The 144,179-nt window shown below is 37.0% G+C and overlaps 4 protein-coding genes across 8 annotated transcripts; all 4 read left to right on the top strand.

Moving 5' to 3' along the window:
* The first annotated feature begins 44,451 nt into the window (after positions 1-44,451).
* LOC124252428 (caspase-1-like) lies at positions 44,452-67,223 on the top strand. Of its 2 annotated transcripts, XM_046685926.1 has the most exons (9): positions 44,452-44,476; positions 44,983-45,249; positions 48,387-48,502; positions 49,463-49,636; positions 54,458-54,692; positions 55,831-55,974; positions 57,443-57,549; positions 61,600-61,650; positions 65,047-65,114. In XM_046685926.1, the coding sequence occupies exons 1-8, from the start codon at positions 44,470-44,472 to the stop codon at positions 61,615-61,617; spliced, it is 1,068 nt and encodes a 355-aa protein (XP_046541882.1). In that variant the 5' UTR covers positions 44,452-44,469; the 3' UTR covers positions 61,618-61,650; positions 65,047-65,114. The 2 variants fall into 2 exon arrangements, with proteins under 2 accessions (XP_046541882.1, XP_046541881.1); XM_046685925.1 differs by lacking the exon at positions 61,600-61,650 and having other exon boundaries at positions 65,047-67,223.
* Positions 67,224-77,529: 10,306 nt separating this feature from the next.
* On the top strand, positions 77,530-88,267 carry CASP1 (caspase 1). The gene is made up of 10 exons (XM_046638568.1): positions 77,530-77,600; positions 78,237-78,503; positions 80,804-80,866; positions 82,599-82,714; positions 83,354-83,530; positions 83,957-84,191; positions 84,593-84,736; positions 87,050-87,159; positions 87,640-87,743; positions 88,167-88,267. The coding sequence occupies exons 1-9, from the start codon at positions 77,594-77,596 to the stop codon at positions 87,736-87,738; spliced, it is 1,218 nt and encodes a 405-aa protein (XP_046494524.1). The 5' UTR covers positions 77,530-77,593; the 3' UTR covers positions 87,739-87,743; positions 88,167-88,267.
* Positions 88,268-89,583: 1,316 nt separating this feature from the next.
* Positions 89,584-104,241, top strand: LOC124225440 (caspase-13-like). Of its 2 annotated transcripts, none has more exons than XM_046638110.1 (9): positions 89,584-89,686; positions 91,593-91,847; positions 95,534-95,643; positions 96,395-96,568; positions 97,761-97,995; positions 98,860-98,985; positions 100,180-100,289; positions 101,817-101,920; positions 103,634-104,241. In XM_046638110.1, exons 1-8 carry the CDS (start codon positions 89,680-89,682, stop codon positions 101,913-101,915), a joined length of 1,116 nt encoding a protein of 371 aa, XP_046494066.1. In that variant the 5' UTR covers positions 89,584-89,679; the 3' UTR covers positions 101,916-101,920; positions 103,634-104,241. The 2 variants fall into 2 exon arrangements, with proteins under 2 accessions (XP_046494066.1, XP_046494067.1); XM_046638111.1 differs by having other exon boundaries at positions 89,642-89,686; positions 91,596-91,847.
* Positions 104,242-110,364: 6,123 nt separating this feature from the next.
* On the top strand, positions 110,365-124,172 carry LOC124252491 (caspase-12-like). 3 transcript variants are annotated; one of them, XM_046686067.1, is made up of 12 exons: positions 110,365-110,474; positions 111,448-111,696; positions 112,975-113,037; positions 113,209-113,286; positions 113,488-113,565; positions 116,317-116,411; positions 116,830-117,003; positions 117,931-118,165; positions 118,586-118,732; positions 121,674-121,783; positions 122,180-122,299; positions 122,903-124,172. In XM_046686067.1, the coding sequence occupies exons 1-11, from the start codon at positions 110,468-110,470 to the stop codon at positions 122,276-122,278; spliced, it is 1,335 nt and encodes a 444-aa protein (XP_046542023.1). In that variant the 5' UTR covers positions 110,365-110,467; the 3' UTR covers positions 122,279-122,299; positions 122,903-124,172. The 3 variants fall into 3 exon arrangements, with proteins under 3 accessions (XP_046542023.1, XP_046542025.1, XP_046542024.1); XM_046686069.1 differs by lacking the exon at positions 113,488-113,565; XM_046686068.1 differs by lacking the exons at positions 122,180-122,299; positions 122,903-124,172 and adding an exon at positions 121,857-122,120.
* The last annotated feature ends 20,007 nt before the right edge of the window (positions 124,173-144,179 follow it).

Here is a 144,179-nt window from a genome sequence, read left to right as displayed (position 1 = left end):
TCTGGCTTTAAATCCAAATGATACTGTACTCAACTTTTCAAAGAGGGAGAGGGGTTAAGAATGTGTTGATAATATATGTACACAGTGAGACCAAGTAATAAAGAGAGGGATTTAAAGAAAAATGAATTGAAAAGACTAAAAGATGTAAAATTAGTATATAATTTCTTGATTGAGAAAACAGGTTTGTGTCAGAGAAAAATTTTGTGAATAGTAGAAGTGTATAATAAAAAGACACAAAGTGCAAAGGAAATACAATGTTGTAGAATCATTCCACAATACTCTTTCAAATGATCTGAAGAATTCCAAAAGAAATAAACTTTATAAGTTATTGTGTTTCAATAATTGACATCAACTTAATATATAGGTTTTTCCCATTTCTACAAACATTTATTGATTGCCTACTGTATACTAGCTACTCTTTAGTACATTGAATCTGTTATAAACACAGAGAAGCCATTGTGTTGTATCCCAGACATGGATGTGGTAACTCAGGTGTGCAAATTCTCTGTTCCCTCATTTACATGATATGGATGCTGTGGCACATGCTAGAAAACCAAATATAAAAAATTGAAACAAATATGCAAACATGAAATTCTAAACTGAGATCTATAAATGTCAAATTATACTAAATGGAAAGTATACCTGAATGGTTCTGGATGTTTGAAAATTGCTTAAATGTCAGAGCAGTTCCTATTCTCTTCAGAACAGATTTTTTTCATAGTGTGCTTTTAATAAAGATTGGATGATAGTAATAATGCTGTTGGGGATAAGTAAATAGAACTTAATATTAGAATAAAGTATTGTTGTGTTTGCATGCTGCAGGATACAAACAGGAACAAAGCTATGATTAATATATACACTTTTTTTTGCCATGACTGCTAGGAAAAGATGGTTTTCAGAATGTATTGGTGTTATAATAATACAAAGTACCTCTAAACAGTTCTCATACACATTCCAAATTTTCATTAGTGATAGGCAGCTTTGGCATAACCTTTAAATTTTTACATTTTAGCTCAAGTAATATTCACATAAAAAGTGACATTTTCCAGAAAGGAGGAAAATTTCAGAAGGCGGCTTTAAGTATACACTTTTCTCATTGTTACTTTTCTCTATTCCTTGAACTCTTGTTCTGGTTTAAAATCATGGCAGTCCCCTACCTTGCTGACACATTAACAAAAGAGCACAGGGATCTAATAAAGGTTTCAGCTGTCTCTTAAATTCTCCTTTCAACACTGGGCACTTCCGTCCTGTGCATTTAATCAAGTTTGTAAGGCAATTAACTCCCCTAATCTCTACAAGCATAACTATAAATCTTCTGACTTCTAAAGCATAGTTCCCTTTAAACATACCTGCTACTTCTTCATTTTCTCTGCACTCATGTCGGATTAGGTCTTCACCAAAAGCAAGTTTTGTTTCAAAAGAAATTTCAAAGTCAATCAGCATTAAACGACACAATTTGGCTTGCCCTTTCCCTTTCTGCTCAGAACACCGCAACTGGTGATGTTTGTGACTTGCGTTCAGAGTCAAATGATCTCCAGGAAGCACGCTGAATAAATCCCCATAATGCTGGGATACCGACAAGAGTTTCCTGTTGGTTGGCCTCAGTTTTTCCTGCACAAGAGTCTCGGAGTTATATGTGTCTATAATGCATACTTCCCCAATGACTCTGTTGAGTAGACTTCATTCATTTCCCTGAACTATGGGAGACGGTACAGCTTCTCTGCTGGAAAACTCCTTTCTTTTTTTACATGAAAAATAAATCAGAATATGTTGACTCTAGGAAGAGCTTTAGACAGACCACTGAATAATGAGAAATGAATAAGCAGAAACGTAATTTATATTTTTGGAAACATGTTTATACCTTAAAATAAGTTAAACTATTGCATAATTTTCCATTTCCATATGGACTCATTGGAATCTCAATATTGTCCATTGTCTGCTGGAGAATGTGCTCCTTTAAGTCTTTGTAAGTTTTGAAGCTATTTCTGGGTCTCAGTTATAAGGCACAGGCTGAATCATTCACATTCTTTCTGAGAGTTGGGTTGGCTCCAGGCCAAGGCATTCAGAGGAACTTCCATGAATCTTATTTTAGTTCCATCTTTGTAAAAGGCCATGAATTATCTTAATAGAATATCTGTTAAGCAATAGTTAGTAAGATCTTAACTTTTACTTCAATAATTCATTTGAAGGAGAATACAAATGTAAAGAAGCCATCTTTGTGAGTAGTTAAGACCATAGGCTCGGGACTCAGGCAGTCCTGAGTTCAAAGTCCAGCTCTGCCAATTGGTATTTGTGTAACCTTAAACTTGCATCACCATCATGTTGCTCACAGCTTAATTTCCTCATCTCTAACATTAAGATATGAAAGCTCAAAATCTCACAGGATTATTTTGACAATTAAACAAGATAATATCTATGGAGCCCTTAAGTAGAATGTTTAGCACAGTGTACACATATATATTCATTATTATTAAAACCTAGTTCATACAAGAATAATATTTTGACAAACCTCTTTAGTCCTTGAGGTAAAGGTGACTATCTGTACACTTACAGGAAATCAATAATAATAGATGAAGGAAAGAAGAAATGAAAGTACAATTGCTAGAAAAGCGTGAAACTTATGTTTGATTAGAAGGATCCTGCCAGAAACTAAAATAGAAATTTCTTTTGTTAAAAGAACACTTAGCTCAGCTATGATCTTATATTCTTATGATAAATATTGTGTATTTGACTTTTAAAACAAGCATGCTCTCAAGACGTTTTAGAAGAGAATAAAACTAGCAGATCTGTATTAAGAGAAAGTGACTTTAACAACTAATGGTTTAAAAACCTGTCAGACAATACGGTTCATTTTGCTAATATTCACCTGAATGTGCTCTTGACCCACCTTTTCTGACCATTTTCTTCTAACTAGGTTATTCTTGGCAGACAGTTAGCACATGATAAATGTGTACTATGAGTAATTTACTATTTGTGGGACTAACTGAACAAAGACAGAAGACTTAAAAAAAAAATAATCAGCTGCTCCTGAGGTGTTTCATGATCCTAAACTTGAAATGTTAATTAATATTTTAAAGAATTACACTTTATTTTCACTCCTACACAAGTACAGAAGCAATACATCTCTGAGAGTACATAAGTAGCTTTTCAGCAACACGTAATTTCATTTTGGTCATAGAGTTCTGCCCTTCACACTTTGTGAAATGTTCCAGTGACAGCATTATTATCAATCTTAATATATGCTATTCTAGAGGTGCATAGGGAAGCTCCAGCTTCTCAAAGAATTAAAGGAAAGTGTATGGCCAAGTAGCCTAAAATTAACTATGTGAATGTCAGTAAGCAGAGTTTAAGTGTTTAGCATTTATAAAATTGACCAGGGGACTCATTACCAAGATCATTAGAACAGTCTTAGAAGTCATAATGAAATCACAAAAAGTGTCATATTCCTATCTTTAAAAATGCCATACCATTCAATGTGCCACATGGTATTTATATCATGTTCTTGGAGTTTTATTGGCTTGATCTGGGCAGAGAGATCCTGAAATGTACATGAGTGCAACAAATGGTTGAAATGGTGAAGCTGTGTTTGAGGCAATATTTAAAAATAAGCACTTGTAAATTCCTATAAACCTATGCACCTAGGTAGAAAGTTTCATGGCCAAGAGTTTAAAAGTGTGTTTTATATAGATAGATTGACAGAGAAAATATTTAGTGGATAACAAGATTGTACTAGAAAATTTTACTTATATGTAGTGATAATTCCCTGAGAGAAAATTATGTTTTAGACATGTATAGAAATATATATACTAATAAATGTGAATTAGTGTATGCATGTATGTATATATGTATGTCTGCTTGACTACAGAGATCAATAAATGAATCTCTTCCATAAAAATATGTATCTTCAGCTTAGAAAGGGCTAGGACAAAGTTTAGGTCATTGAAAGAAATTAACTCTTTGTCTTTAACTTTTGGGCCGTGCCTTGAATACAAAATTTTTCTTTGGAATCATCAGGCTGATTTCAAAATTTATCCAATCCCTAAGAAGTTGATCTATCATTTTCTTTAATCCTTAAATCTAAAAATAATTCTTAGAGTTAATTAGGTTATATATTGTTTAATAGTAAGACAGAATGAAGAAAATTCCCCATTCATCTCAGCATCACAGTTAGGTCAGAGAGTTCCCTTAAAGGCTGACTGGCTTCAGTGTCCAGACCTCAGTATATAGACTTTTCTTTTGCTCTTTATTTTAGTCTCACTCAAGTGTTTGCCAACCTTAAATGCAGAAGAATCACTAGGGAGACATACACTATGCTGTGCATGTTTGACTTGATAGACAATTTACAGGATACTCAAAGATAATTATGATTGCTAGCATGGTTTTTTGCCTTTTAGAGAAAAATTTAAGATCTAATCCGCATAGAATTGTGACTATTCTCTAGTTTTTTTTTTTTATTTTTTTGAGGAAGATTAACTCTGAGCTAACATCCGCCACCCATCCTTCTCTTTTTGCTGAGGAAGATGGGCACTGAGCTAACATCTGTGCCCATCTTCCTCTATTTATATGTAGGACATCTGCCACAGTGTAGCTTGATAAGCAGGGTGTAGGTCTGCGCCTGGGACCTGAACTGGTGAACCCTGGGCTGCTGAAGCAGGGCATGTGAACTTAACTGCTGTGCCACCAGGCTGGCCCTGTGGCTCTTCTCTAATTGTAGCGTGACATGGAAATGATTTATTATATCATCTTCACAGTGGTTTCCAATTGCAACTGTAGGGGAGGAAGACATTTCCTCTTCCCAAATGTGGGTTCATCTGGCCGGAGAATGAATTAAATTCACATGAGACAGAATAGCAAGAGAAAATTAAACAAAGCTTTATGAGGAACCATGGCCCGGGGCCCTTCTTCCTAAAGGAAAAAAGGGCACCGAAGAAGTGGGGTGTACAGAGCGGTTATATACCCCCAAATAGAGTGTTTCACATGTGATTGAAATGTCCCTCCCACAATAGTCACAAGATTGCCCTGTCAGCACAGTGCTTGATGGACACAGCAGGTGATGGTCTGCTATCTCGATGGGCGTAGCAGGAGGCAAGTCTATTGTCTGGAGCTGGGCGGTCACAGGTGAGCGCAGCAATCAGTTCCTAGCCTAAGGAAAGATGCTTAATCCTTAAAGAAATGCCAATGTTGGGAGGGGGAGGGAAGTCAGTTACAGGAGGATACCAGAGAAGCACAATAAAATGCAGATTTTAAGTCCTTGCCTTTGGTATTGATTAAGAGTTTCTAGAGAGAAGGTCATCCCCTTTCTTCTTCCTGGTACAGAGAGGGAGGCACCTTTACAGACAGAGATTTACCTTACAAATGTAAAGGTGTCCTAACAAAGGGCAAGTTCCCTTCCTCAGAGCCTCCTTCCCTGTCCCAGTTTATCAAAAGCAATCAGCCTCAAATAATCCTGATGCCAAAGAGACATAACTTGGGGTGGCCAATTTCAGGTCCCTACACAGCATTTCAGTCCAATTTATTCATGCAATTGAAACCAATTAATAAGAGCTTTATTTGATACCTGCCAAAAATAGAAATCGCCAAGGCTTAAGAAAAGAAATTGATAAACCTTACATCTCTATTTAGGGTTCCAGATTTAAGATTTAGTTTAGCATAATTTTCTTTGCTTAAGTGCTAAATGTAACTCAGAGTCATTTAAAAGACAATATAAATGAAACTCTCTGCCAGGAAAATATTCCTCAAAAGAGACCAAGGGGAAAAAAAAATCATTCACTCAATTTCTATAAATAATTCTCCACAAGCTACTTAATATAACAGTAAAGGTCGGTCCAGATGGCTCTGTTTGGCTGACATGATAACTCTTTCAACAACTTTAGACATGAGATGATGATTCATTACTATAGCAATTGGGAGATTTAGTTTTCCTAAAATGGAATCCCATTTAAAAACAAATAAAACCAACTTGATGTTTAACTCCTTCTCTCAAATCCAGGACCACTCTAGGGACTTGTAGGAGAGAAGATAAAGGTTTTTCAGTTACCATTTAATGAAATGTTGGCTTACGTAATAAGCTTTTTTTTTTTTTTTTTTTTTTAACTTTTGATAAGCTTTACTTTTAGAGCAGTTTCAGGTTCACAGCAAAATTGAGTGGAAGGTAGAGACTTTCCATGCATATACTCACTGCCTCAACATTTGCACAGCCTCTGCCATTATTAACATCCCTCACCAAAGTGCTACGTTTGTTACAACTGATGAACCTACATTGACATGTCATTATCACCCAGAGTCCACGGTTTACTTTAGGCTTCGCTCTTGGTAGTGTACATTTTATGGGTTTTGATAAATGTATAATGACCTGTATCCACTATTATAGTATCATACAGAGCTGTTTCACTGCCCTAAAAATTCTCTGTTTTACCTAGTAATAAGCTTTTGACAAGAATTTTCCTCCTAACATTCAGGTTTTTGAAATAACCACAAACTTCTTTCTTTTTCCATGGTATAGTTATGAAGAGGATAGTGGGAAGTATCTTTTTTAGGCCTTAAGTATCCCTGACTAGGTATTGGTGAAGCTAGCAATCCAGAAGCATCAATAGGCACAGACCAAAAAAACCCCAAGAAAAGCTTGCTCTCTCTAGCTAAAGGACCAGGAAAAGGGGCAGCCTGACAAAACAGAAAACTTTTAGACAATAGTCACTCTGCTCCCAAACATTTTAGAAAACACCTCCACCCCCTCTAATAAAGGGCACGTGGAAAACCTAGATTTTTACACTTGGAGGGTTGTGACAGGCATCGCCCTTCGCAGGATGGTGTTGAGGAAGACTGAATGGAGAGCCAGGATTTACACAGCTGCTGAGAAGTAAAGAGCCACATCCTAAGACGATGACAATGGAGACCATGAGGGAAGCCCAGACTTTCACCTCCACCTGAATCTAATGAGGCCCCCCTATGACGCCCTGCTGGGTGGTGTGTGAGGAAGCCTAGTGGAAAATTGGGCCTTTCACCACCAAAAACAGTTATAAGGCCACCACCTCAATGCCAAGTCAGTGAAGGCCATGGGGGGACATTAATAAGGTGCCCCTCCCCTCCCTTCCAGGTTGGCATCAGTAAGACCTAGTGGGCATCTATACTCCCATCTCCAACCAGCAGTAAGCAGAAGCACCCCTTAACCCCATTGTCAACAGAAACTGATTGGGGAACCTGGACCTCAACTCCCACCTGGCAAAAATAAGACAGTGCCATCTCCCATGAGGAAGTGTCAGAGGAAGCCTGCTAAAACACAGGATTTAAATAAGATCCATAGTCTCAAAACATAATGTTCATATTTCAATCAAAGATCACCCATCATAGCATGAACCAGAAACATCTCCACTGGAGTGACAAAAGACAATCGGTAGATGCCAACTGGGGGATGATGCAGATGTTGGAATTATTTGACAAGAATTTTAAATCATCCCTCATAAAAATGCTCCAACAGACAGTTAGGAACATGATTAAAGCAAGTGAAAAGATAAAAAAATGTGAAATAATGAAAATGTGGAAACCAAAATTAAGTATAAAATACCATTTACAATTACTCAGCAAAAATGATATACTTCCTTATAAATCTAGCAAAACATGTAAAGAAGAACTTGTATGTTAATTCGTAAACTGTGAAAGAAATAAAAGAAGATCTAAATAAATGAAGAGACATAACATGTTCATAGACTAGAAGATTCAGATACTAAAGATATTAATTCTCCCCAAATTTATATACATATTTTATATATATATATATCTGTATATATTCATGTTTCATGTCATTCTTATGATAATCTCGGGAAAAATCTTTGTAGATACAGATAGGATTATGCTAAAATTTATTTGGAAAGGCAAAAGAGCTAAAATAGCTGAAACAATTTTGAAAAAGGAGAAAAGTGGAAGGAATCAAGCTCACGCAGTATTGGCAAAGGGATAGACAAAGAGGTTAGTGAAAGAGAGGGGAAAACCCAGAAACAGCCTTCACAAAAGCATAATCAACATAATCAGCATAATGATTTTTCTTTTTAAAGGTGGAAAAGCAATTCAATGGAGAAAGAATAACCTTTGAATCAAATGGTGCTGGAACATCCTATAGCCACAGGCAAAAATTTAAAATTACTTAAATAAATGAATACTTAACTTTACCAAACTTCACAATTTATACAAAAATTCACTCAAAATGAATCACAGGTTGAACTGTAAAATATAAAACAATAAAACTTTTAGACAACAACATAAAAGAAAATCTTAGGGATATAGAGCTGGGTGAAGATTTCTTAAACATAAGCCCAAAAACGAGATCCATAATAGAAAAAGTGATAAATTGGACTTCATCAAAATTAAAAAAAGATTTTCTCCGCAAAAGACTATTCAAGAAGATAAAAAGACAAGTTACAGACTCTGACAAAATATTTTCTAACCACACATCTATTAAAGGACCCGTATCTAGAATAAATAACCATAAAAAAATCAAATAATCCAATTAGAAAATGGTCAAAAGCAATAAAGAGACTTTTCTATAAAGAACATAGTCTCATGGAAAATAAGCACACAAAAAGATATTCAACCTCACCTACCGTTAGGGAAATGCAAGTTAAAGATCACCATGAGATGTCATTACACATCTATTACAATGGCTAAAATAAAATGATGTCATTACACATCTATTACAATGGCTAAAATAAAATATTGACAACATAAATACCACCAGCGATGTGGAGAAAGTGAATCTGATACATAGCTGGTGGGGATATAAAATGGAACAGCCAGCCTGGAAAATATTTGGTATTTTCTTTAAAAACTAAGCGTACACTTAACAGAATACAATTGCACCCTGGACATTTATTCCAGAAAAATGAAAATTTACATTCATACAGAAATTTGTACATCAATGTTCATAGCAGCTTTATTTATAATAGCCAAAAACTGAGAAACAACTAAAACAGTCCTTAAAAGGTAAATTGTTAAACACAGTTGTATATCCATACCATGGAATAATTCTCAGCAACACAAAGGAACAGACTACTGATATGCGCAAAAGCTTGGATGGCTCTCAAAGACGTGCTGAGTGAAAAAAGCCAATCTCAAAAGATCACATACTGTGTATTTCCACTTATGTAATATTCTTGAAATGACAAAATTATGGAGATGTTGTATACACTAGTATTTGTCAGGTTTAGGAATAGTAGGGGTAGGGCAGGGAGGGTATAACTTTAAAGAGAGATCATGGGAAAGTTCTTTGTGGTGACAGACTCATTCTGTATCTTGATTGCTGTGATGGTTACAGGAATCTACACGTGTAATGAATTGACAAAGAAATATACATATATATATATATACACTGAAGAATCGATGTCAATTTCCTGGCTTTGATAGTGTACTATAATTACGTAAGATGTAGCCAGTGTGGGAACTAGGTAAAGAGAACAGGGAACCGCTCCAACCTCTATCTGCAGCTTCCTGAGAATCTACAATCATTTCAAAATAAAAAGGTTTTAAAAGGTTTTAAAACTTGTATAAATAAAAGTGGTTAGGAAGCAAGGCACACTGCAGTTCAGCTTCAAGAATCACGAAATATGTTAGCATATTAAAGTGTCCAACGTGTTCAGTGAAGAAAAAATGTATTTTGATTAATTTCACATTTCCCAAACCTCTTGATCAAAGAGCACAACTTGGATATTTCTTCTGTAACAAGAAAATAGTGACTAGCATATAAAGCCCAAATATGAAGTGAACAAAATTTGGCTAGCCCAAACTTTCTTTATTTAGTTCTAGAAGTATGCATAGGGAAACTATACAGACATAAGAAATGCCATTTCTGTTCATTTAGTTAACAGAATTGAATGGAGAAGGGTGAAAAAGAAAGTTTTAAACCATTTTTTTATTAAATTTAGAACAGACACTGGGTGAAAAAAAGGCATTTAAAAGGATTTTCTAAGCCAGACTTAAAAAAGAAAATGGCATAAGCTTTTGAAGAACATGAAAAGATAAATAAATGTGCTGTAGCTATCCACAGAACAGTCGATTATGTTATCCTGTTTTCGGGAAGTGAGGGTTAGCAGTATTTTTGATAATACTCAGTGCTTCCTGAACAAATTGGTTTTCCACCTTGCCATTTTTGTGATAAAATAATTTCGGTTCTTATGAATCTTCATTTCTATTTCCTATATAAAAAGCATAGAAGATTTTCTTCCATGGTTTTCAAAGCCATTTTGCTTATAGTGGCTTCCATTCAGGCAAAAAGACTGTTGTTTGAAATTTTACATTTTTGTTACGTTTAAAGGAGTGTTTCAGCTGTATAACTAGGTATGATTTTACAAAATTCACTTTAAAAATTTGGAGTCAAAATATTTCCAAAACTTGGAAACAAATACATTTTTCAAGATAGCTATGGTTTAAAATTAAAATACCTTCATACCTTAAATAATAATTAGGACAAGTTTGTAAAACATATTTTAAAAATTGGTGTAAAGACAAAATAAGCATCACTTTTAAAGAAAATACAGAGCCATTAGATGTGATACTCTGGAAAATATGCATCATTGCATTTTTAATCCTTTTTAAAAAATATTTTATTTTTAGAGCACTTTTAGGTATACAGCACAATTGAGCAGAAAGTAGAATTTCCTCATACTGCTTGCTACCACATGAGCACAGTCAGTTCCACTATCAACATCCTGCACCAAAGTTGTACATTTGTTACAATCAATGAACCTACACTGACACATTATTATCACCCAAAGTCTATAGTTTACATTAGAGTTCACTCTTGGTGTTGCACATGCTACAGGTTTTGACAAATGTGTGACATGTATCTATCATTATACTTTCATACACAATTGTTTCACTGCTCTAAACTCTGCTGTGCTCTTTGTATTCATCCCTGTCTATCCCCTAACCCCTGGAAATCACTGATCATTTAACTGTATCCATAGTTTTTACTTTTTTCAGAATGTCAGACTGTTGGAATCATGTAGTATGTAGCCTTTCAGATTGTTTTTTTTCACTTAGTAACATGCATTTAAAGTTCCTCCGAGTCTGTTTGGGGTTTGATGGCTCACTTCTACTTAGCACTGAATAATATTTCATTATCAGGATGTACTGCAGTTTATATAACCATTCACATACTGAAGGACATGTCTTTGCCTTAAGTTTTGGCAATTATGAATAAAGCTTCTATAAACACCTGCGTACAGGTTTTTATGTGGGCATGAATTTCTTTTCTTTTTTTAGCTTTATTGGTAAAATTGACAACTAAAAACTGTGTATATTTAAACTTGATGTTTTGATGTATGTATATACTGTGAAGCAATCACCACCGTCAAGCTAATTAACACATCCATCACCTCACATAGTTACCGTGTGTGTGTGTGTGTGTGTGTGTGTGTGTGTGTGTGTTGAGAACAATTAAGATCTACCCTCCTAACAAATTTCAAGTATACAAAACAGTATTACTAATTATAGTCACCATGCTTTATATTAGCTCTTAGGAACTTATTCATCTCGCATGACTGAAACTTTGTACTCTGACATGTTTTCAACTCCTTTGGGTGAACACCAAGGAGTAAAATTGCTAGATTTTATGGTAGGAAAAGAGTTAACCTTGTAAGAAACTGTCCATCTATCTTCCAAAGGGGCTACAATATTTTGCATTCCTACCAGACATGAGTGAATGTTCCTGCGGATCTACATCTTGTTGGTCTAAAGTGTAGTCAGTGTTTTGGATTTTTCCCACTCTAATAGGTGTGGTGACAGCTCTTTGTTGTTTTAATTTGTAATTCTTTAATGGCATATGATGCTGAATATCCTTTCATATGCATTCTTTCTACCTGTATATCCTCTTGGGCGAGAAGTCTGTTAACGTCTTTGGTCGATTTTTTAATAGGAATTTCATTTTCTTATTGTTGAGTTTTAAGAGTTTTTGTATATTTTGGATAATAGTCTTTTATCAAATATACCTTTTGCAAATATTTTCCCCTAGTCTCTGCCTTGTCTTCTCATCCTCTTGATCATTATTGCATTTTTATAAATGTTTCTTCATTTTTAAAAATAAATTTAGAAAAGTAACGCCTAAGGGATAGGTCTTCCTAAGGCAAACAAAATGTCTACAACTACTTGAAAAACAATCTATAAATGTCATGCTGTAGCATTCATACCCGGGTATGAAAACATAGGAATGAAATTTTCGTTTTTAAAAAAACTGACAGTGAGAAGCCTTGGTATGTTCTTGCCTCCAGCTCATTATTTTTCTTTCTTTCTTTTCTTCCTTCTTTCTTTCCTTCCTTCCTTAAAGTATATACATACCTTAAGTATATACATATATATACACATTTAAAAATTGAATAAAATTAAAATTTGCATCTTTTGTGATTTTGGTCATCAGATTTTAAATTTTCAAAATACTAAACTAATAATCTTAGTACCATTTATTTAATTAGTTTCCTTTTCCACTAAATTTCTACTTGTGACAAGTTCTATGTCTGGTCTAAATTTTCTATACCATTGACTTTTAGAGTATGATGAAAATCTTTGATTATTGCAGTTTCTTAAAACTTTTTTATGATTCAATTTAAATTCTCCAATTAATTTTTTTTTCAATTTTCTAACTACTTTTTTTTCTGGGTGAACTCTAGATTCACTTTACTCAATTATCTTAAATTTCACCTAGGATATTATTGGAACTGCAGCAATTCTACACATTAATTTGGAAGTGCATCTTTATTGTACTTACTTTATTTGAAACACTGTAGGTAAGCCTATTTCATTAAAATATATTTACATACATAATAAATACTTATGTACATATAGCAGCTTAAAAATCCACAAGAACTCAAGACAAATGGAAACATACATCAAAAACGTCTGCGTGCATGGATATAGCTGTCTAATTCATTATGGCCAAAAAGCGGAAACAACCCAAGTCTGTCCACCAACTGATGAATGGAAAAGTAAACTGTGGTATAGTCATACAATGAAAGATTATTTGGAAAAAAAAAGGAAAAAGGAATGAAGTACTGATGTATCCTATTACAACGTGTATGAAACTTGAAAACATTATGCTAAGCAAAAGGAGCATGTCACAAAGACCACATATTGAATGACTTTATTTATATGAAATTTCCAGCAAAGGAAAATCTTTTGAGAAAGAAAGTAAACCACTAATTGCTTAAGTGGGGAAGTATTGCAGGGGGAATGGAAAATGACTGCTAATGGGTTCAGTATTCATTTTTGGTGGGATGAAAATATTCTACGATTGATATGGTGATGGTTGCTCAACTTTGAGAATATACTGAAAACAAATGAAGTATACAATTCAAATGGATAATTATATGGCATGTGAATTATATCTCAATAAAGCTGTTAAAAAATCTACAGGATGCTCTTAATGTACCTCTCCATAGTCATATTACCTCCGCTCCTCTGGAGAATCAATACTATCTTTAATTTGGTTTTTGTTATTTCCCTGTATGTCTTTATACATAGCACAAAGTATTATTCCCTCTTTTGAAACTTTATAAAAATATTATGTTACCTATGTTCTTTTAGAACTTTCTTTCATTTCCTAAGTGTTGTATTCATGAGATTTATCTATGTTGACCTGTAAAGCTATAATTCATTAATTTTATCACAACTAAAGAAACTATAATTTATTAATCCATTCAACTATGGTTGGACTTATAGTTTCTTTCTATTGTTTTTCTAATACAGACAATGTTTTAGTGAACACACAGTATTTATAATTTTCAGTAAGTTATATAACAAGTTCCTACTCTTTTATTATAAAGACCAGTAGAAACAGGTCTTTACTGTTTTGTAGCAGGGTTTTATAAGATTCTGCTATAGATGCTATTCATATAGAGCCTCTTCCTAGGATTTGCATGTCAGTTTTTGCTATTGTGAATGGGACTTTTCCTACTATACGTTTAAGTGGTTATTAGTGACCTATAAAATGTTATTTTTAAAATATTCATCTTGTTAACTTCTTTTACAATGTATTCTAAATGCATTTATTTGATCCTCTTGAGTTGTCTAATAGTAGAATCTAATCTCCTCTTTCCAATAGCTATACTCCCTATTCCTATTACATAACTCATTATATTAACAAGATGTTTCAGAATTACAGCATTGGAAAGACTCTTGTGCCCTTTTGATAACTCTGGTTTTTCCCGATTAACTGTGTAAGTGGATCCTAGTTCAAAATAGCTGTTTTTTTTATCAGTGTGGTAAATTAGTTCTATAGAAAGTTTATTAAAAGTTGTTTCATTTACTTTGTAATCTAGAGAGATTATGATATCCTTTTCTTTCTTGACATATCAACCTGATATTGCCTGTACATAGATGTTTTAAAATATTTAAGCCAACATATTCTAAGAGATTATTTAAAATACTTGCCCAACAAGATTATCAGACGTTTGTACCATTTCTTTCTAATTTGCTATATATTCCCTAGTAAATGATCACTAAGCGATTTTCACTTATGAGGGATGTGCATTTCCCTAGACCCTTGGTCTCCTAGTTCCAAGTTAAGACTGTTTTGTGAGTTACTTCTTTAGATCATTCTAGCATGATTTTCTATGAGAAAACATTTCATCATCCTTTCTCATCTACTTATGATTCCTTATGTAGAGTCTGGTGATTGCTCAGTGACTCCATGATAATAAGACATGATGACAAAAAACTTGACAATTAGAAAAATGATAATTTATGTCTATTTATCTCTTTCTAATTAATATGTACCTAGCTTGTAGTAGGACTATATGTGCAGATTGTTGACTCACAAGGGTACCCAGCCAAGGGGATGAGCAGGAGCCACACTAAGGCCCCAGCTCTCCTCACCAAGCTGTCTGTTGCAGCCCCAAGAGAGAATTTCTCCTCATCTACCAGAGGTACTGTGTGGAATGGTGGCAGCCCCACTATCTAGAAACAAAGTCAGGCTTCAGATTGGTATCTTATCTTTGTTTTTAATGTTTTTATTTCATTAGAGGAATGGTTGAAGAAGTCAAGAGTATGTTTTTACAACAGAAGCATTATCGCCGCCATTACTGGGAGACATAATTTATTGCCCAAATAAGGACACTTTTACAAGTGAAATGAAGAGTTTTAATAATTACAGTGGGGTTACAGGAGTAAATGTAAACCTTTCTGGACGTATCAGGACATCTGGTCAATCAAGCCATTATATATTTGAATACTCTCCTGTGGAAAAGGAATCAAAAACGAGACAAAGCAACAAACGGCAAAAATGAGGCAAAGATAGTTTAACGCCTGGCACAGAAGAGGCAATTAAAAAAAAAAAACATTAAATGAAATCTCAGGATGGAGGATGTTTATAAAAAGGTCGAGAAGTTGTAAGATCTTCACTTCTGAAAAGTTTTATTCAGTCTCTCTAAATATATTTCTCCTCTCTTCTCTTCTCTTCTCTCTCTCTCATTCTCAAAAGATGTTACAAAAATAGAGAGGTCAGAAAGAAAATAACCCTTCTTCTGTGAAAATAACCCTTCTTCTCTTTCATTACAAAAATAAATTCACCATGATGTTTATTACAACTGTGGACCCCCTGACTTATGGAATTCATCCTTGGAACATCTTTTACATTAAGAAGAACAATGGGGCAAAAAGGGATTTCAGCACTGTCGGATGTATATTACTCACAACCATAGCTATGTCAAATATCATCTTAGCAAAATTAAAATAGATTTTAAAGTCACATTTATCTTTAAATACATCAAGCAGTTCTGTAGATTTTTTTTTCAAGAAGAGAGAAACATTCTCCATATTTCTCTTCTAATGGTATTCAAATTATTGTAAAAAGTTCTTTAAATTTTACATCTTTGCCACACTGCTGCCTCTGAGCTACAGTGTTGCAGTGAAACTTTATGGCCCATGATTTCAGGTGCACAATGAGTCCAGGCAATGGAAATTGCTAGTCGTCTGGTCACCTTTTTGGTCAATAACATGAACCATTTGCTTTCACTCATAGCTGCCAGTCCTTCACAGAGCTGCTGCTTGCTTGTCTCTGTTTTTTAATTTCCGTGAAATGGAATGAAGATGAGAAAAGCATTAAGTGCTGCTAAAAAACTGCCTACAGTTCAGACTGTCCTTTTCTGGCAAAGATATTCTACTTACTTCATCTGTCTTATGATCTGTGACACTGCTTCTTAGAGAGACCTAGTGGGTAAAGATTAAGACAAAAATTAAAGTGTTACTTAGGGCTTTCAAAGAGGGAACCATCACATGTGTTTTTTAATGAGCACTCTCATTTATTAAAATTAATAACTTTAAAGGAATAATTGTCTACTATGATCCAGGAACTTTTTATTAATGAGAAAAGACAGAGTCAAAATTTTGACATTTAGCTGTAGGAACAAAGAATGAGTTTATTTAAAGTGAGCTGGAAAAGCTAATAGGAAAGAATATCTCTTCTCTTTTCTCAACCACGTAAGCAGGTAATTCATTAACGTTACTCATTGGTTCGTGTAGTCATTTACTCAACAAACATACACAGGTGCTAACCATATGCTAGCATCAAGCTTTTTCTCAAGATTATAACCCAGTGAGCACTATATAGAAGTGTGATATTTAGATCCCAAAGAAGAAGGTATGACAGATAGGATATGAAAGGATGTACAGGGAGGACATATCTGTTTTGTGGAGTGTGTTCTCAGCCACCTTCCTTCCCTCTCCTCTCTCCTTCCTCCAATCTACAAATTGGGCCCTGATTATATACAGAGTAGATGTGCCTAGAAAATCTGGATGTACCGTGACATTTCACTTATCTGGAGATTAGAATTCTAGCAACTTCAAACGTAGTCATTAGAAATCAACAGAGAACAGGAATTCTTATGATACTATGGCAGGCAATTACAAAACAGAGTCACACACCATGTCAAGGATACCTCAAACAGAGCTGGGAGGCCATTAGGGAAGTGGGCCTTATGCACCTTGGTGGAATGTAAATGTTTGAACAATGCTTCACTGCTATCACCCTGACCTTCTTCCAGTAAATATGCTAACTCCCATAGATAAGAACTTACTGCCTTAGAGATGCCCTGAGCAACAAATCACATCTAGCCAAGAAGTAACAGTTGTCACCAGCACCAATTACAAATCTTGCAAAACAACCTATGAAACTTTGCTGGAATTTCTCTCTTTTTGCCTTTAAACATGCTTATCTCTTTTGTTCTCTTCAGAGCACATTTGAGTTCTGCTTGAATCTGTGTCTCCCGAATAGCAATTCCTAAGACCTCAAATAAACCTTTTGATTCTCTTGCACTTTATGCCTCTTATTTGTTGACAGTGCATAACCCTTCTCCACGTAAAGATCTGTGAGACTGAGATTTGGATGAAAAGTAATCTGAGTATTGAAAGTCTGTCTTTGAATGAAGGGAGGGAAAATGGAATTGATTTTTATACTTATTATAGTTTGGATGATATGTTAAGTATGTTCAGTTGCATGATCTAATGTATTCAACACAGCAACTATGCAAAATATTATCACTATGTTTACATATGAAATAAAACATCTTAGAGGATGTAAGATGAAACCAGATTTGAAGCTCGGTGTGAGCTCAAAGCTCATGGACATGATACCACCATCAAGGTCATCTTCAGATGACTTCTTGTGTTAAAATATTATCTGTGTATATTTATGTAATTGGTAGAAAAAGAACAAGAACTGTGTTGTACAAAAGGCAAAAAATATTGGAAAAGAGTGGCGAATATTGGAGATTAAAATTATATAATTTGTTAAAAAAAGAAATATAAGCAATTTTAACCAATTCAGCTACTTGAGGCTGCTTTGTGGACACCATGATTTTTGTTTCCATGCAGAGCAAATTTTTGAAAAGGACACAGTGCCAGGGCCTTGGTCCTGCCTAGTATTTTTATTTTCATCTTTTGTGTGATGATTTTCAGGATGCTGGAGTCAATGCCAATATCTTGGTCCTCTAAAGGAGAGGAGAAATGTCAATTCTAAGGCTGATCCCAGTGTCTTTTCTACAGATATTTTTTAATATTCTGAGATGGGTACACATTATGGTTTAGAGGACATCTTAGCATTTTCCTTTACTACTTAATTTTGACTAAATATTTTTACATATTACATTAGGATTATATTGTGATGTGTTTATAGAATTGTTGGTAGATATACAACTGACAAATAGAAATAGCAAGCAATACGATATATTGGAGTATATGAGGAAGCCATTTGGTGTAAACCTAATTCAGCCTGAATTTGTTTTTTCCAAAAGGGCCTAACATAGCCGTTGAGCATGTTTTGTATATCTGCTTAAACATTTGCTATGTCCCAAAGACAAAAACAAATGGCCTTAAGATAAAGGTGCAACTTCCCCCAACATTGGCATTTCCTTGAGGATAAGCATCTTTCCTCAGGCTAGGAACTGATTGCTGTGGTCACCTGTGACCACCCAGCTCAAGACAACAGAACTGCCACCCTGCTGTGTCCACCAGACAGCAGACCTACTACTTGCTGTGTCCATCAATCGGGTGCCAACAGAGGAGTCTTGTGACTATTGTAAAAGGGACATTTCAATCATATGTAAAATATCTTCCTTGAGGGTATATAACCACTCTGTATACCCCACTTCTTTGGTGCCCTTCTTTTGGGAAGGAAGGCCCCGGCCTATGGTCCTCACATTTTGGCTCTGAATAAACTCATCCAAATTTTCATTTATAGATTGGTTATGGATTATTTTCATTGGCATTTCTTGGCATAGTTGGAAGGATTTCAGAGACACTCACCGGAGACTACATGGAATCTACACTGAATGGGCATTAAGTACCAATAGGGGCCCATTGAGCTCCCCCAGATCACTGCATTCTTCAGGTGACCCTGGTGAGTTCTCCCGAAACCCAGACCTCCTTATTTTGTCAGTCCAAGAGTTTATTTGAGCTGGTTAAGGTCTTAAGACTAGGTGTCTTAGGGGGTACCGGTACATACCCCAGGTTAGAGGAATGTAGGAGGAATTTCCTAGGCCAGAGGAGCCTAGAGGAACTTTGGAGTGAATGGAGAAGGCTGACCTTTTTAATTTGGCTTTAACTTGGAAAGAATTGTATTTATAAAGTCTAAACAAACTGCTTGATAGAGAAATGAGACTGAACGTGTTCAGCTCCGAAGAAAAGGGACACCTGCTCCTCCCAACCTTTTTTGCCCAAAAGGCATCCTTAGGGTACTGAGGACCTCAGCGGGAGTGTCAGAAGATCAATTCTTGTGATGTGTAGCAGTCCCATAGGGAAATCCACTCTCATTCATGGTAATTAATTACAGCTTGACCAGGGAAGCACAATGGCCTGGTCACCTGCGCTCCGAGCCCCCACGGAGGTTTCAGACTGCTGGAGGGAGAAACTGAGGCACATAAGAGAGTGTTTACAACCTTTCTATAGGGAGTAACACTCACAAGCACTGCATTCTGACCCAGTGCACTGTCCTTAGAAGCTGTTCAGACTTTATAACAAAACAAAATTAAAAGAGAAGTGGGAAATAAAGCTTCTAAAATAGCCCGCTCAGTTCCCAAATGGGCAGCCTCTCCTCTGAACTCCATTTGGCTTCATGCTGTGACTGCAATTGATTAGCAAAAGGGGATATTCCCAAGCCAGACTCCTAAGGCCAAAAGAAAGAAAGAAAGAGGAAAAAAACTGGGAAAACAAGTTTTTCCACCATGGTCTGCTATGAGAACATGTGACTCAGAAATCTAAGGAAAATCTTTGTTGTGTCTGTTGTATGTGTGTGTCTATATGGACGTTACAAATGCGTGGTATTTACCTCCAGATGGTACAATTTCTAACGAGCTCTATTCCATTGACTTAAAGTAAGTGCTTACAAAAAGCTTTTCTAAATAGAACTAACCCAAATGTCTTTCAAGTTAACGTGAGATGAAAGAATTTTTGGTAAATGAAAGCTTGTTGAAGCTTGTAGGTTTAATTAAGACAGACATGTCCTCTGAGCTATCAGCATTGGATATGATGCAGGTGTGCAGCCTTTAGTCTATGTTTGTTAGTCAGATAAGCTGATGTTACCTATATTACAAAACTGCTTGGCAAAAATAATAACTTAAAATTATGACTAATTTTGTTTAATGTCTCATGAAGGCTTACAGGCGATCTAAATGATTATTGGAAACAAGTAAGTAAATAGATGTAAAAAAAGATGAGTACTGAGTAAATTTTTAACAATAATTATATTTTATGACATGAATTTAATAACTTCCAAAATCTCTTTGATAGCTTGAAACTTTGAAGTCTTGCTAGGTTAATTTAAATGATAAAAATTCATTAAGTATGTAGATCATCTCTAAATAAAATAGAGTATAGGACATTAATTACTAAATGTAAGTTTATCTACTTTTGGCTTTTTATTACCAAAAAAGCTAAAATGTGTTTAGGTATGTTGGTAAACATGTCTTGTGTTATGAAGTAACGTTTCTAGAAATTATAAAAGAGATTTATAAATTTGCCAAGCCACACAGTGCTAAAAACAGGTTTATAATTACTTCTTAATTTTCACTAAAAATTAAGGTTTCTAAAGATTAAAGAATCTAATATATGTAATTAAAGCTACTATAAATTAATAAGGAAAACATTTGTGTTCAAAGAAAGTAAGGTATAAGTTTTCAGTAAAGAGGTATAAAAAATAAAAATATTTTCTTTGGTTGGTTAAGAAAGATAAACTTTGTCCTAAACTGCTAGGAGGGAAAAAAAAAGACATTGGACAAATTCTGAATGTAAAAGAAAGTGACAAAAAGTTGGTGGAAGTAAGACCTTGAGGATTTTATACATGGTCAAGCCGGCTAAGATCGAAATAAATCTAATTAATTAAATGGGTTTAATATGAAAAAGTAAACTGGTACAAAAATTAGAATTTGGCTTTCTCTCCTAAACAGATAATTTTCTTAAACTCTTATACTGCTCCTGATAAAGAGGTTATAAAAGGTTTTCCCTTCTGAATAAGTTTAACTAAAGGGTATTACGAAGCATTGTTTCAGTGACCCTTGTTTCACAATGACAAGATCAGCAACCCCTTGATCTTGTTTAAATAAGTGTTTTAAAATCTTTTGATATTTTTGACAAGCTCCCAATAATTCATATTCTTAATGAAGTCTTTGTTTGACATTCTTCGAGGATTTTCAGAGGGCCCCTGGGACTTCTCAAAGAAATTTGTTTTCTCTTCCTATAAAGAAGGGATACTAATTAGGCTTGTTTGATAAGCTAAATTGCATGGGAAGCAGTGTTAAGTAAATGATGACAAACCTTCTTAAGTTATATTGTGTAGGTAAATATTATTCACTATTTTAGCCCCGCTACCTTGCTTCCAACATCACAAAGGGAGAAGACCACAACAACATTCTATTATTTAATTTGGTTTACAGATAGGTCTTACTTAAATGATAAACAAGGAGATTATCAAGCTGGATATGCTGTCCAGCCTCAAAAATGCCTGCGATTTTCTGTTAACTCTGATAACCCAGTTAAAAAAATTCCTTCTATAAGGTCAAAAAATTGCTAAGGAAGAAAAAAAAATATATATATATATATAGTGGCAACAAAAGGGGAAAACAATACTTTTGGAAACTTTCTGCCACAGTTACTGATATAGCCTATACTCGTTATGCTATATGCCCAAAAATAATCTAGAGAAACCACTTCATGAGTCACAAGGCCACTTTCCCTTCCTAAGGAATCCTTTGAGGTATGACAATTGGACTTTGTCCAAATGTCACCATCTCAAGAATAAATATATCTTATAATGATCTATATGTTCTCACATTGTGTTAAAGCTTTTCCTTACAGAAGAGCAATAATGTTAGGTAAATTATTATTAAAAAGAATAGTTCCTGTTGAGGCAGTCTTACCAAGTTACAAAGTGGCTGAGGAACTCATTAAATCTATTCTCAATATTTGGCCAATAATTCAGCATTTCCACTGGGCTTACCATCCTTGATCCTCACAATTAGTGGAAAGAACTAATGGCACAACCAAAACTTAATTGACAAAGCTTTCAGAAGCATTTACTCTCTCACAGCCAAAAGCTCTTCTGCTAGTGCTCCTTAATCTTAGAGCTACATTTTTTGTAAACATCGACTGTCTCCTTTTGAAATAATAACAAAACAGCCTATACAATTAAATGAAGAAATATATAAACCAACTTTGTTTCAGGGATATATTACATTGTTGTCAGGATCTTATTGAGGTGCTTAAAAGAAATAAAAGATTGATAGCTGATTCTTTCACAGAGAACTCCCAGAACTTAAGGATCATGGACTAACCTGGAGAATTTATTTAACAAAAGAGACATCAAACAAAAGACTCTTTGCAGCCCTGTTGGAAAGGACCATACCAGGAGGAGAAGAAGACGGCATCTGCTGTAGACAGCTGTCCCAAGATTCCAGACCAGGGCTGTATTCCCAACCTTATATCTCCTCATTCAAACCTTTGTTATGCTTAAACTGCATACCTATTTTATAATTTGTTTTAAATACTATCATACTTAAAGAAAGTAATTACTTTGAAACAGATGGTCTTGAAGGCCAGGAACTTATTGAGTGACTCCTAATGGAACTCAATGGTTATGTTGAACAAATCTTTGGTTTTGGCTACAGCCTGGATGGCTAAAAAACTGCACCCTGAGTTTCCTTTAAAAGCAGAGAAGGAGTCAGTCTGAGTCAAAACCTGTTGCCAATCTCCCTCTCTTTAAGGCCAGATGGGCTCGTTCAGTGTTCCACTGGTATGGCCACCAAGTAGCTATATTTGCTCCTTCTTTGGGACTAAAATATGTCATTATTGCATATAGAAGGTCTGATTAAATTTACTCAACAAGTCCTTAATGATAGTCAAGCAAGAATAACCTTATTTAAATACTAAATGTCTTTAACGAGAAGGGCTGTCCTTCAAAACAGAATGGCTTTAGATATTCTTACCGCATCCCAAGGTGGTACATATACAGTCATTCAGACTAAATGCTGTGTTTTTATTATGTGATAAATCTTCCAATGCATCATCTCTGCCAAAGCATGTGAAAGAACAGGTGAATGCCTTAAGCGATCCTACACCCAGTTTAATTTGTTTGGTTGCCTCCCTTCCAGTATGGGTTCCCTTTTTTGATATGGATTGCAATTCCTGTTTCTATTACGTCTTGGAATTCTTGTACTAGTCATAATATTTAAGATAATTGTTGCCATTACTCAGTGTTGTAAGAGTAGCATACAAACTAGAGTAATGATTTCATGATGGCTTGAGATGGTTGATTTATCTTATGAGGCTGGAAATATTTCCTTTTCTGATAAGGACTATGCTAAGAACTCATTTTAAACTCATGTTTTCAGATATGTTAAACTATTATCACGGTTACTGTATTTGTTCTATGATCATATGTAATGTAAATGTAAAGTATCATAGAAAAGCACATATATAACATTTGTGCAACAATCTAAAATTAATTAAAAATTATCTAACATATAAAATGCTTCCTCTGTTAATATATATACCTCTATGCTTGTCCACTATTTCCCCCCAATATGGACAACTGGGCAAATAAATGCAATAAAAGCCTAGCACCGAGGGACATGATGGATCCAGGGCAGGCAGCAGCCACCCTGGCACTGAGGGACAATGTTTTGATCATGAATACTTTCTATCAAAAGATTATTAAAAGGAGAAAATGACAAATACAAATGGTAATCAATAAGATATATTGGAGTATATGAGAAAGCCATTTGGCATAAACCTAATTTGGCCTGACTTTGTTTTTTCCAAAAAGGCCTGACATGGCATTGAGTATGCATTGTATATCTGCTTAAGCATTTGCTATGTCCCAAAGACAAAAACAAATGGCCTTAAGATAAAGGTGCAACTTCCCCCAACATTGGCATTTCCTTGAGGATAAGCATCTTTCCTTAGCCTAGGAACTGATTGCTGTGCTCACCTGTGACCACCCAGCTTGAGACAACAGAACTGCCACCCTGCTGTGTCCACAGAGACAGCATACCTACTACCTGCTGTGACCATCAATTGCTGTGCTGACAGAGGAGTCTTGTGACTATTGTAAAAGGTACATTTCAATCATATGGAAAACATCCCCTTTGAGGGTATATAACCACTCTGTACACCCCACTTCTTTGGTGCCCTTCCTTCCTTCAGGAATGAAGGCCCCAGGCTCAGAATAAACTCACCCAAATTTTCATTTATAGATTGGTTATGTATTATTTTCATTGACATTGTAGGGGAAGAAGACATTTCTTCTACCAACTGTGGGTTCTTCTGGCTGGAGAACTAATTAAATTCACATGAGACAGAATAACAGGAGAAAATTAAACAAAGCTTTATAACATGTACACATGGGAGAGGCTCAGGCAACCTGAGCAACTCATCAAAATGGCTGAAGCCACCACCTTAAATGTCATCTTCAGCTAAAGACAAAAGGGGATGTTGCGGGTGGGGGGAGTCAGTTATAGGAGATTACCAGACAAGTACAGGAAACAAGAGTAAGATTGTTGTGCAGATTAAAGTCCTTGCCTTTGGCATTGATAAGAGTTTCTAGAGATAAGGTCATCCTCCTTCTTCCTGGTACAGAGAGGGAGACACCTTTACAGATGGAGATTTCCTTTACAATGTAAATGTCTCTTAACAAAGGGTAAGTAAATTCTACTTTTCAGAGTTGCTTTCCTTCTGCAGTTTTTAAGAGTAACCTGCCCGTAATGATCCTCACACCAAAGAGACATATCTTGGGGTGGCCAATTCCAGTCCCCCACAACACACAGAATAAGAATGGGGAAATACAAGTCACTGTTTTTATTGTTCTATTAGATGCCATCACTTACTTATGTAACAACAATAAGAATAGGAAAGAAGAAGTGATGTTTGAATGTTATTATAATTTTCTCCTTTCTATCTGCTTAAAAAATGGCTATTTCTAACCCGTGACTTGCCTGTTAGTGCTTGACATTTTTTTCTGCTCTGTCTACCACTGAGCTTCTCTTATATCTTTCTTCCTCCTCTTTAGAATTAGTTTCACAATATGCCTAGCCATTTATCTGACTAGTGGCATATGTTTTTATCATACTAACTTGAAATCTTTTCCATTTCTATAGAGTTAGCATTTCCCCTTTGATCTATAGCACATCTTTTAGATTTTGCCCAAGGTCACTTTACAAATCTAGAAACCATATACATGCAAAGTGTTATTACGAGATTATAGTTATGTGATGTAAACCAATAAGTTTTCCTTATGTGCTACGGAGATACAATTGAAATGACAAAGTGATGGATAGACAGCTACATTCCACTGTGTCCTGATTATAGAACCATCAACTTTTCCCCTTCTTGTTATTTTTGCCAAGTATTTATTAAATGTGTCAGAGTTCTTTCAGTTTGTTTCATTTACCATTTTTTTCCATAACTAGACAAACTTAAAAAGCACATCTTAGTATTCTCATAAAATAATAAAATACAATTCTCTAGGCAGATTAGAAGCTACAGGAGAGAAAAAAACCTGGGTCACTAATTTCACTTCATAGGAAATTAACATGGCTTTGTGGCATTTGTAATGCTTTTTAATACCCTCTGTCTTTAGCAACCCAAAAAGCTTTACAATTTTTAGGTGATTCTTACACAAAACTTTGTGGCAGGCAGATGGCTAACCTAACTTATGAGGAAAGGAAAAGATAGGGAAGTTAAAAGTTCAACATGAACCATGGAAAAAATAATAACAAATATGATTCTGTTATCTTTGTATTTTTTTCTTTTTAAAAAACTTCTACAGAGGTATGTTTATAGCACATCTAATCATTGTTTCCTCACTGCTCTGTCCTTAGATGCTTTTATTTACTCATCACGGAGGAGGAGCAGTGTGTGTAGAATGATGCTGCAAGCATGTTTTGCTAAGTTTCTAATGTTTTAGGAGAGTTTCTGATTTTGGAACTTCTATCCAAATGAGCTCCACACTAATGCATAGAGAGTATAACAGTCATTATATGGCAAAATAAACAAATGCAATTTTATCGTGATATGCTTTTTGCAGAGCAGATAAAAATACAGAAACTACAATATATGCACATATTAGCAATATAGATGGCTTTTCTCTTCTATTTAAAATGTTTCCATAGTTTCTAAATTTTCCATCATGAAATTGTGTTGTTTTAAAATAATAAAAATCCACTTAACTATATTATCTTTTTTCTTTTTAGAATTCTCACTAGAGGTCGTTTACCATAATCAACATAAATAGGAATGAATACACACACGTACATCATAATGAAATTTAAAGCCATTTTATAGCTATTTCTAAATTTTAGTATAATCTTTTTCTACCCTGAATCTCTCTGTATTATTCTTTAGGATGTCACTTTTCAAATTTAACAAATTACACAGCAAAAGTTTCCAGCACATTCTACCAGGCAGCTCAGGCAAGGTAAAAGATTAAGAGTTTGGTCACTACATTTAAGTAGAGAAAGCTAGGACAGGTATTTGTCACCCAAAGGATTTAATTTCCTGACTTCTGAAAGTATTGCTGAGAAGCAGAAAGAAACAAAATCCCGTTTCCAGGCATGCTGCTAAGTTGCCATCCAAACAGCCTTGAGATGTGCAATCTCAGTTGCTTTTTAAAGGACCATCCTGTTTAAATAATGATTATGTAGTCCACATGCACCCTCATACAGGAAAACGTTTATCGTGACTCATTTATTTTCTTGGAAAAACCTGTTGACATCTCAATTTATATTAAGCAGAGATGAATAAAGAATCATATTTGTGATACAAAAGAGCCTCAGCAGCACAGATTTGCAATCAAACAGGTTAACTAATTTATCCTCTAGGAAGTATTAATAGCCCTTCAGACCCATTGGGCTCCCACATCTGTAGCATGAATGATTGTGTTCTCAATTGGTTAAAGGTGCATGTAGGTGTCTGCAAGCTAGTTGTGGCCATTGAAAATCATGGACTGCATTCAAATCTTCATTTTCTCATTAATCTTAAGGTTTAACACATTTCACTCACCAAAGCAAAGAGGAATTTCCAGAGACTACTTTCCTAGACTTCTCTTCTTAATCCTACACGTTACACAATAACTAAAATGACTTTTCAGATTTACCACTTAAACCCTCCTTCTAGCTCCATTCCTGCTGAACTGACGTCAGCCCAATGTCTGCCAAGATGTACTGATCAATCATCTATCAAATCTGGCTATTTGTATGCATAAAAACCAAAGACAGTATTATTTTCCCACCTCTGCAACTTCCCAACTCTATTTTCTCCAGTGTGTCAGGATAACTAATTAGCTTACAATGACAGTCTCTTGCCTACGTATTCCTGATCCCCCTCTTGTCTCTCCTTGGAATCCAGAGAGTATTCCTCCCTCGCCTTAATACAGATATCAGGGAGAATGACTCTGATACACTGTGCATCTAAAGAAGTTTTCAATATGCGCGTCTGCAGAGCTGTTTTGTTCTTTCCAAAGGACAATCTTATCCGACACAAAATTGAACCTGGGGAAAGAGAAGGAGCATGCTGAATGTAATTAGGAAGTTGGCAAGAATTTGTTTAATTTTCTATTCCACAGGAGGCTGAGGGGAAAGAGTAAGAGTATATAAACACCCTGACGAGAAAGAAAGAGACAATAAACTTTTCTTTAATTTCTCTTTGTCTTTTCCAAAAGCTTGATGACAGAGCCATGAATAGTGAGCCTTTGCCATCTAAAGGGCTGACATTTGAAGATATCCGTGAGATAGATAATATCTGTTTTCAAAATCTTCATTATTCTTGTCAAGTTGCTGAGAGGTGGAGAGAGGGAGGGACAGAGAGAGGGACGGAGATATGGAAGAAGGAAAGCTCTCTCACCAGCAGAAAACTGTCTGGCCAGCTCTGCTGATTGAGCTAGAGGCTCTGCTTCCTTTGGCTAGTGAAGGAGGATAGGATGATGAGCCAAGTATCCTCCTGGGCTTTTGGAAGAGGATGACGAAGTCTGGAAGGATCTGGGTCCTTATTAACGCATTGTGCTTCTTTTGTGATTCTTCTCTGATTTCTTGAATGGGTCAGATTTGACTGAGGTCAACTCATTTGCATGGGAAGAGCAGTCGGGATTGTTGGCCTCACCAGAAAGACCTTGGGGGATTTACTCAGCTCCTGTAGGAGGCCAGGAATGGTTCTTAGGAACTGTGGGCTCTCTGAAGTGGAAATTGGGTGTTGCAGTTTTAGGAACTAATCAAATGACTCACTAAGGGAGACCAAGGAGAGGATTGCACAGTATAAACACAGCTGCACGGATCTGACAGCATTAGAGTACAAGGAACAGGAGTTTTCCAGCAGAAAAGAAATGAAAAGGAGAAAAAAATCAACTACCACCAGGTCATTCTTGTGGGACTCCCAAACCACAACATGAAGGGAATGAATGACATCTCCCATGATACTCACAACTTATGGAAACCTATTGCTTTCAGCAGATCGAGTCTTTTTACTCGAGTCAGTGGGCAAGGACATCATCAGTGGCCTGCTAGAGGACAGTGCTAAGTCAGGAAGAGATGGAAAAAGAGGGAGATGAAAATAGTACAGCAATGGATCTGGCTTGACCTCTGATTGACACCATCATTTGGAAAAAGCACCAGGCCAGCCAAATTTTTATTAGCTACAGTGTGCCAGAGACTCATATCTTGCCAGCAACCTAGAATTCTTTCCAAATAAGTTTCAATGTATTCTTCTAAAGGTGGGATGAAGTAGCCATTATATCATAGAGCCAAATATCTGATTTCCATATTCTATTTGTCAACTCAAATGCCATTCAGTAGCCCAGTTTAACCCAGGATCCCTTACTTTCAGACCCTAGTTCCTGCATCTAACACCCTGGGGTAAGCTGTCCCATGTCCTTCTTGCTCCTGTGACATATCTCTCAGGTCCCTTTCTCCTGTCTGGCTTATCTACTTTTTTCTGTCTGATTTATATACCTTTTTCTTTCTTTCTTTCTTCTTTTTCCTGAGGAAGATTCACCCTGAGCTAATGTCTGTGCCAGTCTTCTTCTATTTTGTATATGGGTCACTGCCACAGTATGGCCACTGACAAGTGGTATAGGTCCATGCCCAGGAACCAAACCCAGGCCTCCAAAGTGGAGCATGCCAAACTCAACCACTAGGCCACGGGGATGGTCCATATATCCCTTTTTCAAATCTTGAAAATGTCTTGTAAACCTCATCTTGGGGTCCTTAATAGCTCCAGGGAAAAAAAAAAGAAAATTTTTCATTGATCACTTTATAGATAGAGCTGAGAGGGAAGGAAGACTGACCAGCCTTTTCCTTTCAATTCTCCAGTTATATACCTTGCATCTTATTTTTTTCAGTGTTGATTCCCAACATTGTATGAGAAGAGCCTTTCAGTGATGATGAAGTTAACAGACTACCTTTGGTGGCACCTCAGTAATGGCAAGATTATAATGAAAAGAATAAACTGCCAATGGTAAATGATATTTAGAATCTTCTGGTTCAGGTGTAATTGAAAGAATATCACATCAAATGGGTGACAATTCACAGGTTCAACAGTGAATACAGATGTCAGAATGAAATAAACCACACTATGGCTATGTGACTTGAAAGAAGAGACATGATCAATAATTTAATCTAAGCCTTATCATCTTAAAATTTGCCAGTTTTTATAACTCAAGGAAAAATTCATTATGGAGTCTTATGGTGCCTACGACTGTGTGCAGGGACTCCTGCTAATTTCTGCTCCTGTAAAGGGAGTTTCCTATTGGAAGAGTGTCATGCTTGTCTGATAGGACTGGGAATTGTGCTCCAGGTTTACTTCTTATAGATGGCCAGGCCAGTCCTCCTTCACAGATTGGGAACTGGGCTAGGAAGGCCGGAGTATAGGGCAGGGTGTTGCATGAAAGCCACAGATAAAGAGACCATATCACTTATGTGCCAAACTGGGACACTTTTGAGAGTGAAAATGCATGCAAACCCATGAGAACACCAGGACAATAGGTGAATCGGGGTATGGTTATCAATTCATACAGAAAATGGGAATGAGATCAGAATTGACTTCATAAGAATAAATAGAAAAATTCTTTGGGTGACAAGGCTACCTAATAGCCTACTAGAACTTTAAATTGCCAGGGATAAATCTGTCAGACACTTTCAGAGGCTGTGAAAGAGACTGTGGTGATCACCCAATATCCGTCTCTCATTCTTATAGAGTAATGGAGCTTTCAGTTGGGCACATGTCAGCCCAGCTTAGTTTGTATTTTTTGTTCATTTGCTTTTCCTTCCACCTCTCTGATGGTTAGTTAAGGCCAATTGACTATGTTTTGCCCAAAGAGAAGTTAGTGAAACTTATCCGGTCTGGTTGATGTACTAAAAGGAATGAAATATACTCTTCCATTTCCCTTGCTCTGTTCCTTGAGAACAGAATGAAGGCAAGTTGACATAAGCTGAAGCAGTCATCTTAATCCATGGCAAGATAGAGTAAGCCTAGACCCCCAACACCCCAATGTTTCAGCCCTGGAACACTTATGTTCAGGCTGCTAATTGAAAGAGAAATAAAATTCTCTCTTGTTCAGGCCACTGATATGTGGTCTTTGTCCAGCTGCTCAGTGTGTATCCTGACTAATACAGGGTGCCTTGACATTGGGCCACTCACCAGGAGAGAGGCAGAACTCTGACCTAGCTCCTTTTGTTCCATACATATTGGGCTAAGTGAGAGAAGTCATTCAATTCCAGCTCATTAGCCAACACGAAACATACTTCATTAGCTACTGCAACATTCTGATCATTTTCTGAACTGCACTATAGGTTTAAAACATAGAGAATCTAAAAAGACAATAATAATAAAGGGTTGTTTGTAGCCATTCATAACTCAAGTTCAAATAATTTACTAATTATTTCCTCAGTGACTTGGAGGTTTAAATTATATCTCAGAGCTGAGTTTGAAGTGGGAAAAATCACAAAACTGTCTCAACTCAAATGCTATCACCAAGAGCTGAGGTTCCTCCCATCAAGGACCAGCTCCTCCAGCACTTTTCTTGCTCTCAGGGACCTAAGCAGGGAAGGGGTCCTAATGAACTACCCCCAGCTGTGCCTTTTCCTTGACAAACAATGGTGGATCTAACAAGAGAATCCTCTTAAACCTTGCCCTCTTTACTATACTAATAAATGACTAAAGTAAAAAGAGGCAGGATGGGAGTTCCTTCATAGAAGCCATGGGATCATGGAAAGAGCACTGAGCTGGGAGTCAGATGACCACTGTTTCTGCTTTCATCTCCACATCTTACTCATCATGAGACTTTGCACATGTAGGGTTGCTTAATCCAGAGAATCCTTAAGGAGAAGCTAGTCACCTGAAATATTAGAAGTGCTCCTGTAGCTAACACGTGCATACTATCTGGGAGTTAGGATGTCCGAAAAAGTTAAAAAATATAGAAATTACTGGAAGACAGTTTTGGCTATATGGTAAAGTATCTTTCTCACAACTAGACTTGTTCAGCAATAGATTGTTTTACTTCTGAAGTTTTGAGTTTCCTGATGTAGGAAGTGTCCAAAACAGAGGGCTACATCAGGATCACTCTGGTATTCCTCTCCGTGTACTTACCTGAAAAGAAGATTAATAATAAAAAATACTTAGCTAATTTATTTAAATGGACTTATTGTGAATAGCTAGCTTTCAGCCTGTATCATAATGCTCCTTGCAATTTTAAGACAATATTGCTAATTGACAAGAAACAAGAATGCCTGGATGTAGCCAAAGATGCTGTCATGCCTCCTTCCTGTGAGGTTGTCAGAGGAGATGTACACCAAGGAAACAATGTAAAGGCAAGAAAAGTGCTTGCTGGTTCTTGAATCAGACTTGCATCTGGAGGAGAAAACAGAGCTGAGAGCCGAGGCCAGGTGGCCCTGAACAGTAGCTCTGCCTCTAGCTCTCCAGTAAAGCCTGTCTCCCTATGCAGGCTTACATTATTCCCTCAACAAAAGTGTCTAGTTTACCAATTTAAAGTCTTTCCACATGGTGATGCGAACTTGAGGAGAAAAAGACAGTGCTGTAAGGAGAATTCAGCTTCCCTCTCACCTCTTGACAGGATAGCTGGAGGACACTGTCATGGGGAACTCCACAAGATAAAAGGGGCCAAGATAAAGCTTCACACAGATATTCTGCATCAGCCCTCCTCTGTGTAGCTCCCTTGCTTCCAATATGTTCTGACCCAATTCATGGCTGTGTTTGGCCTGTGTTTGCTCTCTCTCCATTAATCTGTTCTCTCAGTCTACAACGCTGCAGATTGCCCCTGCTGTGGAATAAGAAGCCATCAGTATGGCTTCATTTTAGAAAGGGTGTTGGAAGTCACTGAAAGGAAGAGTGAACTGTTCAGAGGGAAACCTGAGAACCTGAGGGCTATTTCTGAAGGAATTTTATCAGCAGAATTTGACCACTGCTCACCTATATTTCCCAGTTGACCCCACTTGATAATGAAGAGGGCCCAGCCGAGACACGGGGGCCCAGGCACAATTCCTTGGCTTCCAATTTTATTAGCCCAGTGAATGAAGAACCTGATAGTCCCTAAAAGCAGTTGAAGAGGGGAGGTCCAAGGCCTAAATTTCTCAAATGACATAAGGGATGTTCAGTTACATATATATATTTCTAAATATCAAAATCATTGAATGCATCAGGAAGGCTTTTGGCTTTGGGAAAGTAAAGAGGACAGGTGGTAGAGTCTCAAGGTTCAAGACTTGAGGTTCAAGTCCTCAGTCAGGCGAAACTCTGCACAGAGACAGCCCAGGCACAAGCAAGGTAAAAGAAGGCATTCAGAAGCTGGAAAAAGGGTCAGTCACAACCTATAGAAATAGAACTTGTGCTGTCTGGCTTCAGAAGGAAAGGGAAACCTAAGTCCCAAGAGGGGTGGCGGGATGCAGGACCAGATGAGAAATACTTCCAAATATCGTGACTCTAGTCGAGGAGGGGAGCGGATCGTTGCCCTAGCATAGACGCAGGCAGAGAGCAAGGCATACTGACATCCTCATCAAAAGATGTCATAATCTATACACAACGTTGTCTTTTGTGAGTTGAACCTTGTGGAATATTGAAACCACAGAAATTGCTCCACTTAAAATTTTTTGGTGGCGCAGCGGTTCAGTTCGCACATTCTGCTTCAGCAGCCCGGGGTTTGCCGGTTCGGATCCCAGGTGCGGACATGGCACCACTTGGCAAAAGCCATGCTGTGGTAGGCGTTCCACATATAAAGTAATGGAAGATGGGCATGGATGTTATCTCAGGGCCAGTCTTCCTCAGCAAAAAGAGGAGGCTTGGCAGCAGTTAGCTCAGGGCTAATCCTCCTCAAAACGAAAAAAATTTTTTTTGGTAAAGTTTGAAAAGATTTGAATGATTCTTATCACTATTGATTCTTCTCCTTCTTGGTTGTACATTATGCCATTCTTAATTAGACTTTAAAATGTTGGGCTCTTACAATACAGCAAAAATAGATATCTACATTCACTCAATTGACTATAGTGTAGTGAAATATTCAGGCTAACTGGCTAGAAAGTCAGAGTGACACTCATGTCCATGAATATATTTAAAGGACGATTTTCAACAACATCTCAGAGGCTTGTATTTCATTGATTGTTTCATCATTTCCATTGTTTTTGCCTAACCCTGTGGTATTTCTCTTGGCATTTCAAGTGGTTTCTGTTTGTGAATGATCTTTTTTTTTAAGTTTGGAGGGAGTTTGAGATTTATTTTTAAGCAATTACTATTTAAATAATCATAAGGGAAAAAGATCACCTGGACCTGTACAATTTGGGAACTTTCCTGAGATGCTTGAGTCAGATATAAAACAATAGACAAGAAAATAAGTGAATAAGTACATTACTAAATACTCTTAATTTGGAGAGGAGGGTACCAGTATAAATATGTGGCTTGATATGACAATGTGTAACTTGATATATCAAAGAGAGCAAAAAAGAGGAAATTATCACTCTTATTAGAACAACGTCAAAAGAAATGGTATTAAATTGGAAACATAAGTGTGAACTTCTGGCTCTTTTGGACAAAAAGAAAACTCCATCTTGGGAGTGGCTGATACACTCTGCTTCACTTTGCTTCATCCTGAAAACTCACAGAGAACGTTACAACCTGCGTGTGTTAATAGGGATCTCAACAACCAATCTGTAGCTCCAAGATTTTTGTCTCTAACACGATTCCCCATGAAAAGAAATGAAGGCCCCTTGTCAGGGGGCTACTTCCATGTTTGGGGCAAGGGAAACAATATAACCCAAGGACATCTTTATTTTTTTGGTTATTTTTCCCTAAAGGCAAGGATATTTTCAGATTTATTTAGGGAAACTGTTAAAAAGAAAAAAAAGTAAAGATGTTAGATTGCTAATTACCAGAGTGTGTTATCATTAACACACACACAGACATGAACACTCAATAACAATAATTACAATTATCCAAATTTAAATCCTCAAGATATCTAAATGTCTGGAAGTGCGTAGAGGTTTGCAACGCAGACTGCTGTAAAGTGTGCTGAAAAAACCTTTCTGCCTGCTAATGTAAGTAAGTTGACTGCTGTCTCTAATTGCATGGGCCATTATGGGGTGAGAAATGAGGGAGAATAAACTTTAACTGTGGTTCTCAGACCAAGTTCAGGATAAGAATCTCCTAGGTAAAAGGGTATAAAAACCAAAGATGCTTAGAGAGGAGAGAGTTGAAGCAAGCCTGTTGTACGCTGCAATCTAAATTCCCTCCATTGTTCCAAACCCTCAGGAGGAGTTTGCCTACAACTAAAAAGGTACAAAAGTCAGAATCAAGGGGGGAAATGAGACACAGATCATATTCTGGGATGTGGAATTCAGAAAGCTGAGTCTGATTTAAGAAACAGAAAATCCTGACATTTGTAAGCGTGTCTTTAATGGCAGCGTGTAGATGGTTAGTGTAAATTCTCCCCAATAGTCATCTAAATCTATATTTTAAAACACAGTGTCCAGCAAGAGTTGGCTTTTTCTTTAGGTCTGAGAGGATCCTCCCTTTGAGGGACATGGTAAAATCTCCAGAGATGCTCACAATTGCTCTTCTTTGCATAACTGCCAGTAGACATAAAATTCCACATCCTTGACCCAGTAACCTGGGAACTTATAATGAATGGGGGTGTGAGTTTTTGTGGGTGTTTTATGTCTTTCCATTCATATATTAGTTCATCTGCAATTCAGGGCTTTCATCTACAGTGGGCCAAAATACAATCTAAGACCTAACAAAGAGATATCTCCCCCTTCCTACTGGCCCACAGAGACCGAGGGTGTGAGAATGCATAGCACTTGTGTCCTAAAAGGAGAATCAATGAGTTAGTCAGGCTGCCTGCCAAGAAGTGGTGGACACTCAGTCCACTTACCACTCCAGAGACATGGAACAGCAAAAAGGGGGCATTTATGCAGAGAGAAAATAAGTCAGCTGTGCCCGCTGACCTGCAGCCCCTTCCCTGCTGCTCTAGGCTCAGGAAGGAGGATGCAGAAGGGAGCTGGGCTCTCATGATGGTAATTAATGTCCCAGAAGCCTACGTCAGATTAGTAATTCCTCTTGCTTATGAGAGGTAACAAAAAAAGAAAAGATAAGAAAGAAAGAAAGAAAGAGAGAGAAAAGGCTCTAGGGAATGTATATCGGGGCTGAGGAATGAACAGAACCTCCCACTCCCAAACACAAACGCGCACACACACATCTCCACACTTCTCTACTTTTTTTTTTCTTCCTGTTGATTCTTGGGCTTAGCAGATAAGGGGAAGAAGCATCTTGCCAAAGTATCAGAGCTCAGAAGTCACTTGTCATTTCTGTGAGGTTAATTTCCTAGTCTATTCTGTTTCTACATATCTACTTAGAACCTCTGTTGAGATATTGCTTCCAGAAGCTCTCAGAATTTTTCAGAGTGGATATTTAATTGAGTCCATGTGACGTTCTCCCTAGGTGAGTAATCATTTCTCTATTTTCTGTGTTGGTTTATGCATGTTTCCCACTGTCTTGCCCTAAAGGGTCTCAGTAAAGGTATATTACCTATCACGAATAAAAGACATAGTACCATATAAAAAAGATATAATACCTGCCACAGTAAAGTATCTACCACAGTAAAATGCCTGAAATTTGGAAGCTATTAACCACCAGTTACCATGTTTCTATGGATAAAGTTAGCATGTTAATATTTCCTTACCGTTAGGAAATTAAAATACATAACATAAATTTTCCCATTCCCAGACTCTGTTTAACTGGAACCAAGGCCATAAAAACTAGGCTTAAGCCTTTCTAAAGCGAGTGACTATAGTCAGGGTTTTTCATCAGCAGCTTAATTCTGGGTCATTTTCCATTACAACTTTTGTAGCGTTTTCATCATTTCCAAACTTGAGATCAATCCAATCTCAAGTTTCTCATGATAGCCACTAATTTAAAAGTGTAAATAGAAATGAATATAATACCTCCTCCATGCCATCCAGTTTAGGGGGGTGGGGAAGAAAGATACCCAGCCTCCAGAGTAAATTATGATTTAAGAACAGAGTCCTTTATCTGAGTAGGAATAACCCTAAACTCCATTACGTATTTTAGTATAAATCTATAGGAAAGGATTACACATGGAAAATGAGAACAACAGCAACAATAACAACAAAAATTAAATTGATTTTTATAACTTTGATGTTTTAAAAGCACTAGTTTGTAGAATGTCCCTGTTTGAGATTTGTCTGATGTTTTTTCACGATTAGATTGGAGTCGTCGTTTTTAGGAGGAATATTGCAAAAGTGAAGTGCCTTTCTCAATGCATCATACCAAGGGTCACTTGAAATCAACATGACTTATCATAGGTAATGTTAATTTTGATCACTTGGTTAAAGTGAGATACTGCGTGTGTGTGTATTATACATACATATGTATGTGTGCATACATGTATGTATATACACACATGCATATATAAAAACACATAAACACTTATATTTATATGCACATGTGTGTGTATGTATGCATGTATAGTGGTATATTCTGATATATCCACTGTGAAGTTCCTATTTTCCATACTCTCCACCTCCTTGAGGAAAGAGTATCTATGTGTATTATTTGGGTTTTTCTATAGGGAAGATTTGTCACTTCCCTCTCATTTATTTATTTATTCAATCATTATTTATATCATTATGGATTCATGCATATTTAATTCTTTGGGTTATAATCTAGCTCATTATTTATTTTGAAAAAAATGCATTATTTTGCTTAGTTTGTCCAAATTAGAATCAAAATCAGGTATATTCTTTGCATTTGGTTATATCTAAATCTCTTATAAATTTTTTTTGTTCTAGAACAACCCCGCCCCTTTTAAAGTACAATGAACTTTTTTGAAGAAATCGGGTAAATTGTCCTACAGATCATTTCATATTCTGGATTTGGCTGCCTGCATGCCTGTGATTGTTTCTAACAAGTTCATCTGTTCCCCAGATTTCCTGTAGAGTGAAAGTTAATTCTAAAATCTTGATTATATTTGAGTTAATTTTATTTTGCAAAAATACTTCTTGGGTTGCACTGAGTACTTCATATTGCATCATATCAGAAGGCACAGAACATCTGGAATGTCTCAGCTTTAATAATGCTAAAAAGGACCAGTGGGTTCAGGTGATGACACTCTGATCCTTTCTTTGTAAAGATCCCTACCAACCTTTTATTAATGATTTTGCCATTCACTGATTGCCACTGCCATGACACATCTTTTACTACCAGTCATGAAATAAAGGCTGTCCATTATTCTTATTCCATTAATCAGCTGAATTTTTCTTAATATAAGAATTTTCCGTCATGTAGTAGGTCTAATTTGGTTGCTTTGAATTACAATTCATATGGCAAAAGGAAGATAAAGGCTAAATTCAATTACCTTTAATTATCAAATTTCAGAGTCATTAACCGTACCCTAGCAAATTTAACTTGTGGATCAAGAGTTTCATTTTATTTTTCCTACTCCTTAAGAAAATTGGTGCACACTGGTTTTAAAACTATATTGGATCTTAATCATTTGAAGGCACAGTTTTTTGAAGCCAAAATTACCCCATCTTTGGCCAGCGGGAGTCTCTCAAGTTGGTTCCCTACGTCTCTTTAGCATGACCCCATGAGAGCTTCCTGGCTTTCCGATTCATGAAGACATCCACATTCATTTTGTACATTTCCTGCCTCTGACCTAGAATCAACTGTTTCTCCAAGGAGCCCTTATCCCTTTAGTGGCAAATGGTATTTAGAAATTATTTCTGGACACTGGAGGTGATCATCACTACTAGACTGTCATGGCTTCTAGGCCTTTTGTACAGAGCTAAGAAATATATATTTTGTTAAAAGTGAAGATACCGTGAACTCACAGTGATATTTACAAATCATATTTAAGATCCAAAGTTTTTATTTAATATATTGGATTTTTTGTTTGCAACTCTTTTCTTTTATGCTGAAAATATTGGTGGCAACAAGTATAACATAATTGCATATTTTCTTTAACTTACAACATACTGTAAAATGGGCTCAAAATAACCGGATTGTATCCCTCTTTGCAGTTTCCTTACGCCCTCATCTTCCAGATTTAAATATTACGTATTCCACAGTTTGCCAAAAATTCTTTAAAATGGATGTTCAGAGATAAAGGAAATGTCCTTGATGTGATTTAGATAGTTCAGGAATTAGTGGAACAATCTTTTCCCTTGAATTGAAACTATTTTATTGAATACACAGCTTCATAAGAACTTCTTGACCACCCTGTTGAAATTCTGCTGCCTCCATTGCCTTGTTTTCCAACATCTCGCCTGTGGTAAGCAGAAGAATGGGTTCCCAAACCTGTCCATGTCCTCATTACCAGTACCTGTGAATATATTACTCTAGCACATGTCCAAGTCCTAATTACCAGCACCTGGGAATATGTTACTTTAGCATAAAGGACTTGGCAGATGTAAGTTAAAGATCTTGAGATGGGGAGAAGAGCCTGCATTATCTAGATGAGTCCAATGTAATCACAAGGATTTTTATAAGGGAAAAAGGAAGGCAGGAGATTCTGAGTCATAGAAGTAGATGAGATAACAGAAGTAGTGGTCAGAGTGACAAGGGACCATGAGCCAAGAAATGTGGGCAACCACTAAAAGGTGGCAAAGATGAGAAAGAATTCCTCCTAGTGTCTCCCGAGGGAACGCAACCTTACTGACACCTTAATTTCAGCCCAGTAAAATCCTTTTCACACTTCTGACTTCCAAAACTGTAAAATAATAAATTTTGGCAGAGTTAAGCCACTAGATTTGTGGTAATTTGTTACAGCAGCCACAGAAAACCAATCTATGCCCTGACATGTGTTTCCTTCATAGTTTAAGCTATAGCTTGGCAATTATGGTATGTATTGGTCTGTGGACATATTAACTGTCTCTTTCCTACTAGAATGTAAGCTTTATGAAGCCAAGATTCTATAGCTTATACTATTCTCACTAAGCACAGTATATGATGTTTAGAGGGGTCACAATAAATATTTCTGAGTGAATTAAGATGAATACAGCCTAAGATTGTATTGAGATGTCCTAGCACCTATGGAATTTTTGAAAACAAAATAGCTAAGGATTTTTATGCTAAACAAAAGCTGTTGCCAAACCTGTCCATCCAGCAGTGGAGCAACTGACTGCATGCGTCACCTGCCCACCTTGAGCAGAGTTTAACTTTGTAACACCAATAAATAACTCACATGTCTGCATTCTCTGGTAGCCAGTGAAAATATATAAGGACAAAGACAGTGCCTTATTCTTGTTTTGAATCTCTAGCTCTTAATTCAGAGCCTGACATTTATTAGACACACTATAAATGTGTATTTAATGAATGAAAATAAATAGGGGAACATATTATGATTAAATCCAATAATTCATATTTATCTTTCCTACATTTGTCCTCATGATTTAATTTTGAATTTTAATTGCCCTACATTATCAGATATTTTTCTAAATTATTTTTCATTCAGAAATTTGCTGTGTCTGACATTTATTCTTCCTTTCACTCTAAAACATTCATATTTTACAGTATATACTGATTACCCTTTAGACAGCAACCATGTTTTAAGTGATGTGGGCATAGAAACTGAGGAGACAGACAAGGTCACTGTTTCCTGGGAGCCTAGTTTGTAGAGACAGATGTACAGTAAATAAACAAACAACAGAAAATATCAATTAGTGACAAGCCTTTGTAAAGAAACCAACCTACCTAGATAATTTGTTTTTATGTTGCACTTTTACAAGCATTCTCTGTTTAACAAAAATAGGTTTCCCTCCTCACCCTAGTCCTTTGTTTTATCTATGCCATTGCGATTTCCATGCTTTCCATTTTTATGTTGCTGTATAGGCATATACCGCCCTTCCCTCTCTCGTATTTGCACATGAAATTACTTAGGTTTTACTATTGGAAGAGTGATTTTAAATTTGATTTCTACCAGATATTAACAATGTGACTTCCTGGAGAGCTTTATCTAGAGCTTTAATCTATTTGTAAAATGGAGACATAGCAGTAACATTTCTTCACAGGGATGCTGGGAGAACACCCTATTTTATATAAAGCATCCGCCACAATGCCTGGAACTTGGTAGGTGCCCCTTACATATAGTCCCCTTTTTTTATCTGTACATTCAAGACCCTGCCATTCTTTAAAGCCCAGAGCACCTTTAAATCCACCTTTTTCTGAAATCCTGTTATACTGCTCCTAATTTGTCTTACCAGTTATTGGATACTCTCTTCTATTGTCATATATTTTTCCTTTGTTTATGCTTTTTTCCTCCAGGCTATCTTAAGCCTTTTGGAAACAAACCCTCCCTTAATATTACCATTCTTGTTTTCTCAGAGGACTTGGCACAATTCTTGAGAGGGAAGTAGTTTGTGACACTAGAGAGAGTTGGCCCAAGGATGAGAAAAACTGGATTCTCATTCAAGCTCATCTCATCTCTCTAGCAAGTATGTGGGCTCATTATTCATCAGATGAAGATGCTATTACTTGCCTGCCCTGTCTAGCTAACAAGGTGGCTGTAAGGACACAGTGTAAGGAAGTACAAAAGGAAACATATGGCGCAGCATCTGCTTTCAGGGCTGTATAAAATAATAACACTAATCTAATTCTAACAATTAGTACAGTCTATTAGGATCATCATATATATTAAATTCATAAATAATTGAAATGTGCATGCACGCAGCACTGTATGAATGTTTATTAAACAGACTTTGTCATTTAGTCTACTCAATAATCTTTATATTATTATCCTCACTGTATGGTTACACCAACTGAGGCTGAGTCTAAGGTGATGCAACTAGTAAGCAAGAGCAGAAAGAACCCACCGACTTAAATCTAACTCAAAATCTAGAGAGGCTCAAGTGGAATGAGGATGGGGGGTGACATTTGGCAATGCCTGGAGACATTTTTCATTGTCGCAACTGAGGGAGTGTTACTGGCACCCAGTGGGTAGAAGTGAGTCATGCCGCTCAACATCCTACAATGTACAAGACAGCTCCTACAACAAAGAATTATCTGGCCCAAGATGTTAATAGTATTGCCAGCTAAAACACTGTACACCAGTTAAATTTAAATTTCAGTTAAATAACATATAACCTTTTTAGTATAAATGAGCCCCGAATATTTAGCTAAATATGTCTCATGCAATATTTGGAACATATTTAACTGACAGTCATGTCTTTTTATTTGCTAAATCTTGCTAGCTAGAAAGTATCTCATCAGCTCTTCACAAAAACCCCGTGAATTGATGATACATGACAAACTCCTATTTGAAGTGAGGACAATGAGACTCAGAAAGGTTGACTTACTTGTTCATGGTCATGGAGCCAGAAGGTGGAAAAACTAGGGTTGGGATACAGGAATCTTGTAATTCATTGACCAATCACTTTTTACTACACTCTTACAGCTCTTAATTTATTGATTCAGAAATTTGGCATACAGGACATGGGCTATAACTAAAGACAAGCAAGTGACTAATAACAGACAGAAAATTATTAAACCTGATTTTGTGTTACAAGTGGCCTTTGGAGCCATGGAACCAATTTGTATCTATAGAGGAAACTGTAGCAGGCATCCCCAGTTATCTGGGGTGCTGGGTACCAGGCATGTCTAAAAACTACAACTTATAGTTGTTGACATAATTGTTTTGATGTCTTTCTGCTGAAATAAAGACTGAGAACAAGGACAAACATTATTTTAAAGTTGTTTTATAGCCCCTTTCATTAAAGTTGCAAATTGTGTTAAAGGAGACCATGGATTTTATTTCCTGTAGTAAGTAGAATATGAGTATGAGTAGAGGAGATGAATAGCAGAAACTGTTTCATGGGCACACATATGATACAACAACGTGTTAAAACCGGCTAGAAAAGTCACTTAAGTGTGTCTTCTTCTGAGGTAAAAAAGAGCCTCTGGAAAGCAAGAAGCAGGAAGGCTCTGTGTAGGTGCTACTTGGACTCTGCTTCCTGTCTGTGGTGGCTGGCTAACTGGCTGACCAAAGCTGAGAGGAGGTGCCCATGGGCTTGGGAGCTAGCAATAAATTCAACTGACTTAATTTTCAGTTTGGCAACCTCCCAGATCAATGCTTAACTCTGCTACCTCATTCTTTTTTTCCCCAGGTTTATTGAGATATAATTGACATATAACATTGTGTAAGTTTAAGATGTACAATATAATGTTTTGACACATGCATATATTGCTAAATGATTACCACAATAAGAGTAGTTAATACAACCATCACCTCACATAGTAATTTTTTTTTTCAGAACATTTAAGATCTACTCTCTTTAGCAACTTTCAAGTACCCAATACAGTATTGTGAACTATAATCATCATGCTGTACATTAAATCCCCAGAACTTATCCATCTTGTAACTGGAAGCTTGTACCTTTTGATTAACATTTCCTCATTTCTCCCACCCCCTAGCCATCGGCAGCCAACAATCTACTCTCTGTTTCTACCACTTCAGCTTTTTTAGATTCCACATGTAAGTGAGATCATACAATGTTTGTCTTTCTCTAACATTTCACTTAGCATAATGCCCTCAGGGTTCATCCATGTTGTCACAAATAGCAGAGTTTCCTTCTTTTGCATGCCTTAATAATATCTCATTGTATATATCACATTTTCTTTACCCATTTAACATTTTGACATTTGGACACTTAGGTTGTCTCCACGTCTTGGCTATTATGAATCATGTTGCAATACACATGAGGGTGCAGACATCTTTTCAAGAAAGTGATTTCATTTCCTTCAGATATATACCCAGAAATGGAATGGCTGGATCACATGGAAGTTCTAGTTTTAATTTTTTGAGGAACCTCCATACTGTTTTCCATAGTGACTATGCCAATTGACATTTCCACCAACAGTGCACAAGGGTTCCCTTTTCTCCACATGTTGGCCAGCACTTCTTATCTCTTGTCGCTTTGATAACAGCTGTTCTAGCAGATGGAGGTCATATCTCATTATGGTTTTGATTTGCGTTTCCCTGATGATTAGTGTTGTTAAGCACCTTTTCAAGTACCTGTTAGTCATTCACATGTCATCTCTTGAAAAACTATCTATTCAGGTTCTTTACCCATTTTTTAATCAGAGTGTTTGTGTTTTTGCTGTTGAGTTGTATAAGTTCTTTATATATATATAATATATATATATTAACCCCTTTAATTCATATGCAACCACAAAAGACCCCAAGTAGCCAAAACAATCTTGAGAAAGAAGAATAAAGCTGGAGGGATCACACGTCCTGATTTCAAACTAATTACAAGATTTTAGCAATCAAAACAGTATGGTACTGGCATAAAAGTAGACACATAGACCAATGAAACAGAATTTCAAACCCAGAAATAAACTCACACATATACAGTCAACTAATATTTGACAAGGGAGCCAAAAATATTCAATGGGATGGGATAATCTCTTCAATAAACGATGCTGAGAAAACTGGATTTCATATACAAATGAGTGAAATTGTACTCCTATCTTACACTGCTCACAAAAATTAATTCAAAATGGATTAGACTTACATGTAAGACATGACACCATAAAACTCCTAGAAGAAAACATAAGGAAAAACCTCATTGACATTAGTCTTAGCAATGACTTTTTGGATATGACACCAAAAGCACAAGCAACAAAGGCATAAATAATTGAGTAATACTCCATCAAACTAAAAAGCTTCTTCACAGCAAAGGAAAGAATCACAAAATTTAAAAGGCAACCTATAGAATACTACCTGATTCTTTCATAAGAAGAAGTCCAGAGAGGTAAAAAACAGAGTCTCATTTAAAAATATAAAAAGGCATAGATATACACAGCCATCCACATGAGCAATGCAATAGCTATGTCACAAGATCCTTGGAAACATTCCTTGCCCAACAGGAAGATCTTGATCACTTTGAGCATTTTTTTTTCTTTACTTTTATCCTGCGTCGTAAGAAGAGCACCACAGAGGTCATGGCTGGTAAAGTTTTTGTTTTGTTTTCTTTGTTTGTTTTTTCATCAGATTGTGTCTTTCGGAGGGAATATTTAGGGGACAGTATTGACTTCAAGTTTTTCTACTGGACTCGGTATAGTTTGTGGGGGATCACCATGGGCTGTTGTCCCTAATAGGAGACTTAAAAATGACGTAATTGTGACCATTACTGACTCTGACTTCCCGGGACAGACTCATCAAAGCAATAGCACAGGTGGAGCTCCTCGGGCTCCTGGTAACCCACCAAAGCAGAACAAGGAGAATAGTTTGGATAAGTACAGTCTTATTTTAACTTAGCTGGGTTAGAATTCTGGGAGTGGGCATCCATGGGCTTAGAACGAATGGAAGAGATCTTAGCTATAGTAAATTAGTCATTCCTTGGGACATCTAACTAATACAGAAAGAATCTAGAAAAAAGAATCCTGGGTATTGAGGTGACACAGTGATATTTCGTAAGATATTTATAAGTCTCAATGTTTCCATACTGCCAACAGACAAGAGACTAAAGGAAAAAAGGAAAATATTTGTTAACTCAGTATCGGAGGACACAGTTGACAACTTGCTGGATGACTTACTAAGTGAAAAGGTGCTGAACCAAGAGGAGATTGAAATAGTGAAAAAGACAAATGTTACAACTATAGCCAAGGCCCGTGACTTGATTGACTTTGTGATCTGCAAAGGGTCCCGTGTTAGCCAAATATTTATTGACTATATCTGCAAGAGAGATTCCACCCTTGCTTACAAGTTGGAATTTTCTTCAGGTAAGATTCCTTGATTCTGTTTAAGGGATGTCTCAACTTGCCCTTGTATCTTGTTACTGAATTTCTGCCTTCTTATTCACTTGTTAGATCAGAGATGACTCATCAGCTCTTAACCTCATAGCTACTCACCATCAGGATAGCAATCATGTGCCACAGATCATACTAAACTGCTCTCTCTGTTCTCTTTTCCTTTGTCCCTGCAAAATGCTCCCAGTTTTCTGCTTCATGTTTGCACTACATGTTACTCTTTGTTTGAAGTATCTTTATATTAGAGGGTAGTAATTCGATCCTATGGAAATAACTTGAAAGACTTTATTCTAATCTTCCCAAAGAAATGAAAGACAAAGACCTTTACTTTGTCATTGACAGTAGGCTTTTGTGGGTCATGAAGGCACCTGAAGAGAAATTGGATGCACTTTCCTCTCCTCTTCTCTCTACTTATTAGATTTAGACAGGTTTTTAAGCCATTTCTCTGGCAACGTCTCCCCACCTGCCAAAATTTATAACTCAAGTTTTTCAATAATGATGTAACTAACATGCCATTTCTTCTGCATGAGCAGTGTCATTATTTTCCCTATTTTTTGTTTTTACAATTAGAAATCGTTCTCCTAGTCTTCATTGTGCCAAATCCAAATGCTTTTGCCTCATGAAAGAAACTAAATACTAGTGCCAACAGTCAGGGTAGTAGGGTCCAAAATAGAGTACTCAATAAAATGTCTTTCCATAACTTGAAACACTGTGCCCTTCCATTTTCATGAGGCCAAAGCCCACAATTCTTAACTTGGCACACATTCTACCTCTCCAGGCTCAGCTTGTATCCCACTTTGCACAACTGTCCATGTTCTATCTAATAAAACACAGTCTCATTTCAAGGGCCTTGTACTAAATTGATACTAGGACCTAGATGTCCTTCGACGTACCTTACCAGTGAGACACTCAGTTTGTGAAAAAATTTAGCTCAAAATTTAGCCTGAATTTCTTGAACTGACCAGTTCATTCATTCATTTTTCTCAACAAAAACTTCTGAGTAACTACTGCCAATGACTCTTTTTGACCTTGGGCATATGTAACTTTAAAATAAGACTCACATGTATTTGAGACTGTAGTGGGGAAGGGGTGACAATTAGAGGTAAAAAATAAGTAAAATTTTTGTAGATATTTATAGAACTATAAAGAAAACTGAAATATGATAATGAGATAGCTTAGCATAGAAAATGACTGGAAGGTTCCACCTGGATTAGGTGGTCAGTTAAGGTCATGCTTATTATATGAATGACAAAAGCCAGTCTAGGTCCAGGGCAAGAAAACCACAAAAAGAGGGGATAGTAAGTGCTGGTAGAATGGATCTGGGGGATGAAATAGGTAGAAGATTAGGAAAATAGTGGAATCAAGGAACAACCTCTAGGTTTTCAGCTTGGTCAAATGAATGGATAGTGGTGTCATTTGTTAAGAAGCAGAAATGTGAGAAAAAGTTAATTAAGATGGTTGAGGCTATCAGGAGTTTGGATGCACTAATCTTGAGATGCTTATTATATCCAAGAGTAGATGATAAGCAGAAAGTTGATTACATAAGTCTGGACCTCAGAAGAACTGGAGACATTAAGTTGGGAGCTATCTGTTTAGCATCATGGAACTGAATGAGGTCACACTGAGATAGAAAACAAAAAAGAGGCCTATAACAAAGCACCAGGATGATTTCAGTAATCCCAGGAATCAAAGATAGCACTAAAATCTAGACTGAAACAACTCACCACAGTCTGCAGGAGCAATGGCAGCCAGGAAACATTGCTATTTTCTGATTTAATGTGAGCCATATATGTGTACATAATACCTAATTCTGATTCCATTGTTTTCTGAGTCCACATTATGTTTGTAGTAGCTAGACAGTAATAATGATAACACTTCTATAAAGCTTAACATATGCAAGCGCTATTCTAAGTACTTCTTGTATATTAGCTTACTGAATCCTCACAAAAATCTAAGGAGGAAGGTACTATTTTTGTCCTCACTTTCAGTCAAGGAAACTGAAGAACAGAGACATTAAGTAATCTATGTTCATATGGCTGCCAGGTAGCAGAAGGAAGATTCAAGTCTCTTTCCAAAATCCATCTTTGTGACTATTAAGTGGTAGCGACTCTTGAACAAGAAGGTCTTTCTATTCAGTGATGCTAAACTGATAAACTGGACATCTATGGGAATCCTGTTATTTGTGACTCTGCACCAAGCACACTGTTAATTTTGATTATTTTCTTACTCCACTCAATGTTTATAGTAATTAAAGGAAAAAGACCCCTTTGTCCAGTCTTTTTTCCTTCTTAGGGGGTCATTTTTGGCTTTTTGGTATCATTTCCCCAAAAGTAAACTAAAGACTAGTCAGAGGAGAAACGTCCATCAAGATTCTCCCGTCTGAATCTGCCCTCCTGATGGTCCTCAACACACTTGCTCCAGGACACTGACCTCTGCTCTGAGCTCTGGGTCTTCAGCAAGGACAGCTAACAACCCTCACCACTCCCAAGCACCACAGCAGGCCTCATGCTGCCCTGTTACTCAGCCACTCCACAACATCAACAACAAATAAAACATCTCCTCCATTGTTCAACTGAAGCAAGAACCCAGATTTTAAAAATAACCTTATGTAGAAATCAAGGAGAAACAAGAGTCGAATGTCTGTATCTATGTATAATGTGGGAAGAGAGGGAGGTACTTATACAAAACAAAAATCACTTCTAGTTATTCTCAGGGACTCGCCAATCTTTCTAAATAAGAGACTAGATTTAAACGAGATTCTTAGTGAGTTCCAAGAATTGAGGCAGATCAATAGAATCTTGTTAGACCTCTTTCCTTCTAGTCTTCCCCAAAGAGTCACAGGCATGCATTTCTGCATCTTGGTACATCTCGGAACTAGATAACTTTCGCCACAAAGGGGCTGTCTGTCTGACCTGGCCACAATTCATCTATGTTGGACAAAACTATAACTCTTATAAGCTAAGATGTCTTCTTACAAAATTTTCTTCTATCCTTCAAGAGAATGAGTGCCCTTCTCTGTAATGGTTTCTAGGGTGATGTAAGGTATAGGGCCCAACAAAAGAGCCAGTATACCAGGTATCACAATTCTAATTGTTCCATGTCTTTTAAAGCCTTTCCAGAAACTCTTTCTAGAAGAACAGAGTCAGCATCCACAGAACCCATAGGCAAACTCAAGCTTTGTCCTCGTGAAAAATTCCTGGAAATACGCAAAACGGACGCTGGAATGGTGAGATACTCAACGAATGGAATGGGGAAGTAAAAAGAAGTGGAGTTTCCCTAGATATAAAATATGCAGCTGTCCTGAGAGTGATAAATCTTTTTTAGTGATGATGTCTTGAAACACTATAAGGGTTAAAAGATAATTGTAGGTAAGTATTTTATTCTAGTAGGAAAATTAGATATGCAATAATGAAATAATAATGCTGCAATGCATTATATATAAATGATAATATATATATATTTATATGTGGATGTTATAAAAAGTAATGTCCCTTATAGGGACATAAAGATTTAGTTACCATCAACCTGGACTGAAGTAGGTGGAAAATATCCTGAATGTTGAGAAGACTTGAGATGGATCTTGAGTATTACATGAGGTTTGCCTAAATGAAAGAGAGTGGAGAGGAAAGAGAGAAAATATTCTAACGCCCTCCACAAAACCGTTGAATAAAAGTTCCACATCTGTTCTTGTTCACCACTCTGGAGTTTTGCTTTCCTTTTTTTTTTGGTGAGGAAGATTGGCCCTAAGCTAACATCTCTTGCCAATCTTCTTCTTTTTGCTTGAGGAAGACTGCCCCTAAGCCAACATATGTGCCAACCTTCCTCTATTTTGTATGTGGGATGCCACCACAGCTTGGCCTGATGAGTGGTGTGCAGGCCCACTCCCAAGATCCGAACCTGCAAACCCCAGGCCACCAAGGCAGAGTGAACCCAACAACTACGCCACTGGGCTGGCCCCAGGTTTTGCTCTTTTAATCATATGTTGGGTTAGAGCCCATTCCCCATTCCTTTTGCTTGCTTTCAGAAACTCCTTCTACTATCCATTAGCAGGAGAGTATAAAGAAACAGTTCTGGCAAAAGTTAGCAGCCAAACAAATAGCTGTCATATCCTTGAGAGTGTAACTCTGACTATGCTGTGGATATGCAAGAAGAAATGCCAGGCATCTAACTTGCCTTTGTTCTACAGATTTATCCAATAAGAAAGAAGGGGGACCGCACTCGTCTAGCCCTCATCATCTGTAACACAGATTTTGACCACTTCCCAAGGCGTAATGGGTTCAACCATGACATTATTGGGATGAAGGGGCTGCTTGAGGACCTGGACTACAGTGTGCATGTGGAAGAGAACCTCACAGCCAGGGTAAGAGTCCCTCCTCTCTACAGTATATATAAACCTACATTACCATGTACCTCTAATGACTAACCAGCTTTGTAATTTGGGGCTATTTATTTAATTTATCTAGAAGCCACCTTTTTAAACTTTAAAATGGAAGATTAAAGCTAGTATCTATAATCATCTATACTTCCTTTGAGCAGTGTATATGTACATTACATGTATATGTATATATATACATGTGTTTGCATGTGTATATATATTTCAGCCACAGTGTTGCCATTACTGTTTTAGCCATTTTATTATTATTAAAACAAAAGCCCCTCACTTTACTTTACTTAGGAATCACACACACACACACATACATGTACACACACACATGCACAAACTTTTTGTTCCAGAATGTGGTGGTGTGGTGACAGCTGGAGAAGGGGTTCACCCGGAAGTCATTGTAGTCATAGAGGACACAGCCACTGAGAGAACTGTGGCAACACTGGGGTATGTGGGTATGTGGAGAAGTAGAACATCCTAACTCCTCTCTTCTACTGCTCTCTGATTTCTTCCAATCTTCTGCTAGTGCCTTCTATTAGCCAAACACAATTTGAAGCTTGTTAACAGGAGAGCCCAACAGGTGTGATTCATAGAGCCACAAAACAGGGATGATAAGAGCAGGGAATGAATCTAGGGATTGGAAGTAAAAAATAACAAGCACAGGAGAGTGATGTCAGTGAATATAGAGGAGTAGGAAATGCCAAGAATCCATCTCTCTCTCTTCCTGGAGAACAACTGTACTGACAGAAACAGTCTAAATTGACTGTTTTCAAATTCCCAAGTTTATTTGAACACTTGCAGTTTCTAGAGAACAGCTCAGCTGGTAAATTGCAGTTAATTTCAGTCAATTTCAGCTGTCAGCACAGTGGTTCCTACACATCCATCACCCCCAAGTCCTGTGGCAGGCAGCTGCGGGGCCAGCAACCTGCATTTATGGTGTCACTTGATGGATCCAGAGTGGACAATAAGGACTTTGGCCTTCAAATATCAGGGTTCTGTATTCTGATGGTGTCATATCCTTGAGAGCTGTTTTGGATTACTGAAGGGTGGGCACAGAAACTGGATGCTGTTGTTTCCGTCCCCATGGACTGAAGTGGCTTCCAGGAGATTTAAAGTAGGTGCGCCAGGTATTTTTGGACATTCAAAAACAACCACAAATACTGGAGAACTTAGAAACCTGTGCTCAGGTTCACAAAAACCTGAGAAGACCAAGCTTTCACCTTAGGCTAATCTTTGGTACAGAGATACACTAAAACAATGATAACAACAACAGCAATTGCAAACCTTGGAACAAGGTGAGAAAGTGACTTCCAGAATTATAACATTATAAAACTCCAATATCCAGTTTTTAACAAAAAATCACAAGGCATATGAAGAAATGGGAAAGCACAGGTCATTTAAAGGGAGAAAAATGAATGGAAAGAAATTATCCCTGAGGGAGCCCAGGTGGCAGATTTATTAGATAAGACTTAAAACAACTGTCTTAAAAATGCCCAAAAAGCTAAAGGAAGACATAAGCAAAGACAGGAATAAGATATATTAACAAAACGAGAATGTCAATAAAGAAAAACAATGAAATGGAAGCAAAAAGAAATTCTGGAACTGAAAAGGATAGAAAAGCAAGAAAGAATAGCGATGAAACCAAAACTTGGTTCTTTGAAAAGATCAACAAAGTTAACAAAATTCTGGCTAAACTGACAAAGAAAAAGAAATAAAGAAGATGCAAATAAATAAAGTAAAAATGACATTAGAGATATTAGTTCTGTTCCTACAGGGATAAAAAAGGATTATAAGGGAGTATTATGAACAATTGTACACCAACAAATTAGATAACATGGGTGAAATAGACAAATTCTTAGAAACACACAAACTAATAAGACTAAATCATAAAGATACACAAATTCAGAATAAATTTGGAATAGTAAAGAGATTGAATTAGTAAGGAGATTGAATTAGGGCAAAGAAAAGTCCTGGACCAGAGGTCTTCATTGGTGAATTCCACCGAACATTTGAAGAATTAATACTAATCTTTCTCAAAGTCTTTGAAAAAGTTGAAGAGGAAGGAACACTTCCTAATGTATTCTGTAGGGCCAGAATTGCACTGATACTAAAGTTAGACAAAGGCATTATAAAATAGAAAATTACAGAGCAATATCCCTTGTGAATATAGATGTGAAAATCCTCAACAAAATATTATTAAATGGAATCCAACAGAATATTAAAAGGATATTTACCCTGGTCAAGTGGGATTTGTCCCAAGAATGTAAGAGTGATTCAACTTAAGAAAATCAATCAATGTATTACATCATATTAATAGAATTGAATGAAGCAGTAAAAAGACATGATAATCTTAGTTGGTACAGAAAATGACATATGACAAGGTCAAACATTCTTTCATAATGAGAACTCCCAGAAAACTAGAAATAAAGAGAAAATTCCTTAGAATGATAAAAGCTATTTATGAAAAACCCACAGCTAACATTACACTCAATAGTGCAAGACTGAAAGCTTTCCCACTGAGATGAGGAACAATACAAGGGTACCCACTTTCACTGCTACTATTCAACATTGTAATAGAAGTTCTAGCCAGACCTGTTGGACAACAAAAATGGATAAAAGACATCTAAATTGTAAATAGAGGGGTAAAATTATCTCCATTCACGGGTGACATATCCTATATATAGAAAATATTAGAGAATTACAAGAAATCTGCTAGAACAAATAAATGAATTCAGCAAAGTTTCAGGGTACAAGATCAATATAGAAAAATTTGTCTTGTTTCTATACACCAGCAATAAACATATGAAAAGAAAATTAGAAAAGCAATTTCATTTACAATAGCACCTAAAATGATTAAATACTTAGGAATAAATCTAACAAAGAAGTTAAAAGACTTATATACTAAAAACTACAAAGTGTTGCTGAAAGAAATTAAGGAAGATCTAAATAAGTGGCAACTCAACCTATTTTCATGACTTACTATTGTTAAGATGCTGATGTTCCCCAAAGAGATGCAACATAATTCCTATAAGAATTCCATAGGCCTTTGTTGTTTTAGAAACGGAAAAGCCAATCCTCAGATTCATATGGAATTGCAATGGGCCCCAATAGTCAAAGCCATCTTAGAAAAGAAAAATAAGATAGAAGGACTCATACCTCCCAACTTTGAAATATACTATAAAACTACAGTAGTTAGAACAATGTGGTACTGGCATGAGGACAGACATATAGATGAATGGAATAGAATGGAGTAGCCAGAAATAAACCCTCATTTGTATGGTTAATTGTTTTTTGACAAGGATGTCAAGGCTATTCAAAGGGGAAAAGACAGTCTTTCAACAAATGGTGCTGGGAAAACTGGATATCCACATGCAAAAGAATAAACTTGGACCCTTGCCTTACACCATGTGTAAAACTAACTCAAAATGAATCAAAGATATAAACTTAAAAGCTAAAACTAGAAAACTATTAGAAGAAAACTTTGGAGAAAATCTTCATAACATTGGATTTGGAAACAACTTCATGGATGTCATCAAAAGAATAGTCAATAGTTGAAAAAAATAGATAAACTTGACTTTATCAAAATTAAGAACTTTTATGCTTTGAAGAAAACAATCAATAAAGTGAAAAGACAATCTAAAGGATGGTAGAAAATGATTGCAAATCTTACATCTGATAAAGGACTAATATTTCTAATAGATATAAGACTTTCAAAGCTCAACAACAACAATGGAATATAAACAACCCAGCTCAAAAGTGGGCAAAGGATTTGAATAGTTATTTCTCCAAAGAAGATATACAAAAGGTCAATAAGCACATAGAAAGATGCTCAGTATTATTAGTTACTAGGGAAGTTCAAATCAAAAGAACAATAAGACACCACTTCACACCTACTAGGTAGGCTACTAGAAAGAAACATACATATGAAAAATAAAAAGTATTGGCAAATGTGTGGGGAAATTGGAACCCTGTGCATTGCTGGTGGGAATGTAAAATGGTGCAGCCAGTGTAGAAAACAGTTTGGCTGTTTCTAAAAATGTTATACTACTATACAACCCACCAGTTCCACTGCTAGGTATATATCCAAAAGAATTGAAAGGGATTTGAAAAGATATTTGTACACCAATGTTCATGGCAGCATTATTCACAATAGCTAAAAAGTGGAAACAATTAAAGTGTTTATCAACAAAGGAATGGATAAACAAAATATCGTATATACATACATAAAATGGAATATTATTCAGCCATAAAGTGGAATGAAGTTTTGATATATGCTAGGACATGAATGGGTTTTGAAAATATTATGTTTAATGAAATGTCAGAAAAAGAACGACAACTATTGTATGATTCCACTTACATGATGTAGCTAGAATATGCAAATTCATAGAGAAAGAAAGTAGGATAGAGTTTACCAAGGGTTAGGAGAAGGGGATAGGAGGAGTTATTGTTTAATGGATACAGAGGTTTTGTTGGGGATGATGAAAAAGTTTGGGTATAGATAGTGGTGATGTATATAGAACACTTTAAATGTATTTAATGCCACTGAATTGTACAGTTATGAATGGTTACAATGATAAATATTATGTATATTGTGAAATACTTGTCAGAATTATTGTAGTAATTATGACATTAACAGAAGCCACAACAAAATAACAATGGCCATTTCTGAGAACATTCTATATATTGGACACTGTAAAGTGCCAGGCACTTTCCATCTATTCTTTGTATTGCTCAAAGCATCACTGGTAGAAAAGGTTGGTATCATGATCTGGTGTTTAAAGATTTACTCTCTTTCAGGCCATGGAGTTGGTGCTAAGGACATTTGCCACCCGCCCAGAGCGTGAGTCCTCGGATAGCACATTCTTGGTGTTAATGTCTCATGGCATCCTGGATAGAATCTGTGGGACTATGCACAGTGATGAAAAGCCAGATGTGCTATCTTATGACACCATATTCCAGATTTTCAACAATCGAAACTGCTCCTATCTTAAGGATAAACCCAAGGTCATCATCATCCAGGCCTGCAGAGGTGGTAAGTTCTGATGGGGTGCAAGGGACAAGGAGATGCGTGTCATGTAAGGTTGTACTATGTGTTTTATATCTAGTGAAAATGACTTTGTGCCTCACTTTAGTGCAATTATACCGAATAAATGTCTTTGGAAAAAATAGTTAGGGGTGATAATAGAGAAATTGGTATACAAGTTAAATATAATTGCCATCTACTCTCAGTGAACCATAGCAAGTGATGATGATATTGTTAACTCTAAATAAACTTTACATAGAATTATTAAAGTGGTGGCATGAAATGACTTTAATTTCAACATTTGCTTATCAAAATTTTATGATCTTTGACCCAAGAAGTGTTTCACATGATAGTGAGGGATCAAAATTTAATACAATGCTAAGTAAGTGAAAGAAGCCAGACCTCAAAGTCTACAGATTATATGATTCCATTTGCATGGCATTAGGAAAAATGTAAAAGTAAGGGGACAAAATCATGTCAATGAATGACAGGGGCAATCCTTCCAGAGAATGGAAGGATTATTCTGTGTCTTGATTGCACTGGTAGTTACATGATCATATATATTTATCAAAACTAGTTAAACTCTACACCTAAAAAGAGTGAATTTTACTGTATGTAAATTATACCTCAATAAACCAAAACCAAATTATTATGGCATTGCTTTCTCGCATAAATATTTTACTTCAAACTTTAACATAATTATATCCCTCGGGGGATGGCTTAGAAGGTAGAAGCAGCAATGGGAAAGGAATGGGAATGAAAAGACTGTTTTTGAATCTTGCATCTGTTGTTGAATAGAGCAAATACTCCCTTCCTTGACTTTGCACTGGGTTAACTTACTATCATTAAACCTCAAACTGCTCACTTCACTTAGGAATAGTCAATAGTAGTTTTTAGCACCATTAATGCTTCTGAATAATAGGTACCTTCCAGCTTCAGAAGGGAGTAGCTATTCATTTACATCCTGTTAGATGTGAATAAAGTTGTAAGCCTTTACTCTGTATGCATGTGTGTGTGTGCGTGTGTGTGGACGTGCATGCAGTGAATTGGCACACCTTCGTGAAAGAATATCCTGTTTATTTAGCTGTCAAAGGATTGGTAAAATAGGTTCAGCAGTGAATAACATAACAAGTCAGTGTTTCTTCAGCAAACAGTGGAGAACTGTGGGTCAGTGACTCTCCAGCAGCCTCAGCAGACAGCTCTGCACAGTCTCCAGAGGATGTACAGGATGATGGTGTTCGCAAGGCCCACGTGGAGAAAGATTTCGTTGCTTTCTGCTCCTCAACCCCACGTATGTAGTTTTCATTTGTAGGCAAGGATTTGCGGAGATGAGGCTTGCCTACCTGCATGATTTGGCCCATGATCCCAGGAAAGAACACAGGCTAAACGTCTTTGGAAGGCATTTTTAAAGGAATAGAGAGCTCATCCAAGTTTCTGCAGCTTTGTTTTATAGCTTCTTTATAGTCACCCAATCTCTTCCTACCTTTCCATCCACTCAGGTGCCAGTGTGCCATGGCCTGTGAGTAAGGGGTCAGCCAGTAAGCACACAGCAGGATTGGTTTAGTGAGTCTACTGTGTGTCACAGCATTGTTACTGCTGAGATTTTAAAAAGAAAAAGGGGACATGAGCTCCTTTGCAGAAAGTATATTTTCTAGTTTGGAAAATAAGAAATATAAATATGAAATATTGTTAAAAGATTATCCAATAATCAATAGCACTTGGTAAAGCGAGATTACAATGTAGGGGTAGTAAAGAGTTTTCGAGAATCTATTCCAAAACCCACCATGTTTAAGGTGATATAACTTGAAAAAGAAGATAGTATAATAGGGAGAATAGTATTATCTAGCCCGGACAAAAGTAGACAGAATTTCTAAAATGCTCAAGCAAAAGCTTATTTTTACTTAATATGTATTATTTATTTTACTTTTTATATATGTATATATATATTCTTATTTAATCTTTAGCACATCTGTGTCAGGTAAACACTATTATCTCACTCACAGAGATAAGGAAACTAAAGCTTACAATAATCATATAAATTGCCTGAATAAACACTGGTAGTATTTTGCCAGATATGAATCGAAGTCAGCTTGATTCTGAAGTTTAGGTTATTTTGGCTAAACCAACAAAAACAATAGAGAGCCTATATTATGTAGAATCTTGAACCATTCCAAAGTCAGAAACATGTAGACTTTTGTGCCCAGAAATGGGCTGCTAAAAGACCAGAACGTAACAGCCTTAGCAAAAGCAGTCTCTCGGTGATTCATCTAGGAATTGAACCAACCACTGTTAACTCAGAGAGAACACCTTCAGGGTTACCTGCTGACTGTCCTGTTATCTAAAGGGGCCATCAATGTTGTGGTATTGAAGCATCTTCTGAGCCAGACAGACATGGGTTCAATAACTGTTCCATCAATTTGTAGCTGTTCCACCTTGAGAAAATTTTCCAGATTAAGTGAGAGAACATTTGCTAGAAAATGTGATAGTATCAATTTAAACATATCTATTTTAGATTTTGAACCATAGAACTGTGATTCTAGAACTCTATTCCCTGATCTGTGGTGCTATAACTTTTACATGATGTCTTTTATGCTTCTCTCTAAATCCACCATGTTACTTTGTATTTAAAGCTAAGTACAGAGATCTCAGTCTTTATTTTTCCTACTTGCTTAAGTCTGTTTAGAAATATTTACAATCTATGACTTTTCTGAAAGGATGAAGGCTGTAACTCAAGATTTATCATTTCCTTTTATGCACAGATAATGTTTCTTGGAGAAGTGCACGTGGTTCTCTCTTCATTACACAACTCATAAATTATGTTCAAAAATATTCTTGGTGCTGTCACCTAACAGAAATATTTATGAGGGTAAGTAACACATTGTATGTTATGCTATTTATTCATTCATACAAGCCAAAGCAAATGTGTGTGATAACCCACCTGCATATTTTACACAAATGGTAGAATATTATTCACACTGAGGCACACCTTGCTTTTTAATTATTTCCAAAGAACTAGGCTCTGGTAGGTAAAGAAAGTTAATACATGTTGCATCTCTGTATTCAAAATATTAATTTGGGAGATAAGGAAGAGATAGCGAGAAATACAGAGTGCAGAATATTTGAAGAGAAAATTATAATCTGTGGAGATGATGTAGTATGGAATAATATTTACTTAAATATTTGGAATCACAGAAAATATTGTGGTATAAAAATTTATTTTTGATAAATATTTTTGATTTCCTTTGTAAATAAGAACTAGGGCTTCCTGATGCAGATAAAAACAGTAAAAAATGAACAGACAGAGTCTCTTATGTCATAGCTAATATTCTAGTAGGAGATATAGGTAGTAAAGATCACATTATTCAAAAATATGTCATTTCCAATTTTTAGGGAAATGAACAACAGAGTTTTGTGAGAGAGAATAAGGGAAAAGTTCTATGTTAGATATGGCTATCAGTAAAGTGTAAGTTTAGTGGAATAGGGCAATTTGTGTGCATTTTTGACTGGCATAAAAAGTATTCACTGGTCAATAAAAAGTGTTTAATGGAAGAGAGATGGGAGGGAGTGGGTAATGAGTGAAAAAAGAATCTGAGATAAGGTCTTAAGGAACAAGAATTTTGGATGGAATTCTCAGAGGACTGAGAGGAACAAGTCTTGATGAGGATTAGAGAGAATCTCCTAGGTTAGGGTCTCCAGTGCATAAACCCTGAGGTGAAAACTTGTGGTTGAAATCCAGGGGTCAGAGACGCCTGCTTCTAGCCAAGATGGCCTAGCAGAGACTAGATTTACACTTATGTCTAAAACAAACAAACCAAGAAAAAAACCAAGACAGACAAAATATATGAAGCAATAGTTTTCAAAACCCTGGACATTAGGCAATGAAGGACATTGATCCTGAGAAATGAGAAACAAACAAGTCTGAGCCCTGCGATGACCTCAGCTTATGATTTTGAGAGAGTTTTCAGGCCACAGTACAGAGAGGCAGAATCCAGTGGACTCCTCAAGTTGAGGAGGCAGAACTGACGATCCTGAAAGAGTGAAGTGGTCAGAGTTCATGGAACAGAATGTCAAAGAGGAGAAAGCTACAGAGAGAGAGAACTCTGGAGACCTTCAGAGGGTCCCCATCAAGAATTTAGTAGAGACTGTTCAGCGTCTGTGAGGAAACTACTGAATTAGAGGAAAGACTACCCTAAGGGGTTAGAAGGAGAAACAGTATGGTGCACATAGACCCAGGAATAGTGTCTACTGCCACCAGCCAGACTGGAAAAGTCTCATAATTTGCCTGCAGAGTACTCAGAAGGGTCTTGCCTAAGTTGTGGGGAATAAGGAACCTTGAAATAAACAATTTGCTAGTCCTTTCCAATAGATCTAAAAGCAAGACTCAGAAAGATCAAACTGCTCCCAAGTAACTTAATGCATCCAAGAACAAAGCACAAAAATACATACAAAAATATCCAGAACTTGAAAATATAAAATTCAAAATATATAATATCCAATAAAAATACAAGGGATGCAAAGAATCAGGAAAATAAAACCCACAATTGGCAGAATAATCAATCAATCAAAACTTATCTGTAACTGGCATAGATGTTAGGATTAAGCAAAAAGGACAATAAACAGTTATTGTAACAGTATTCCATACATTCAAATAGATAAGTAGAGTCATGGAAGATGTAAAAAGATGTAAATTGCATTTTGACGTATGAAAACTAGAATATGTGAGCTGGAAAATATACTGGATGAAATTAAAGCAGATTAGATATTGTAGAAGAAAAAAAATAATGATTTTGAAGAAACTGTACAAGATGAAGCACAGAGAGCAACAACAAAAATACAACAAAAAAAATAAAATCACCAGTGAGCTGTGAGACAAATTTAAAAAGCCTAACACATGTAAATGGTGTCCTGCAGGGAAAGAAACAAAATAACATTTGAAGAAATAGCAGCCAAAATGTTTCCAAATGTATTAAAAACTATAAACCCACAGATTTAAGAAGGGCAACAAACTTGAAGTATGAAAAAAGCTTAAAAAATACATTAAGGCCCATCTTGGTCTAATTTCTCTAAACTGTTGATAAAAAGATAATCCTAAAAGTAAAGAGAAAAAAGAGACATACTACATACAGTAAAGTATGGCAAGAAACAAAGTAAAGAATGGGAGCAGATTAATTATCAGAAACAATTCATGCTAGAAAACAATAGTGAAAGACAAAAAAAAGGTGATTCTAAAATTCTAAGTTCAGAAAAACATAAAAAATATATATACACTTTTGCTGAGGAAGATTTGCCCTCAGCTAACATCTGCTGCTAATCTTCCCTTTTCTTTTTACTTGAGGAAAATTAGCCCTGAGCTAACATCTGTGCTGATCTTCCCCTATTTTGCATGTGGGTCATCACCCCAGCATGACTGCTGAGTGCTGTAGATCTGTGCATGGGATCCAAACCTGTGAACCCATGCTGCCAAAGCAGAGAGAACCGAACTTAACCACTATACCACAGGGCCAACCCCATAAAAATATTTTTTAAAGACAAAGATAAAGTAGCGACATTTTCCGCCATACAAAGCTGAAATATTCTATCACTGGCAAACGAGCGCTATAAGAAATGTTAACAAAAGTCAGTTACATAGAAGGAAAATGGTAACATATGGAAATATAGATCTACGGGAAGGAATGGAAGTACTGGGAATGGTAAGCACATGGACAAATATATATATACATATATTTTTCTTTTTAAAGACACTCTTTAAAGGAAAATTGATGGTGTAACAAAAATAACAACACAAGGTGAGACTGTGATAAGTGAAAGTTTATACTATAAAACCTGAATTAACTACTAAAAGAACAAAATAAGGAATTATAGCTAAGAAGCCAACAAAAGACATAAAACAAAGTCACAACAATACTTAATCCAAGGGAAAGCAGAAAAACTGGAAAGGGAAAAAAAGAACAAATAATACAAATTTTAAAAATTAGTGAGGTGAAAGATTTAAACTTAACTTTATAAATAATCACATTAAATGTAAATGGTATCAATACATAAATCAAATGTTAGACATTGCGAGATTGCATTAAAAAAACAAGACTTGCTCTCTATATCAAACACACTTTACATATAATGAGACAAATATTTTAAATGTAAAATGATAGAAAAAGTGTATACCACACTAACACTAATCAACAATAAACTAGAATAGGTTATTAGAGTCGGATAAAATAAATGTCATATCAGAGAATATTAGGAGGAATAAAACTGTGTATAAGGATTATGGGATCAACTAATGGGAAGGACATATAAATTCGAAATATTTAGGCACTTAGCAGTTTTAATATGTAGGAACCAAAAATGGATAGAACTGCAGAGAGAAATAGACAAATCCATGGCTAGAGTCAGGGATTTCATTACCACTCTCTCAATATTTGATAGAACAAGGGCACAAAAAATGAAAGACAGAGAAGATATGAACAGCATAACTAAACAACTTGAGCCAATGGTGTGTATACAGCACTCCAATTGACAATAGTAGAATACATAATCTTTCCAAGTGCACATGAAATGTTTACCAAAATAAAACATATTTTGAACCACAAAACAAGTTTTAATAAGTTTAAAATGATTTCAGTCATACAGAGTATGTTCCAGCCAAAATGGAATCAAATTAGAAATCAATAATAAGAAAGTCTGTAGAAAATCCAAATATTTAATAATCTACTTCTAAAAAACACATGGATCAAAGGAGAAATTAAAATGGAAATTAGAAATCAATTTTAACTGAATGCCAATTAAATACAACACTTCAAAAACTATGAGATACTGCTAAAGAACTATGTAGAAAGAATTTTAACCCCAAATGATGAAATTAGTAAACAAGAAATGTCTCAAATCAATGACTTCATTTTCCATCTTACAACACTAGAAAAAGAAGAGCAAATGAAAAGAAGAATAAGAAAAAAAGGAAATAACAGAGGTAAGAATGGAGATTAATAAACTGGAAAATATAGAAACAGTAGAGAAAATAAGTGGAATCAAAAGATGATTCTTCTAGAAAATTAACAAAATTGATAGAAGTAAACAGACAATAAGAAAAAAAGTGGTGAAAACTATTATCAAGAATGAACAAGAAAAACTGACGTCATTGTGATTCTACAGATAGTAAAAAGATAAGGGAATATAATGAATAACATTATGCAAATAATTGCTACAACTTATATGAAATGGATACATTCCTTGAAATACACAAACTATGAAATCTCAGTCAAGAATGAGCAAATAACCAGAACAGCCCTATATAAATTAGACAGATAAAACTTGTACTTGAAAACATTCCCACAAGGAAAACTCCAGGCCCAGACGGCTTCAGTTGTGAATTCTACCAAACATTTAAAGAAGATATAATATCAATTCTATACACATTCATCCAGATAATTAAGAAGTAGGAAATATTTCAAAAACGGTTTTAAGGGACCAGCATTTTGCTGCTAACAATACTGGATAAAGACATTATAAGAGTGGGAAAATACAAATATTCCTCCTGCATGTAGATACAAAATTCCTAACAAAATTTTAGCAGGCAAATCTAACAATATATAGAAAGCAAAATACCTCATGACCAGGTATGATTTACCCCAGGAATGTAAGGTTGACATAACATTTGAAAAGTTAATCACTATAATTCCTTATTTTCATAAATGAAAGAGAGAAAGAAACAAAAGAGAAAGAGAGAGAGAAAAATAAAGAAAAAATAAGAAAGAAAAAAAGAAAATCCACATGACCATTTCAATAGACACAGAACAAACATTTGACAAAATCCAAATTCCCTTTGTTGTAAAAGACTCTCAGACACCTGGAAGGAGAATTTTCTTGTAGTGATGAAGAATATCTATGAAAACACTGCAACTAATATGATATTTAATGGCAAAAGACTGAATAATTACCCCCTAGGATTGGAAATGAGACATCTCTATGCCTAAGTCTCTTTTGTAAAAATGGGAATAAGGGTAGCATCTTTCTGGTAGGACTGAGATATGGATTTAATGAAATATTACGCACTAATGCCCCAGTAGAGGTTCTGGCACACAGCAAGTCTTTAAGCACTGAAAGCTGGTGACTGTCTACACAATGGTAGGGAGGTGGGGTTACACAGGAAAAACTTGAAGAAAGAAATAGAGATAAAGCAAATATAGGAAAATGTTAATAATTTGAACTGACCATACTAGTGTTCATTTTACTGCTTTTTTTCAAATTTTCTGTATGATTGGAAAAATATTTACAATAAAATTTTTGGGAAAAAAAATTAGCGTCCAGAAATAGACTCAAGCATGCATGGACAACTAACTTTTGGCAAAATTATGAAAGCAATTCAGCGGTGAATAGGGTGTTTTTAACAAATGGTACAAGGACAATTGGATATCCATATGTAAAAATAGTGAACACCTATTCACTCAAGAACCATATGCAAAAATTAACCCCAAATGTACCTGAGACCTAAATATAAAACCTACAATTATAAATCTCCTAGAATGAAAATTAGGAGAGAATTTTTTGCGACCTTGGGTTATGCAATTATTAGCCATGAAGCCAAAAGCATGATCTATTAAAAAATGATAAATTTGACATCAAAAATAAGGTTGTCTCTTCTTCTAAAGACATATTTAGGAAATTAAAGAGACAATACAGATTGGAAGAAAGTGTCTGATTTTTTTTCATAATATAAAAATAACTTTTATTCATGACATGTAAAGCTTTATAATATATAAAACTTTTATTCATAATATATGAAAAACAAAGAAGTCTCAATACTCAAATATGGGAAAAATAAAACTAAAACAATCACAAAAAATTTGAACAGACATTTCACACACACACACAAACTCATGGCAAAGTAGTACATGTAAAGATGTTCATAAGTCATGAGGAAAAAGCAAATTAAAACTGAAATGATTAACAATGAACACCTTTTAGAATGGATAAAATTAAAAAGACTGAGCACACTAAAAGTTGGGATGTTTAGGGGGGAACTGAAACACTCATACAGTGCTGCTGAGAATGTGAAATAACCCATCCACTTTGGAAAATACTTCAAAAGGCTCTTCAATAGGTAGTCACACACCCACCACATGACCCAACTATTCCTGTTCTAGACATTTACCCCAGAGAAATGAAAGTATGTGGTCATAAAAATACTTTAACATGAGTATTCATAACAGCTATATTTGTAATAGCTCAAAACTGGAAACCAACTAAATGGAACAATTAAAAGGACAAATAATGGTGTAACCATAGAGTGGAACATTGCTCAGCCATAAAAAGGAATCAACTATTGATGCATATAACTTCATGGGTAAATCTCAACATAATTAGGCTGAATGAAAAAGGTGAGATTAAAAAACTATACCTAATGAATGATTTTGTTTATATGAAATTCTAGAAAATACAATGTCACCTGTATTGACAGAAAGCACATCATTATTTGCTTGGGAATTGGGGGCACAGTTTGGAAAGGAGAAATTACAAAAGGTTGTGAGAAAACTTCTGAAGATGATAGACATGTTTATTACATTAATTGTGACGATGGTTTACCAGTATCCGTATATGTCAAAACTCATGAAATTGTTCACTTTGAATATGTGCAGTTTATGTCAATTTTACTTCAATAAAGCTCTTCTTTTTCAAATCTGGAGATCAGAAATAGAGTTAATGGAATAATTGAGGTTGGTGGGTGTTGAATTTGTTGTCATAATAAACTACCACAGACTTAGTGGCTTAAATAATAGAAATTGATTTCTCACAGTTCCGGAGGCTGGAAGTCTAAGATCAAGGTGTCAGGAGGGTGGTTTCTTCTGAGGCCTTTCTCCTTGGCTTTCAGTTGGCCTCCTCACTGTGTCCTCACATGAGCTTTTCTCCGTGCACTCACGTTCCTGATGTCTCTCCTTGTGCCCAAACACGCACCAGTCAGACTGGATTAGGGTGCCCTCTAATTGCCTCATTTTAACCTACCCACCTTTTGAAAGGTCCTATGTCCAAATATATCCACAATCTGAGGTACTAGGGTTAGTGGCTTCGATGCACCAGTGTACAGATTTTGGGGGAACATAATTCAGCCCATAACACTGGGGTCTTGAACTCAGTGGGAATTTATTTGAAGGTAAGGTTTAGGCTCTGACTTAGGGTATCAAGTTACAGATGTCAGTCAGGAATTGTCAGCATAATTAAGGGCTTGATCACTTTTTAGGTTGTTATAGCTATTCTTCCCTCACTTATCTACAAAAGTCCTCAGTCCTGATCATCCTCATGTTGGCCAATGGTGCGATGGGCTCTATTTCTGAACAAGGGGCAGGACTCAAAACTTTCTTTTTATTTTCAGGTTCAACGATCATTTGAAGAACCAGGTGTTAAAGCCCAGATGCCTTCACTTGAAAGACAAACAATGACCAGACATTTTTACCTCTTTCCAGGCAATTAAAATTAATAAGTACCTACAGATGATGTTAGCAAATCAAGAAATCGACAATACCAGGGGACAGAGTGGGGTAATAGTTTGTGCTCAAATGGACTACACAATATTTTTTATTTATTGTTTTATTCTTGCCTTCTTCTAATATCCATCAAAAAGAAAATTTTGTCTTTTGGCCATGGACTAGTAACTGATATTATCATTATCTTTCTGCCATAAATATTTCAAAAAGTACGCAAAGAATTTGGTACAGCTATTTTCATATATTGGACAACAGGAAGTGCAGGACCGCTTTTACTAAGAGAAGAGAAACAAATAAGGTAAACCCTAAAATTATGCCTCTGCCATTCATGGTTTTATGCCAAAACAAAATTTCTGGTATACAGTGCAGGAAGGGATAACAAGCAAAATGTGGCAGTCTCATTGAGTCAGGAAACAGAGATCAGAATTCAGGGATGTTGAGGCAGCTGAAATGTGAAGGATTGAATTCCGGAGGTGAGGGAGATATACAGAGAAAGCACTCCAAATAGCTATAGAGTGGTCCTCTTGAGTCATTGGCTGAATATTTCATTCTCCAATGAGAGGGGTTTGCCAATCTCTTTTTCAAGAGTTCATAATATCTTCCTCGCTCTGGTGTCTGTCTGCAGTACTGCAGGTTCTGTGGTGCTGCAACAAACAACCTGAGTTCTTCTTTCTTTTCAGTGGCCCTAAAGCATTCCAAGTTTGCTGCTTTCCTATCAGTGCTCTGAATCAGGTGAGACAGAAACCCCTACCTTGAACAACTCCCAAAAAGCCATGATATTAGATGTACATTCCGCTCTTCTCTTTCCCTCCTGAGCAAGAAGCTTCAGGTTGGGTGTTTTCTGCCTATCATGCTGAGTTGTGCCGGCTTGGGGAAAGGGCTATCACACTGAAATGCAACAGCTTTCCTTACTTGTTTCAATGCAGTTGTTCTCAGCTTTGTGCTTCCCTGGGATTTTATGACTTTTTAACTGGCTTCTGGAGATCTCAGAAAGGCTTTGTGGTATCAATAGCTGTCGTTGACAACTTATATAAAAGACTACAGTAGAAGATGCACTTTAAGGTAAATTGGGTCCTAATGTACCGCTAGTATTATGGTGATGATTACATTTAACTGATTTTGTTTTCTTGTGTTCTCCTGATATCAGTTTTTTTAAAACACATCAAAGCAAGGATGTTTCCTGTAATGAAAAGGGCAATACTTTCAAATAGTTATTTATTCATTCATACTCATGTGACAAGCCCACACACATTGTTATCTAGCAGTGGGAATGATCAGATCCTGATTCAGCAGAGATTGCCAACCACAGAGGAACCAGGTCTTTGATCAACGGAATGCATAAATATCTTAACTCTGATCTGAAATCATCATGAGGTATCCAAGGATATATCTAATATTGACAGTGGTTTGATAATTTCCCTATTCAAATTCGTTCTTCTATTGCGGACCACAGGCAGTTGAAATCTTACTTCATGCACTAACTTACTGTTCAGATACTTCTTCAATTTCTCACACTAACAGCCAACACTCTCTGTGGTCAAAATCTTTTTGAATATGCACAACGGTTTCAGTCAACAATTCCTGTATTCATATCAATAATAGTCATTGTATCTTGGAAACGTTCATACATTTTATTTAATTTTTAGTCACCAACACCCTTAAAATTTATGCTCTGAAAATAACTCAGTATCATAATTACTAAGACACCTAATTTTTGACTCCTAGTATCTGTCATCAATCACTCAATCACAGAAATTATCATTCCAGCAGAACAGCTGTTACCACTTACGTCAATTTGTTGACCATTCCTAGTCATTTGAGGATCATGTTGCTGCAAATGTCTCTTTACAATTTCTTACCATTCTTGAACAAAAAAGAGACATTTGGTGATTGGAGACTAATACTGTACACGATGAAGCTGTTGTTACTTCAGGAAATGGCTTAAGGTATCTTTTGCCAAACATTCCTTTATCCCTCTTTTCTGCAAGAAAGGACAGACAGTCCAGCCTTCTGTACTAGAAGCAAACTTGCCAGTCCCCCCAAGTTTATGTTATTTCTTGCTGTATTGCCATAAAACATAAAACAAATTAACTCTTTGTCTTTTGATTTCTTTGACGTGTAATACAATTATCCATGAGGAAGTGGGTAAGTGGAACCTTGAGATTAAAGGTGGGATTTCCTAATTTAAGGTACATTTACTGTACAAAAATGTTCATTTTGCATTAATGAATAAGCTGCACTTCAGCTGAATCCAAATTCAGTGGCTCTGGAATCTTTTCAAGATACAACTTCAGTGTCAAAGTCTTTTGCTGCCTGCCCAGAACCTTAAATTACTGTTGGTAATTATTCTTATGTTTATACCTTGTAATATCTCAGGGGGTATTAGTAGGAAGAAGCATTTAGAGCAGTGTTCCCAAATTTAAATGTACAGATAAGCCACCTGGTGATCTTGTTAAAATACAAACTCAGATTCAGCAGATCTGAGTGGGACCTGAGATTGTGCATTTCTAATGCGGTCTGGCTGATTCCAATACTGCTGGAATAAGGATGAACTTTAGCTCTCGGGGATCTAGTGGATGCTCCACTCTTGCTGCAATACTATCTTCCAAATATAGGACACCTGGAACTGCTCCCAATTTTAAGGACAGACTGAAGGTCGTCATCATTTGGGCCTATTGCTGAGTGAGTGCTCTGTTGCTTTAGTGCAGGGGACAAAGAATTTGCATGTCTCTTGTCATCCAGCATTTTCACTGCATCCAGTGGTATTGCAGGTGAGGAAGATCAAAGAATGTGTTTAGTGCCTCTTGGGACCTTATCTTCTTGCTGCATTTATCTTGCTGTCAAGTGACAGAGTCGCTTGGAAATATGATATTTTACTGCTAGACAATGAGTTTGTTACATCTGTTTTCAAAGCCTATTGTGCTAAATTAGCACTTTTTTTTTTTTTTGCGGGAAAAGCAGAATATAGCCTTGACTCTTTGTGGGAGAGTGGGGCCATGGATTTTGAGTGTGTGTGTGTGTGCGTGTGTGTGTAAAAGAGAGAGAGAAAGAAAGAGAGAGAGCGAAATGGGGAAGAAACAGTAAGGGGGATAATGATAGAGAAGAAAGGAGACTATGAGAGTAAAAGAAAATATGAAGATGATTTCACCAACATTTTCTACATTCTGTTCAGTGACTAGTGAGCAATAGAAACAATCTGCTCCGTGAAAAACATGTATGGGCAAAGAAGTCACTAGAATACCTGGGATTACCTCTTTACAGGACCCAGGTGATGCCATTAACAAAGCCCATGGGAGGAGAATTCTCTTGCTTTTTTCCCTTCACTCTCAAGGAAGTACTTTTCTAGACAGTTTTTATTAGTTGAGGTCACCAACATCCAGACTTCAATAAATCCAGAAGTGGAAGGAGCAGAGGCTAGGCACTATGCAGACCTAAGTGAAGCAGTTTAGACCGCTGAAATGAGTGCCTTAGTTTTTACAATGACTTTTGCATCTTATCTTATGTATTCCTCCCTGTGCTATCTCAGATTCCACTTATGAAGAGAAAATAAGCCTACACATCCCTGCCACATGCAGTTTACCTCTTATTTAATGATCTCTTCAAGGAGGAGCAGGAGAATCACCAAGGAATATATAAAGATCCCTCAGACAAAAACAAAACAAAACTCAAAAAACAAAAAGCTTGTAGTATGACTAGGAAGGTAAGACAAATGCTTTAGAGATTGTTCAGCAGCTTGCTTTTCCCAAAGTTAGTGAAGGAATATTGTGGAGAGCAGTGGGAGATAAGTCTGATAAGACATATTGGGAACATAGTGTCAAGGCTTTAAAAGCTCAGGTAAGAAGGTCATATGAGATGCATGGGCTATTGAAAATAAATGAATCTAGTCCTCTGTTTAGATTGGGCGTTGGGACTTAAACTAATCTGGATATATATTCAAAGCCACCTTTGCCTCATTCTTATCAAACGTGTGATTATATGTGTAATTAATCTTAACTGCAGAATTTTATCTGTGAGGAGAGTCAATACTACCAATCTTTGTGCAGCAAGGATTACATGGGATGATATATGTAGAAAATTAAGCATAGTGCTTTCCACACAGAAAGTGCTCAGTAAAGATGACGATGATGGTGATGACAGCGATGAGGATGGTGATCTCTATTATCTTAATTTACATGTCCCTGAAAGCAGAGACAGAGGCTTGCATGCAGGTAGCTTATTTGGTTGGGGTTCCCAGGAAACAGCAGTGAAGGAGCGGGGAAGGGAGATGAAAGGGAGAAAATCACTTGAAATGTTGCATTAATGAATTCAGCACTGATCTGAGCAACCGGATTTCAATCTTCCTGGGGGAACCTCTGGAACTGCATAGACTACCTTACTAGAAGATGGGAAATTGGGAAACATTTATCAACTGCTTCTGTGCTCCATGGGTTGAAGGCCCCCAGGGGCAGGCCTTTACCTGCACCCGAATTCTTGGGTGCGCATGCTCACAGCTGAGCAGACCTCAGTTCATTGGTGATCATTTCCAAGCAGGAAAGCAGAAAGAACCTGAGGCACAGCAGCTTGATGTAAGACACTGGCCACATCAGGGAACTTTTCACCATAGCAGCATTCAAATCACGTGGGCTAAAGGGCTGTGGCATGTGATGCTCACGATTTTCTCAGGTTCATGGTGCAAATTAACATCACATACTACATTGCTTATGAAACTCATGTTACACTACTTGTGCCTTAATTTTTTTTTTAATGAATATAATCTCCATGTCCCTCTCTCTGTCCTTGAAATGGATGTAATTGTTCACTCTTTTGAACTCTTTCTAGGAACATGCTGTTTTTCTCTTATGAAACTTTTCTTTTATGACACCTCTCATATTCTACTAGCATTATAGATACCTGAAGGATTATATTAAGGTAATAATTAACTTCATTCGATGCATACTATTCAACAAGTGATATTGGTTTTCAAGCATTAAATTTAATCCAACAACTTCTCCGAGGCAGGTAGTTTACAGGTAGGGAAATTGAGACTTGACTTGGATAATTATTATGTCAATCGTTACACCAGGGCAAAGTGTTGATATTATTAAGAATGGCTAAGTCCAAAGTCTGGCCAGCAGAAACCACAAATGTGAATACCCCATAGGTTTGGCCAGAAACATAAATTAAGTAAATCAGCTTATGTGGTGACAGGGAAAACAGGAACGTATATGAATGAATGAATGTATCATCATGGACTCGGTTCTGGGTAATTGTTGTCATGTGAAAATTCAGGCAAGAGAGGCCTGTAATCCAAAATTTAATTTAAATCTCACAATTTTTAACTTCTGATAAATAGTGCCAAAAGAAATCACATCTCTAAAGGTAAAAGGAAACACATCTGTGCTCACCTGGAGTCTGTGGGTCACCAATTTTTGGCTTCTGATCTAACTCATTTAGTCTCTGCTCTACTTTACATTATAAACCCCTGAGGCTGAGGTAGCTCCTCATTCACCTAACCAAGTCATTCATCGCTCTGCGACTGTTTTCTCATATGCAAAATGGAACCAATAACGCCTGCGTTCCTTTTCTAGGCTTCTGTAACAGAGTATCACAAAGTGGGAGGCTTCAAACAGAAATGCATTCTCTTGAAGTTCTAGAGTCTAGACATCTGAAATCAATGTGTCAGGCAAGGCCATGCTCTCGGCCAACTTCTGGTTGTTCCCAGAGATCCCAGACATTCTTTGGTTTATAGCTGCATAACTCCAATCTCTGCTTTCATCATCACATTTCTGCCTTACCTTTGTGTCTCTATGTCTTCACCCCTTCTTTTCTCTGTCTCTAAGTCTCTTTCCTTTTCATGAGGACATCAGTTATATCGGGTTAAAGATTCACTCTACTCCAATATGACCTCATCTTTACTAATTACATTTGGAAGAACGCTTTTTCCAAATAAGGGCATATTCTGAGGTCTGTGGATTCGGACATCGACATTTATTTTTTGGTACACGTTTCAACCTGTAACAATGTCTAACTCACAGGGCCGTTATAAAGCAGTTATTTTTTTAATTTATCCTGGTTGAGATACATGGCATCTCCTCATTCAGTGGATTAGTGTTTTTCCTCAGTTCTGGAAAATTTTCTTTAAGTTTTGTCTCTCTTTCCTTTTCTCAATTATGTCTTTCTGCAATTGTAATCAGGTATATCTTAGAACTTATCATTCTATCCTTCATATCTTTGAATCCCTCTTTCAAATTTCCTAGCTTCTCTTTTTTGCTTACTGCAATCTAGATAAATTATTTGGATATATCTTTCAGATCACTTAATCACCTATGCTTTGACAAATTTTGTGTGTCTGCCTTTTAACCTATCCATTAATGATTGCAGCTGATATATTTTCTTCATACATGTGCCATTTTCATTAAATTGCTCTATTTATTCCCCACTATAAAATCATTGCTTTTTGTTTCCTTTATTTAAACCCCCTCACACACTGTCATTCTCTACTCTATATTTGATTAGTCTAACATCTGTATTTCCTTGGGAACATAAATTTGTAGCTTCTTGTTTCTGCTGATATATTCTCACAGCGGCTCGCTTTCTAGTGTGTTTAGAAACTTCACCTATCAGTATAGTTCCTATTTTGAGTGGAAGGCCTAGCTGATCTTGAAGAAGAATCCCTTCTGCTTCTGCTAGTGGGTAACACCAGGTTCAAGACTTTCTCCATCCCTCCACGTTGGTTTGGTCCCAACGTGATTCTAAGATCAGCCTCTCCACCTTGTGGAGGTTCTATAAGTCAGTACTTTCATAATGCTTTTGGTGTAGAAATCTGATCCATGGAAACCACAATACTCTTAGCTGCCTGTCAGTCCAGCTAGACAAGTTCCTTGCTGCTCCACTCCAGCTCGCAAATTCTGTAGCTTTTTTTCCCAGCCAACCTTAACTCCCAGGTGCTCCCATCTCATCTCTTGGTCTCAATGCCTTAGCCACTCAGAGATCAGCTCTTGGTTCATATGGGACCAGCAATGCCCCAGGAGTATGTCCTACTAAATTCTCGATGTTATGGTGCATGGGAATCTCAGAGAGCTCTTAGTTATTCCTGATACTAGATTAGGACAATCAGCAGTAATATTCAATAGAGGATACACATTAAAAACAAGTAGAATTATTTTTATGTATTCATAACCCTGAGCCTCACCCTTGGAGATTCTAATTCAATAATCTAGAGTGAGCCTGAATACCAATATTTCTAAAAGTATCCACTAGCAGAACCAATGTAGATCAAGTGCTTATTCCGGGACCTAGTTCTTGTTAAACACTCAATACCAAATAGCTACTTTAGAGCCATGTTCATGTGACTCACTCAAGAAGCCACGTTGGCTCTCTGTTCCCCGTCACAGCAGCTTAAATTCCTCACTGAGGCTGAGTGTTGTAAAGCATCATAATCTAGACCCAATCTACCTCTCAAAACTCACTTCTCACTGATCTTAAACAAACACTCTTTGATTCAAGCAAATCTTTTTTTCCCCTTTTTCCTACGATTCTGGTCTCGGCATTTTGTTTATATTATTCTCTTCGTTGGATCACTCTGGTCTCAAATTTCTACTCCCTGTAGATTAAAAAAAGCAGTCATGGACTTTAAAGAATCCAATTATGCTTTGTAGTCCTGGACTCTGCTATTGAGAAAGAGACTTATCCACTCTGAGTCTCAGTGTTCTGATCTTTAAAATAGGGCTACTAGCAATAATTTTCCAGCATCTTTGAGTGGCTGAAATGACCTATCTCAGTACTAGAACACAGAAATGTCTCAATAAGTTCATTGCTTTTTCTCTCCTACATCACCAATCCAAAAACTACTTCTCCTGTACCTACAGAGTGTGCCTTGATATCCTGTGCAGTCTTTCCTGATGGATCCAGGTCATATTTAATTGGCTTTCTTCTGATAGCTCACAGCATTTTTATCTATGCCTTCATTTATTGTCACTCTAATTCTTCTCAATGCTTATATTATATCTCCCCAAATTATCAGTTCGATAAGGGCAAGTGCATAGTCCTATCCTCTGCTTTTACACTCTGCATTACCCAGAGCAGTGCACGCTGGGGAGTAGCACATCACACAGGGCAAGTATTGAATGGGGGTAGAGCTGGCGTCTCACCCAAGTTCCATAACGTGCGCTTGCCAAGTTTCTGAACCAACTGTTTACCTGGTCTTATGCGCAAAATGGAATCAATACTTATTTAACGTGCCTAACTTACACAGTTGTTGTGATAAGCCATGAAATAGAGCATAAGAAAAATTTAGAAGCTCTTTAAAAAGAAAAATGTTTTGGTATTACCTTGATTCAGGGATACAGCTCATGACCACACTAGGTGGGAGTCACACCCACCATTCCATCCTAGGAAGTAAGAACAATTATGAGCTCCCCCATGCAGATGAGAAAATAGACGCTTAGAGATGTTAAATAAATTGTCCAAGATCTACAGCTAATGATGGAAGTTGACCCCAGGGCTATTGGACCTCAAAGTCTATGTTGATAAGCTGTACAAAAGGGAAGGTGTTACACGAAGGAAAGATAAAATAACATGTTATGATTGGCTAGTGCTCTTATTAAGAAGTACTAATCGCAATGTTCTAACAGCCCTAAAAACATAAAGGAGAATAAGAAATGGATAAGCTAAGAGGGTGAGTGGCTTTCTAAGGGTTGAAAATGGCACAACCAGAACACAGGGATCTTTTGCCTTCTGTGTAAGAGATTTTCATGCCACCTACTGTTATTAAAAATGATATTGTTGCATGGACGGGCTATCACAGGCAATTCCGACATGAGGATTTTTAAATCATCATGCTTCTTTTAAAACATTACTTATAATTGGACAGCTACATTAATTTAAGATGATTTTATCTATGTAATTAATATTCCATCTATGTCATACTATTTTCTAGGTACATAGCTTAGCTGATAAACTGATTACCGCTATAAATTATCCCTATAAACTATTTTTATTCTATCCAAAAATCCCCATTCAACGCAGGTAATTCCATTTTACCCACTGTAAGAACCTTTTCTGCTTACCAGAATTTTGACTGATTTGAGGAGGCTTGAGTGTGTCCAGAAAAACAAAGAAAGAAAATCCTTTCCAATCCAGTCTATCATTGCAACCATTGATTTTAGTTTTTTAATTAAAGATTATTGTGGTATAATTTATATAAAATAAAATGTAACCCTTTTAAGGATGCAATTTGATTATTACTGACACATATTTTAGTACATCAATATCCCGATCAAGACGGAGAACATTTACATCACGTCAGAAAGTCCCTTCATACCCTATGCACTCAATTTTCCTTTACCTCCTCCTCAGGCAATTAGTGATCTGATTTCTATCACAATACATTATTTTTTCCTATTCTAGGACTTCATATAATTGGAAGCATAAGGCATATATTCTGCTGTATATGGCTTCTTTCACTCATAATAAAAGCTTAATTTTTTCACCTATCTTTTTGCATATATCAATAATTTGCTCCTTTTTTTTTTTTGCTAAGTAGTATTCCAGTGCATGCATATAGCACAATTTGTTTACTCATGCAAGCACCTACAATGGATATTTGGGATGTTTCCAGTGTTTAGCACCATCCTTTTTGAGGAAACAGTGGGCCCTTGCTACATAGTGGCTCTCTGCTTAGCTTCCCAGGGTCAGTGAGATAATCAATTGATCATGAGCTTAGGGTTCTACAACCCCAGGTCCAATGCCTCGCCATCCTTCTCTGGCTTGGATGCCACCTCAGCCTGCTTCAACTCAGTGGTGTTTGGTCCTGGCTGGTGGAAAAACCTTCATGTGAAATCTTTTAGGCATTTGGGAAATAACTAAATAAATATACAGAAAAGTAGAAGGGAGACAATATATATGTAGTTTCTGCTTTTTTCCCTGCAATGTTTCCCTGTGGCAAGGAGCACAAGATTGTGCTGCCAACTGGACTGGGCAAGTAGAAAAGTAAAAATAAAAATATCCTGAGAAAAAGATTAAAATCTAGACAGTGAATTTTAGTTCAGTTAAAATAAAGGTAATACTTAGCCTAGAGACTAAGGGAGCAAAACTGGAGCCCACATGTCAAAAGACAAGTGTATTTTTAATTGTATAGAGTTTTAAAATGTAATAATAGAGCTATCAATATTTAATTTAGATATTTCAAGCGTGTGTGCACGTACACTCACGTGCACGCATTCATGCACACACACGCATGCATTGAACGTTTTAGTAACTCTGAATCCTTATTCTCTTAAGATAGTATGGTAATAAATCTAAGAGTATTTTCAGTAAATAAATTGAAAAGTGTAGGGCTAATATCTGCGTTTTGTTATTAGTTCATCTTTTATCAAACAGCTATAAAATAAATTGACCATGTGGAGTTTATTTCTGGGACGGTCAATTGAACATGTGCTCACTGAAAGCAATGGCCTCTTTGGGTGTTCCTGGGCTCCTCTGCCTTCAGTTTTAATGAGTTCTCCAATATTTCATTACCCATTTCCCTAATAAATTTCTTTTCTTTAGTGCTCACTACACTACAATATTCTGAATATCCAAGTTACATATTGGGTTTCATTTTTGTCTCTTGAATGTGAGGCCATGGGGGCAGGGGACCATTGTCTGTTTTTGTTTTTATTTCTTTTGAGGAAGATTAGTTCTGAGCTAACTGCTGCCAATCCTCCTCTTTTCACTGAGGAAGACTGGTCCTGAGCTAACATCTGTGCCCATCTTCCTCTACTTTATACGTGGGACACCTGCCACAGCATGGCTTGCCAAGTGGTGCCACATCTGCACCCACGATCTGAACCGGCGAATCCCGGGCCACCAAAGCAGAACGTGCAAACTTAACCAGTGTGCCACTGGGCCGGCCCCCATTGCCTGTTTTGACTGAATCCCTACCACCTAGAACAGTGTCTGGCATGGAATAGGTCATTCATATATACTTGCTAAATGGATGAATGGAAGAGATGCATGAGGATTCTCACAAAAGATAAACTCAATGGATAATCCACAAATAATTAACCTTGGTAATTTTTCTAGTGCGAAATATTGATATTAAAAGTAATAACACTGGGGCCAGCCCCATGGCTGAGTGGTTAAGTTTGTGCACTCCGCTTTGGCATCCCAGGGTTTCTCTGGTTCACATCCTGGGCATGGACCTAGCACCACTCATCAAGCCGGGCTGAGGTGGCCTCCCACATAGCAGAACTAGAAGGACCTACAACTAGAATATACAACTACTTTCTGGGGGACTTTGGGGAGAAAGAGAAGAAAAAAGATTGGCAACAGATGGTAGCTTAAGGCCAATCTTTAAAAAATAATAATAACAATTATAACATGACTTATTGTGTGCTTACTAAATGTCAGGCAATGTTCTATGCATTTTATACATTTTCTCTAATTTGATGATCAAAATTGTGTAGGTATGTGCTATTAATGAAAGTATTTTGCAGATAGAGGAATCAAAGCATGGGAAAGTTCAATACCTTGCTTGAGAACAGATAGTTAAAATGCTAAGTTTGACATTCTTAGTCCAGGACCTGAGCTTTTAATTTCTACAGTGTCCCTCAAAACAGAGCCACCTGAAAAAGAAAAGCATTATGTTAGAAAAGATTTGATCCTGGTGAAAAATATTTCCTTCCTAAAAGTGGATGGAACTGCTTCACAGGGGCACATAGCTTCTAGGACACAGTCTAGATTTGGGGCATGACGGTACAGGTCACAGTGCTCCAGCTTCTCCAAATGCTATACACTGAATGTCTGTGTCCTCTCCAAATTCATATGTCGAAAATCTAATGCCCAAGGTGATGGTATTCGGATATGTGGCCTCTGGGATTTGAACCAATCATGAAAGCAGAACCCTCATGAATGAGGTTGGGACCTTATAACAGAGACCCCAGAAAGGCCCTGCCATGTGAGGACATGGCGAGAAGTCGGCAGTCTGCAATCCAGGAAAAGGCCTTCACCAGGACCCAACCTGACCCTGATCTTGGACTCCCAGCATGCAGAACTGTGAGCAATGAATTTCTCTTGCCTGTAAGCCATCCAGTATGTGGTATTTTGTTGTAGCAGCCCACATTGACAAAGAGACCAAAAGATGAGTTACTTTTCTAGATCACATTCTAGTGAATGAGAGATTCACTATTGTGTGAGTTTAATTGTATACATACTTTTCATTCCTTTCTTGTTCTCCAAGCCCCACGCCTTTTCCTACCCTGACCCGATCCAGGTGTGGGTGAAGGAAGTTTCCCAAGGATACACTCCTTGATGCTAAGATTCAACAATGTGGTTAGTTCTTTGGGAAAAAAAAATAAAGTCAAGCATATACATGCACAGTGGGTATTTCGCAACATGTGTATACACCCTGCTGAAAAGGAAGGTGGAACAGGCTTTCAGTTTCACACCGCACTTCAAGGCTGACAGGGAGAAGCCATGGCGGGTGAGTTTCTTACTGTCTGAAAGGACACGTTTTGGGGAAGAAATAGCTTTGGAAGGAACAGCTTTTTGGAAGCCATAATTAGGTTCTGTGACTGCTTAAGTGAGCAGAACCGAGGGAGTGGGAAGAGAGGAAGGAAGGAGAGCAGAGGGAAGAAGGGAAGAGGCCCGAAGACTTTCACGGTCTTTACATAGGAAGGGCAAGGGCCAGAAAGGAACTGGGTTTTACTGGTCTCCTGCTGTCATTTTGCAATATTAACTGAATTCTTATATGTCGTAGTCTGATGGAAAGTGCAGAATTGGAACAAGATGGCTACCAGCAGCTGTGGTCCCCAAAGGAAATGGGCTTTCATGGTTTCATTATTTTATCATGCAGAGTTGAATAAACAGGGGGCATGTCAGGATGATCCCTGGTTTTCAGGTACTATGTAGAGATAGTGAATCTGAGTCTTTGAGCCACTCAGTGAGCACGTGTGGGTAAGACTGAGGGAAGAGTAGGAGATGTGGGTGTCCTCAGGACTACTGCACTGTGCAGAGGGACATTTTATTGATTAAATCTAAAGGAGGTTATTCCCTGTTGCTGACATGAGAGGAAAATGAGACTGTTTCGTGACGTGAGGAATCCTTGTTCTTCAAACAGGCAACGTCCTGAAGGAAAAGAGGAGGCTGTTTATCCGTTCAGTGGGCACGGGTACAGTAAATACCTTGCTGGATGAACTGTTAGAGAAAAGAGTGCTGAACCAGGAAGAGATGGAGAAAGTAAGAGATGAAAATGCTACAGTTATGGATAAGGCCCGAGCTTTGATTGATGCTGTCATTCGGAAAGGGCCCCAGGCATGCCAAATTTTTATCGGTCACATTTGTGAAGACGACCCCCACCTTGCAGAGACACTGGGCCTATCCTCAGGTAAGGATCAATGACTCAGACTAAAGTTCAGATAGTTCATCGGTCATGTTACTGTGCATACAACTTCCTTACCTCTGGTTTCAGGGTCCTATTTCTATAGCAATGGCCTTATTGCATGTCCCCTGGCTCTTTTACTCTTGATTCTTGTTTCTTTGGCCTCTGTGGCCTTCTTTAGATTAAGGCTCACTTCCCATCCTGGGTATGTGGTAACTCATTTGTTGAAGTTCATGAGAACGGTTTGAGAAGCTTCATACTGTATTCTCCAGTCCTCCTGGCAAGGCACCTTATTTATTTATTTAGTTAGTTAGTCAGTTATTTAGTTAAAGTCTAGGGGTCCCTAGGAACTTAAGTAATCATCTGACATGAAGGCTTAAGGTCTGTAATCAAAGACCTTTTATAAATTCTTTCCAAAATTTTGCTCTCCAGGAGGAATAAAGTATTTCAGTGATGGTGCAACACACAGAGAATAAATTGAGTGCCTCTATAAAAGTAAGATTTTAAGTGAGGCCCACCTACTCTACCTCCAGGCCTCCTGAGGGCCCAATACAGGTTCAAGCTTCTGAGCTGCCCCTCCTATGGTTCCTTAGTCCTTCCACGCAGCAAAGATGGGAGCTCTGGTGGAATCTCAGCTACTGGGTTCTTTTGCATTTCTGAAAGCCATTCAGAAGATGTTCTTTGAAAGCAGAAAGTCTTTTTTCCTAGGGATTAGGGGAAGCCTATGCCCGTCTGAGTGATGTAGCAAATGTTTTCTGTGTTCATCTATGGGTAATAAACCTCTTGTTTTTCTTTTGATACCACTTTTTCATTTAATCCCCCTCCCCCAAATCAAAGACAATCAATCAATAGCAATCAGGATCTAGAATAATTGTATAATAGCCAAAGTTTATTCTTTGGTGTCCCATTCCTTTCAACTCATAGTCCTTGAATTTTAGCAGCACTTGTACAACCCATTGTGGCAACTCTAACCCCTGGAGTCTGCCTCTCTAGCTGTCAGATGATACCTCCGCAGTCAGGGCTGTCATGGCTTTGTCTCCTCATCTATCTGTCAATTTTTTCAGAGCAATAGAATGTGATAATTAGATGTAATATTTGAATGTACTTTAATGGGAGAAGTCTAAAAGAAAGTTCTTGGCATGCATGCCACTGCTATAACAAGGCCTCCTCCAGAAAATGTTCTTGAATTTATTGATGGTTAATTTAGTCCAGCAGTCTAGAGTGGAAGATGGGACAAATTGCAGCCTATGCCTTGGGTCTGAAGTTTTGTGGGACATCCTATGGCTATCCTCCATTTAGGGCAAGGAAATGGACCATATTTTGCCTATAGACATCCTGTCTTCAATAGGTACCATAAAATGAAGACTTGGAGTATTTCTCATTTGTTAGCTCATGTCAAGTTTTAAAGTTTCTGGAATAAGTTTCTAAGGTGGATGTTGCTGTATTGAGATCTTTATAAAACCCTAAATAAATTAAACTTAATTCTTGTTTCTGAAATTGATAATCGTAATAAATAGCACCCCAGAGAATTTATTAATAAGTTTGAGTGAGTTTATGCAACCAAATAATGTAACTGAGGCTTTCCAGTGTTTTCCTCCTCAGAGTCTGGCTTATGCCACTGAGTAGGGCAAATGCAGATTACAGAGAGATTGTATTCAGGTCTCCTGTCACATGTAAAACTGTACAGTACCTTTTGTGGGCTGGCAGAGTATCTTAGTGATTAAGAGCTCAAGATTGATAGTCAAGACAGATTTGTGTTCATATCCTGGCTCCAGCAATTTCCCGTTCCATGGCACTTAGGAAATTTACTTAACATTGACAGGGGGTAAGCCAGTGGCACCCCTCATCATCATTTTCTGCTGTGATAAAACTTGGCAAGGCTAATTGTCCAAGTGCTTTTTCTTCTTAGTTTTCTCCAAAGTCCAGGTCAGCTCTGAGTTAGACAACTTCACTTTGCACACACCTGTTAGGTAGTAGTAGTCCTGTCAAGAGTCACCTTGAAACATACATATTAAGGTAATACTTGATCCTATAGCTGATGCTGTCTCAATTCCATTTTCATCTTAGAAAGTAGAAATCAAGAAACTCACTTCTCGGCACTTTGGTTCTGCCCCAAGTGTTAAAGTTCAGTCATTCATGTGCAGAGGCTTTTGTTTCCTTGTGATGAATGTGGCTCCAGGTAAGTCATATCTTGAATAGGATCAAGGCCTGTGGAAGGCATTTTTCATACAGAGTGTTCAACACATTGGGGTAAGATTCTTCAGAGATCACAAGTAATTATTTTAATCTCCTTCATCTTTCCTCAGGTCCACAATCTGGAAATTTTCTTAAAACACAAGACTCCCAAGCAGTGGTTCATTCCTTCCCAGGTAATACTGTTTTCAAAGCAATAAAATTCTTTGAACCCCATCTTCCATGATTTTAGCTTCAGATTCATAGGATGAACCTAAGATGAGGTGGCTATGGGTAACTCTCATGGATTGATCCTATGGTTTTTTCTTGTGCTCTATTCTGCTTTAGCAGAAGCCTTTCCTACAGCTTCACTACCATGTCCATACTAACAAATTCTGAATCTGTGTCTCAAATCCTGACTACCTGAGTGCCGCATTTCACTATTTAAGTGCCTACTGAACACATGCACCCACATCTCCCATAAACACCTTTATCTATACATGCCCAGAGCTGAACTTGCCACCCTTCATCACCTTGCTTCTCCTCCAGTTTCCCCTATCTTAGTTAATGGTGCCACCATTAGCCAGTTATTCAAACCAGAAGCCTGAAATTATCTTCAGCTCTTTCTTCTCTCCCACTTTCAATATTCAAGCAGTGGCCAAGTTTTATTGATTCCTCTCTCAAATCCAATCTGTCTTTCCATTTCTACTTCTACTACTGTGTTTCCGAACCCTTATTCTTACAGTGCCCTATGATTCTACAGCCACAACTCTCGCTCAATTTTTTTTTGTCATTTTTAAATAAACGCATCCTTTCCCCCACTGGACTTTACGCTTTATGAGGAAATTAAACATGTCTGACTTATGCATAGGTAGGATCACATGTAACAGAAGTTGGCTCAGAACGTACATGCAATAAGTATTTGTTAAAAGACTATTTCACTGAATAATTTCATCAGGATTACTATTTACTCACTAAGCCATTAGAAAAATATTCAGCATATGCCTACTCTGTTACAGACCCTGTTCTATGGACTGTTTGGAGAGTAATGAACAAGACAAATAAATTTCCTGCTTTTATTGAGCTTACATGAATATATGAGTTACGAAGGAATAGGTATTAAGAATCTCCACCATCAAATTAGAGATAGCCCAAAATTTAGGGATGGAAATGACACTACACACACTTGTATCAGTTAAGATGGTATGCAATGCTCTAACGGAGTCAAACATTTGTAATTGCTCAGAGAGGATAGAAATTTATTTCTCATTTATGAAAATTCTAAAATGGACATTCTTCATTAGCAGGCAGCCCTCCTCCAGGTGCTAACTCAGAGAAAATATTCCTCCTCCTCTTCCCCATATGTACCCACCGTAGAGAGATCTTAAAGGACAGGACAAAAGCCCGCCATTTCTTCCTTCCCTCCCTCCTTTTTTCCTTCTTTTCTTTCTTTAAATCTCTCTAATGCCTACTCTCATGCCTGTTAATAAAACAAATAAATAGATAGATAAACATATGCATTTAAAAATATGTTAAAATAGACCTACCTCCATTAAATTTTACCAAAAGCTTTAAATCATTGAAAATAAATTTATAATTAACTATTTTATCTGACATGTTGATTGTTTTCTGAGAGTTTTATCATGCATGGACTTGAAACACTCTCTATTTTTTAATCTAAAATATTTACAAAAATGCTGATCCTAAGAGATGAAGGTAGATTCTTGTGTCACACCACTGGAAATCTCCTCTGGCTTGGAATGTGTTCTATTAACAATGACTTACTCAATAGTGCTGATGACCAGCACAGGCTGTCCTCCTAAGGATTCATTTCCTCCTCTGTGACTTTATACACAGATGATGCTGTGAGGAACACTAAGTGGGACACACAGGGATGCCATTATTCATAAAGTTTCTTGTCTCTTGCAGCTCTTCAGGCAATGCCGGATGACCTGGCTAAGCTTGCATTGTCAGGGCCAAAAGGGAGCCTCAAGCTTTGTTCACCAGAAGTGGTCGAAAGGATATGGAAAGAAAAGTCAGCAGAGGTGCTGTTCTCAAAACACAAGGATGGGGATGAAAGACACACTGGAGGCAATCCTGAAGTGCAGTGGCTCTTTTTTAGAGCCAATTTCCTTGAGAGGTTCTGGAAAATCATCCTGCTGCTTCCCTTACATAAAAGATTCTTATCTCCTAGAATCCCACGCTTATGTAGAAAGTTCCAAGTTTCATCCAATTCCCTGAGTAAATAATTATAACAACAATGGCATCTATTGAATGCTTAATATAATCAGCCACTGTTCTAAGCAAGTTGCAAACAGTAACACCCTGAAACTTCATAAAAACTCATTTTAGAGACCAGGAGACTGAGGCACAGATAGTTAAATATTTTGGCCAAATCAGTAAGTTGAGGAGTCAGTTTTAAAAATTAATCATTCTGGCTTCAAAGCTTTTTCTCACAATCCTACCTCTCAAAAATAATTAAAGCAAGTGCTCAGCTGCTAATCAGACATTTGAAAACTCCATTTCCACTTCCATAGTAGGACTCATTCCCCCTCCATGTTTTTATCTATGGTTCATGAGATTTGATTTCTGGATAGGACGAAGGGAGGAGAAGTTGTCTTAAACAATCAAGATGAATATTTACTTAAGAACAAGTCTGTTCATCCAATCTGCATTTCCTACAGATGTACCCAATAATGGGAAAGTCGATGACCCGCACACGGCTTGCGCTCATTATCTGCAACACAGAGTTTGACGATCTTTCCAGGAGAGCTGGAGCTGAAGTTGATATTGCAAGTATGAAGGTGCTGCTAGAAGGTCTGGGCTACAGTGTGGAAGTGAAAGAAAATCTCACCGCTTTGGTAAGGTCCATCATAATGTAGAGAGAATGGTCATATCCTTCATATTCCTAAAGAATGTTAGAAAGCTTGATTGTAGCACCAGAAACTTAATCTCTTGACAGTCTAGAATCTAAATTTGCCATTGGAGGGTGCTGCATGCTACAGTGACCCCTTCTAATGTAGGGTCTTTTAGGGAGAGTTTGGTGAAACTTTTAATTGGGAAGTGTTCTATCAACTCAATAATGCTCCTTTCTCTCTGCTAGAAATCCCTGGATAGCATTCTATAACCCTTTGTTTACCTTTCTCTGAATTGAGACTTCAATTATCTTTTGCATTCCACTGATTTTTATATCACCCAGGAATTCCTTAAGTGTCTTTTTATTGGATTCCCACGGTGCCATGATAATGAATCACATTGTCTAAAATCAGGGGTATGGTCTTTTCCAGGACATGACTACAGAGCTGAAGGCATTTGCTGCCCGCCCAGAGCACCGGTCCTCTGACAGCACTTTCCTGGTGTTCATGTCTCATGGTATTCGAGAAGGCATTTGTGGGAAGAAATTCTCTGAGAAAGTCCCAGATGTATTAGAAGTCAACACCATCTTTCAAATTTTTAACACCAGGAACTGTCCAAATTTGAGGGACAAACCCAAGGTGATCATTATCCAGGCCTGCCGTGGTGGTGAGTGCTGATGTCTGTTAGAACATGAGACATTCAAGGATTGACCTCATCTTATGTATCCAGGATTTTTCAGTTTTTTTGTGTCTACTCCTTAATATCAAAGTATACCATTGTCACCAAACAAGATTGAAACTTCTGTGAGTTGTATAACTGGTTGGTAGACAATTTATTCCATTTTCAACTAAAAAGATAGGACTTTTGTCTTAAGATTTTGACTGGATGCCGTTAGAATTCATTTCAGGGTTAGGAGAGATGAGTTGTTGAAAAGATATGTGTGTATGTGCTCGTGAATGAAAGATAGTGATGAATAAATCAATAAATATGATTGAGCAGAGATTTATGGGGAGAAAGTAGTTCTCTTGACTGTTGGAATAATGAGAAACCAAATTTTGTTTTTCCAGAGAATCAAGGGGTGGTGTGGTTAAAAGACTCAACAGGAACTTCTGGAAGTAGCTCCTCACTGGCTCCAGACGATTTTGAGGATGATGCCATTAAGAAAGCCCATGTAGAGAAAGATTTTATTGCTTTCTGCTCTTCAACACCAGGTAATGAGTGCCTGTGTAGGAGGTCTTTGTGGGTGTTACTGGCGCAGCAAATCAGACCCACCCACTAGAGAATGGATATCTGTGTTCGCGAGACTTCTAAAGAAAAAATTAAATCTTCCCCTCATTACACCTTCAACGTCCCTTATCCACAGAGACCAAATGTGCATATATTTTTACTTAATCAGTAACTAGTAAACTCCCGTGGTGCAAAATATTTACCTGGAACTGTGATGGATAAATAGAAGAGCATCTACACTGAAGTAAATTAGAATCTGACTCCATATAGTAAAGGTTCACGATCTCGGGATGATTCAGCAGTCCAATGCCTAGACGTCATGTATTTACAGAAGGGTAGGATTTATAGAAGGAATAGGAATAGGCAGAAAAGCAGACAAGTCTGATTGAGTCCCTAAGTTAAAGTGGTTTCAACTAGAAGTATGGAGCGTATGAAACAAGAAATCTGAATGATTTTCAGTCCAGGCTTTGGATTAAAACTACGGCTGATTATATTCTGACCGTGCCATTTAGGATTTATAAACTAGCTCCAGTTATTTAGCCTCTCAGAGCTTTCTTTGAATTCCTCACTGATATATGTGAATACAAATACCATTGTTCTAAGAATTAAGTGAGACAATATATCCAACATATTGAGCATGGCACAAAGTAAAGAACACATTAAACGACTGCTATTATTCAAGATGTTTCCACTTTGTAACTTAACTCAACATTTTGCCTTGAGTAACTTTTCATCTCAGCGTTTAAATAAAAGTCATTTGAACTCTTTCATCCACTACATTTTGGAATTTCTTGAGCATTCTCATTCTCTTGATTGCCTCTGGTCTTAAGACTTTGTCTCAACTCAAACAGTTTAATTTACAGATTATTTTCTGTAATGAGATACTATCTCTCAGGAGACAACCTGGTTCTGCATTGTGTTGACCATGTCTTGATGTAGAAATCAACGATTTTTTCAGTGCTCAAAATCAATGACACTAGGCAAAAAACCTATGCATTTACAGCTTAAGTGTATTTAGGAAATGTTAGTATTAAACATAACTATTCTTTAAAATCCTTTAATGCCAGCCTTCCTCAAGAGATTTACTTCTGGCTGTATAGCCATTTGTAGGCTCCCAGCTTCTTTACATCCATCTTGTTGATTTCTGTCTCCTTTTCTTTTACTTTCAAGATGATTCTTAGATACTCTATTCAGTTATCTTCAGCTTCCCCTAGTAAACCTACCTCCGCATGCTCTAGCATTAAAGCCAACTGTGTTACAGAGCTCTCCTGAAGAAAAGTGACCATCCACTCCCTTAATTTCACAAAGAACTTTTAGAGATCCCTGCCTCCACGCTCTCTCCCATCCACTCCCTTTAACTGGAACCAGCCTCACAAGATAGCTGTGGTTTTAAATAGAATTTTAATCTATTATTATTATACAATTTATTACCATTTTTATTGGCTAAAAAGTTTGGTTCTATATACAGCTATTTATACCACTTCTTTCTTATATATTTCTTTGCATAATTTTAAAATGGCCTCGTGACTTTTATGCCACTACTTTTTTATATAACTAATACCATTCTTCAGTATTTCTCTTCCATAAGTCTGTTTTGTCCTTCAATAGAATATGATCTTTCTCTGTTAAGCCTCTTCTAGCCTTGTACTTCTTTTATGTCGGTACCATTTTCATATTCAATTAAAATTTTCTTTGTCTAAATACCTTATGGTCAGAATTAATTGATTTTTGATTAAATTATTTATAAAGTAGATAAGTTGAAATGTTATTAGTATAATTACACTGTATAGACTGAGTATTACATACCCTATATTCTCCCAGGCATTTGTAACATATAGTTAATCTTCAAATATCTCTTTGCACCAGAAATTATCATCTTACTCTTTGTAGCTGAGGCCACTGCATTTCAGAATGTATAATTAACTTAAATCAAGTCAGTTAGTAACAATCTTGAGATCCACATTCAGGTGTTTCTTCCCGAAGGCCCAATCATTCCCCTCTACCCCATTCTGCCTTTCCCTCCCTCTCTACTAGATTTGCGACTCCTTGAACTCGGAAGCTGTGCTACCCTAACATCTGCACAATGCACAGCATAATTCATATGATCTTAACAATTATTGAGTATCAGTAAAAAATACTCACCGAACATTGAATATATTCACTAAAAAATGGCATACAGTGTATAGGAAACAGCTTGAACTCAACAGGGATCCTCAGCTGGTATGGAACTCCTAGGACTCCACCTCTGTGGCCAGGCAAGAGCCTTGTGTGAGATTTGGAATGTGCTTTATTCACAGATACTGTTTCTTGGCGAAGTCCCACAACGGGCTCTGTTTTCATTGAGAAACTCATTGAAAATTTGCAAGAATATGCCTGGTCCTGTGATCTGGAGGAAATTTTCCGAAAGGTAAGACTCTAGATGCTTCTTGCACTCCACATCCGTGCATGTTTGACTACTCCCATTGGAAATGTAGGGAGCAGCACTGGGTGTGTTTATATTCCAAAAATGCCTTTCTCTCCAAACGAGCTTTGAGGTTCTTTGGTGAATCAGCAAACCTGGAAGCCAGATCCAACCTGTTATGATCTACAAAACAACCTTTAGAAAACAATTATTTATTTTAACTCTCCACTTGCTGTGAATAGATGAACAACTGGACTCCAATATGCCTGTGTCCAGAGTTATTAGATCCAGCAGCAGATTTAAAAAGTCTGGTCATTTCATACTTATGACCAGATATATACGTATGCATGTTGCTATGATTCTTACAGATATACGGCCTTTTTGTTTTTATGATTTATTTTGCTATACTCTTTGTAATTTTTCCAGCTTAAGTGAAGATTCTTCTGCTAATAAAAGAACAATCTATAGACTATCTTTTCCATTTAGGTCCGATTATCATTTGAGTTGCCAGATGCTAGGGCACAGATGCCCACCGCCGAAAGGGTGACTTTGACAAGACGCTTCTACCTCTTTCCAGGATATTAAAATAAGTACGTGGTATCAGTGTCTATGGATAGATGTGTGTGTGTGTGGTGGGAGGTGGGGCAAGGTCGGGAGAAGAATACTGAAACTTCATCCTGGTCAAGGTCTCAATGGCTAGTATAAGCAATAGGAAATATCTAAAGGATGCCTTTCTACTGTTCAGTGCAGAACGCAGTGCTCTTCTCTCAAAATTCTGCAGCGTTAGATGGCCCTTTCTCAGGGTCAGCTGATGTAGGTGGAGTGGTGGCCATAAGGTGAGGAAAGCTCGGTTAGATGTTTCTCCTCATTTCCTCAGCAGGGCGATATTTAGACATAACATGGGCTCTTCCCTTCTATGAGTGTGTGTGTCCCCATGGATGGAGTGATTTTATAACTTGCATTTCTTTTGGCAGAATTCTTTTTCATGTTTGTTTTATTTCCTTTTTCTGTAGGAAGCCAGGAATTCTGTCATTCCGTACCTGTTTTTGGAATTATGTCTGTAGTAAATAGATATTTCTTTAAATATTCCAATAAATCTGAAATAAAAATAAAAGATTGTCATTTTTTTTTTTTTTTACCACTTTGAAAAGATAAGGGTTGGAATTTGGAGCAGGCAATGGATTTAGAGTTTTTAGACTTGATCCAGAAGAGTTGAACTGGCTAACAGTACCATTCTTTCTTTCTAGAAGCCATTTGTTAGACTTTCTGCTTTAAGAATACAGATGCAAGTCACAGCAGGTAACTGATTTCAAAGAATTTGGAGCTCAGCAAGAGAGATGCAGAGAAGGCAGATAATGTGATAACAGACTTATCTAACATTCCAGAGTTCACTATTCACAAAGCCATTACCAGAAATTACATATTTCTATCCTTCCTTAAGGCATTTCAGGGATACAAAGTAATTTTGATTCAACTCCAACTAGTAGTTTACAGTCTCATTGAGAAAACAAGTCAGCAAACGTGAAACATTAAGCAGACAAGACATGACACCCTATCAATAAGCACTAGAATGTGTTGTACGCAGAATAATGTCCCTGCATGGTGCAAAGATCTTGAGTTTGGAGTGAAATCCGAAATCCCACACTGAGCAATGCTAGACTCAGGAAAGACTGGAAGAACTACCCTTCCACTTGTAAGTATGAGCGCTTTCTAATCCTAACTGTTAAAAGTGAAGATGAACTTCTGACGTTTTGAACACCGTCAAAGTTCAACGTATCACAGTCATTCTTTTTCACATTCACTAACTGTTCTTCCAGACATATGTCTTTTGTACTATCACACATTCATTCTACAGCAGCCTGAGACTGCTTGTATGATGACTCTTTGTTCAGAGAAAATCAAAAAGGGGAAGTGAGCAGTCACCGTCAGTAAAAATTATATGTTGAGGCAGGCTCAGGTAGGTAAAGAAAAGCATGAGGGGAGTGGAGACCAGGGCTCCTTCAGCAATCATCTCCAGTAAAAGATTGAGAAGACAGGGAGACAGGGAGCGGATGATATCATCAGGATCGGCACAGTTAAAACAGGAAACAGAAGCAATTTGGGTCATTCTTATCCGGAAATGAAAGGAGACTTGTTAGTTTTAACTTCTTCATGATGTGCTTTTGGACGAGCAAAGGAAAAATGCTGAGAGATCAGAAAGATAGAGAGAAGGAGGTGTGGGGGCAGTGAAAAGAGAGAAGGAAAAGGAAGGAAAAAACAGTCAAAGGGACCAACTTATAGGACAATATTCTGTCATTTCCATTTTTTTTCTTCCAAAAGGAAGAAACTTTTCTTCCTAAAGGACTGGGTAACTCATTTGCGGACTACTGGGTATTTCCCAACAATGAACCCAGAAGTTCTGAGCAGTAGTTTCACAATTCATGATTAGATGGCCCCTCCCCCTGTGCTAAGGAAACAGCCAGTAACTTTCATTTTCAAGCCTGTGGCTCTCTTCAAGGCAGCAGGAAGGGTCTGAGGCTGTTACCTATGGCTGGTGAGTAGGGGTCCTTTTCTGACTAGGAGTCAGTGACTTGGGTCTTAGAAAACACTGTGACAGGCAGAAATAACAAAAGGGAAGTGAGCCAATAGTGTGCCGGCTGAACTCTTCCCTTTGTTAGCTTTGTGTAACTTGAATCAGGGGACACTGCCTGAGAAATGCTGAAGGAGAGTGCTGTCTCCAGCTATCTCAGATCGAGGAAGAAGTTAATTCCTTTCTTTCAGCTTCTAGCAATCAAAGGGAAGGTAAAGACAAATAGAGTAAGTTACTTGTGTGTGAGACAACTCTGGAAGTTTCTATATGTACTCTGAAATCTTCTCGGTTTCCTCTTGATTCCAAAGTAGTCATCCTGGTCAGGGTCATAAATACTGCTCCCAGAATCAGATGAGTGAGGCTTTGAATTCCTGCCCCCTTCGTCAGCTCCTGTGTTGAATTACACTCAGTCTTTTTAAAGTGACTCCAGTTTTCCCCCCTTTCTTTCTAGCCCTGGTGCTAACTACTGGAGCACAGTATTTCTTGGATTTCTTGGCTATCACAGGTTTTGTTTTGTTTTGTTTTTGGGGACTATTAGCTGGGAGCTAACATCTGCTACGAATCCTCCTCCTTTTGCTGAGGAAGACTGGCCCTGAGCTACCATCTGGGCCCGTCTTCCTCTACTTTATATGCGGGACACGTGCCACAGCATGGTTTCACAAGCGGTGGGTAGGTCTGCACCCAGGATCCAAATTGGCGAACCCTGGGCAACCAAGCGAAGCATGTGAACTCAACAGCTAGGCCACCGAGCCAGCCTCCTGTGTTTCTTTTTTTAATCATGATAAGTGGGCAAGAGACATTAGCTGTTATTAAGTTAGTTGATATTAGGTAACTTTTTATTCATGCTTGGTAATTTCCATGTTTCTTTCTCATAATCATTACCCAATAAACATTTATTGAAAGAATAATTCAAGTTAATGGGGACAATGAGCCTGGTGCTTCTGAGCCAAAGTTGTTCTTCAATATTCTGGCACTTTTTTTTCAGAAAATGTCATTTTGTGTCAAGGCTATCCTTATATCCAGATAGAATGGATAATTCCCTAAGAATTAATTGGTAATTAACGCGATATCCTGCCTTCCCATAAACTATCATATCCATACCATATGTCCAAAATGTATCTGTGGTATTAAAATAAAAGATTTATTATGTTGACTTCTACATTCCCCTATAAAAACTCAAATTATCTCAGAGAGTAATAAATTAACCTGGCATCAAATTAATCTACCATATTGAAAGTTTAGTCATCAGACTATTTTCAGTTCTCAATTTTGATTGAAACAAGATGTAAAGTATTAGGACTCTAGATGCATTCACTCACTTATTCATTAATTCATGTATTCAGGAAGCATACAAGTACTTTTAAGTATTTTAAGCATAAAGAGGGGGGTAAGGGATGTGGATACAATGATGTAGATTCAAAGGCATGATGCTTTTACCGAGGAAACTAAATACAGAGGAGGGAAAAGATCCTACAGTCTAGTGGGAGGAATTTACAGTTTGGGTAAGAGCATGGACTTTCCTTGAAGCATGCATTCCGGGTGGATCATCATCACTGTGAGAAAGAGAAAGAGAAATATGAGCCCCGTGAATGACCAGAAAGCTAGCATTAGGCCCAATGTCACAGAAGGGAAATGAGAAGCTACCAAAAAAATCTTAAGTGGCAATGAATCAAACACAACTTAGTATGAATTTGATAGGCTGAAAGAACGCTACAGGTACAATGAAAGAGGTATGTACTTTGCTGGGGAGACGGTGAAATAGTCAGAAGGTATTTTCAGGGGTATTTCACATTACAGGCAGCTCTTTAAAGTCAGGGCAAAACTCTTTAAGCTGTTCCCACAAATGAAGGAATCTTTGTATTTCTGACAGAAGACAGACAAGAGAGAAATCTACTTAAAACTTTGGAATCTGTGGGCAAAGAGCTCATTACTGGACTTTCGGTTGGCTTGGTGGAAAAAGATGTCCTGAAATTGAAAGAAGAGGAAAGGAAAAAATTTTATGAAGCCAAACCTGGAGACAAGCCCTGGGTCTTGGTGGACTCTGTGCGAGACAGACGCCATGAAGCAGGTCAAATTCTTTGGCAAGCCTTGTTTAACATAGACAGAAGTGTCATCAGTAGAAGAGGTAAGACCGGGATCGTTTACTTCAAATTTTCCAGAGTTTACTTAGCTCCAAGTCCCCTCCACTGTCCTCTATAGTCCTCCCATGCTTCTATTACTAAAGTATCATTTTCATTAAATCTGTCATTGTCTTTAAAGGCTGTCTTGTCTCTCGTGAGAGGGGATTAGATTTCCAATTAGCTAAGAAGCTGAGTCTTTGCCTTTAGATTCCTCATAGAAATAGCTAATTGTAGAGACTTTGTAGTAAGGCACACCTGAACTTGAGCCCAGGTTCTGTCACTTTGGACACTCTGTGATTTCATTCAAGTTTCTTAACCTCCCTAGGCATCAGTCACAGCATTTGTGGAATGGGGACAATTTTAGCCACTTCTTAATAGGCTTTGTGAGGCAAGGAACATAATGACAGGCACAGGCTGAAAACTCCTAAGATTTTAGCTCTTGTCCAGAACTCTCCTCTGAGCTCCAGATACATTTAGCTCTAGCTGCATTCAACATTTCCACTCAAATATTCCACTGGCACAAAACTAATATATGTAAAATTAAACACTTAATTCTCCTCATCAAATCTATTCCACTTTTATCCCCATTTCTGTCTCATTAGACAGGACTATAATCCACCAAGTTTGTTAATCCAGACCATAACTGTTTTCTTCACCGACGAGTAACACCTCTTATCAGAGTGCCATGTACATAGCAGGCACATAATAAATAGAGGATACATAGACAAATGAAGTACATGCATGCAATAAATATTAGTTACCATAATTATTATTTGGCTTTCAATATTTAGACCTTTCCAGTGCTTACTGATTTCTGTGAGTTACAAAATATGATGAGGAGGTCTAAGTGTCTAAGACATTAAAACTTTCAAAGCTTTTGACCTAGGTTGAATTATAAATATTACTAGAGCCTAAATATCCTCAGGCCCAAGTTCATCAGTGACAGATTGAATTCGCTGAGTTTAGCCTGAAATCCCAGCCCTCAATACTAGGGTTTATCAATAATAATAAGCAGTAATAAACAAAAGGCAGTATAAATTACAGAGACCTCACTATAGCAAATCAGCTTTTTCCCTAAGTCCCTCTCTACGGAGAAGGGACAGTCCCACCAGGTGAAAGCACATGCTACTCTCATAGATGTCCAAGATTGTGGCCTAGGCTCTGTTCTCATTAATATTTAAGCCGGTCTTTGTGCAGGTTTATGATTTTCTCTTAAACCTAGGATGGGATGGAAATAATTTGGAATTAAAAAAGAAAATCATAGATAATTTAACAAATGAGAATCAGAATTGAAGTAATGGAGGTTTCAATGATTTTAGTAATCCCAGGATCATGATCACAACAAACATTAAAGTGAAGTGACCTATCCCATCAGAAGAATCTGTGGCAGGCAGGAGGCAGGTATAGACTCTCTCATGGAGTGTCCAGTGGCTCCCTGGCATCCATCTGCACAGGGAGCCTCCAGAGGAATCTCAAGACCCCTAGCGGACACTGGCCCAGCAGGCCAGAAAGCTGGATGAGCTGGGCTATTAGAATATACAAAGGCCCTGGCCAGGCCTGTTGAACATGGATACAATTCCGAGAGGTCCTAGCGCAGTACTGAGGAAATGGAGTGGGAGACAGGAAGAATGCAAGCTATTTGTCCGTTTATTAATGAACTCATATATGGACGTACCATGTGCCAAAGACTGTTACTGAGTCAGAGAGATAATTACTGAAATTCCTACCTGCCAAGGAGATGGTTTTGTCTTACCTTGTACTAGTCTCTTTCCTTTTTGTATCAATTTAAGGGGTTTCTGAGCATTTCATTAGGTAACAGATAAGATTTAGATGTTACAATTTTTATCTAAACTCCTAATTCTCTCATTTCTTTCTGCTGTGCTGCCAAGCTAGTAGGAACTCTCTTGGACAGCAGACTGCATTATAATATTTATTACGTTGTAATGAAAGGATTCGTTTTCATACTAATTTTACCATTAGATGTAGGTTAGAAATCCTAATTCCCAATTTTATCTGCAAACCACTCTATCTGTACATAAACATATAATGGTCATTAGGAGATGACATTTGTTAAGTTAGAGAGTTCACCAAACCTGTAAATAACCTGGAAACAGAGGAGACTTCTGGCGAGAATACATACCCTCTGCCCAGGGAATACTCTAGGACTCTGTGTGCCTTCACATTGGCAGAATCTTCTGCAATAGGAAGGGAGAGTGCGTGCCACTATTTAATTTATAAAAAGAAATGTTCAGAAAGTTTGGTGTTCTTGAACACTTACAATTTGCTGCATCTCTAGAGTTTAGCTTTTTAGCATACTTTTTAGAAAGATATTTATCAAAAAATATTATTTATAAACTAATGGCAATAAATGAGTGAAATAGAAAAATATTTACAAAATATAAAAACTGAAAATTGTATGCAAGATAATATTGCTTTTCTCATTTAAATAAAGTAAAATCAGAGAATGTCTTGGTTGGTTCATGTAACTGAACCGAAAGATTTATTCCTTTTATGGACAAAACTCTTGCTATGTCAGATCTTGGTAAACTTCTCCTGTGATTTCTGTTTAAGAATTCTTCTTCCTTCCTTCTCCCAGGGAGGGCTCTGGACTTCCCCAGTCTCTTGAGAAATCTCAGTCAAAGGAGGGCAAGCAGTGTCGGATAATATCACATTGCTCTGGGATTGAGTCAGAATGAGTCAGAAGCAAACTTCCAACAGGGAAGAGTTATTTCTGTTCCTTGCATTTTAAAACACGGGTTAAAAACCTAGTGCTGGTTGTTCAACACTCTGGAGACAAGGACACCAGGACTATGTTAGAATCTCTGAGAAAAAATTGTCCCTTCAACTCTGGATACGGCACTATGGTTACCAGATAGCACGTCTCCTTTAAATAGCTGACTTCACAACTGGATGAGGAAATGCTGAAGCCTATCTCCTTTGGAAAGGTTAAGAATTCAGACTGAGGTTGCTGAAAAAATAATACTTGGATGGTATAGGATTCAAGATTCTATTACGTGTTTGGTGTGTATATGTGTCTGTATGTGTTGTGTGAATTAGGACTGGATTTGTGATGTTAAACCATCCAAGATGATAGCTACTAGCCACCTGTGGCTATTAAGTGCTTGAATTGTGGCTAGTAACACATGCTGAAATGATAATATTTTGGATACATTATGTTAAATAAAGTATATTATCAAAATTAATTTCATCTCTTTCTTTTTTACTTTCCTAATGTGGATTAGAAAATTTAAAATTGTACATGCGATTCAATTATATTTCTAATGGATGGCACTCTGATAAATCTTCACTCAATATACTCTTGCTCGAAGACATCAGAAAGGCCACATGGATGAGTGAGTGTCCTGGAGTAAAACCAGTGGAAAAAGTGAAACTGTTTTTGCTGAATATGGAAAGGCTAAATTTGATCCCAAATCATTGAGGTGTTTTCTTCTGAATGATCAGAATCTGTTATTGCATTTTTGAGTGGATCTCCTTTCTCTGCCAAGGATTTCTTCCTTCTTTCCCAGTCATAATACATCCCCTTATACTAGAAGTTAGATAGAATTATAACTCCTACATGTTAAAAAATCTTCTTCCAGGGTATCCCTTCCCTGTCAGTATTCTTAAGAGATAGTTGGATCTCAGAGGCAGATATCATAAGTTATATCTGTATATCTCATATATCCTGCAGCTCTTGAGGAAATTGCGGCTGGACCAGCTGAGTCAGCAGAACCTACGGATACCCTCAAGCTTTGTCCTCATGAAGAATACCTGAGACTGTGTAAAGAAAGGGCTGAAGAGGTGCTGTGCTCTGTATATAAAATAGAGAAAGAGGGAGAAACAATTACTTTCACTCAATCCACAATTTCTTAAAACACTAGTTGCAGAGAGGAGGAGCGGGGATGGTGATGAAATACAGATCTTTCACTTTGTTCACTTATTTGTTCTCTTACCTGTTTGGGATTTCTGACAATTTTAGCTGTAGTCATAGACTCAAAAAATTTGTAAGATAACACGACTGAGTAGTAACTCTGTGCATTCTATTTGAAAAGCCTAAATGTGAAGCATATTTAAAAAATATCATTGAAGTCTGCAAGGCATCTTATGCTGACAAGTTAGAAACAGTACCAAAATAATAACATTACCAGAGGCAAATGAGCTTTGATGTATTCGTTTTTAGCTGGAGCTAAATGTCTCCTCGTTTTTATTAAATGTGACCTGAATCTTGAATGTTAAGAAAGATTTGAGTAGCTGGAGAAAAGAGAGGAGAAGAAGAGGGTAGGAATTATTCTAGTGTCCTCAGGATTCTTGAGTAACCATCCCAGACACGTAATGGGTCTTATTCTGGGCTCTTGAACAATAATTCACTTCCAATTTGTGCTTCTTTCTACCGTCAACTCAATCCATTTCAGAGAGAGGGAGGCAGTGTCTTCTGGTATGGGATAGGGGAGAGGGCAGCTATATGAGCCCTTAACAAAGCAACAGTGATTGGTGGATGAGGGTTTAAAAGAGAGTTAGGTAAATCAAACTCACTGCATTCCACTTCCTGCAGATCTACCCAATAAAGGACAAAAAGGATCGCACTCGTCGGGCTCTCATCATATGCAATACAGAATTTGACCATCTCCCTTTCAGGACTGGGGCTGACTTTGACCTCTCAGGGATGAAGAGGCTGCTCGAGGATCTTGGCTACAGTGTGGATGTGAAAGAGCAACTCACAGCCACGGTAATGGCCCCTCACCCATCCCTAACACACATACATTCAGCATAGATCCTCCACTAACAGATTTGCTTTATGATATTAGGCAGATGCTTTAACAACCTTAGGCAGCTGTGTGTGTGTGTGCTTGTTTACAAAATTAAAGCATTAGGTAGGTGAAATCTGTGTCTCTTTTGAGCTCCAAATATCCTCAGCTCCATAAAACTGGACAAAAAAGGATTGGCATGTGTACCCACACATTTCTTTTTTCCAAAGTGGGATGATTAGGATTCAGCCCAATATTCCCCAGAAAATTCTAGAGTAATGAATATTTAGTGAGTGTGTACTTGCCCTATAAATATTGAGTCCATGCTTTGTTTTGGGGCTATTCTTGGCACTGGGGATAGGTCTGTAAATGAGACAGGAAGTTCCCAACTCCCATTGATCTGGGTTCACTTGGTGGGGGGGTAATCAAGCTGTAAGCCCAACAGAAAATTTCAGAGATTTGGTGTACCTATGTGTCTCTATAAGAGTGAAAAGAAAGTTAAAAGTAAGTGAAAAGAAAAGGAAAAAGGAAACATCAGAGCTAAGTGGTAAGTGGGGAGTAATAATGTTTGATAGGATGGTCAAGAAAAGACTTTTTGAGGAGATAATATAGGAGCTGACACAGGACTCCAAGAAACAAGATGGCTCTGGAAAGGTGTGACTGAAATACATTCCAAGCAAAAATGGCTACAAGTGAAAAATCCGAACTGAATATGAAACCAGCACATGAGAAGCACAGAAAGGCCAGCGTGAGTAGAGGCTAGAGCAGGAGGAAGGACAGTGGGAGGGAGGATATACATTTGTCAGAAGTCTGATTTTATTCTAAGCACAGTGGGAAGGGTCTTAGAAAGAAAGTGGTATGATACATTTATGACGAAAGGCTCTTATTAAGTAATGAGAGAAAAGACAGAGATGGAAAGGAAAAAATATGTGACAATAAGTAAATACAATATGTATCACGAGGACAGTTTTCTTCTTGTCAGCACAAGCGAACAGCTGAACCCAGTGCTCCAAGATAGAAAGAAAAATAAAACAACTGTCAGCGACCAACCACTTTTTGAAGGCACTATGATTGGAACATGACAGATGTTTCTTTTACTGCTCGTGATAAATAGGAGGTTAGATTAATTTTAATGTTTGTCATGTTAAAGTAAGACTTTGTGGTCTTTTTCAGGATATGGAGTCAGTGCTGCGGGAATTTGCTGCCCACCAAGATCACAGGTCTTCAGACAGCACATTCTTAGTGTTCATGTCTCACGGTATCCTGGATGGAATCTGCGGAACAACACATAGTGATGAAAAACCAGATGTGCTACCTTACGACACCATCTTCCGGCTATTCAACAACAGGAACTGCCCCAGTCTAAAGGACAAACCTAAGGTCATCATTGTCCAGGCCTGCAGAGGTGGTGAGTTCTGAGGTGGAAAATCCAAAGGTCATGAAGCTGTTTGCAGACGATTGTGACCTATGTTTTGTTTCTAGGGGAAAAAATCTTGGACCCCATCCAGTGTAAATAAACTCAACTAAACTATTTGGAAATTCCTTCTAGGGGGCTGGTATTATGAGAATTTGTCTCGTCGTCTAAGAAATTTCAATTCGATTTAATCTAAAGTAAGTGTAAAGGAGGTTATCAGAGTCCCTATATCAAAGTAAAACAAAAATATTCAAACTTTGAAACGAAATCAGTTTAACGACAGCTTTACTTGTAAATGTTTTACAGACATTTTGACACTCTTGAGGAGAATTTCATTTGAAAATGAGGCTATAATGTAATAGCAGCACCCTTATTTTTCTCATACATTGTTGAAAGGGAAATGAGTAGGAAGATGAGGGAAGTTGGAATTGCAGTAAAAATTTTCTTTTCTTTTTTTTTTCTGACTTCCAATTGCCTCTTAGCTTTTGAAGCAGTGTTTGAGAAGAAAAGAGCAGAAATAATTTAGCTAAAAAATAGTAACTAAGCTATGAAATTATGCAGATAAGGTTTTAACTCCTTAGTTCTTTAACTTCTTCGCTCAAATGGATTCCTCCAGTTTCTTTAAAATTTACTCTTCTTAGTAAATAGATTCTTTCCATTGTAACTATTTATTGACATGATGCTCTTACTATTAGATGGCACATTGCCCAAAAACACTAGAGAGAGGCAAAGTGTTGTGTGTGTGTGTGTGTGTGTGTGAAACTGGTTAGAATAAACGTTTAAAAGGAATGAGGTGGGCAACTGTGATAGTCACACTGAGGGAGGCACACAATGTGTAACAAGTTGATGTCTCTACAGCAAATCGTGGGGAATTGTGGATCCGTGACTGTCTAGCAGCCTTGGCACCTGAGAACTTGGAGGAGGACGCCGTTTACAAGACCCACGTAGAGAAGGACTTCATTGCTTTCTGCTCCTCGACCCCACGTATGTGTCTTTCAGTTGCAGACAGGGGTTTGTGGGTCTGAGGGCACCTCAGAAGGATTCTAGAAAATCAAGATAGGCTCTATGCAGCAATGATCTGAGATAAATTTTGAGGGCCGTCAATACATTTTACATTTTACCTTTTCTGTTTTGTGGAGATGGAGATTCTGGTTTTTTCCACTTTTTAAAATCGTATTTTCATTATGTGTTGCACTTTACAGTCAAACGTATACCAAACATTAAAACAACCTAATACGAGGAACCCCCTTCACCATACACTATTTAAAAACAAATGACAGATTCAACTTTCTATTAAATCCATTTAACATTTTGAGTAGAGTCCGGGGTCCCGGGACTGGCTGCCCTTTCTCAAATTATAAACTCTAAGCCCTTTTATCCATATTTCCCATCTGATGCCATTTAGAGTTGTGCCATTGCATGCCCCAGCAGGGATGTGAATGTCCTTTTAAAAGAAATAGAAAAGAAACTATGAGGCTTAGTAGGCCTAAAAATAGGTGAACAGTCTTGACCTCTAGGTAATCATCTTAAGAAGCCCTATATTTGAGTGTTCCTAATTTGCAAATTTTTAAGTTTTCTTTTAATCACTTTATGGAGATATGTGACATACAAAAAGCTGTACATATGTATAATGTATATAATTGAATGTGTTTGAGGTAAGTCTATACCCGTGAAACCATTGCCACAATCTATGCTATAAACATATCCTTCCCCTCCAAAAGTTTCCTTTGGATCTGTTTACCTATTTTGTTTATTATATTGTGAAAGACCACATGGCATATAATCTAAACAACCACCTGTGTGAACATGGGAAAAGTCTTTAATCCTTCTGACCTGCTATTCTTTCCTCTCTAAAATGAGTTAATTCCAGTTACTTGTCAAGCCTCTTTTCAAAGCCAAGCAAATGAACATAAGGCACATAGTAGAAAGTCAGTCCCCAAAATACAATTCAATCACTATGCAATCTCCAGCAATGCCAATGAGCCCCCCCCCTTTAGTTTAACCTCTGCCAGCTCTTCATGTTCTCTCTGTGGAAGATGAGTTAATGTAAGGTTATAAGTGTTTCCCCTAAATATTTCAAGATAATTCCCAAGCTACGTTAAAGACAAAAAATCAAAAATGTAAACAAAAAAATAGTGAAGGCCACAGCCCAAGGCTTACCACTCCCTATCTTCATAGATAATGTGTCCTGGAGAGACATCACAAAGGGATCTCTCTTCATTACACAACTCATCACATGCTTCCAAAGACACTCTTGGTGCTGTCATGTAGAGGAAGTATTTCGGAAGGTAAGCTTCTCTTTCCTTTCCTAATCATTTATTTGCTCAGGAAGATTTTACTATTATTTGTGTTTCAAGTGACTATGACAGACTTTGTCAGGCAAACAAAAGGAAAATGGCACCTGGTTTCTGTCCTCCGGGTGTTTAAAATCTGACTTAGAAGAAAGAAGATGTTAATACATCACAGGATGAGATAAAAAGAGAACAAAATAATATAAAATGCAAGTTTGTATGTTATTGGCTATAAGTTCTTACCATTCAAAGAATGGAAAGTATTTTGAATTAATTTTCATTGCTTAACTTATTAAATAAATATGTATTGGGTGTTCTACCTGGTAATGAGTTCTTTCCTAGAGATGCAGGGGTGAATGAGACACAGGTGACATCAGGTTACCTAGGACTTACATTCTTGTGAGAGAGATGGATACTAAAGATGTAGGCCAACAAACAAATGTTTCATTATAGATTCTGATAAGATCCATAAAGAAAAAGACCTAGGACATGTAAAAGAGAATGTAGGAGAAAATATTGTTTGAATGGAGCAGTCCAGAAGGGAAGACCTGATACTCCTTCCCCAACTCAGGGCATTCCTTATTCCCTGCTCCTTCCCAGCTTACTTTCCTCCATAGCTCTCACCACCACCCATTCAATATATATTTCATTTGTTTGGTTTTTACTTGTATTTACTCATTTGAATGCAAGCTTCATGAAAGTAGGACTTTGCTCAACACTTCAACTTAATATCCGTTGAATAAATAAACACATTCATGAATGAATAGGTGCTCCTCCCTTTTTTAGGGAGAAAAGCACTGGTATTAAGAACATGGGAGGATGTGGTTATTTTTAAATTCGAAACCATAGAGGACAGGAGCACTCCTGTAGAAAAGAGGGATATATCTTTAGTCAGTTGTAGATTGCATCATAACATGCGTCAGTGTTTCTGTGAATAGAAACTTAGGAAGTTAAGTCCCGTTGGATGAATAGGATTTAAACTTTGCATTTTCAAGGGCATTTCCTAGGAAAAGACTAGAAATAATGGATCTAGAGCAAATACAATCACATTGATCAGTCCGTGGCCAAAGACTTCAGAGGTCAGCTTGGTGGTGGGGATGTAAAAGTTGTTCACTATTCAGGCTTAAGGACAAAATCCTGGAATTTGAACCTTATTGAATTGAGGAGTTAGCCTTGGTGGAGATTGAAGGTAGAAGATCTTTGGGATCCAGTTCTCATGAACAGACCCCAAGGGATAACTGATCGTCAGAGCTATAGATCAGAAACAGAAAATAGGAGAAATGGAATTTTAAAGGTCTTGGGTTAGGCATGAGGTGTTTATTTTGAGATAAAGAGCATATTCTGAACTGGGGTGTCACTTCTAAGAGGTAGGGTAGCAATGGAGGGAGCCGGAACATCCATGGGCTTGGTCCCATCAACCTTAAGAGCCCTCTTCATTCCCATAATTTTCTGGCTTATGGCGCAAAATGTTTTCTGAGAGTGCATATGAGGAAGGTCTCATCTAGAGCCTCTTTTTGATTTTAGGTGCAACAGTCATTTGAAAAACCAAGTATTAAAACCCAAATGCCCACCACTGAACGACAATCCATGACAAGATATTTCTACCTCTTTCCTGGCAACTGAAAACAGTAAGTTTCAAGAGTCATTGTTGGCAAGTCAAATAAATGGGAGAGTAATATTGGTGGCGAGGTCTAATGACCAATGACAGCTGAACACTTGGGTGGTCAAATTAGTATTCCTTGTTGACATAGTTTGGTGATTAGTTGCTATTTTTTACTCTACTTATATGCATCTGGATCCCCCTCCACCTCCACAATCAATCAATCAACCAGTAAATCAAGGAGGTAAGCCAAACCAAGACAGGAAGTATTAAACAAGGAAGGACATGGTAGCAATTATTAAAATGGAAATGTACTCATGCTTCCACTATTACTTATATTCATCTCTCTTGCTCTCTCTCTCTCATACACACACACACACACACACACACACACACACATTGAGCTACCAAATACTGCCTCAGATCCTGAAAAACTAGAAAACAGAAGATTTGACAGTAGAGAAAGTATGACTTTGGTCCCCGGATGCATGTATCACATTATTGACATTGAGCTACCATTGCCAGATAGTATAAATTATATCCTGGTAATGTTTGTGTTGATGAATACTCTGTTTCCCTGACTGTTCTCACACTACAGATCGCAGAACACTCAGAATCTGCTCTGAGATCCTCAATTACTGCCAAGAAACTTTTTCAAGCACCCATGTTAACATTTAAATTTTTGGGGGGTGAAATATCTTAGAAGAGGTACATTGAGTTTAGACCCAACAATTACTTCCCTCACTCATAACAACTTTATATAACACTATAGTATGAGCATATTATTAATCTTTCTCCCAGAAACATAAATAAAATTATATTTTATAGTAAAGTTTACCTCAATACTCTAAATATTTGCCACACCATCTCCTACCCCTGGTTTCTGACACCCAGGTTGCATAATCCCATAGATACTTCAGCAGAACAGCTTTGAATACCTCATTAGTCTGATAGAAGCACATTTGGGGATTGACTTATTCATTTGACTAATATTTCTCAAGCACTTACTATGCTCCAGGTTCTGTTCTAGATTCTTGGAATATACCAGTGAACAAAATTAACGGTGCCCTGACTCTCGGAAAGCTCATACTCTAGTGAGTGGAGACAAACTCTAAATACACAAACAAGTAAATATATTTCAGAGAGGTATAGAGCTAAGATGAAAAGTAAAGGAGACTAAAGAGACATAAAAAGATAGATGTTGTTCTGCTATAGCTAGATGATTAAGGAAAAGCTTCTTTGAATTGATAATGATGAAATCAGAGCAAAGAATGGAGAGTGAGGGAGGGAATCCTGTGGGTCTATGAAGGAAAAGTTCCCCAGCACAGAGAATAGCAAGTACAAATGCTTAGAGGCAGATATGTGCTTAACATGTTTAAAGAATAACAAGATGACAGTGGACTGGAAGGGAACGAGAGTGGGAAATGGCTGAGACAAATTCAGAAAAATGGTGAGAAGCTTGATTGAATGGGCTTTGGTGACCATGTTGTAAATGCTTTGAACTTTTTATCCTGAATGAGATAGGAAACCCCTTAAATGCTTTTGAATGGAGAAATGACATAATCTAACTTTGATTTTGCAGAGATCACTCTCAGCACTTTTTAGTGAACAGACTACAAGGGTCACAGACAGAATCCAAGGGAAGTGGCAAAAGCAAATGGAAGAAGAATCATGACAAGGGGTGTATTGAAAGCTTCTAGGGATCACTGTTTTGATCTTGTGTTCTTTTTCTTTTCTTCAGGAAACACAGGCAGCCCAAGCCTTCTTGATTAGCTTTAAGAAGCATCTTGTCCAGTCCAGCGCATGTAGTTAACCTTTTGCTATTCAACAAAAGTGGAAACAAATGAACTATGTCTTTTGGATCCTCTAATAGAGAATAGAATATCAATTAAAATGGTGGGTGAATGGAAAAGAAGTGGAAGAAGCTACCAGATTTTCTAGCTTTATGACTCATAGAATATCTGCACTTCACTGAGTGAAGAGAACTGGCTATGACTTGCCGTCAACAATAGGGTGAGAGGAGATGTTACCTATCTGGAGATGAGGACTGTAAATTGGTCAGCTACTTATTTGTACACTCATCAAACCATGAGTCTTGAATGATCCAGAAGAAGTTTTCTAATTTATTACTTAAGTAATTGCATAGGTTGAGCTCATTTTGTCCTTCAGTAAACTATTATGATTTTAGCAAATTATTCCTGTATACCTCTCTTGCTTGCTACTACAAGCTAATTAATTTTCTTGTCAATTATTTTCTTTGTAGACCTTTGCACATTCTACAATATGGGAAAATTTTATGCTTTAGCAAGAACTTGGCAATTGTCTAAAATAAATTGGGCTTTGGTTTAAGATGATGTAACCTCAGTGCATTTGTGTATTATGGAAATACATATATATAATTAGTTAGACAGTGAAAAGAATGGGGAGTGTCAGCAATGGATTATAAAATGTCCAAATTTCTGGAAGGGTGAATGTTGGTAGAGGAATTTTGGCATCATGGCCATTGGAGCTACTATGAAAGGAGATGTACCACTTCTGCTATGTACACGGAGAATGCTGAATAAATATTTCAGTATATAACTTATCTGGGTTAAGAAAATACGGGTATGCTCTAAGTGTCAATTATAACCATAATAGTTAATATTTATATAGATTAATTTTATGTCAGGATTATTGTAAAGATTTTGATTATTGTAAGAGATTTTATATATAAGTAACTAACTTAATCCTCACAACAGCTCTGTAAAGTGCTTATTATCAACATCCCGTTTTTACAGATAGTGAAAAAAAAAGAACATAGAGCTTAAAAGACTTGCCTAAAGTCACACAGTTAGTTAGTGGCCTCACCAGAACTTGAATGCAAATTGATTTGCTCTGGAATCTGAGTTACTAACCACTATCCTGCATTACCTCTCCAAAGCATGGAGAGACTGAAATTGTAAGGGTTAACTGAATGTTGAATTGTAAAGATTAATTAACACTACAAAGATTCATGATGTTTATATTTCTGGACTTTGTCTATGTGGAAACATGAGACACGTCACAAAGATCCAAAGGGATAGAGGAAAACCACTTAATTTGAGAAAATCTATAGCTTTCTTATGCACAAATATTAAAATATTACATTCAAATAAAATACAAGTCAAAAATATTTCTATTTAATTTAGGACTAGACTTCCTTCCAAGACAATAAAACCAAAAGTAAAAAAGTTTGCAACACAAGAAACAAAATCTTAACTATTCCTGGAAAATATTATGTATTCATCGACAAGTCTCTTCAAATTAATAATAAATTCCCCACATTTGCAAGAATTCAGATCAATATATGAAATTTAATAATATTCCTGTATTCAAAAGGTGCTCAGTCAGGAAGTGTTTGCTTTTTCTAAGCCTCTCTTTGCAACAGCAACAAATGTCATAGGATCCTTAAAGATAACTCTAAACCAATAGTTGCAAAATATACATGAAAAGAATATTTTAAAAAAAGATTGAGTGACATGAAAGAAGATTTAACTAGCATGAGGGATATACCACCATCATTGATGAGAAGACAAATAAATGTAAATGCTTCAATTTTCCACCCAAATTAATCTATAAACTCAATAAAATTCCAAATAAAACCTAATAGGATATTTTCTTGAACTTGATAGGTTGTTTATACTCTTTGTTTAGAATGTAAAGTAGTGAGACTAGCCAAGAAACAATTTTTTAAAAAAGTGGAGGGAGATTGCCTAAAGACAAATCATGACATAATATAAAAGTCTATCAGTTGGCACATGGGTAGACAAATAGACACATAGAAAAAAATACAAAATCTAGAAATGAACAATATAGAATATGGCACATTTCAGAGGTAAAAAGTAAAAAATGATTGAAGAAATTATTTTGTAGATGAACACACACACGCATACACACTTTTTCTACCTCAAACCATACACAAAATAACATGCCAGATGGGGTACAGACCTAAATGTGAAAAACAAAATTTTTAAGTTATTAGGAGGAGAAAAATACAGGGAAAAATCTTTATGAGATCCAGGTAAGGGGAAATTTCCAACAAGATTCAGAAAGCACTCTGCATAAAGAAAAGATTAATAAATTTAATATAACAAAATTTAAGAACACTGTATACAATGTTAGCCTTTGATTCGGGTGATACTATCATAGGTAGATGCGTATGTCTAAACTCATCAAAATGCATACATTAAATAAGTGCAATGTTTTGTATATAAATCATATCTTAATAAAACTAAAATAAAAGCAAAAATGAATACATAGACAGTGGGGGGAAAAAGAAGATGGGCTGCAGAAACTAAAGGGAAGGACTTTTTAAAATGCATAGAATCAATGAAAAATCCATTCATTCAGTCAACGTACAAATAATGAATATTGACTATATGTCAGGCATTAGGCAACAAGCAGAAAACAAAGCAAAGTCCTTGTCCTCATGAAGCTTGTAGTCTAATAGGGAAGAAAGAGATAATAAACAGAAGCAAAATAAGTACATAATTTACTAGCAGAAGAGACTTGAAGAAAAAGAAGGAGCGAGCATGAGATATGTGAAGGAAAAGCATTCCAGACAGAGGGAAAGCAAGTAGGAATATCCTGAGATAGGAACATGGTTGGTGTGTTTGAGGAGTAGCAAGGAGGTTAATAAGGCTAGAATTTAAGGGCACAGGGGACTGAGGGAAGACTGGACATGGGATCAGAGACATGACCAAGGTCCAGATCATATAAGATATCATTGCTATAAAAGACCATCCACTTTTACTCTAAGATCGAAGGCTATGAGAGAATTTTGAGCAGAAGAATGAATTACATTATTAGAGCCACAATTTATCAAGATAACCCCGGCTACTGGGTTCAGATGAGAATGAGAATGATGGGGCCAAGATAGACACAGAAAGAGGACTTAGAAAGCTATTGCAAAAATTCAGATTTGATGGTAGTCTAGATCTACCATCAAATTTATCCAACAGAATTGGATAAAGTTGTGAGAAGGAAAGAGAAGGAAGTCTTCTACTGTGAATAACTGAAAGGTTAAAATTTACTTGAATAACTGGAAGAATAAAATGGGAAACACTCTCAGAGGTGGTAGGTTTGGGGGGATTGAGATGTCTAATAGGCATTCAAATAGATGCCCGGTTGACATTGGCTATATCAGTATGGCATTCACGGGACAGGCATGGATTAGAAGTTAAAATTTTGAGTTGTCTTCCTATGTACAAACAATATTGAAAACAAAGTTACTAGATGAGGCTGCTAGATAAGTGAAGACAGTAGATCAGAGCCCTTGAGATATGAATTAACTGACAAAGTTTACTAGAAGCAGCTGCCAGTCAAGCAACAGGAGAATCAAGATAGAATTGTGATTTGCATTGAAAATGAATGAGGGGTTTTGGGAAGAGGTGCAAATGTCATTGTGAAATGCTTCCAATAGGTCAAAAAATGATTGAGGATTAAACATTTAATTTGTCAGTGTGGAAGTTACTGGCTACATTAATGAGAGTCGTTTTGATAGAAGGATAGACATAAAAGAGTGATTGGAGCTGGTTCAAGAGAGAATAAAGGATGAATAGAGACAGTAAGGATAGATGCTTTTGAGGAGTTGTGGGGAAGTAGAATCAAGAGAGATTATTATTTTTTTTTAAAGGGTCATTACAATGTGTTTTTATAGTTATAGTAATGATATGATTAAGTGAGAAAAATAATGATGCAGGAGAGCAATGGGGTTATTGTTGAACAATGTCCTTACAAGGGTGAGAGGAAGTTGAATGAAAAAAGTGATGTCTTAACTTTAGAATTACAGGAAAGAAAGCTAAGTATATGAGACCAGGTAATGATAAGTTGGTATATTTTTAGGCTGGAAATATTCTTCTTTGAACAGAAAATTCTTAAGTAGATCAAACCCAAGGAGAAGAAAATGTAGGCCCAACACATCATTTGGCCAGATTACAATATATATATAGCCAATAACAATATAAAAGCTTTTCATTTTTTTTTCAACATTTATTCTATGGACAAAGCCACAGAAGACTTGGCTGTGGATACAGAAGTGAATGAAAATCTTAATAACTTTGAAAATGTGAGATAAAAATATAAGTTAAAATGATGGTCTAGGGGGCCGGCCCAGTGGCCAAGTGGTTGGGTTCACATGCTCCACTTCCGTGGCCCAGAGGTTTCACCGGTTTGGATCCTGGGTGTGGGCAGAGCATCACTCATCAGGCCATGCAGAGGCAGCATCCCACATAGCACAACCAGAGGCACTTACAACCAGAATATACAACTATGTACTAGGGGCGCTTTGGAGAGAAAAAGAAGAAGTGGGTAAAAAAAAAAGAAGATTGGCAAGAGACGTTAGCTCAGGTGCCAATTTAAAAAAAGAAGAGTGATGGTCTAATTGGAGGTGAGAAAAGAAGGAGAAAATTGTATGAGGCTATCATCAACTTACATAGAGGAGAATTAAGCTACTGACCAACACTGGCGGAAGAAGAAATGAAGGTTAACTGTTATTTAATGGTTAACAATTAATCAAGAAAGGAATTGAAAATTGTGATGTCATCAAACATTAGGTAGAATAGGACAGAAGTGAGGCAGTGTAAGTGAACTACATCTCATTTTCATATGAGACAGTCAATGACATAGTTTATATTTATATATCAGAAAACAGAGCAATAAAATAGCCATGTTACTGAGTGTTCTAAAGATTACCACCAGAAAATAAACACAGGTAATTTAGGGACCTTATAGGTAGGATGTGGGATTGAAGTTGGGGAGAGTTGTACTGGAGAATATGGTTTTTATTATATGCTTTTCTATGCTACTAGGTTAGTTGCCTTATGTATGCAATAATTTGACAAACCATTTTAAAATTATACTCATTAGCATTTTTAGTACTATACAGTCATCAAAAAATGAGATAGTTCTTAATATGTCGACTTTTATAAATGTTTGACATATACTGTCAAATTATAAAAAAGCAAATTATTGGGGCCGGCCTGGAGGCATCGTGGTCAAGCTTACACACGGTGGTTAAGTTTGTGTGCTCTACTTCGGTGGTCCAGGGTTTGCAGGTTTGCATCCCGGCATAGACCTAGCATCTATCGTCAAGCCACACTGTGGTGTCCGCATAAAATAGAGGAAGATTGGCATAGATGTTAACTCAGAGACAATCTTCTTGAAGCAAAAAGAGAGCGATTGGGAACAGATGTTAGCTCAGGGCCAGTCTTCCTCACATACACCAACACACACACAAAGCAAATTATTGATAATATGTGAAAAAAGTTATAGGTAAATATGTGTTTGTCAGTTATCTGTTGCTGAGTAACAAACCATCCCAAAACTCAGTGGCTTGAAGCAATAAGCATTTACTATTGCTCATAAGTCAACCAGTCAACTGGGCATCTTCTTGTATCTGGGATTATCCATGTGTCTGAGAACATCCACACATAGAGTAGGCGTCTCTACTGACATTGCTGGGATCTCATATATTTGGAAAGCATCTGGCTTTGGAAAGCTTGAAGGTAGTGTAGGATGACCTTGGATGAGACAGCTAGGCTCTCCTCCGTATGATGTTTCTTGTCCTCTAGCAATCTAGCCCAGGCTTATACACATGGAGGTTCAGATATTCAAGAGAAAGAAGTGCATGATGCTTCCAAAGACCTGGGCTCAGAACTGCACAATGTCACTCTACAGCATCATGGGGACCAAAATCAAGTCATAAGGCCAGTTACTAGTCAGGGCAAAGGACATGGATACAAGAGGACAATGGTTGGGGCCATCAATAAAATCAATATTGTATTAAGTGTTTTTTAGAAGCATAGGAAAAAATTCACGAAGACGCAAGCTAAACACATAATTGTGTTTACTTTTTAGTGTATTAAAGAAGCTGGGTGATCTTACTCCAATTTATACAATTTTCTATTGTTTAATTTTAGTGGCAAACATCTATCTATTATTTTAAAAAGTTTTTAAGTAAAAGAGCCTTGTGCATTCTACAAAAAAAATAGATACACATGAATCTCATGGATAAACAATACCTAAAATTGACATATAAGCAGATCAGGAAAGAGAGAAGAAAAGAGATTACTTCTCTGGGTTTTTAGAACAGTGATAAGAGTATCACTGTGTCACAGGTCTCAATTTCTCACTTCTCTCCAGCCTCCCAAATTCACACTTCACTTCCAGGTTGAGCAGGCATCAGTCAAGTGAGGCCTCACTGCCATTTAGTGGCTAAGCAGTGGTACAGGGATAAATAAGGGTCAATTTGACTTATTAACAGTGTTAAAAATAGACTGGAAAACAGAACATCGAAACTTTTTGTTGTGTGTGTGTATTACATTCTGGTGACTTTGTTATAGCAAAGAGAAAAGACAAGTGTTGCTTCCTGCTTTCCAAAGCAAAGAAACTAGACACCACAGAGGAGTAGTCAAATTCTAACCTGGCAAAGAGCAAAAGAATTTGAGAAGCTGCAGTTTCCCATCTAGTTAGTATCAATATACAGGTCCAGTGAGAGCAAGGAGAGAAAGCTGCTTTCATTTTCAGTTTTTCTGCCCTGGGAGCCTGAGCAGTAGCAATGGCTGGTGAGTGGCTGTGGGTTTTCCTGGGTTTCCTGTTTATGACTATGTTTGGGGGGAGTTACAGCTCAGGAGGAGGGGCTGGGGGACAGGGGAAGGTAGCTACTAAGGGGGACACTCAGTAGACACGATGATTTTACTCTGGGTATGTAGAGGATGGGAGCTTGGGGCACAGAAATGAGTATGCTAACAGACAGAGTATTTTAGTGAATATGTTATAGCTTTTTGGACAAAAGGAAAATGTAAAAGATCTGGATTTATGTTCTTCAACACCTTCCTGTGATTTTAGGCTTTTTTGTGGATTCATACTGACCCAGAATTCTCACCCGTTTTCTAAGTGTTCTTTTGTCAGGGTGAGAGGGCATGCAGCTGAAGAGAGGAACTTGCATTTCCTCCATATTTCTGCTCTCTGTATGACGTCTTATTGATAGCAGCCAACAAACCAGCTACAGTTTGTCCTCTCAATCTGCATACAGAGCCACCCTGTCAGCCCTGCCTATGGAAACCAAAATATCTTCTTTTACAGGTGTAAGACATTTCAGTTGTAATGCTGTACATACTGAATATAATGGGCTTTTAAATTAGGTATTAATAAAAGTGACAGGAAGTGAAGGGATCATGCGTTATGCAAACACTGAACGGAGTCAGCTATCACTAAGCTCCTTGGTGAAGTTGCTTCACTTCTCTGAACCTCAGTTTCTCCATCTGTCAACAAGCAGAGAATTGAACAAGATAGGTGTTACTCTAAAGTGTTGTCTTCAGACCAGTAGCTTTGGCATCTCCTGAGAAATTGTTAGAAATGAAATTTCATAAGCTCCACCCTAATCTGTCAAATCAAAATCCCTGGCAATGGGGTGCAGGAAGCTCTGCTTCTCAAGCTTTTCAGGAGATTCTGTTGCATCTTAAAATTTGAGAACCATTGGCCTAGAATCAGATATCTATAGTCCTGACCATATAAAAAATCCCATCATTCTCGCAGGCAGGGGGCCAGAGAAAGAAGATCCGGTCAACCTGATGAAGTCCATTGCCAGGAACATGTTTGAAGGCTTTCTTGATGACTTGGAAAATAATGTGTTAAGTGGGGATGATTTAAAAAAGTTAGGGAAAAGAGTGAACCTCATCGTGAATGGGACTGAAAACCTAGTTGAAGATCTCAGTGAGAAAACACAAGTGGCAGGCAAAATATTTTTGAAACATCTCTTGAAGCCAAAGAAACAGATGAATTTAAGTGAGTATCTCCAGCCATAAGGCTAGTAACTGTTCTTTATCTGCTATCCTTATGTAGTTTCTGTCTTCTTATTTCTGTTTGCAAGTGGAGAATAAATGATCCACATTTCTAGTAACTTCTTTGTCCATCTATTGTTTTTAATACTGAAAAATGCCTTTACCTACCCTGGTGCCTGTTCCAACATCCCCAATCACTTTACACTGCTGCACATTTTCTTTTTTCTTTAGCAGTTGTCACCTTCAGTCATTCCATAACATTTAAGTGTTCATTATATTATATCTCCCCCTGCTAAAATGTAAGCTCCGTGAGGCATGGATCTTTGAATATACCTCAAACTCATGGAAATAACACCTGACTAGGTGCTGGGTAAATATTTATTAGATGAATAAATGGTGCTGGAAATGTATTAAATTCAATGATAGTCTTTAGCTAATCCATGTTACTCTAGCCATACACTATGGACTGTAGAGCCATTCCTAGATATAGAATGTTCTAGAGAAAAAGCCCACCTTCTTCTGTTTAGCTGTGACTTAGCCAAAGGAATGACTCTCTTGGAACCTAGATTTCTCCTTGTTAAAGGAGGACATGGACATAGGGAATTTGAATGCTGGTGAAACATAAATGCTTCTTTTTCTCTAGAGCACAGGTTGGCACATTTTTGCTTTGAAGGGCTAGATAGTAAATATTTTAACGTTTTTGGACCATATGGTCTCTGTCACAACAACTAGAATCTGTTGTTGTAGCATGAAATCAGCAACAAATAATAAGTACAAAATGAGTGTGGATTTGTTCCAATAAAACTTTATTTACAAAAACAAGTGTCAGGCTAAGTTTGGCCTACAGGCCATAGTTTTCTGACTTCTACTCTAGAGTGAAACATATGCATGAATACATTCCCAATTATTGGAACATCTCTTTGGGCTTATTTTTTTGCTGAATGACTGTCTAACTTTGTACAGAGATGTACTTTTCTTCCTTAGAGTGAAAAATGCTATTGCCTTGATCAAAGAATTTGATTATTCCTTGAATTATATAAACGTGAAGATACTGAACTTTTTTTTGTTTCAATGAAATCCTGCCTTCTCCTTCACTTGGCAGAAAGCTACAGTCCTCTAAAACAAACCTGGAGCTTAGAGAATTAGCTAAATCTTCAGGTTTCAGAGGGTAGCCCCAGGTGAACATAGTCATTTCCTTGTCAGTGAAAGGGAAAGAGTTTGAAGTGTGTAGGTTCTAGAAACTTAGTTCTTCTAACACATCTTTTTTTTCATATTATTTCAGAATCTCTTGCTGATTATGAGGATGATGAATCTGAGGACACTGAGTCACCTTTTTCTTCAACAGGTAACTGCCTCCAAATCTCACCTCATAGGTGAAAACTCTTAGACCTCTAGTGCTGTCAGAAGGTGTTCTGGTAAAGACATAGTAAACCTGTGTTCTCAGTCAATTTTCGTCTTTGGAAGTAACATTCAGAGTAGAACACTGATCCTTAACTTTTTATTCACTCCATCTCAGAATCTGAAGATGAAAGTGAAGAAAGTAGCGATGAGGAAAAAGCTGAATCAGCCCAGGGATTGGCTATGTCTCCAACAGGTAACTGTCACCAAACCCAGTGACTCATGGGAAACTTTCTGCATCACTGGGGGTTAGGCAGCTGACAGGGGCCCTCCATTATAGTGGAAAGACAACTGAATTGAAGTTTAGGAAATCAGGGTTATTTCTCCCTTCTGCTCTTAACAAAGTCTCTCAAAACTAAAGTTAGCACTTACAGCCCTGATTTTTAATTCTCTTAAGAATCTGCATGTGAAGGTGAAGATGATGAAACTGAGGAGAATGCAGGATTGTCCCAGGCATCCGTTCCACCTATGACAGGTAATATTATGGACACTGAATGACATTATTTGAGATAAGGAAGATAAAAAAAGCGGGCCCTATGGAGTAGTGGAAAGAGAACTGGAGTGAAACCCAAGAAATCTATACATTGAGTTCATCACTGCTACTGACTAACCATGTTCTCTGATATAAATATCCCAACTTTCCTGAGACTTATATTTTTCAGTGAGATTAATAACATCTTTAAAAGAATTCATAAATATCAAAGATATAAGCCACTACTAACTGCACAAAACAGCCTAAGGATGTAGTTAAGAAAAGCACACAAAAAAAACAACCAGTATGAGCCACACATACTATGTAGTCACCAAAGAAAGTGATGAATTATTGGGCCACATTAAAGAATCATAGCATCTAGAAATGGGGTATTGATAGTGTTGCCTTCCAAGTACCACATTTTCAGAGGTTCTGGATAAACTTACAAGGGAATAAAACTTTGTAACTTTATTCATTGTTACATCCATTGAAATACTATATGTATTGATATATTAATTGAAAAGCTACTGTATGCTACTCTAATTACTGTGTTGATAGCAGCAAGCAAGATAAATAAAGATCTTGCTTTCATGGAGTTTACAGTACAATGAAGGTAGATATATAATAAACATATAAAAAATAGTATAATTTCAGTAAATATACAAGAGAAAAGAAGATTAGGCCATAGAAAGAGATGTTGTTGTTAGGGTTGAGGTCGGCACATGAGCCAGGGTCAACAGTTATGAGAACACTTTTGAGGTGCTATTTCAGCATATATCTGAACAATAGGGAGGGAGTTGTGCCAAACTAAGGCAAAAGCATTCCGTGGAAAGAGGCAGAAAGAGCAAGGAGTTGTGTCTGGAATGGCCTTTAGAAGTTTTTAAGCAGAAGAGTGAGAGACTAGCATAGAATCAGAAAGGCTAATTGAAAGTTGTTTAAATGTTTCCATTAAGAGATAATAGCTTTTAGACTGGGGTTGTAGTAATAGAGATGATGACAAGTGGTTAAATTAGGAATCTATTTTGGAGGTAGAGTCAATAGAAACTACAGATGGATTGGGCTAACGAAAGAGACAAAGGAATCAAGAATGATTCTAGGTTTGGGGCTTGGCAACTGGATGAAGGGTACCAATTGCTGAGACAGAGAAAACTTGTGGTTGAGAGAAAACTCAGGAGAAACAGATTTGTAGGAGTGGACAAGTATCAGGAGTCTTTCTTTGCACGTGTTTAGTTTAAAATGTGTTACACCCAAGGGTGGATGTTGAATAAATAGTTCACAGAGGAATTAGGGGTGGGAATAAATACTGAGATCCCTCAGCATATAGATAGTATTCAAGAGGATGGGACTGTAAGAGGCCACCTGGGGAGAGATATTGATAGAGAATAACAGAGAGTCCAATATAGAAGAACCCAACTTTTGGAGGTATGGCAGAAGAGGAAGAGCCAGCAATGAAGACAGACAGATTTAGAAAGAAAGGCCGGAAAATGCAGCATCACAGAAGCCTAGAGAACATTTTTCAAGAAAAATGTGTTCAACCATGTTAAATGCTAAGACAGCAACAGTCAGCAGTAACCTTGATAACAACTATTCATTTAGGTGATGAAGATAATATCCAGTTTATATTGCATACAAGAAAAAAAATTCAAGTTGAAAACGTGAAAAGAGATAATGCCTCTAAGGAATCATGCTGAGAAGTGGAGCAGAGAAACAGGACAATAATCGGTGGTGAAACAGGATAAAGGGAAGGTGTTTTTAAAAGAAAAATTGATATTAAGACATGCTACTAGGCTACACAGCGGAGAGAGATGGAGAAATTGACGACATAGAAGACAGGGCTGAATAAATGCCAGAGTAAAGTCCTTGTGTGTGAGAAGGAATGGAACTCAGAGCATAAGTAGAACTCAGAGCATTAGAAGGAACAGACGACTTGTTGCCCTAAGGGAAAACAGAGAACCAGGGGACACTTGGTAGCCATTTTCAAATATTTGAAGATAACTATTTATTTACAAGCAGATATAAACTTTTAATCAGTGCCAGATATCATTCTAGATAGAGGCAACACAAAGATTAAAGACATCTCCCCTTTCCTAATTAAGCTTACGATACAGTAAACACAATTAAGATAAAATACAATAATTGTTTACATGGGGTATTTACATAAAATAATAGAAACATAAGGAAAGATGTATTGAAATCATGAAAGAATTCATAGGCTTTAATAGGGACAGAAATTAGATGTCTTTCTCTATGATCCCAATGTGGGAAATAAATAGCAATGCTTCTAAGGTTCATACTTTATGATACTCAGAACTGTTCAAAAATGCTTTAGAATTTTTTAAGTTCCCTGTTAGTGGAGATATTTCAGAGAGCGGTAATAATAAAGCAGGGATATTGTAAGTGGAGTTCATGTTTCTGAATAACTACATGACTAGGCTAGATGAACATTAGGCTTCCTTCCAAATCTTAGATACTGTGTTCATGTGAATCTAATGTAATGTAGTCTGAAAGATTAGTCAATGTCATGACCACTAAAAAAACAGAAATGTATGATGGGGTCAGTAAGAAGCAGAAAGAAAAAGAGAGAGTAGTCAAGATTTTTGTTTCATTTTAAATATAAAATGATTTTCTTATTATATTAAGCTTTTTGGTAGGATGGGAGTAAACATTTCAGAAGAATCAGGGCCCATCTAAAAGATGTGCATGATTGCAAGGCAGAGGATATTACTGCTTAATAAGTCATTTTTTCTCTTTTAGATCCTCAGGAAACCCAAGTTTCCCAACCTAAAGACAAGTTGAAGCCTTGTTCTCATGATCATTTCCGTAAACTGAAGACAACAAAGGCAGAAGAGGTGATATGCTTTGGAACAGGGAGCCATAAGATTGTGCACTCAAACAAGATACTGGGGACTCACTGGGAATTGTAGTTCTTGATATAAATGCCTTAAGATCAGGCCAAAAGACATAGCATGTTATCTAATCATGTTATTAATTAAGTGGCCTTACGTTAGATTTCCTGTCTCTTCCATCCCATCATGGGACACACTAAACTCCTATCCAACACCCAACCAAAGCCAAGTTCCTAGAGTGTACACTCAGATCTAGCACATGTTTTCAGTCTGTGGTCCTGTCTCTTTCCTGAGGAGGACATACTTCCATTCCCAAGCTCTCCAGCCATCCACTCCATAATTGCAAGGACCCGTTTTGTATGGATGTTGGAGGCAAAAGGGAGGAGGCCTGGGACAACTCATTCTGTGTCTGTTATCGCAGATGTATCCAGTGATGGAGAAGAAAGGCCGAACACGCCTGGCCCTCATCATCTGCAATAAAAAATTTGACTATCTGTCTGATCGAAATGGTTCTGAAGTTGACCTTGTGGGGATGCAAGACCTGCTTGGAAACCTTGGATACTCAGTGGTTGTAGAAGAGAATCTCACAGCTCTGGTAATGGCCCAGGAGAGTGGGACAGGCTTCCTTCTCTCCTAAACAATTTTGAGCTTCTTCCTTAGCAGCTGTAAGAAACAAAATGCATGTTACAGGAATTATATTTGCTCCAGAATAGGACCCCTCCTATTTCAATTTCAGCCTCCTCCAGTGCACAGTCTCGTAGCAAAGATTTAGAGCAGCTCTGTATGAACCATTTCACTAACCAAGTTGGGTCTTTTTAAAGTTCTCAGTCTGGGAGGCCTCTGTTATCTTGATAGTCTGGGTGAGACACAAGCTCTTGAAATTGCCTGATATCTACAGAATGAGCTCATGAGACTTTTATAATTTCAACATAATGTGTCTAAATTTAAAGCCACGTATGTAGTAAAATAAAAACTTTGCACACATATATGTATACCTGAAGAAAAAGTTGTGATTCTGGCTCTGCCAAAAATATCCTGAGTGACATTAGACAAACCATTTTAAACTTAACTTTCTGCTGTTCCTCGATGAAGGAATTTGTTAAGTGTTTCTAGTTTTTGTCAATAGAAAGCTCTCTCTCCTTGTCCCCGTCTCTGTCTCTGGTCTTTCTCTTTTTAATCAAAACTTACGGAGACTCCAACATGTAAAACAGATAACTGCAAAGCCTTCCTATTGGAGACTTGACATCTCACTTGCCCCTCATTCTACTCTATCTCCCAGCATCTTCCAAAGTCTAAGGTTCTATTGAAAACCATTGGGCTAGAGGGCATATAAAAACCCTACTAACTTTAATATTCTATACCTCTAATTTTCTGGTTTTGTGTCAGAACAGAATTTCTCTTACAATTCCAATCAATCCAAGTCACCTGATTCCTTAGTGTCGGCTCCTTTTTGTGAACTCCATCTATTTGATTACAAACTATTTGGAGAGTTCCTCGGCAGTAATTCTAGAGTCTCTTTCAGGAAATGGAAACAGCGCTAAGGCACTTTGCTGCCCGCCAAGAGCACCGATCCTCAGACAGCACATTCCTGGTGTTTATGTCACATGGCGACCTGGATGGTATCTGTGGGACAAAGCACAATGAAGAAGAGCCAGATATTCTTCACGATGATACCATCTTCCAAATTTTCAACAATCGTAACTGCTGCAGTCTGAGAGACAAACCCAAGATCATCATCATCCAAGCCTGCCGAGGCAGTGAGTCTGAGCTGGGGGAACCCAGGGAGTGGCGTGCAATTTTTTCTATTAGCTTGGTGTCTAGCCTTCATTTTCCCAGGGATGGGTCAGAGAAACAACATTTTAGTACTACTGTTTGGTCCAGTCCGGGAAGAATTATATTGTCTGTACCATTTTTAAAGAAATGAAAAGTCACCTAGAATAATGAGGAATGTCTTGATCACTAGGGACTAGGTTGTCAACATGGCTATTCTAAACTTAAGTGGACTCTATGCAGTTCCCAATCAGTGAGGTACTTTTTCTAGTTGTGAGATGCTTGACTTTTGATAAACATCATGTTGAAATGTACTGAAGCAAAAGTATAACGTTAAAAGAGATTGTGTGTGTGTGTGTGTGTGCCTGAATATATTGTCTTTCATAAGACAGGCATGTCTCTCCTAGGAGGTGATGGGAGTGTTTGGGTGACTGACACGGGAGTAGCCTCTGCCTATAGTTCTGACCAGCCCTTCCAGGGTTACATCTGGAATGATGCTGTTACAAAGACCCACGTAGAGAAAGACTTCATTGCCTTCAAATCTTCAACTCCACGTAAGTGTGTTCAGGCACAACAATTTCTAAATCTCCTGTTGGTTTCTAACTCATGGGTTTGGCTACGATCATATCTTATAACTAATATAATAACATTTCTTCTCTAACTAATGAGATGTTTTAGGTGAAGAAGAGATTTAAAATAATGAGATTTTCATAACTAGAAAGCTGTAAGTCTTGATTTTGGAGAAACTTTCAAAGTAAACAGGAGTTGGTGAGGATCCAGAGTTAAAATAGCCTATAAATAAATGAAGAGATTTTTGTTTTATTTTGTTTTTTAATATAGCAATGGCACAGAAATTTATCATCTTCTCATAGTTTGGTATCTCCGATAATCTACTAACAATTAAACGTGCCAACCAGTAAAACAGTAGTACTTGCTCCCCACATCCTAGAACCTCTTGGTCTGTTATTTGAATGTAATCTTAGGAAATTAATTAACATTTAAATGTCTGCCTTCAGGATAATGCAGCCAGTGATGGAAAATCCTTCTGTGGCTGGAAAGCCATAGTAGAAGGTAGAAATAGAAGATATTCTTGATTGTTTATGGTCAAATCTGCAGAAAATTTATTTAACACTCATCCACGGTATTGCTTTATCAATGATGTAGATAACAAGGGCAATTTTAATAACCTAGTTTACACAAGTCACAGTTCTAAGGGCTCTAGCGTAGTAATCACAAACTTTCATGTGCTTAGAAATCGCCTGAGATTCTCATTAAAATGTAGATTTCTGATTCAGTAGGTCTGGGGCAGAGCCTGAGATTCCACCTTTCTAAAAAGCTCCATGGTGATGCCAGTGCTGTTGGTCTCTGATCACACATGAGCAGCAAGGAACTAGAGGACCTTCTGTGTTTAGCCTGGGGAAATAGGAAAAAGGCCATGCAGGCAACACCCGCTCCACAACTGGAATAGTTCTACATCTCTTTGTTTTATATATTGGAGAGTTAATAAGGTTTGATTTGAAAGAAGAGGTCTACAATTTTAGCTATTAAAGAAAGTTAAAAAGGCATATATGGCCTGATACATACGCTAAGAGATTATTTAATTTAGTGGAGAAAATAGAGCCTAATATGTGAAATTCTTGCACTCATTTTTTATACACATAACTGTGCTAGGTGCAGGGCATATGATACACAGCTATGGCAGACATGAGTACTGAACCCTTACAGAGTGTCTAGTCAGGCTGGAGAGGCAGAAATTAATCGGGGGGAAAATATATGCACAATATAACAGAAATAATGATTATCACTTGTGATAAGTTATTTAAAGAAAAATTTGTGCTCACATTTTGAAAATGAGAAGTTAACCACATCAAGGGTAAGGGAGGAACATTCCAGATAGAAAAATTAGTGTACAGAGAGGACCTGAGAAAGAAAGGAGCTTACAGAAGAGGGCCAGTGTGGCTGAGCACAGAGCCAGAGGAGAGTACCAAAAGGGAGGTTGTAGAGGTAGGCAGAGCCACACAACTTGAGGCCTCATATGTTTGGGAAGGATTTGGTCTTTTATAATAATATACTTTATTACTGACATTGCTTTATACTAACAGTACTAGGTAATTTTGGTGAAATTTAAGTAGTGAACTGATAAGATTTTCATTTTTAAATGATCACTCTGGGGGTTATGTGGGGAATGGATCGCAGTACAGCAAGAGTAGATATTAGGGAGATAGATTAAAATGCTACTTCAGTATTATAAGCCATAGGTGATCATCTTTGGATAAGTTAAGTTGTTGGATCCAAGAAATAATGAGCCTACAAAATTAATATGACCTGTTGGTTTAGTGGATATGGCAGGTGAACAAGAAGAGATGATAGAGGTGATTGAAGTGTACAAGTGGATGACTGTGATGCATTCATTGAAATGAGAATCCTGCAAAAAAGTTTGAGATGCCTTTGGCATATTTTGAGATCAAATGAAGGGTAGGGAGTTACACAGCTGTATATTTCAGAGGAGAGATCTGCATTAGAATTTTTGGAGATGCTTGCCTAAGGATGATATTTAATATTTTCAAAATTGATGGAATTATCTGGGAAAGAGAATAGAGTGAGAGGAGATCCTCAAGCTGAGGCTGGAAGAACTCTAGAGTACAAGATCAAGGATAGAAATATTAGTCAACAAATTAGACTCAGAGGGTATGATCAGAGACCAGGAAAGAAAACTAGGAGAACGCATTTGTTGCCAGTTACCAAGAAATAATCTTTTGGAGTTACCAACAGTTTCTGATGTGAATGAGAAATCAGGTAAAGGTGAGGCCTGATGAATGGCCAGGATATTTAATGTCTTGGAGGTCTTGGATGACCTTGGGGAGAACCATTTGGTAAAGTTAGTATGGGATGGAGAAGCCACACAGGAGTGAACAGCCTTGGAGGAAATGAGGATAATGAGTAGAAACAAATCTGAGAAATTTAACTATAAAAAGGAAGGAGAAATAGGAAGGTAACTGCAGATAAGCGACAATTAGACGAATATTAGCTTTTCTATGGTAAGAGAGATTTGATCACATTGAATGGTAAAGAGAAGTAGTAATTCAAAATATGTTCACACAATAAAACACTTAAGTGCAAAAAATTATAATAAGAAACAGTATGAATGAAGAGAAGGCCCAGAATTAAAGAATATCAAGAGCTGGATTCTTTTCTTTTTCTATTATGTGGTAAATGCTAAAAGGACTCATGTTCATTTCCACTACTTGTAATCCTAGGGGCCATAACTTTGGCCCAGCCTACTAAGAAAGTCAAAGGAATTTATGATTGAGGGTCCATGAGGGTCTTCTCTGGGCCTGCTATTGAAATTTGAGGTCCCAGCTTTACCCATATTTAGACTCCCTCTCTCCTATAAAGCACCCAAATTAAACTTTGTCCAAAAGCTATGGCTCCTGGAATCTTCTACACTTATACAAAGGCCACATGTTCCAATATTTTAATACCTTTTATTTGCAGATAATATTTCCTGGAGAACTGACAAAACTGGCTCAATCTTCATTTCCAAACTTATCTACAACTTCAGAAAATATTCTTGTTGTCACCATTTGGAGGAGATTTTTCGAAAGGTAGGGATCTTCTTGTCTTTTCAATTTTATGTTCCGGAAAACTTTGTAGAATGATTTGCAAAACTTTTTTCAGGAATCTGGAGCCCTTAAGTCATCTTGATGCTCCCTCCTGTACTCCACATTTATACTCCACATTTATTTAAAGAGGAAGTTTTTTGAAGTACTACATAGAACCAGCGTGAGTTTTTCCGATTCCGATAGTGTTGCTCATTCGGGGAACGCTTTTGAGGGCACTATTTCATCCATGTATGCACTATATCCAAGGAAAAGCTAAACATTTCTTCTGTTTATACTGCCTGGCCATGGCCTTAAGACACACTATAAATTTTCTCACTCCTGAGAGAAGTCCAGATTTCCCTTTTAGAAAATTTCTAAAAGCTTTCTTTATTACTTTAGGTTCAACGTTCATTTGAGATCCCAAGTGTAGTGATCCAGATGCCCACGATTGAAAGAGTATCCATGACGCGATATTTTTACCTCTTCCCTGGGAATTAAAACTCATACAAAACATCTCAGGTAAATGTATCCAAGAAATGGATTTGGGTGCGTCCAGCTCAGCGTCTATACATAATATTCAGTCTCTATTCTATTTAGAATAGAGAGCAATGATAGAGTTCCACTGCCCAGTAGTCACTGAGGCTCATCTTATCTTCCATTTCTTAATGGCCCTTGGTGAAACCTTGGTTTTGTGTGACTTTGGCCATAATATAACGATTGCATAAGAAATGATAAGTTCAATGATGGCCAGCTAGAAAAGCTCGCAGTCCTCATTTCTCTCGAGGACTTAGTGAGTGGAAAATATTTAGTTTTGCTAAATGCACAAAGCAAAATAATGGGACCTGATGTACAGCTGTGTTTGGCTTCTTCCCCAAAAGCCGTTTTGCTGAGTCACATCCCTTCTCTGTAGTGAGGTCTGACTGTACCACAGTGCCACAGTGTCACCTGACTACTCCTGGGTCTGTGCTGAGGCAATAAAGCCCTAGTAAAGGTCTTCCCATTTGATGATGACAGGTCCATAGCCCTTTTATGAAAGTATATCTCACAGTAGAGATTAGTTCGATTTATATCTTACCTCCAATAACCAAATTACTCATATTCTCCTCTCTCTACTTTTTCCAGGAAAATGGAGGCCTTATGACCTCTATGAATCCACTATTTTAAAAGTGAAATTTTTGATCAAAAATATTTTTATACCAAACTTCCCAACTGCCTACCTCTACAAATACCAGGCTAAAGTTACTCTCATACTGTTGCTGAGTTAATGCTTAATAAATTCTTTTAAAATTATGCTTGTTTTCTCATTTTATCATTAAGGTAAATTTAGGGAAGGAGGAAATTTTCTCCTACCCTTCTAGGTTCTTCTGGCTGGTCTAAGAATTAAATTGACATGAGACCAAATAAGAGGAGAAAATCAAACAAAGTTTAATAACATGTATACATGGGATAAACCCAGGAAAATTGAATAACTTGCCAAAATTGTTGAAGCTACCATCTTAAATACCATCTTCAGCTAAAGAGGATGTGGGGGATAGTGGTTTGGGACTTCAAAGGGGAGGAGGGCAATTCACATAGAGATGTAAAAGCAAATGTTTGGTAAGCAAATATTTCCCATGCTTGCAGAGACAGTGGGACATGGAGAGGACTTTGATCAAAGGGGCCTTGCTGGGTCCCTCCCTGTCTACCACTCCTACTTCATATACTATAGCTATCTAGGGTGATGGTGATAGTTCTTTCCTGGAACAGACTTCTATCTTAAATTCTTTTAGGCCATTAGGGGGAAAGTCAAAGTTTCTTCCTGAGTCTTTTGTTCCTAAAAATAATCAAGCAAAAGAGACAAAAATTTTGGGCTAGCAAATTCCACTCCCTTACATAAATCATGCTCATTGCAAAACAAATTTTAAATATAGGAAAACAAAAAAACTGTTAATGAAGAGTAATACTTCTTAACCTTTTTGTAAATAATTGTAATAAACTCAACTTATTTTTATGAAGTTCATTAATTTTGTATAATCAATTTTGTATCTGTTTTATTATTTTTTCATAACCATCACTAATAGTAATAAAAGATGCCCCATATATGATTTTTGATTTTATAATATTCATCAGATGTATATACGACATATTATTCAAACTTCTACCTTACTTTTCAATATTTATTTCCTACATGCTGTGTGATGATGAAGATGTTTATGTTTTTACCTTTGTTTCAGTTTATTTTCTTAGAATGTATTCCTAAAAGTGGAATTTCTAGATGCAAGTATAAATACTTTTACACTTTCTATTGTCAAACTTTTATGCCAAATTGTATGTATACAAGAAATCTAAGATAATGACTGACAGAGAAGTGAAGATAAATGTCTATTTTTAATACTGTTGCTAATAAATGAAAACCAGTTATTCTCCTTAGCACATTTTTTGTTTTTATTAATTGTTTTATCTTTATTAGCTAGACTTTTACATAAATTATTAATTTATATTATTTTTCTGTTTTGTTTCAAGTTTTGTATTTTTATTATCTTATGTAAATGCTTTCTGTGTAATGACATATTAGTTCATGGTCATTTGCCTGGCATTTTTTAGTTAGTCGTTTGATAGTAAATCTTGTGTTTGATATCATGCGACACACAGAACATTCAAATTTTCAGCAAGGAAATCCTTGTACATTTCTTTCTGTGTTTGCTTCTGTTTTTTAAGCTTAAATATTGTAATACTCCATCTATAATTTCTTATAATTATTTTATGACTTTTTTATTCTTCTCTAAATTATATTTAAGTTATTAGCTATGAACTATGCAATATTATTACTGATATATTTTCAATGAATTACCAACTGTGAAAGATAAACTATTTGAATCATGCTTCATTTTCTTACTAATTTTAACATTGTCTTTAATATTAATTTAGAATACACTCTGGCCTATTTTTTTTGAAGGATATAAAATAAAAATACTAGGCTTTTATATCTACGTTAGGGGATCTTTTACTGCAAGAGATCGAAATCCACTCAAACTACCTTCAGAAAAAAATGAAAAACAAAATAATGTTCTTGATATAAGTATACAGTAGGTAATCTGATATCCTTCTGGTAGAAAACAAAAAATAACCAGATCTGGGGAAATCTGGTCTAGAAAATAGAAAATCAGGAAATCATTCTCTCTGATTAGCATTGCAATATAGATGAGGACTTCTTTTAAATCCTGCATTTATAAAATGCTAATTGTAGCTTTTTAAATAAATCAGTTGACTGCTCTGATGCCAGTTTCCAGTATGAAGTGGATACACTAATGTTTGACTCATTTTGAGCAGGTGTGATGTTATGTGCGTGTAGTTCCTCCCTTTTGCACTCCCTGTCACATAGTGGGCAATTGTTTATGGTAGAAGTCACTGTTAAATGTACTGATTTATCTTTCATGGCTATGCCACATCATACTGCTAATTACTGTTGGTTTATCATCTTCACTAGTTCCCCCTCGTTCACATTTCCCTTGGTTACCCTTGTATTGTACAGGCTTCCAGGAGAATTTTAGAATGATGTTCTGAGTCTTCTGACAATTAAAAAGGGGCTCTAATGGTATTTAAATATGAATACGTGATTACCTAGGACCATATTTTATGTAATCATTAAACCACATATTCTTCTTTTATCTTTAAGCAAAGGTTTATATTATTTTCATACAACCTCCTCAAATTTGGGAATAAGGGTATTCCTAGACAGATTGCATTTTCTTACTGTTTTGAATTAGAACTTTTTCCTCCATTGCTTCCAAGTGATTATTGCTGTGGGTAAGAAAAGAAAAGGACAGGCATTATTGATTCTTAAATATATATAAACTTAATTCAGCAGCTCGGCTGAAAATTCACTGACCTAGAGAATTTTTCACTTAGTTTTTCTTTTGAAAATTCTACATATAAAATTTCATCATCTACAAATCATAGATTTGTCTCCTCCTTGCCAATATTCACAGGTTTTATTTCATATTCATGAAGTTTTATATTTATCATATACGTCTAGATAAAATAGACAATTAAAATTGTGATAGTGGGTGTTCTTTATTATTATTCTAATGGAAATGCTTTCACCATTCCATCATAAAATATAATATTTCCTGTTGACTTAAGCTAGATTTTTTGATAATATAATGTATATTTATGTTGATATTTTTCACATGGTTTATCTCCCTCTCAGTGGTGAATGATATTTTGGGCCCTTATGTAGAAAAGAGGAAATAGAAAGAATGATTTTTCTTTTTGAACTTCATATATGATTATATTAATAGGTTTTCTTATATAAAGCAATGACTATATTATTCGAATGAAATCTTTTCTTTGTCATAGAGGACAATTCATTTACTCTCCACTTGAAATAATACTACTAATATTTGATTTAGAACTCCCATGTTTATATTTAAATATAAGATTCTCACTTATTTAGGTTCATTCCTAGCTTGGCCATAGGATTTTTTTAATAGTGTTTTTTCAATGAACTATGAGTCGTATTTTTTATGAACTCTAGAATAGAGGCATGCCTCAAAGACATTGTAGGTTTGGTTCCAGACTACCACAATAAAGTGAATATCAGAATAAAGTGAATCACATGAATGTCTTGGTTTCCCAGTACATATAAAAGTTTTGTTTTCATTATACCGTAGCCATTAAGTATGCAATAGCAATATATCTAAAAAACAGTGTACATACCTTATTAAAAAATATTTTATTGCTAAAAATTTCTAACCGTCATCTGAGCCTTCAGCGACTTCTAATCTTTTTGCTGGTGGTGGGTCTTGTCTCGATGTTGATGGCTGCTGATTGCTCAGGGTGGTGGTTGCTGAAGATTGGGGTGGCTGTGGCAATTTCTTAAAATAAGACAACGATGAAGTTTGCCACATCTGTTGACTCTTCCTTTCACAAACGATTTCTCTGCAGCATGTGATGCTGTGTGATAGCATTTTGCCGACGGTAGAACTTCTCTCAAAACTGGAGTCAGTCCTCTCAATCCCTGCCACTGCTTTACCAACTAAATGTATGTCGTATTCAAAATCCTTTTCATTTCAACAATCTTCACAACATTCTTCACCAGGAGTAGAGTCCATCTCAAAAAACCACTTTCTTTCTCATCCATAAGAAGCAGCTCCTCATTCATTAAAGTTTTATCATAAAATTGGAGCAATTCAGTCACATCTTCAGCCTCCATTTTTAGTTCTAGTTCTCTTGCTATTTCTACCACATCTGCAATTACTTTCTCCACTGAAGTCTTGAACCCCTCAAAGTCATCCACGAGGATTGGAATCAACTTCTTCCAAACGCCTGTTCATGTTGGTATTTTGACAATTCCCATGGATCATGAACATTCTTAATGGCACCTAGAATGACGAATCCTCTCCAGAACCTTGTAGATACATTTATTCCTATCCAAAACGGCCAGAAGACATTTGGTCCATGCCCAAAGGTCCTTGACATTTGGTTCTGTCTAAAATGTCTGTGAGCTTATTTGGTTGATGCCAAATGGTTTTGGACAGGACCAAATATCAAGGACCTTTCGGCATGGACCAAATGTTTTCTGGTCATTTTGGATAGGACCAAATGTCCACTAATCTTCCAGAAGTTTTTCAATTTAGTTTGCCCAGATCCATTAACGGAATCACTATCTATGGCAGCTATAGCCTTGTGAAACTTATTTCTTAAATAATAAGACTGTAATGTCAAAATTATTCCTTGATCCATGGACTGCAGAATGGATGTTGTGTTAGCAGAAATGAAAACAACATTAATCTTGTTGTACATCTTCATCAGAGCTCTTGGTTTACCAGGTTCATTGTCACTGAGCAGTAATATTTTGAAAGAAATCTTTTCCTGAGCAGTAGGTGTCAACAGTGGGGTTAAAATATTTGGTAAACCCTGTTGTAAATAAATGTGCTATCATTCAAGCTTTATTGTTCCATTTATAGAGCACAGGCAGAGTACATTGGCATAATTCTTAAGGGCCCTAGAATTTTCAGAATGGTAAGTGGGCATTGACTTCAACTTAAAGTCACCAGCTGCAACAGCCAGTAACAAGAGAGTCAGCTGTCATTTGAAGCTGTGAAGCCAGGCAATGATTTCTCCTCTCTAGCTATGAAAGTCCTAGATGGCATCTTCTTCCAACATAAGGCTGTTTCATCTACATTGAAAATCTGTTTAGTTTGGCCACCTTCACTTATTATCTTAGCTGGATCTTCTGGACAACTTGCTGAAGTTTCTACATCAGCACCTGCTGCGTTAGCTTGCACCTTTATGTTATGGAGATGGCTTCTTTCCTTAAATCTCTGCTAGATTCAAACTTTTCTTCTGCAGCTTCCTCATCTTTCTCATAGAATTATCTGTGAAGTGCAGTAAAATGAGATATGCCTGTATCTGAAAATGTTTTATTCCTGAGTTCACTTATAAGTTCATCTAAAAACACATATAAAGGCAGTCTGAATTCATTCCTTTTAAAAATTATAACAATTTTGTAAAATTTTAAAAAAACTACCAACATAGATCTGTATGTGTGTATCATTATTTTAGCATTAAATCTGTAGATGAAGGCCAATTCATACAAGCACTAAAAAAAGCTTTATTTTGTGTTAATTTCTCGAACATCAAGATTATATAAAAACACCTCAGTCGATTTGAAAGTTATAAAGAGGTAAGTGAAAATCACCTGTGTTCCACAAGATGATTTCTGTTCTTTCATCTTGCTGTCTTTCTCCCACTCTCTTCACATACACAAACTCACGGATAATTTAGAAACATATTGTACAATCTACTCTACCGCTTGTATTTTTATTTTTTTAAAAAATAACTGTCTAGGATTAAAGTTAGTAACAGAGATGTGAAGCCTCAGTAATATAAACAGCATACGCTTAGAAATGTGGGGGAAGGCAAGCCAGGACTCACGAGGGGGGGTCTCTTTGTCATCCTCACCCAGGCTGTCCTTTCTATCAGTCCTTATTATATTTCAAAGGCCACTTCTTGGTTCAAGGTCACTGCTGGAGCTACAAAGTTCACTATCATTAAAAGCACAGCACTCCAGTCAGTAAGAAAGAGGAAGAGATGAAAAGCCCTGCTTCGTTTCTGAAGAAGCACATGTCCTGCTTGCTTTCTGAGAACTGTTTTTCCTGTAAGTCGTTAACCACAAAACAACTCACAGCTGCAACGGGAGCTGAGAAATGCTGGGTTTATTGTGTGTTGACACATACCTGGCTAAAAAATTAGAATTTCTATTAGGAAAGGGGGACAAAAACATATTGGGCCTCAACTGGCTGTCTCCACCACACATAGTTTCCATATTTAGAGGCTCTCTAATATTCTATTTAATATGTATTAGAACGTATTTTAGGAATTTAGGTAGTTTCTAAATTTATTATACTAAGCAATCTTATAATAAAAATTTCCTTGTAAATATATCTTCAAATTTCTCTCCGATAATATTATTAAAATAAGCTCTCAGAACTAAAATGATAGGATCAAACACATAAAAAATTAAATTTTCTGTGTCGGATATTAATCAAAAAATTGTCCAAATGTGCACTCTCCATGAGCTGAATGTGATATGGCCCTTTTTCCTATACTGTCACCAACACGATGCATAATCAATTTTGTTAATTTTTAAGGCCCAAAACAAAATTAATTTTTATTTCTTTGCTTTATAAATTGATTAAGCATCCTTTCCCATACTTATTGGTCACTGTACACAAGTTCAGTGTTAGCTGGTGTCTCGTTTTGCCTACCAGTTCTACCCAGGGTTGCCTTAAACTCATAGTGATGAGGATTTTAGGCTAGTTAATTTTAAAATTGCAGAGGAGAAGCAGACTCTGAGGACTGGAATTTGCTTGCTCTTTGATGAGAGATATTTGCATTTGTGAAGGAAGGGGGGATGGCTTTATCTCTGGAAACTCTTAATGGGGAAGGCAAGAACTTAAGTTGTTTACTGTCTGGCAACCTCATGTAACTGACCCCCCACCCCCCCAAATCCTCCTTTGTCTTTGGCTGAGGATAATATTTAAGTGGTGACTTCTGCCATTTACTCAATCTGGTTTGATTCTTATCTAAAAGTTGTGGGACCATTTTAACTGTTTTTGTCTTGTAAAGAGATAACACATACCTATGCCTTAAATTTAGCCTTACTCTCCACCCGTGTTTGCAGCAGAAGTGGCAGCAGCAACATGCTGGCAGCAGCTCTGCCTGCCCATGGGTCCTCTTCCCATGCCAGCGGCGGCAGCAGCAGCTCCCCATGCCAGCAGCATCTCTGACTGCCCGTGGGTCCTGTCCCCATGCTATTCCATACTATTCTCTAAGTAAAAGAGCACTACTGCCAGATCTTAAGAGTCCAAGCAATCTTTCTTTCGACTCCTCCGCTCACAGACCCCGCATCAGTAGCAACTGGCTCTTGGGCTTCCTCTCTGGCTTCAAGCCCTGCCAGGGCTCTTCCTCTTACCTGACAAGCATGTTCTCACTTCAGAATTTGCTAACCTCTCTGCCTGAAACAATCTCCTCTCTCATCCCCATGTCTACATGATTTGCTACTGCGCTTCTTTGAATCACCACTAAATCAAGACCTTATCAGTGAGGCTTTCCCTCACCACTCGAAATAAAACAGCATGCTCTCTCCTGCCTTAGATACAACATACATCCTTATCCTGATCCATTTTTTCCACAGTTTTGATTACCTTATGACACATGTAATTATTTGTATGTCCATCTCTCCGCATGAAAATATAAGTTCCATGGGGGCAATGACTTTGTTTTGTTTGGTATGGTATGCGAAGAGCTTAGAGGAGTGCCTAGCACAGAGCAGACACTCGATTTTGGACTTGACAAACGAATCTATCTGGGAAACATTATGCCGTGGAGCTATAGAGATAAAATATGTAATATATTTTGCAAATGTCTTTGTAATACAAACTTTTTTTTCTGCAATATAAATGGTAGGTTTTGTTTTAGTTGGGAATTTGTTTTCCTATTTTACTGAACCTGTTCCATTTTTTGTAGATTCTTCTTTGGGAGCATCTATTGTTTATGTGTTAGAAATTCAAAATGCATACTTGCCTTCACAACCAAATATCTTTCATTCCATAAACAGTATCTGTATGATTGTCCCCTGCCCAATTCAATGGTAACCCTTGGCAATATAACAATGAGAAAGATAGACATGTGTGCTACTTATAAAGAGCTTATTTAACATAGATATCTGAAACACATTGCTTTCATCTGAATGTTTGTGTTCCCTCTGAATTCATATGTTGAAATCCTAATGGCCAATGTGATAAGATTAGAAGGTGAGGTCTTTGGGAAATGCTTGGGTCATGGGAGTGGAGAACTCATGAATGGGATCAGCGCCTTATAAAAGAGGATCCAGGGAGATCCCAAGCCCATTCACCCATGAGTATACAAGGAGAAGTCTGTGACCCAGAAGAGGGATTTCCTTCACTCGACCCTGCTGGCACCATGATCTCAGACTTCCAAAATCCAGAACTGTGAGCATTAAATTCCAGCTGTTTATGAGCCACCAAGTGTGTGGAATTTGTTAAAACAGCCTATAAATACATATATAAATGCTCATAATATCCATTCATTGAGTCTCTCTTCCAAGATCATATCTTCCATTATATGATATTTATTTATTTTCTTTATTTTTGGGGTTACATCATTATATTTCAATTTCTGTGTAGATTACATCATGTTTACCAGCCAAAGACTAATTATCATCCATCAAAACACACATGTGCCCAATCACCCCTTTCACTCTCCTGCCTCACCCCTTCCCCTCTGGTAACCACCAAACTAATCTCTGTATCTATGTTTGCTTGTTGTTGTTTTTATCTTCCATTAATGAATGAGATCATATGGTAATTGACCTCCTCCCTCTGACTTATTTCACTTAACATAATATCCTCAAGCACCGTCTATGTTGTCACAAATGGCAAGATTTCATCTTTTTTATAGCTGAGTAGTATTCCATTGTGTATATATGACAATCTTCTTTATCCATTCATCCCTTGATGGGCACCTAGGTTGTTGCCAAATATTGGCTATTGTGAATAATGTTGCAATGAACATAGAGGTGCTTACATCTTTATGTATTTGTGTTTTCATATTCTTTGGATAAATACCTAGCAATGGAATAGCTGGGTCATATAGTAGATCTATTAATTTTTTGAGGAATCCCCAAACTATTTTCCATAGAGGCTGCACCAGTTTACATTCCCACAAGCAGTATTTGAGCGTTCCCTTTTCTCCACATCCTCTCCAACATTTGCTATTTCTTGTCTTGTTAATTATAGCCATTTTGAAGGGTGTGAGGTGATATCTGATTTCAGGTTTGATTTGCATTTCCTTAATAATTAATGATGTTGAACATCTTTTCATGTGTTTGTTGGCCATCTGTATATCTTCTTTGGACAAATGTCTCTTCAGATCTCTTGTCCATTTTTTAATTGGGTTGTTTGTTTTGTTGTTGAGCTGTATGAGTTCTTTATATATTTTGGATATTAACCCCTTATCAGATATATGGTTTGAAAATATATTCTCTAAATTGTTAGGTTGTCTTCTCATTTTGTTGATAATTTCCTTTGCTGAGCAGAAGCTTTTTAGTTTGATGTAGTCCAATTTGTTTATTTTTTCTTTTGTTTCCCTTGCCAGTCAGACATGGTACTTGAAAATACACTGCTAAGACTGATGCCAAAAAGCATACTACCTACGTTTTCTGCTAGATGTTTTATGGTTTCAGATCTTACATTCAAGGCTTTAATCCATTTTGAGTTAATTTTTGTGTATAGTGTAAGATGATCTATTTTTATTCTTTTGCACGTGGCTGTCCAGTTTTGTCAATACCATTTATTGAAGATATTTTCCTTTCTCCATTGTAGGTTCTTGGCTCCTTTATCGAAAATTAGCTGTCCACACATGTGTGGGTTTATTTTTTGGCTCTCGAATCAGTTCCATTGATCCGTGTGTCTATGTTTGTGCCAGTAACATGCTGTTTTGGTTACTATGACTGTGTAGCATATTTTGAAATTAGAGACCGTGATACTCCCAGCTTTATTCTTTTTTCTCAGGATTCCTTTGGCTATTCGGGGTCGTTTTTGGTCCAGAAAAGTTTTAAGATTACTTATTCTATTTCTGTGAAAAATGTTGTTGGAACAGTCATAGGGATTGCATTGAATCTGTAGATTGCTTTAGGAAGAATGGACATTCTAACTATGTTAATTCTTCCAATGCAAGAGCATGGAACCTCTTTCCATTTCTCTGTGTCTTCTATTTCTTTCAACAATGTTTTATAGTTTTCAGCATAATGGTTTTTCACCTCTTTGGTTAAATGTATTCCTAGGTAGCTTACATTTTTTGATGCAGTTGTAAGTGGGATTGTATTCTTTATTTCTCTTTCTGCTACTTCATTATTACTGTATAAAGATGCAGCTCTTTTTTTTTTTTTTTTGAGGAAGATTAGCCCTGAGCTAACATCCATGTCCATCTTTCTCTACTTTATATGTGGGACACCTGCCACAGCATGGCTTGGCAAGTCGTGCATAGGTCCGCACCCGGGATGTGAACCAGTGAACCTAAGGCCACTGAAGAGGAAAGTGCGAACTTAACCACTGCGCTACTGGGCCAGCCCCTAAAATGCAACTCATTTTTGTATCTTGATTTTGCTTCCTGAAACTTTACTGTATTAATTTATTATTTCTAATAGGTTTTTTGGTGGATTCTTTAGGGTTTTCTATATATATAAAAAGTAATGTCATCTGCAATAGTGACAGTTTTACTTCTTCCTTTCCAATTTGGAGCCCTTTTATTTCTGTTTCTTGCCTGATTGCTCTGGCTAGGGTTTCCAATATTATGTTAAATAAGGTTAGTGAAAGTGGGCATCCTTGTCTAGTTCCTGTTCTTAAAAGGATAGATTTCAGTTTTTCTCTATTGAATATGTTATTGGTTGTGGGTTTATTACCTATAGACTTCATTATGTTGAGGTACTTTCCTTCAATACTCATTTTATTCAGAGTTTTTATCATAACTGGATGCTGTATCTTGTCAAATGCTTTCTCTGCATCTATTGAGATGATCATGTGATTTTTATTCTTCATTTTGTTTATGTGGTATACCACGTTGATTGATTTGCAGATGTGGAAGAATCCCTGTATCCCTGGAATATATCCCACTTGATCATGGCATATGATCTCTTTAACATAGTGTTGTATTCAGTTTGCTAGTATTTTGTTGAGGACTTTCACATCAATGTTTATCATCAGTGATATTAGCCTATAATTTTCTTTTTTGTGTGTTGTACTTTTCTGGTTTTCGTATCAAGGTAACGTTGGCTTCATAGAATGAGATAGGAAGCTTCCCCTCCTCTTCAATTTTTTGGAAGAGTTTGAGAAGGAGAGTTGTTAAGTCATCTTAGAATGTTTTGTTAGAAGAGGAACTGTTTTGTCCTGGACTTTTACTTTTGGGGAGGTTTTTGATTACTGTTTCAATCTCCTTACTGGTTCAAATTCTCTATTTCTTCTTGATTTAGTTTTGAAAGGTTGTATGATTCTAAGAATTTATCCATTTCTTCTGGATTATCAAATTTGTTGGTATATAGCTTTTCGCTGTATTCTTTTATTCTCTCTTGTATTTCTGAGGTGTCCATTGTAACTTCTCTTTCATTTCTGATTGTACTTATTTGAGCCTTCTCTCTTTTTTTCTTGGTGAGTCTAGCTAACAGTTTCTCAATTTTGTTTATCTTTTCAAAGAACCAGCTCTTAGTCTCTTTGATTGTATCTATTGCTTTTTACTCTCTATTTCATTTATTTCTGTCCTGATTTTTTTGTTTCCTTCCTTCTACTGATTTTGGGCTTTGTTTGTTCTTCTTTTGCTAGTTCCTTTAGGTGCACCATTAAATTATTTATTTGAGACTTTTCTTGTTTGCTGAGGTAGGCCAGTATTGCTATATACTTCTGTCTTAGTATCACTTTTGGTGTGTCCAGAACTTTTGGCATGCCATATTTTCATTTCCTTTTATTTCCAGGTACTTTTTGATTTCTCCTTTGATTTATTTGTTGAACCAATTTTTGTTCAGTAACATTTTGCTTAATCTCCAAATATTTGTGGCTTTTCCAGCTTTCTGCTTGTAGTTGATTTCTAGTTTCATGCCATTATCATCAGAAAAGTTGCTTGGTATTATTTCAATCTTCTTAATTTATTGAGACTTGTTTTGTGGCCTAATATTTGATCTATCCGGGAGAATGCTCTTTGTGCATTCAAAAAGAATATGTATTCTGAGGTTTTTGGATGGAATGTTCTGTATATATTGACTAAGTCCATCTGGTCTAATGTGCTGTTTGAGGCCAATGTTTCCTTATCGATCTTCGGTTTGAATGATCTATTCATTGTTGTAAGTGGAATGTTAAAGTCCCCTGCTATTTTTGTGTTACTATTTCTCCTTTTATGTCTGTTAATAGCTACTTTATATATTTAGGTGCTCCTATGTTTGGTGCATAAATATTTACAAGTCTTATATCTTCTTGTTGGATTGTTCCCTTTATCAGTATGTAGTCCCCTTCTTTGTGTCTTGTTACAGTTTTTATTTTAAAGTCTGTTTTATCCGATATTATTGCTACCCCAGCTTTCTTTTCATTGCCATTTGCATGGGATATCTTTTTCCACACATTCACTTTCAGTTTGTGAGTGTCTTTAGGTCTGAAGTGTGTCTCTTCTATGCAGCATATATGTGGGTCTTATTTTTTTGTCTAATTAGTCACTGCGTGTCTTTTCACTGGAGTATTTCGTCCATTGACATTTAAAGTAGCTATTAATAAGTATGTACTTATTGCCCTTTTGTTACTTTTTATGAGTATTTTAGTTGTTCTTCTCTGTTCCTTTCCTCTTCTTTTGCTCTCTTCTCTTGTGGTTTGATGCTTTGTTTTTTTCATTTTTTTCTTGTAATGAAGATTCATGCTGAGCTAACAACCATTGCCAATCCTCCTGTTTTTTGGTTAAGGAAGATTTGCCCTGAGCTAACATTTGTGCCAATCTTCCTCTCCTTTGTATGTGGGATACCTCCACAGCATGGCTGATGAGTGGAATATTTCTGCACCTGGGATCCCAACCTGTGAACCCTCAGCCACCCAAGTGAAGTAAGCAGAACTTTAAACACTCAGCCATGGGGCCAGCCCCTTTGATGGCTTTCTTTAGTATAGGTTTAGATTCCTTTCTCTTAATTTTTTTTTGTGTATTTATTATAGTCTTCTGGTTTGCAATTACCATGAGGTTCATATATAATAACCTATGTAAATAGCAATCTACATTAAACTGTGGGTCTGTTAAGTTTGACTTCTTGCTAAAAGCTCTACTCTTTTACTCCCCTCCCCCAACATTTTGTGTTTTTTATATCATATTTAATCTCTTTTTTGTGCATGTGTATCAGTTAAGCTCTTATCGTGGAAATAGATAACTTTAGTACTTTTTTCTTTTGACCTTCGTATTATCTTCAAAGGTGAGTGGCCTGCTACCTTACTGTATATTTGCATTTACATTGATTTTTATTTTTTTTTTAATAATTTTCTTATCCTATTTGTGGCTTTTTCTTTTCCACTTAAATAAGTCCCTTTAATATTTCTTGTAAGGCTGGTTTATTCATGATAAACATCTCTAGTTACTGCTTGTCTGGAAAACTCTTTATTGTTCTTTTCATTCTGAATGATAACTTTGACATGTAGAGTATTCTTAGCAATAGATTTTTTTCCTTTCAGCACTTTAAATATATCATGCCACTCTCTTCTGGCCTGTAAGATTTCTGCTGAGAAGTCAGCTGATAGCCTTCTGGGGTTTCCCTTGTATGTAGCTTGTTACCTTTCTCTTGTGGATTTTAGGATTCTCTCTTTATCTTTAATTCCTGACCTCTTAATTATAATGTGTCTTGGTGTGGGCCTCTTTGAGTTCATCTTGTTTTGTGTTCTGTGTCTCTTCTCCTTCTAGGACACCTATAATATGGATGTTAGTAAGTGTTGATGTTGTACCAGAGGTCCCTTAGATTGTCCTGTTCTTTTTAATTCTTTCTTCTTTTTTCTGTTCAGCTTGAGTCATTTCCTCTAGTCTTTATCCAGTTCACAGATCAGTTTTTCCGTATCATCTACTCTACTACTGTTTCCTCCTAGTGAATTTTTTTTCCATTATTGTATTCTTCAGTTATGATTGGTTCTTTTTTGTATTTTCCAATTCTTTGTTGCAGTTCTAACTGTGTTCATCTATTCTTCTCCCAAGATCAGTGAGCATCCTTATGACTATTAGTTTGTAATCTTTATCAGGTAGATTGTTTATCTCTGTTTCATTTAGTTCTTTTTCTGAGGATTTGTCCTGTTCCCTTACTTGGAACATATTCTTTGTCTCCTTATTTTGCCTATTTCTCTGTGCTATATCTATGTATTAGGTAGATCAGCTACATTTCCCAATCTTGAGGAAGTGGCCTTATGTAAGAGATGCCTTATGAGGCCCAGCAATGTGCTTCTCTCTCATCAGCAGTTCTAAATGTTCCAGGAGTGTCCCCTGGACATGAACTACATGTGTCCTTCTGTTGTAGTGGGGTTGTTGTTACTGCTTGTGCACAGGTGGGCTAGGCTCTCCCCTGCCTGGCTGTTTGTAAGGCTCAGATGTGTGAAGCTGCTGTGGTCCCTTTAGTCACTTTATTGGGTGGGGCAAGGCCCAGCACAGTTGTCTGCAAGGTTTAATAGCACACATATGCCGTTGTTTTGCTGTTAAGTAAGCAGGCCCCCAGTGCGGCTGGTTGCTAGGCTCAAGGGCTTACAACAGCTGTAGGCCCCTGGCCTGCAAGGCTCTTATGAGCTTTCTCAGCAGTGCAGCTAGGTGTAGCCAGCCCCAGGTGTGGCAGCACACAATTATTTCAGGTGTTGGAAGGTGAGGTGGATCCCCTATGTGGCTTAAGATTTCTCCCAGCTGTGAAGCCCCACAGGTAGAATAAGGCTTTGTCCCCTCCAGAAAGGTATTTCTGCCTCTTCCTCCTCCAACAGCTTTGTCCTTGGTTGTGTGGGTTCTTTTTATCCAGTTTCTGGTTCTCTTTCATGGGTAATAGTTCCAGGGGTAGTTGTAAATTTGTTGTGTCCATGGAAGGACGTAAGTTCAGAGTGCTCCAGTACTGCCATCTTCCCAGCAATCAGAAGCCTCATGATATTTAATACCGTCTATATGTTGAGACATTCTCACTGTGTATACTCAAAGATTTGCCTTCTAAGTTTCACATTAATATTTAACTTATTACTAACTGGGTATCTCCCTTGGAGCATAATTCCAAAGTTGAATTTGCATTCCTTACTCCCCCCTCCACTTTCCAATTTACTCCACTTTCATTCTTCCCACACTTTCTTAGTAAGTGATACAAGTACAAATACAGAAATTTGGCAGTTACTTTTAATATCTTTCTCTCATGCAAACCCCACTTAAATTTGGTCACCTAGATCTGTTGATTTCTTCTCAATTTCACCCATTTCACAACATTCTATACTTTAGCCCAGGCTGAGACACCATTATCAACTATCAGAAGTACTGTTAATTCCATTAAAACATGCAAATTATTCTCTTTCATCAGGGGAAATGAATGAATAGAAAGAATAGATTTTGTGATTATGACACATCAAATTAGATGGCTCAGCTAATGGCATTCTGTAATGGACAATTTCTGTACTATTGAGAATATTAAACTCTTCTCTAGAAGACAAGAAAAAAAACAAGATGGATGGGATTCATAAGAAATGCTAAGCATTGGGGCTGGCCCCATGGCTGAGTGGTTAAGTTAGCGCGCTCCGCTGCAGGCTGCCCGGTGTTTCGTTGGTTCGAAGCCTGGGTGCGGACATGGCACTGCTCATCAAACCACGCTGAGGCAGCGTCCCACATGCCACAACTAGAAGGACCCACAATGAAGAATATACAACTATGTACCTGGGGGCTTTAGGGAGAAAAAGGAAAAAAATAAAAAAAATCTTTAAAAAAAAAAAAAAGAAATGCTAAGCTAGGTTTTTATCAGAGTTGGCAAAGCCCAGGCAAAGGAAAGCCTCCACTGGCATCAGTCCAACATCCAAGGAACCAGATTTTGAAAGACCCAAGGAGGAAAGAGGAGCCTGGAACTCTTTGAGGAATTCAAGTTTCTGAAAGAAGGCAAGTAGAATAAGTGCTGTTATTGAAAGTCAGCTTTTAAAAGAAGATTTGGATTTTGAAGATAAAGAGAAATTATATAAGTAATTGAAACTTACATAGAATACCTATGGGATTCCTAAATTAGGGCACACATTTGCATGCACATGCACACACACACACCCTGAGATATAAGAGAAGGAAGACACACCTCTCTCACCTCCCACTCTGTCTCACTTTTGTCTGCTTTCCTAGTGCTTCTGTCTCAGATGTGTTTAATCCTCTACTGGAATTTAGTGTATTTTGGTATAACATGACAATTCTCAGGAAGAGAAGACCCCATTTTCTAATAACTTCAGAACTGGAAAAGGGGGTATTGACCTTCTTCCCTATCAGAAGATAACTATATTAGATAAAATGTCCTCTGAGCATGAGAAACTAGGAGACCAATTTTCCTGACCTTTCTTCATTAGGCAGCATATATCTTCATAGGATAGCAAGTGACAGAAGGGAGAGGGCCTGTGAAACTAAACTGATAATAGATACCCCTGTCTCTTTCTGCCGCAACCCCACTCCCACCCCTGCCCCTAATTTATTCTGCCAACAACCGCCTGAGTGAACTTAGACTGAAATACAAAATCCTTATGAGGCCCTCCTGGCATCTCTAACTTCATTTTACACCATTTGTGTTCTCTGAACCACGCTCAGCCAAGTAATTTCTCACCTTAGGGCCTCCATACAATCACATGTATTTCCCTCTACTTGAAATAACCTTTCCTTCACTGTCCATGGGACTAAGTCCATAGGTCTCCTTCAGCCATCGTCTTAAGAGGTATTTCCTTACAGAGGACTTCTCTGACCCCCAATATAAAATAGATGCCCTGTTATTTACTTGCATAAAAATGGTGGGATTTTTTTTCCTCCTTCAATGCACTTACCACAATTTTAAATGATATATTTTCCAAAGTGTTTTTTTGTTTGTTTGTTTAAAATTTGTCTTCCCCTGATGTCTAAACTCCCATGCTAGATATACTGGAGATTAGGCTAGATGGAAAGGACATAAAATTACTTATAGATAAGAATTGAAATATCCTTTACGACTTAAGTTCAAAGTGTTTTATCTTCACACCAAGCACATCTTAGCTATGTGGTCTCCAGGATGTTTTTAGGAGTGTTAAATATTGATCAGGACTCCTAGAATTATAAAAGAGTTGTGATCTGAGAGATTTATTCCATTTCTTTTCAAGTCTATTTGAACATAAGAAAATCTTCTTAACAGTGAGATTTACACCCTCTGGAATAAATTTCCAAAATAAAGCTTGAAACATTCGTTTCTATTCAAATGACTAGATGACCCTTCAGATCAAACCAGCTCTGGCATAGAAAGATGCTGATGACGTGTAGAAACTTTTCTGACTCTTGACTTACACAAGGATGTGATATAAACCATGACTGCCTTTTAGGGTGTTTAAAATCTGTCATCTTGGAGATGGTAGCTATAACATTACAGCATGAAAGACTCAGAAATATTTTCAAGTTCCGATTTCTTTTTAGAGTGCAGTAGAGCCAGTTATGATAATCTCAAATTTATTATATTGTACCTGGCTTCAGAAATAGAACAAATCAACCCATGACCTCAGATCGTAACTGATTACCCTCGAGACAAAAGATGTCTTGTGTATAAAGGGGATATTATTTGTATCTTTTAACCACAATTCATTTTTTATTTATTTATTTATAATGGGGTTAAGATAGATTACAACCTTGTGAAATTTTGGTTGTACATTATTATTTGTCAGTCATATTATAGGTGCACCACTTCATCCTCTGTGCCTACCCCCATCTCCCTTCCTCTGGTAACCACTAATCTGTTCTCTTTGTCCATGTGTTTGTTTATCTTCCACATCTAAGTGGAATCATACAGAGTTTGTCTTTCTCTATCTGGTTTATTTCACTTAACATAATACCCTCAAGGTCCATCCATGTTGTTGTAAATGGGATGATTTTATCCTTTTTATGATTGAGTAGTATTCCATTGTGTATATATACCCTATCTTCTTTATCCAGTCATCAGTCAATGGGCACTTAGGTTGCTTCCATGCTCTGGCTATTGTGAATAATACTTCAATGAATATAGGAGTGCGTGAGTCTTTTGAATTGCTGATTTCAAGTTCTTTGGATAGACTCCCAGTAGTGGGATGGTTGAGTCATATAGCATTTCTGCTTTTAATTTTCTGAGAAATCTCCATACTCTCTTCCATAGTGGCTGCACCAGTTTGCATTCCCACCAGCAGTGTATAAGGATTCCTTTCTCTCCACAACCTCTCCAACGTTTGTTATTTTTTGTCTTGGTAATTTTAGCCATTCTAATGAGTGTAAGTGTTAGTGTAGTTTTGATTTGTATTTCCATGATGATCAGTGATGATGAGCATCTTTTCATGTGCCTATTGGCCATCCATATATTTTCTTTGGAGAAATGTCTGTTCATATACCCTGCCATTTTTTGATTGAGTTATATGATTTTTTGTTGTTGAGTTGTGTGAGTTCTCTATATATTTTGGAGACTGACCCTTTGTCAGATATATGGTTTGCAAATATTTTTTCCCAGTTTGTGGGTTGTGTTTTTGTTTCAATCCTGTTTTTCCTTGCCTTGCAGAAGCTCTTTAGTCTGATGAAGTCCCGCTTGTTTACTCACAATTCATTTTTTGTGTCAAACTCACAGCTAATAAAGTGGTATTATGCCTATTTAAACCTTTTAATTTCTGTTTACCTGCTATAAGAGTACTGTCCTACCTAAGGGATAAATTTAAGTAAGGCATATTTTCAAATATCATGTCTTCTCAGACAAGGGAAACAAAATATAAAAGAAACAAGTGGGACTTTATCAGACTAAAGAGCTTCTAGGCAAAAGAAACTAGGATCAAAACAAAAAGACAACTCACCAATTGACAGAAAATATATGTAAATCATATATCCGAAAAGAGGTTAATCTCCATAATATATAAAGGACTCACACAACTAGACAACAAAACACCAAACAGCTCAATCAAAAGAAATGGGTAGAAGATACGAACAGACATTTTTCCAAAGAGACATACAGATAGCCAATAAGCACATGAAAAGATGTTCAATATCACTAATCACCATGGAAATGCAAATCAAAACTACACTAAGATACTATCTTACACCTGTTAAAATGACTATAACTACTAAGACCAAAACAACAAATGTTAGTGAGGATGTGGAGAAAAGGGAACCCTCATACACTGCTGGTGGGAATGCAAACTGGTGCAGCCACTATGGAAAACAGTATGGAGACTCCTCACAAAACTGAAAATAGAAATACCATGTGGCCTAGCTATCCCACTACTGGATATTTACGCAAACAACTTGAAATCAACAATCCGAAGTTACATATGCACCCATATGCTCATCACAGCACTATTCGCAATAACCAAGACACAGAAGCAATCCAAGTGCCATCAACAGAAGACTGGATAAAGAAGATGCAGTATATAAATACACAATGGAATACTACTCAGCCATAAAAGAGGACAAAATCATCCGATTCACAACAACATGGATGGACCTGAAGGGAATTATGTGAAGCTAAATAAGCAAGACAGAGAAAGGCAAACACTCTATGACTTCACTCATGTGAGGAAGATAAACAAACAGACAAAGAGCACAGTTCAGTGGTTACCAGGGGAAGAAGGGGGGGATACAGGGGGTGAAGGGGAGCACTTCTGTGGTGATGGACAAGAAATAATGTGCAACTGAAATTTCACAACGATGTAAACTATTATGAACTCAATAAAAACATATCAAAAATTTAAAAAATAATAATAATTTAGATAAGGCACACTGACTCCTATTGGGATTTGTGGCTGATAATTATGTTTGTCTCCCTTGTGTTGAGTTCTGAATGAACAAAGAAGTGCATACACTATTCAGATAGATAGAAACAGCAATAGTTGTTTTATTACTGATTAAATTGATGTCCTAATAGGATTTTGAGTATCTTTTGTCTGAAAGTGAGGTACTTGCCCATAACATCAGCTTCCTTTCTGCTGCATGCACAGACCCTGCTACAGTACAATTATTTCATAGAAGAGAAGATAGTGAGTACTTTCTAGGACACGCCACTCCAAAAAAGGCAAAGAGGCCAAACTGAGTATATGCAATACGTTCTTCTAATCTCACAAATTACATAAATCACTTTGCTTCCCATTGTGTGAGGGTGAATAGAAAGATAGAAAGAAGGGCAGAAATTCTCTTCCCAGTGTTATTCCCTCCTGGTTAGAGTAACCCACCCTTTGTAAGCCAAGATAAAAGTTCGGGAAGAACAAAACTATGATTCCAGTTGAAAACTTTCTCCAGTTTTCCTAGCTATCTCTTACTCCTCAGTTTAGAGTTTAAACACCTCTTTCTGTTACAAGCTTCCCTCACCACACAGTGAAGTCTATGTCATGCTGCTTACCCTAAATCCTTGAATTGCTATATATAGACATTTAGGAAGAAAATAAGTAGGGAAAGGTAACTTTTAAAATTTAAAGGATTATGAATTATATAAAGAACAAGAAAACAAATTGTATAACATCTTATACACAGAGTTAATTTATTAACTAATGGCATTTTAAAAATGTTAGTATTTTATAGTATTAAAAGAAAACATAAAGAACCAATAAAGTAATAAAAACAATTTTTGTTACACACAAGAAAGCAAAAAAATAAAAGAGAAATACAGATAGATTTGTCCGCCTACAATGGATATTAAGAGAAGCAAATTAGTCTCTCATGGCTTTTTAAATAATATGACTCATAGTTACGATAATTCTTATTTTTCATCTTAGTTATTAGTGGTTTGAAAGTACTTCTCTTTGGCCCTGGACCATTGTCAGATGTCTTTTGTTTGGATGTGTACATGCATCTATATCTTGGACAAGCAGATGTGCAGTTGAAGGTCAAGCTGTCATAGAAAATAGAAAAGTACAATAATTGGTTAACAAGTCAAAATTAAGACTGACAGATTCAAGTATATAGTTATTGCATAACTTATATACCCACATCTTGGGTGACAAACGAGGTAGAAGTGAGAGAAAGGCCAGGACCTCGATGCCATATGAGGCCTAAAGTTTTCTTTTTCAGAAGGTGTTAATTTTCTGACCAGGTACATCCCTAACAGGAGTCAATCGATTCCCTTTCATTATTCAAAACTCTGTTCTAATACAACCAAAGAAAACTCATTCTCACT

Source organism: Equus quagga, chromosome 14 (assembly GCF_021613505.1).
Source record: "Equus quagga isolate Etosha38 chromosome 14, UCLA_HA_Equagga_1.0, whole genome shotgun sequence".
In the NCBI taxonomy this organism is placed as follows: Eukaryota; Metazoa; Chordata; class Mammalia; order Perissodactyla; family Equidae; genus Equus; species Equus quagga.
The sequence above is the reverse complement of the archived record's forward strand: the minus strand, read 5'-3'. Positions and strand labels throughout refer to the sequence as shown.

Coding starts and splice junctions, on each gene's coding strand:
- LOC124252428 (XM_046685925.1), top strand. Junction 49,637..54,457: donor AAGAGAACCTCACAGCCAGG/GTAAGAGTCCCT, acceptor ACTCTCTTTCAG/GCCATGGAGTTGGTGCTAAG. Junction 54,693..55,830: donor CATCCAGGCCTGCAGAGGTG/GTAAGTTCTGAT, acceptor GTGTTTCTTCAG/CAAACAGTGGAGAACTGTGG.
- CASP1 (XM_046638568.1), top strand. Junction 78,504..80,803: donor GACACTGGGCCTATCCTCAG/GTAAGGATCAAT, acceptor ATCTTTCCTCAG/GTCCACAATCTGGAAATTTT. Junction 84,737..87,049: donor TTTCTGCTCTTCAACACCAG/GTAATGAGTGCC, acceptor CTTTATTCACAG/ATACTGTTTCTTGGCGAAGT.
- LOC124252491 (XM_046686067.1), top strand. Junction 113,287..113,487: donor ATTGGCTATGTCTCCAACAG/GTAACTGTCACC, acceptor AATTCTCTTAAG/AATCTGCATGTGAAGGTGAA. Junction 113,566..116,316: donor ATCCGTTCCACCTATGACAG/GTAATATTATGG, acceptor TTTCTCTTTTAG/ATCCTCAGGAAACCCAAGTT.
- LOC124225440 (XM_046638110.1), top strand. Junction 96,569..97,760: donor AAGAGCAACTCACAGCCACG/GTAATGGCCCCT, acceptor GGTCTTTTTCAG/GATATGGAGTCAGTGCTGCG. Junction 100,290..101,816: donor TAGAGGAAGTATTTCGGAAG/GTAAGCTTCTCT, acceptor TTTTGATTTTAG/GTGCAACAGTCATTTGAAAA.